This window comes from Pieris rapae, chromosome 11 (assembly GCF_905147795.1).
Source record: "Pieris rapae chromosome 11, ilPieRapa1.1, whole genome shotgun sequence".
Classification (NCBI taxonomy): domain Eukaryota; kingdom Metazoa; phylum Arthropoda; class Insecta; order Lepidoptera; family Pieridae; genus Pieris; species Pieris rapae.
The window spans coordinates 4391958-4536136 of record NC_059519.1 but is presented as its reverse complement, the minus strand read 5'-3'; the positions used below and the strand labels follow the sequence as shown (position 1 = coordinate 4536136).

Below are 144179 nucleotides of genomic sequence, written 5' to 3'. Positions count from 1 at the left end.
TGTGTTTCTGCGTTAAACAGTGATCCTAAAAAAGTAAATAAAAACAATCTTGGTCTGGAGCTCATGTTTCTAAATCTGTTTCGTCATCATTTATTTTACAGAAAAGATAAGTAAAATAAATGACAGCCTAAAAAGCCGAGGTCGGGCCTCGGCTTTTTAGGTCTAAAACATGCCGGTTTCCTCACATTGTTTTCCTTCACCGCACATAGACCGAAAGACTATGCCCACTCGGAGATCAAACCTTCTACCTAAGGGACGAAAGTCGCACCCTAAACGGACTAGGCCAGCACTGCTCTCTCTCTCTCTTAAATACGGTAATGTTTCTTTCAAAAAGTTACAAAATATTACTGTATAGTTGCTGATTTATTAAATTGTAGGTGAGATGAAAGATAAACATCTATGTTAGTGCTACTTACTATGTATACATAAATGTATGACCTAAGATCACAGCCGGAGGCTTAACTACACTGACAGTGTGAGTATAATTTGAATTCACTATTAATATATTCTAATTTAGTTGTGCATACGTTTTAAAAAGTTTTTAGATTAGTACTAGCTTGTAGATTAATCGTATAAAGTTATGTAAGTCTTAATATCTGAATATTCCATAGGGACACTTTTTACATGTTTCTTTTTTCAATTAATTTGTATTCCTACAACTAACATAAACTATATATTACAACAAAAATATACTGAACATAAAGCCGAAAATACATAATATATATCATGTATATATTACGTATTCCATCTTCGGCTTAAATATTTATGAAAAGAAAAAAAGCTATAAAAATACATTAAATATGTAATTATTCGGCTGTGCTGTGTGATGATGTGAAAGTGTGTGTGTGTGTGTGTGTGAGTGTATAGGTATGTGGGGTGTTCTCATGGTGCATGCAAGAATCCATAGTCATGATATAGACTAGGGATATTCTACTCCTTTTAATCACATTTCGCGAAGGTTTAATAAGAATAAATATTTTAAAAGGAGATTAATCGAAAATAGCGTTCATTTTTTTAATCTAAAGTATCAAGACATTATCAAATAAAAGGAGGTTTTTTCTTTAATCTTCAACCGACAATCCAGCGACATTCAATGGAGCCAGCTATAATTGAAATCTATTTTCTGCAACATTAAGCGATGTATGGAGCAGAGTATTTTTATACTTTTCCATTGATTGTGTCTTAAATACAATATAAGATCCTTTATGGAAGCTAATCATGATTAATTATAATGCATAGGAAAAGTGCTTTGCGAAAAAAATATTATAACAAACTTTATATTACTCATAATGTTCTTGTTATTATATTTAGAACACAGCACAAACAGGAACCACAGGAACATACGCATCATTAAAATGTTTTTAAACTAATTAATTCTTTAGTAGACTTTATAGTTAAACAATATTATACTATACATTTTTGTTATTACCTAAATATATATGTAGCAAACACGTCCTTTCACAATTTTATAAACGTCCCGACCTCGACGAACCTCACAAAATATTCAAATAAATTTCTCCAATATTTATCTTACAATCACCTAAAACATCAATCTTCGTGCCTTTTCAAAGATATACGAAAATTTCCCCGGCCACAAGGCGATGTTACGTCAGATAGCGACGAATGACAAATCTACTTGCTTACTAGCCAACTGGCCGCACCATTTCGTTTAATATAGCTATCGAACCCTAGGAATGTTAGTTTTCTGAAAGGTCTATAAATTTCAATATTTGTATATGCCTTCCATATATAGCGCTTGAAGAATCAATGAACAAAATTAAATAAGAAAAGAGCTTTCCAATGCACTCAGGAGCCATGGTGTTTAGAGCCTTCATGGGCGTATCACTTAATAGATAAGCATCCTGCTAGATAAACATCTGAAAATAAATTTTATTCTTTTTCAAAGAACAAATAAAAATATTGGAAACTATATTTTATGCTACGTACAATTTCTTTACATTACTTTGATATTTAATATCCACACCCCGATTTCGATACTTTTCATTTAAAAGTTTAATCATTTCATATAAGAATTTAATTGTGTAGGACTAACAAAAGTGTACACTACACAATTTAATAACCTACATAACAGTCAAAAAGTAGTCGGAAAAAGCTCCAATATATATATTTAATGCAGGTTTTTAACCTGAAACCCCTTAAATATAGACTACACCTATATTTTAAAATTTGGGGAATTAGTAATAGGTGGCCCAATAACCAGAATGTGGTTTTTACTCTATCCATATACACAAGAATAGAAGCCCACCTAAGGTTGATAAATTGTCTGTCAATAACTAAAGGGTCTGTGGTTGTTTCGTTTGCTTAACCTAAAGCTTAGGAATTGATGGAACCTTTAGCCGTACGAAACTTTGAAACAAACCCCTTAATATTTATTTAATAGTCTCCTTTTTAAATTGTTGATGTGCTATTGTTATAGCTTCTTCTTATAACCATCATGATAGAGCTTACAAGAAATGTATCATAAGTCGTTATACACAACCAAAATAATTTAAAAAAAAAAATCAAATAAAATTGTTTTTCTCATATAAAAGTAACTCTTTAACAATATTTCGCTTTAGTATTTGCACAAAACCCGTAAAATCATATTTTGACATAGGCCACCTTTAGCAATCACTTTCATATTACCTTTGAATACGAAGGACGAATCTAAAAAACCCTGTCACGTAAAGCGACATATTGTCACTCCATTTTGACCGGCTGAATAAATATGCCACGAAAGATTAGGTCGAGATAAGCTACAGCCTTCATATTTCGTTTATTAAACTTCACGCATAACTCGGCCATATTTAAATGAACGAAAGGGTGAAAATGGCAAAAAGGATTAGGCGAATCAAGCAGGATCTATGTGCTACGGATACGTGCTTTGTTATGACAATTTGTGGATATTATAAGCGTCAGAATTAATCTTCCAATATACAATCAATTCAATGGATTGGCAATAATGTCCTACCGTTATGCTTCGTAATTTCGTAGGTAATATTCAAATTCTTAACAACAAAGCGTACTGAACATTCCATCACTTTATGTTAACCAGTAATGAAAAATACCTGATCTTGGTTTGTTTTAGGTACTTTTTAAATGCCTAAAACAGAAAGGATATTGACGGCAGTCTATCGCAGTGATTATCATCGTGCGCTATTAAACATTTTTAATTTATTAAATTATTTAATAGTCTTTAAAGATCCTTGGATTCATACGATGGCAATTTTATCTTGTTATTGTAATTAATTTCTAATTGACATGGCTTATAGTTTCTAGCTTCTGAAGCCGAGCTTAACAAAGTTGTAATACTAAGTTCGCAAGGCTCTGGAATTTCCTATTAACTTGTTTAACTGCAACACATATTGTGGGCAACTTTGCACAAACAGAATTAGATTAATTCAGTATTATTATTTTATTGTTAAAGCTATACTAATATGAAACTTCACAGACTACATTAATTACTAATTTGTATGAAAATGGTCACGTGACATACCGTAAGCTCAGTTGTCCGAAATTGATTTTGTCTCAAACGCCACTGTTTGCACTGTATGCTAAGTGCCAACGCTCCACGCAGGTTTGCAAATGTAACATTAGTAGGATCAAAGTGGGATATAATTTCTTTAAATTATTTACATTTACAGATTTATCAATATAGTTCCATACGGAGGTTATACGACGATATTTTACTGTTTAAATACGTTCATACATTTTTGTTATCTTAAGAATAAATGTGTTTTATTTAAATTTGATAGATATCCCAGCTACCAAATAACGACACTACAAACAAAAGAATATAACAAAAACTATTTACAACTGATTACAATAGTCCATTGAATTGTTACAATTTCAGGGTCAAACTGAACTATAAATCACTTGTGACGTCATAGACTAAGACAACATTTATCCCTAACGAACAACACAGAACTCACAAAATATTAAGTCTGAGAAAGATCAGCACATTCCTCTACATGTTCAATTATTTTATTACAATCTATCGATCTTAAAATAATCCTAAAATACTTGTGTTTACATTCTATGGAGTAGCAAAAATTATTATACACAATTTCGTATTGTACTTTATAGCCAATTCAGCCGTATTTACAGTACAGTACCAGCTCTTTTACTGTAACCTTTCGTAGAAAGATTTTGTTTAATTTTAGCTAGCAATGCTAAAATTAAACAAATCTATTTTATTATCCCGCCAAATATAATTCGCCAAGCTTCTTTTCTCCAACCTATTTATTTTAAGTACTGTTTAACTGAAGGAAAAGTACAACATAGATGAAGGGACAAGTTAAAAAGTTTAATTAATGACGATCAATTTCATGTAAGTGGATCAAGCTAGAGAGACATGTAAGGGCCGTAGCAAGTGGAGGTCTACGGTCTCTGGGGGGTAGGCCCTTCCAAAATTGATGAAACGAATATTTAATTTAAACAACATTATATAGCTTTGGGGAAACATACTTTTACCTTTTGGCCGCTCCACCTCAGTGTGACTATTTCTGAACAACCAACACAAGAACCATTAATAAAAGAGCATACAATTTCCTTCAAAGGCCAGCAACACCTCCGAAATTTACAGGTGTCTAAAGGCGATGATAAGCCTTTTTTTTAAAGTTACCTGACAGCTCGTTTGCCACCTATCACATTAAAACTCACACGCGGCAATCCAATAACGAATTGCAATCAAACGAAACATCCCATCATTTTGTCACTTTCTCGCTCACTCCCTCTCCATACATTTTTTATCGACGAATGGCCATGTGAAGATAATTTAACCTACAAAGCTTGCCTAATGGCTCATGCGATAATTAACTGCAGTACTAAATAGTAATTATCCTGCATCTGCCAGTGACGAGGTTCTTAACGACTTAATTTTCAACCAATGCTGGTGTAACAATAGTTTATGCAAATGTCTTTCTCTAACTTTGCTAACTGCAATATGTAACTTTACAGGGGCGTACTTGACGTTTACGCTAAATTAGCTAGCTTTTCTGAGGCTTTTATATTATATCAATGTTTAATTTATTAACTTTTTTAATATGATGAGGCAACAAGCCTACGCAACAGCTATAGAAGACAGGTACCATGTAAGTGTATGGACGACCATGTAAGTGGGTAGGTTTTATGTACCAGGGAAGACTTTCACTACAAACGGATTACAGTGTTACTATAGCTCAAGACTATTTATATAGCCTATCAACTATTCAGCAGTTCTAGCATGACTACTGTTGTTGATTTACAAATGTTTATTAAGAATTAAATTTCGTCTGTATATATATATGCAGAGCAGTGTTGGCCTAGTGCCCTCAGTGTTCGACTCTCATACCTGAGGTCGTGGGTTCGATACCCGGCTGTGCACCAATAGTTTATTTCAATGTGCGCATTTAACATTTGCTCGAACGGTAAAGGAAAACATCGTGAGGAAACCGACATGTCTTAGACGCAAAAAGTCGTCTACGTGTGTCAAGCACTGGAGGCTGATCACCTAATCATGAAACCAGTTATTAGTTATAAGTTATATATATATATATATATATATATATATATATATATATATATATAAGTTATGTATATATATATATATATATATATATATAAGTTATATATATATATATATATTTATATATATTTTATTTTATTATATTTATTTTATTTATTCATGGTCATTTATTTTTACCCTCTTATCTATACTTATATTATGAAGAGGAAACATTTGTATGTAAATATGTTTGTAACGAATTGAAAATGATTTCTTTAACCATTGGATGGTAACTCTCATAGGCTATTTTAATTGGAAGAAAAAAAGGTAACCCTACTGAAACTACAACAATGTCACCGAAGGTGTGAAAAAAATGCCTGTAATGTATATTTCATCGCATGCGCTACGAAAACTATTTATTATAAAACAAAAAAATGTTCCACAATCTTAAAGAACATGTAAAATTTTTTTTAAAGTAATTTCCACCTTTGCGAAGCAGGGATGGGCCGTTAGTAAACAATAAATATGACTAATAATCCAGCGGCGCCATACATTTATAGGTACTTGGACTAAGATTACATCCGTTTATTTAATCATTTTTATTTCATAGAAGACATGCCGGTCTCCTTAAAACGTTTTCCATCACCGTACGAGCAAATGTTAGATGCGTACATAAACAGCAAGTAGGAGTGCAGTTGGAGATGCTACATGCTCAAAGAGAGACGCACGTTGAAGCCACTATGCCAACACTGACGTCACTAATTTGTCATATCTACTGTAAATAACTAACTTCTATACACTAACTTATACATTTTAGTTATTTTCATTTAGATTTGTTTAAGTCTTATAAGTAATACATATAAATTTACATTATTAAAAATTCTAAATACATCTCTGTGATTCTCAAGAACTGCTCCAGACATGAAATATTTCTTAACGCTATTGGAACTAGAAAATGTTAAAAACTACGATAAAAACAAGATTAACTATTCCTGTCAGAGGTTTGCTTTAAATTCTGACAGAAATATTTACTGCGCCGATTTTTTGCGCTGATCTTACTATACTTTACTATTATATCTTTAAACGAGCAATTCTTGTGTATCTTAATATATATATTTCTTGTGTGCGTGTGTATGTGACTGAACTCCTCCTAAACGACTGGACCGATTTAGACGAAATTATTTGTGTGTGTTCAAGGGGATCTGGGAATGGTTTAGATTCACAATTTTGTCCGCTGGACAATGTTTTTTTAATTAATTTTCAATTTATTAGTTGTTGTTGATTTTGGAATGTTTTACATTGGATCCGACAGACGGCGCTACCATCGCAGTGTCAATTTTTAAATAATATTCGAATTTTAATTTTAGTCTGTCCCGAAATTTAAAAAAAGTTTTGTTATCATTGTGTTATATCGTGTGTGACCATGTGCTGGATCGTTAGATATTGTCATAACATTTGAATAATAATTTTCATCAAAATGGCTTATTAAAAATTGAAATTTTGAAATTAAAGACGTGTAGACAGGACAACGTCTGTCGGATCCGCTAGTATCGATATATATATCTCGAAATCGACTCCAGTATTTGGGGGGGGGGGTTCGGGGGCGATAAATCTAGCTAGAAACTATGATGATTTTTTTTCTTTAAATAACCAGCTCATATTTTTTCATTATTCTGTCGGTAAGATCGAAAACTATTATTCATTTTTCATCATTTTATTAGTATGTTATTCGTACTTAAATATAATTTCCAAAAAACACAATTTATGAAAAAAATTAAAAAAATACCGGTCATCCAGGTACTTTATTTAATACGAATGTTCAAATACATGGAAATGGACCGAACAAGGGTCATAGAACGTGGGCAAGAATTTTACCTTTTTACGTTTCAATTCTATATCCAATTCCAGCCCTAAAAATGGTTGCGTTAACGCACAAAATATTGTAATTATGTAAATAACACAAAAACACTTTAATTAAATCTAGAAATAACTAACGGAAGCGCAAGCTGGAACTACCGGTGCTCTAAAGCTCAGAGAATAAGCTGCCCAATCCTATATAAGTGCTAACAACTCCTCATGAATTGTTTATAACGCCGTCCATAAGCACGAACCCTCTTAAACAGCAACTTTGACTCTCATGAGATGAATATTGCATTATATTTTATAACGTCTTCGCCTTTGCTCTACGCTGACCAGATTTGCTATGGAATACATTACCTTTGCATTACCTGCTTTAGAGGAACTTTTATGTTTTTTTTTATAAACACTAGCGTTTCGCTCCAGTTTTATAATAGACTTAAAAACCCCAAAATTAGGATCGTGCGGTACAAAAACTTATAATTGGAATTAGGTTCGCTCCATGATAAGCTGTAATTCTTGTGAAATATAGTCAAATATTTATCTATTTAAAATTCATAAATGTAAATATGTTGCATCACCAAACCAAAAATTATTATTGATTTATTTATTACAAAAATACATACATTATCTTTACAGACTATGCCAATACGATAATGTCGAGAATCATTTAATAAAATATTAAATTAAACACATATTATATACAATATCGCTACTGTGAACTCACTCTGCGAACATACAAATATGTCGATAGTATCGCAGACAGCATTTAGTAAGCGCAACGTTCTGGATAACGGGGATCTGTGCAATAGACTGGTTCTTGCCCTTGGTATCGCAAATAACCTAATATAAATAAATATTCTATAATAATATTTTATAGTACTACATTTATCATAGCTTGATAAAAGTATTTAACAGTATATATAAATATCTAAATATTACCAAAAAAATACTGATAAGTTTGTAAATCATTTAAAAACCCTTCAGGCTCTTTATAATTGGGACAAGGTTTGAACACTAAATTTGACGCATAGATTAAAATATTTTGCTTCATTCTTTAATAAAAATGTATACAGTATTCTTATTGTATTATTTTTACCGGATTTAAGATACATACTAATTATTATATTATGAGCTATATATCCTGGGATGATTGGATTTTGTTTAGGCTAGAAAAACTTAGTTGACGAAAGAAAAATTTTTTTAATTAAGTTGTACAGAATCGTCTGCAACATTTTAACAGGACCTATACACATATATACTAACGGGACGCACACTATATATTATACAACAAAGTGATTATTAAGGATCATGTGAATCAATTCATCTCGAATACATAAAATCCTAAGGGATCGCTTTTCAATATTTAGAAAGAAATGAAATTTCAATGAAAAGTTGAAAGGTATAACTTCGGAATTGGAAAGCTCTGCCGAGGATTATATGTGATTGAATCGAAGCCGAAGATCCTTTTTATGTTGCATTCCAAATGAGTTTGGTTTGTTGGGCAATTTATTACAAAACCAATTTAATATGAACTCTATGAAACTTCCTAACAGTTAAATAAGGCGTTATCTTGAATATAGGACAAATTTAAATATGATTTGGAATTACTTCCTTTGGTAGGTTTGAACTCCAATTAAGAAATAAAAGTCATAAATGGGAAAGATTTTGATTTATTTAGTTCAGTTTAGAAAACATATTTATTAATATAATAAGAGAATAAACTTTATCCCCTAGGATTTAGAAGTACTACTTACTTAGTGTATTACTAAAAAATAATAATGAAAGTTATCGTATATAGTAAAAGAAATCATTTATCGTGCAGCATACATAGCTTATAAGTACAAAAATGTTCTAAAATTTAAAAAGTAATACGGCTATGAAAATCGTTTTGAAGGAAATGGATCAAAACCACTCGGTGTCTATTACAATGTTCATTTTACTTATAAAACATATGAAAACTTGTAAGAGTGAGATGCCATTAAAATTTGCCGATTTTATTACTTCCCTTTTGTGAATATCAGTCTTATTTGTTTCAGCGTGTGACTCTTATACCTAATATCGCAGGTCCGAACCCCGATCGTCCACCAATAGCCAATACATTTAACACTCGCTCGAACGGTAAAGCATCGTGAGGAAACCGCTATACAGAAGGTTAAACGCCTTCTCTTCTCTCTTCTTCTTCTTCTTTTCTTCTTCGCCCTCATAAAATATACGAGGCCCAGATTAATAAGGTCAGCTGAGTTGGGAAGCTAAGGTGAGCTCATTTTTTGACACTGACTCAACATCGACGTCATTTGGTTTAGAAGGCAGACCAATCATTAATAGATTATTAAAAATATAAGACAATACGCCACAAATTTTACTCATTAAACACACATACACAGCAAAGAGTAAAAAGGAAAAAACTGTAAAAACATTGTCTGAAATTACAAACAATAATTATTATCTCATAACAATATCAAAATATATTATATCATTAGTGTTTGTAGTCACTTTGGAAGTTCCAGAGTATACCTATCACTTAGAAACTATAGACGTTGACTTGAAAACAAGTGACGATTATACAGAGTGTTCCACTTATTATTTATAAAAAAGAGAGTACCCGTTACATATACCGATACTGATACAGCTCTCGGGTCGGACTTGAATAATTTAGGAAAATGCCGCACTTATAAAAACATAAACCCTGATTGATCAAAATCCAGCATTGACTCTACAGTACCCACTGATACTTTGTATTACGATACACTTATAACAAATTAGGACTTACCTATCATTTTACCACATATTTCGACCTTATTCTATTAATGAATGTTATGAGAATAGCGTACAGCAATAACAATATTAAAATATTTGTGGCGTCATTTTGAGGTGAAACTTCTTTAGGCGCAAGAAGGTAAAATTTTTAGGCAATAATAATAATATTAGCGTAATGAAAATATGCAGCGTTTTTGTCGAAGAAAAGAGTGAGAGGGATTAAGACTAATTGAGAGAGAGTTAGTGAGCCATGTAGCGAGAGGTGGGAGAGAGCTATAGTGAGAAATATTGAGAGAGAGAGAGAAAGGGAGATCGAAAAAAATACACACTTTTGGTTGATGTATTCGTTTAATAGTTACATATTAGAACTTCATGATGGTAATTCTGTCGCATAACGTCTTGTGCAGTAAACCCAGATTTTTTGTTTTCTTATTTTATCATTAGCACGTATACAGTATGTAAACAGTGTGAATATAGATATACAAATACGTGGAATGATCATATACTGGAACATGATCATCTATTGGGGCTTTTACTTTAGTAATAATTAATTCACATAGAAGTTAAACTTCTGACTTTGTACGCATGCACTTTTTTTTATTTTAAATATACCATTGTTCCGGTTTATGACAGCTTTGTGTTTTGTTACACATCCTGTATACGCTGTGACGTGTAATATCCGTTTGTTCTAAACACCTTCGCTAAGCATACGTTCGAACCGCGGGTAGGATATTAATGAACTTACAAGTATATAACCGCCTTATGTTGAACAGCTTGAATTATTTATTAATCGCTATAGATGTTAACTTGAGTTATGGGTTTATATTAACAAACACGTCTACAATCGTTTTCAGTATTGTCAGCAATGAACGTAGATATTTAATTTTTTATGACAACACAAAACAGTAACGTATTTTGGTGATATTTAATTTTTATGACAGCACAAAACTGCGTAGTAAGTATTTATAAAAAAAATCAAACATGACATTATATTATATACTATAAAAATGTATGTATTAGTATATTGAATGAAATTAATAAATAAATTCAATTTATGCATACAGAAACTAAAAAGACAAACGACTACTAATAGTTTCACAATACAAAAAAGTACAAGTTGTTATCTATATTAATATACTTAATATTGAATATTATCTTCTTTTGTTTTCTTTAATGCTGATGATATCTAAATGTAGATAAAGATAAAGATAACCATGAGAATTGCGTCTTAAATATCCTAGTATTATAATGTGCAAACACGTCAATGGGCCTATATTAGATAATGCCAAAGGGATCTTTATATTGTCTCGATTGAAGTGACAAGGGTCGCTAAGTCAAGTTATCTGATAAAACCACTCACCCTTTTCCGATATAATAAACAATGATTATAGCTTTAATATTAGCCAAGAACTTAGAACATCTATAAGAAACAAATGAATAAACAAAACTCAACCAATTTCTTGTTTATAAAATGCAATCAAATTTTGAGAAATGAATTCCGGATATCATTGAAGAATCAATCAGAGGAATGACTAATTATATTATTATATACTGTATGAAACTCATATGGTTATTTATATATTTTTTTTAAATAACGGATTGTTTTAGTCAGATTATCTTTTTATTCTACCAACCATTGAAAGTCGCTTACAATATTACCTTAGAAACTGAAATCATTTTGTTTTTAAAGAAAACAATTTTTTAACGGATTTAACCTATGCATTATTGTAAACTTTTAATTATTTAATATAATTTTAAATTTATCCGACCATTTCACGTGCTGTTCAGCGTGCGTGGTCACGGTGACTGAAGATAAAAGGTGTTGAATGCCAAAAAAAGTATCACGGGTGTAGATAAAGTTGTATTATCTGTATTTATTTCCCCGGAGTTGGTATCGACTAAAAGATAATTCTGCAGAAATTGCTCACGGTGTCCTCCGTTTTCGCGGATTCTTTGTATTGAGATTATAATTTGGATATTTTTGGATGCCAGGTGTTTGATAATTTAAGGCCGTCTTGTATTCTCATTTTGTTTTACATTGTAAATGTTAAATCAGGTTTATATAAATTTTGTATTCATAAATTATTTTTACTAGCTATGTTTATTTTTAAATCTAACTGAATAATATTGAGCATCAGGCAGTATCGCTGAGTTTATATTATCGAAGAAACACGTGTGCTGCACCAAAAATTATGCAATTTTACAGGAAGAAATTACAAGTATACGTTCACGGCAGACTGTAATCAAACTTACGTTCGATCAGCGACCAAGAATTAAGCTTAAGCGATTATAACGTACCTACACTCCATCAAACATAAAACATTCTAAATAAATTGAAAGCTATATTTACTATAAGTTACTAACCATAACATGTGAATACTGTTTAAGATTTCTAATTGGTGTTTAAAAAACTAATTATTTTGGGCCTCAGATGGCTTCTACATGATGTTTCCATTCGACATATTAGATATTAGGTCGATTACGAACACACAACATAGGGACGTTAGCCGCGTGGCAAATTCATGCAAATAATGATATTATAAGTATTATCATTTGTTTTTACCGTAATTTACAATATGGCTTTGCTGACCGTCAATATTGTTAATTATCGTAGTTTGTTATAATCGTACGAAAATCCAATATAATCCTTACCTATCTTAGATAACAAAAATATTGATTAAGGTTTAATAAATAAGTTTGGCTACTTAAAATGCAGTCAATTATCCAGTAACTTGCACCACACAGTTGCACTATTGTCTGCATTGCGGGGGCCATAGCATTACACCGGCCCAGCCCCTTCTATGACCCCTTTGATTTTATCTGCCCCGTATTCTCGGAATCGTTTTGAACAACCTATTAGTGAAGTGCTTTATGGCTGATATTTTGATTTATATTAAACAAATTGCTTATCAGTCAATTTATATAATTAGGCTACAAAGTATAAAAGACTACTGTTTTAGCGTATAACTCAGAGTCGAGACTTAGCTTACGCGCCCATCAGTAAAAAAAAGGTTATATGTAGAGGAATTAAAAAAAATACTAAATTTACATTGATTAAAATATTACATTAATTTACAGATCTTTACACACAATAACAATAGTGACAATCACTTTTATTAAATTCCAGTCCAGAATACTTCGTAGAATTGCAATCATTGGCACTTTTGAACATTCATGCCGAGATCTATAGAGCGCGCTTTGACTTAGCTCAAACTTTACTAACGAAAAACTTAGCTTAGTGTACACTTAGCATAAACTATGATTTGGTATTTATAGACATTTTAACGGTAAGATTAAGCTAAGCACAAGCTAAGACAGAAAATGACAAAATACAAAGTGATGTTTCATTTCACGGAATACCTTCTTTATTATTCTTTAAAAAAGTATAACAATAACAAATATTTAAACGTCTATAACGGTACACATTTATTGATATCTATTTATTTTATTATTGCAATAACTAGAATTTTACAAGTTTACCTTTAGAAAAATTATTTAAAAGTTAAATGACATAATTACAGAGATGACAATAAATTTTGTTATGTAGAATGGATCGCATTGTTATGACAACTTGTATTTACAATTAAAAATTTTCAATCGCTTTTTCACTTTTGCTGTTTCTGTTTGTGTGAGCTGTTACAAATGTTTAATTATACTTTAAAACAACGACTGGCTTTGACTTGGACCTGGACCTAGCTTTATCGAAAGTGACATAATGGAGAATATAGAGAGAGAGTTCTATCTTTAATAGAAAACATTGAAAGGGTAGGAACTGCAGCCGATATGAATCCCCGAATACCAAAAGTATATGTTCGGAACGAACACAACCAAAATGAAGCTAGGGCTACGGTCAAAATTGACAAATACCAGTAATATAAATATTGCTTATGCTGTACAGCATAATATAGGTATAGAGAGATGGGATGCTTATGACGATGGCGATCTTGCTGATCAGACACCAGAAGTTGAAGAACACAAAACAATGAAATATATCCTACCGGTCTAGCATTCCGGCAATCCGTGATTGCCCAATTAAACTACGTTTTTGGTAATAAAGAAAATCAAACAAAACATATTGTATTTTAATCATTTATTTTCCGATTCTTTTTTTAACTGTAAAGCTTCTAATGATAATTTATTTTTTTGTTGAAGAATCTATTTCTAACTGATTTTTTAATTTTAAATGTTCCATTTCTATCTCATATTTTCTTTTGTTGTTGTCCAACTCTTGCCACAGCAATTTTTATTTAATGTCTTCAAATGAAGGTTTTTTTCTGCTTGCAGAATCACTTTAAGTGGTGACCTCAACACTGGTTTCCGTCAACCCAGCTTCTTCAGTCCAGTTGCGGCTTGTTCCCGGCAGATTTACATATTTAAATGTGGCATCTATAGTGGACGCTCTTGCCCTCTTTGGTCTCCAGCTTTCACTATTATTGTCATGATCAGTACCAGCTAAAAAAGTAAACAGTCTAATAAGTAAACATTTAGGAATGTCTTTTATTGGCTAAGATAACCATTAAATTTTTGCCGCGGGCTTATACCTAATTAGTGAATGAAGTGTATGAAGATCTTTGTATTTATCTTACAGCATATTGATATTTATAGATAGTGTAGATACTTACAGTATGTGACACGGTAGAGAAGATTAAATATCTAAGATATTAATATTTTTAGGCAAACGAAAATAACAGATTTGAAGCGAGAGTTGAAGTTAGTTTGAATTTTGTTGTCAACATATGTCACTGCTATAGGGCAGATACGACAAAATAAAAAGTCAAGTAAAAGATATGATGGCAAAGTAAATATTGGGCCATTATTTTTGTTAGGCTTATAGTCAAAGTTTTTGGTAAGTCGTCGATTTCGTGGACTTGAGATAAAGCTAAGCCAACACTCCGAGAGATTCGTAGTTTGCTCTATAAATACCAAATATGACTTAACTCGATAGTTTAGTCTGAGCAAAGTGTAAGTGCGCTCTATAGATCTCGGCATAAGTGTCACTAGTAAGAGTTTAATCCTGTGTATAAGACAGTATTTTGAAATAAGACCGATAATTTTTCGACGACATAAAAAAGGATTACGTATCATACATAAATTAATTATCGTTTAAGTATTGATATTTAAGTTTTATAAGGCAAATGAATAGAAATAAAATTTTTGTTATTTAATACTTTTTAGTGCATTTTGCATGGTATTTTTTTAAAGGAATTTATTAATCTACGGCACTAGCAAACCGATTGCAATGCTTGATATTGCCACTTGTGGCGGTCGTAGTCCGTATTAGTTGCGAATGAAATCCCAATGGTATAAAGTTGACGTACTAATTTATTAAGTACTAGCGGATCCGACAGACGTTGTCCTGTCTACACGGCTTTAATTTCAAAATTTCAATTTTTAATAAGCCATTTTGATGAAAATTATTATTCAAATGTTATGACAATATCTAACGATCCAGCACATGGTCACACACAATATAACACAATGATAACAAAACTTTTTTTAAATTTCGGGACAGACTAAAATTAAAATTCGAATATTATTTAAAATTTGACACTGCGATGGTAGCGCCGTCTGTCGGATCCAATGTAAAACATTCCAAAATCAACAACAACTAATAAATTGAAAATTAATTAAAAAAACATTGTCCAGCGGACAAAATTGTGAATCTAAACCATTCCCAGATCCCCTTGAACACACACAAAAAATTTCGTCTAAATCGGTCCAGTCGTTTAGGAGGAGTTCAGTCACATACACACGCACACAAGAAATATATATATTAAGATAGGACGTAGAAGATTTATTTATTGCGATGGTTTGACCTGACTATGAAGTATAATAGTACTTGGGCATTCTAGTCGAGAACTTATTTGGCACTTTCTTTTAGATCCCTCCAGAGCGTATGGCCCACTGATTTCTACTTTGGACTTATAGTCCTTATATATCATTATACCTCATTGCATAGCTTATATAGTTGCCTAATAAAATACATTTCATAAAAATATATCTAATATTCTATATTGAAACTACGTGTAACTGGTCCCAAATAATAAAAATCACAAGAGGTTGTAATATTTCAACAATGTCTAAAAATAAAGTTGTTCGCATAATGACTTTCTTGCACGAAGTTCTTAACGAGTATATTTTTTTCTCAAGTGATATTCAAAGTTGGCACTCCAAACATTAATTATTGTGCTAAAAATATAGTACTACTAGCTGACCTGGCAAACGTCGTTTTGTTATGTATAATATAAAATAGGGGTTGATCGTAGAGGGGTGAAAATAGGTTGTATGTATTTTTTAATACTGTATCATAAAAAAATAAAAATTTATCTAAAAATTAAAAAATAATAATTTGGTGGTGGACTACTCTTAACAATTAATGGGATGGAAAATAGATGTTGTCCAATTCTCAGACATACCCAATATGCACAGAAAATTTCATGAGAATCGGTCAAGCCGTTTCGGAGGAGTAAAACCACAAATACCGCGACACGAGAATTTTATATATTAGATGTTTAACATGATGTAATTTTTGGTTGGTGAATGTGTTCTCGAGAATCGGGATAAATCACAAAATTTTAATTTTAATTGGCCACTCTTTATATTCATTATTATTAGTTTTTATAGGTTGAATGTAACTTGTTTTTTCAGTTTTAAACGTAACACAATGAGTCAAAATGTATTCAATGTCGTTTTACACACGAAATCGTAACTGAAATTTAGTTTATGTTATAATTTAATAAACATCATTCATAAATTTAGCTTTGCAATTCAATAATATAATAAATTTTTTTCTTTAATTATTCTATATATATATATTCTTATAGTTTCTTTATTTATTTATTTATTTAATTATTGGGAAACCAAACAGATACATCCTTATAATAAAAACAAAGTCAAAAATAAAACACAATACAAACACATTGGATGCATCCACAACAGGTTACACTTATACAACCATAAAAATAATACATGACAACAGCACACATAATTAGACAGAGACTTAAGAGACTGACATTAAGAGCTGCTTTATTTTATTCTTAAACAAAGCTTTCTTTAATAATAATAACGTTACTTAATTAAGTACTTAATTTTGTACTGATCACAAATTAAGTTACCCATTTGGGTATAAAGTCGGAATCACAGTTATTTTTAATGCAAGGCAATAACGGATAAGGAGAAAAATTGGTTAAGATGGAACGACTGATAGAATTAGACTACCTATTTAAATATTCACGTAAATAAATTGAATGGCACACACGGTTGTAAATCCGAACAGATTCAGTATATTAGATTTATGTCTCCGTCGTCGAAATTGCCTTCAATTTTCTAATTTCCCCATTATCACTCCTTTGAACATCGATTTTGAATAAGTGCTTGGCTCTTTTAGTGAATCAACTGAATGGACTTTTTGTCAAGAGACTATGTTTGAACTAGGGATTTCATATTACATTAAATTTAAGAGAATTTGCAACAAAGTAATAATAAATTCGGTAATAAAATTTATACGCTGGTGAAGTCGTTATTAAAAGTTTATTGTTGATTTTTATGTTGTCGTGAAACGTCTGAAAACATGATCAGTAAACGACGTAATTATAGATTTTACATGAAATTATTTTTTTCCTCATATACGTAGATCTTCCATACAACAATTATCTATTCCATAAAAACTAGATTACAACTTCAACTACAATACTGGTGCAAAACAGAACCTGTTCTGTTTTGCAATAGAACTGAATATATTTGTTTCAGGATTAGTAACTCGGAGATGTAAGATGTGTTTATTTTTTTAAGTAGTAATGTTTGTAGTGGTTTAAGGTTGTATTAATATACAACCTTAAACCACTACAAACATTACTACTTAAAAAAATAAACAATAATAAAAAATAAATAATAATAAAAAAAAACAATAATTATAATAAAATATTATAATTATTGTTTTACATCAACGCTTTAAGCAAATAAAAAAATAAAGCAGCGGTTTTACCTTGCCAATGTTCGACTTTTCACTATGTGGCATATCATTATTTTGAACAACTCTACAGTTGGACTATCAAATTATATAATAGATATATCTGTAACATCAGGAATTATTTTAAAAGATACCTTAGGTCTTCCATTAGCCGAACACCGTTATCAATGGTTGACAAATTCCCTTAATGTATAACCCGCAGGGTTTTGCGTTTATCTGTATATTTGAAATATGTCGGGTTATGAATAAAATCCATAAATTCTAATTTTCAAGGGTCACTGTATCGGTTTTCGTAACCAAAGCAGCCTTCATTTTTCAATTGTGACACTTTTGTACGCGTGTAAAATTGTTCCCTACCCTATTGTTATATTTATTGAAACACGAAGGCTCGATACTACAATGAGTATTTTTATATGGCAATATGAATATATATCTCCTTTTTATACCCTAAATAATCAAAAAGGTTCATATAACACTTACGTCTAAAAATATAAAAAACGTCTCGTTAATAAGTGAGGACTAGGCAGCTAATGACCAAGTGCATACAAGCTACTATACTTATAACCGCTAGACTAAAGTACTGTTATTTTATTTTTTGTATTGATAATGCGGACATGGTGTAGTGGTTGCAGCTCCTTACAAACATTGTGTAAAAAAAACTTGGCGATTAAAAAGAGTGGCGGAGAGTTTATTGCCAGTTCTTCTCTTCCGTTCTACGCCCTTGATTTGAGAACTGGCAGTAAATGTAAAATTACATTCATTTAATATTTCTTTTATTTGACGTTCATAAGTGTACATTATTAGGTAACAATGTACACTTATGAACAATTTATTTATTCATATAGGTATATGAATAAATAAATTTTGATTTGATTTACTATCGTTATCATGGAGGTCTGATTAGGTCAATTTTTTTAATTTGAACTTATTAAAACAAGCATTTGTCTATTCTAACATCTGTTCGTTCGTTGTTTACAAGACCGCAAGTAAACGATAATTTGCGGTGAGAGAATATCGACCAAAATGTTTTTGGAACAACACACTAAACCACATACAAGTGAAATTGTATTTTAACATCCCCCTAAATAAGCAGATGATTGCAATAACAATAACAATAGTCTTTATATCCAAAACTTAATTAATATTAATTTTTGTTTATCGGCAATATCTGTATTAAGGATATTTTCATATACTACTTGAACAAATAGTTGAAGCTGAAGATTTCATTTCCGGAACATCCGTATATAACATTTTTAATAAAAATCTTAGCAACAAGGAAAGTCGGATATAAATCACAAACGTAGCGGCGTACCACAAGAACTCATATTTTCCCGTTTCCCCGAGGCTGTTGGAATTTCCCGAAACTCTCACAACTTTTTGCTTAAACTTTAAAATTTTTCCGCTTTTCAGTCGATTTGGTCTTCAGTTAACCCTAACATTGTATTTTTTATTAAACGGTACACTTTTTGGAAGCTTTCTGTTTTTCTATTACAAATTGATTGAAAGTTCATTCAAGTGAAATTGTTTCTTAGCTCTTTCTATGAATAAATATTTTTTAAACATTTGATGATAAATTGTTTTGCTAAGGAAACTGTAAGGAAACGTAAAACCTTCTTGAACGATTTTCATTATATCATCATCATTCTTGTCCGCAGTACGCCCTTGACTTGCGAACTGGTAGTAAATGTAAATTTACAACTAATTAAATTTTTTTGATGTTTACCTAGTGTACTTGTTTACCTACATTAATAAAGATATTTTGATTGATTAATTCGCAGCACAAATTAAACTCCCGTTTAACAATGTAATAACTTAGTCAAAAGTACGTTTATAATATAACAATTATCGATCAATATACAGAGTCTGGACTCAATTATCTAAAATTAACTAAAATATTAGAATCTATAGTTATGAAAGAAAAATATAGTGCGAATAGTATAAACACGAAATTGTAAGTAGGCGCGAAATTTAACATTAACAAGTTTTGGTTTTGAATTTTACACGTCGAATTTAAAACCTTCTTTGTTTAGGTTGGTTAGAAACAGTAAAAGACTTAGAAGATTTTGCCCGCAATCAAAATATCTTAATGTGGCGTGAAGAACTGACAAGAAACTCTCGGCCACTCCTTTTAATTATCAGATTTAAGTTTACAAGGATTTTTTTCCATATCACCGCTTCAATGAAACAAAATAAAAACACGCATTTGTATTATACTGAGAAAAAAAAACACAATCGTCTAAATTGACTAATTCAATTAATGAATACATATTTATTTTAACACGGCCAGTAACACGACAAGTAGCACCCGTTCTCGAGTACGAAATAATAAATACAAATTTATTAGATTCTATTTGAGTAAGATATTAGTCGAACAAATCAAGTATGGGTTCATGTATTCATAAATGAGTAAACAATAATAATAATAATAATTTATTTATTTTTCTCCCTAAAACATTAACAATAATAATTCATAATATAGTGACAGTATTGGGAGACTGGTTTCCAAACTAGGTAAGAACCTGTAATATGGATAACCAGGCTTCCATTCCATAGCAAGTCATATACATAACAAAAAGGAAGTTTGTAAGGGATTGTGTATGTGAGTGTGTGTATATTTGTGTGTGATAGTGGGGAAGGGTACGCATGCGTGTGTTAGTGAGTGTTAAAGGGTGTTTGACATGACAAGAACATATTATGTGAAAATTATTATTTTATTACTTCTAGTAGAATTTCAGTTTGATCATAGCTCAAAGTAATTAAAAATTTATATATATAATAATAGCATAAACAAATATTATATCTTTGAAACGAAATTCTACTTTTTCTTTGAACTTCATCATTGGTATATTTATCAACAATATTTATCGCATAACATAATTAATAACCATAGCTAACACAAAACAAGTTGCTGTAGGCTTGTTCCTCGTTTCAAGTTTGGAGAAAGCCTGAAGGAACGAATTCGCTAACAAGCACATTATTAACATTTAAAATCTTGTTTTGGTAACGTTAATTGGTATGTAATCCAGCATAAATTTATGTTATGATGTAATTAGTTAATTAAATAATGAAAGTGATAGTTACAAAACTGGTATAATTTTATTAAAGAGGTATCTAAATTAATTATAATTACGTTTAAAATGAAGGAAGCAATATACTCCATATTCATGTATTGGGAATTTTACCTTGGTAATAATTAATTTACAAAGAAGTTACACTTCTGACATATGTACTTTGTAGGCACGCATTTTTTTAAGTACCTACGACGCCCGTAAGGCCTTACTTATATTATTCCACAACGTTGAAAATCCCTTCGAACTGTCCTGGAAACTTTCTTGACTATAAAAAGGATAACAAACGAACCACAAATCGGCTTTTTACACAAAGGTTTTAAAAGGATTAGGTATCCCCAAAGCACTAGTCCTGTGAAAGTACTTACTCTGTCTACATTTTTCGCTTTAATTAAATTATTTTAAATTGAAATGGAGCGCTGCTGTTTGCAGTGTTTTATGAAAATATATGGTTTATTTTTTAATGAATAAATTCACCGACTGTTGGAAACGACACCTATCTACTTAATTATTATTTGTATATATTACTGAGTATTCTTCAACAATGTTTTCAAAAAATATATTCTTGTGTGTTTTTATAAAGGTATACATGTTCTATCGTATAAATTATACAAAACGTTAGAATCTTGTTTCATTGGTTAGTTTGAGATCTTTGTTTTGTGTTAAAATAAACGGTATATAACTGGATTAAATGGACTGTGGACAGTAAACTATCTATGTACACATTCAACGCTCACTCGTACGGTGAAGCAAACCGAAAAGATGTCACCGGCGTGTCTTAAGTACAGAATCTGTACACCTACTTTTTATTTTAAAAAAACATCGCAAAACAGATACAGATATCTAAGGTCCGACCTCAAAGATTCGCGCCACTAGTTTTTAGCTACACTGAAATAAACTAAATGCAGTTTGTATTTGGAATCTGTCGTAATTGTTATGCTGACTAGCACAATGAAATCATAAATCAATTTCAATGTGCCATAATTCTTTAAACATACTTAATCGCTTTAATGGCGTTCAAGAAGATTGTGACATGAAAACTAAAACGCGAGCATCTTGTTGAATCAACTCACCGTTGATGATTAAAATAATTTGTGTTCCCAATTATAAATTACTTTTAATAAAAACAATTGTCCTTCTCAATTACTGAAGGGTTTCTTTAAAAGTTTTTTAAAGAACAAAATGTGATTGGGCTGGACGTTAATAAGTGGTTCTCCGTGTTGCCTTTTAATTAAGAAGTTCCTAATTAAACTGAAGTTTAAGTTTTATGTTTCAACTCAGGAAAACATGATTTAACGTCGGATAAGTTTGATGTTGTAAAAGTTAATTTATAGGGTTAGAATTAATAAAGAAAGATTTCATCTCTCTATATTTTAATTAATAAGTCAAAATCTTATTTTAATTGATTTAAAAACAGTTATTTAATTACTGTAAAATGTGATACTTATTTTTAAACGTATTTCATTTAAACTTTTAATAAAAGGATGTTATAGTATATTTCCTGATATAGAAGATAATTATAGAACGAAGTGAATAATTGCAAGACGTAATATGAATCTCTGTTGAAAAGGAGAAACGTTTCGCTCGCTATTATAATTGTATTTTTTATGTTTTAAGCTTATATACAAATTTAAAGAAATCGTAGCCCTAAACTCCTCACGCAATGTACTAGGTTAGAACACAAGAAAACACACTTAAAAATATACTTGCTAAGATATTTTTCTATGAAAGTTTTGTCGTCAAACGGCCATAGGAAAAAATCCACTTGTAGCAATGAAGACTGGTACTTTGTCTATTGAACCCGTTAGGTTAGCCACCATTGATAAAGCATACCTACCAATTATAATCTGCCAATAATGGTGAATTGATTTTAATACCCAAATAAAATGTTAATAATCCTCTACAAGGAGCCCATAACATTTTTTTAACTTTTTAAAACGTTGAAGGATAGAATTTCCAAAGCAACGTTTCTCAGTATGTATCTAATATATTTATTCACAAGAGAGTTACACCTTCATTCAAACCATGCCCCGAAAAACTGCTAACGCAGTATGACTGCAGTAACTCGCCTTATATAAACATAACTTCTAAATCACTGAATTAGGTCTCATCAATACGATTAATTTACGTAATGGCTAGAACATAATTAAAAAATGTTTTTTTAATAAACCTTTAAATTTAACAAGAGAAGACTCACGTCTTATGTCCCTGGTAAACTCTTGTGTGTTCCAAAAGCTATCATAAATCTATATATCATATATTATATTTAATTACACTTTTGTGGCCAGTCAATATTTCTAGAGATGCTTTCTTGACACTACCTATAACCTATAACTATCTTGCCACCTTCTCTCAAGGTAACCAGATCTACGGACTCTTTGATGACGAAGTTCAATTCAGACAAAATTGATAGTTTAATCAACAAAAATTTAATTGAAGTAATTCACCAGAAACAATAATTAAACCTTCAAGATTAAGATCGAAGATTTAAGATACTCTAAGGCTCAAGTAATGACACAAAGCCGTAACTCAGAAACTTGGAGAAAATGTCGACCAAAATCCGACAGCGAACATAAGTAGCCTCTCGTTAGAGGGTCGAGAGATTACAATGTACTGCTTTTCGTTTATTACATTTTCAAGCCTTTCACGTAAATTCTTAATGAGGATTTAGAATATTAACTGATTTTGTTTAGATAAAACAAAAGAAATGTTTTTGAAAAGTGAGAGAGAAATAAAACGCTCGGATTCCAAGACTAGATATATCCCGTATTATAGGAAAAAAAACGTATGGCACTTGAGGACTGCCGCGGTAAAGCTATTGCTTAGAATTTTTTATCAACTTATGCAGGTATTATTATTTATTATTACATATGTGTATTTTTTTTCATTGATATTAATTCAATCTACCACTCTACCAACTCAGACTAACACACCTACGCACACTATATAGTCTGTCTCACTGTAACGCGTACCGGATGCACGGGCCGCGCTTATGCTACGTCACCGATCTCATATACGTCATCGTGGGTTAGGTTTTTTTTCGTTACGGAATTTCTTGATTCGGTCGCCGCGCTCAAACCCCGCGATAAAATCTATGCAATAGCTTAAAAATATTCCTTATTTCAATCTAAACAAAAGATTTGAGAAAACATAATACATAGACTATCACTGTAACTAATGCTACATACAGTCAATTGACAAATAGGATATTCTTACAACGTTACCTTTTTTGTTATTAAGTGTATGTTATAAATTTTCTAAATGTGTTATATAGCTTTGCTTTATCGATTTTTTTAGATTCCTTATATATATTGTTTGATATTTTTTGTTGTTATTATGTCTGTACTATGCTGTAAATTGGATAGTTTTTTTATTTCTGTACGTGAAATACTTGTTTACCTGAGTTAGCATCTTAACGGTAATCAAACACAATATGTATTTTTAAATTTCAACAATTAGTTTCCAAAATCAAAACGATTTTTTTAAATTGGTATTAATTAACTAATAATACGTTTAGTATCCAGGGCTACAGAAGATATAATTGTTGTTTAAACAATAGTGCTAAATGATATACGTATATAAACTTTTGCTTAATTTTTGTTTCTCTAATAATGAAAGAATACGATCAAATCAAATCAAAATTTATTTATTCAGTTTAGATGCGACTTAAGGCATGCTTATGAATGTCAAAAACGTTTACAAAATTCGCGAAAGAGCAAAACTACGCCATCCGTTCGCAAGACTACCAGGAGGTCTTGTTCTGAGAAGAACGGGCAAGAAACTCAGCAAGTTTTATCCTCCCTGTACATACAATAATTCAAAAGAAAATGTCATAAACCACAACGTCATTTAAGTTACATCGATAAGAGAATCTACTGCAGATAACAGGAATTACGTAAATCTATGTTAAACAAGATTGTGTTGGTTTAAATATGATTTAATTCCTCTAGGGTTTCATGTAAAATAACTCAATTATAATAATGTATGCTGAATGAACATCGAACATCGTTCAATTTTGCATAAGGACCGTTATACATGAACAATGGCAATAAAATAAAAAAAAATAAAAAAGTAGTGGTATTTGTTAAGTTAAATACCAGCCCGGCTTCTTACCGAACATGTCATAATTTTATCTCTGCAGAAATATTTTCGAGGGCACAGCACATTAATTGTCTATGTATTAGAGGTTCTGAGTTCGCTTGTGGGTACAAGTTGAAGAAAGTGGCAAAAATTTCCTACGAAAATCGTCATGTTTGATAGTTATTAAGAGACAGCTATTTAACATGCAATTGGGTGTCAATAATTTATTATTATTAATTGTCTTAACAAGGAAACAACTTTCGGCATAGGAAATTTATAAATTTTCCATCGTTGAAATGAAGTATTCCTTAAATTTGTTCAATATAAGGTCAAATTGCACACATTGCCTTTATTGTCGGTGTCCATTACACTTTAACTTTTCTCAGAAAAGGTACTTTTAAATTCATTACTAATACACTGAGCGTTACTTCAGTAATGAAAATTCCTTTAATTATCTTTATTACGACTTTATCAACGGAAGAGGGGATCTTGTACTTTTTAGCCCTGTCCAACTTTTGAATGTTTTAAATTTTGTGTTGTTTGTGTTGTTAAAGTTGTGCGAATCCTTTTTCAAACATAATCACATGCAACTCACATAATATTTAATATTGTATATTATGTGATAATAAGGAATGTTATTAAAATTGAATTTGGAATAGATTGGTTTTATTTTAAACTTATTCATTTTATTTTATTACAATAGTTAACTGCTTTAACTGTGATGATGTGAGTATGATGAATTTAGCGTTTTCTAAAAAAAATATTGTCGACATAAGACTAACGCTTATCATTTGATACAAATTTGAGGCTGGCAACGCACTTACGAGCCTTCATGCAATGTGTCCATGGGCGGCGGTATCACTTAACATCAGGTGAGCATGCCTGTTTGCCTCATATTACATTTTTTTTTATGCGGTATATGTAAATTTAGAAGCATACATATATAGTTTCTCATATACGACATACCATTATTTATAAAAAAACAGTTAACTTCACCACAATTTCCCAATGAAGGATAAACACATTATAATAATAATGTTAGGTATTAAAGAGTGGCACCTAAGTGGGGCCGTAGCCTAAGGCATACTTAGCCAGTGTGAATAGCCCTTAAACACCGCTCATTCGAAAAGACATTAAAAGAGCTATTTACAAAACTTTTTATTTACTTTGAAGGGTGCGAAGTTGTTTTAATGAGTTCGAAAAATTCGTGATGAATTTTTTGCGGTCTCTGCGGGCTATAATAAATTGAATACCTATTGGACTTTGAGTTGAACAAAGATATTCTGTAATAAATTGTCGTATTTTTTAGTTTATGTTCAGCTATAGTTGTTATTTCAGTTTTCACGTTTTTCACAGCTTTCTGGCCTTACAATTTAAAACTTTTTATGTTCCGGATCATCGAACCCGGGATATTCGGGTTTGTAATTAATCCGGCACTTTAAATACCATTATAATTTTAAGCATTACATTTTTTCTTTTTTTTATCTTTATTTTACAAAATAATATAGTACTTATATTACAATATGTTTCATTAGAAAACCGCTGTGGTTTGTAAGGATATGATCCATTTTGTTGCATAAAAGTGATAATAACTAGCAAGATTATAGTAACCTTATATATCTACATATATAATACGTAATTATAAGAATTATAGTTACGCAAACTGACACCAAAGCTGTGACGTCATCATAAATTCAATTCGTCGAATGTAAGCGTGTCTCCATTATAATAACACGAGGGCCGCATCTGCTCAACAAGACCACTTATTCATAGTGCTTCATCTATAATTCATCCAAAATATATAACGATAAACTCTTTAGATGTATTCACCTGGTTCGTGTGTCGTGATGTCTATTGTATACGAGAATCATATTTAGAAAACCGTTCTACCGTGACCATACTTTACATTTCAGGGCAATTATGCCTTATATTAATATCAGACAAGAGTTACATAAATTGTAGATATAAATAATAGTAACTTTAACTACATAGAATAATACAACATTTGATGCTGGCAGTATTCTCTTTCGCTAGTATGGCGATGAATCAAAGCACAAATACCGTACCGGTACTAATATTTTACAAGAAATTGTTTTACTTTACAACAATTTTACTATTTACTTGAATTGAGGCAATAAGAACCAGAGCCTATATTCATCAACAATAAATGACAGTTTGTGTTTAATTATTTAAACAATTAACTTAAATTCCATAAGTTTCTTTTAAACAGCTGTGCAAATTAACCGATTTTTTTACGAAACAGCTAACCTGTCATAATGTCGATTTACATCAAGCTCAGACGGCAAATTATGTGCCTGGAATATTACTTATTACTACAACGAAGTATAACTCGGGGTTGGATTTTATTGCAGCGTCCCTAAGCTATTTTGATAAACCATTTATCTTCTCCCTGTAATATCAAGATATTAATATTAACGCCTCCATGTTATATTAAAAAAAACTATATAACATGGAGGCGTTGTTAATCAAAGTATATCCTCGGGACTCAGGAATAGCCTGAGGCAAATACTTTGATTAAACATAAGGGCATTTGCTAATTGAACGTGATGAAATCTCAAAAAATGATACTTAAACTGTATTGTATAAAAGTGTTAAGAAAATATTTCTAATTTTTTAAAGAATATACTAATAATTAATTCTCTTCATATACCATCAATTCGTAAGTAAAACAATTTAAAACCAATATTGAAAATCAAACTTATTTAGAAATTTTACAATTAACAGTCAACTTCTAATCATTCGCAGTAATACAAACAGAATAAACAATTATAATATGGTGCATTGTCTGGATTTTGCATCATCTTATGTTTGCCTAACAAAGTCATTACCTGCAATTATCTATCACAATACGATATCACTTGGCAGCTGAAGTATTTTTACCCCATTCATACATGTACAATGTGTTCTAAATATATAGTATTGCCTTGTAACCATTCTATAGACATTTTGTTCAATAATTTTTAGTAATATATATGTAGTGTTTATAGATTTTGGTACACATTATAAACTACAACATGTATGTAGTTATATTTAAGAGTAAAATAAAATCTATTTTTTAATTATCTTCTATCGCTACAGGTAGAAAAAGAATAAGTTTTGATTTAATTTCAATATATTTATCATTCTAATAAAGAGCAATTTCGGTATCTACTTTATTTTATTACGTATACATAGAATAAATATTATTTTTTGCTGCTAGTGACTATGTATGTGATTTTTTTATTTCTTTCGACTTTCATTTCAAAAGAAAGAAATTGGTAACTTTTATCGGATTTGAATCCTCTTGGGATTTATATTCCACATAACAACGCACAAAGGCGTTGGCGATATATTTGTGCAGTTAAATTTAATGTTGTTAGTCATTTCATACGCACATTGATACTACAAGTAGGGCTGTAATCCGTACACTTAAACATGTAATCGGATTAAGCATACGAGATGTTGACGTTGAAAGATAAGGAGGATCGCTGAATGAACGTGAGAGCTTAAGCCGATGAGATTTAAGTGCGTTACCTTTTTACCCAATACTAAGCACTAAGGTTTTAACGCTTTCCCTAAAATATCTGATATACAAACTATTGTGACAGTTGAGTTATAAATGGAAAATAAAAGAGATGCAATCCTTTGTTATGTCATATTATACTTATGTACTTTTGTTAAGTAGTTTAAATAAATTATAAAATATTACACAAAGGAATTAAGAAAATATTCGCAGTAATATGGCACACAACATTTTTGGATATATATTTTTTGAAATCAATCATTTTTTATTGTCTAAACTAGTTTTTAGAAATCTAAACTCGAACTTTTACAAATCTTAAAAATTTAACCGTGGTAGGGTAATCTGGCCTCGCACCATTTTGGCCACATAATGGAACATAATAAAATGGAAGATATAAAAACTATTTTAAAAGAACAAAATTCACAGCAAAAAAAACGTCTGTTTTTGAAAGAATCAGCAGTAAGTATTCTTCATGAGCCGCTAATTTACAAAATAGGCATTCAATACATATTTCTAAGGGGGTATTCATAGAATAGAGAACAAAAGTTCACAAAACAAACACTTTGCATCATTAACATGGCTTCTATCTGAAGTTTCGTCAGAACTGTCTTCCCACAAAAGTTAGTTTTGTTCTTCTGACCGAGACCTTTCTATCTGCTTGGATCTTTGTTTTGTTATACCCTTTCCCTTTTTAGTTCTACGGGTATTTTCTCTTCCCCATTCACATCAGCGGCTACATCAGCTGGCAGATTTACTGTACCTGCCAAACGTCTTAAAGTTGTTCAGGGTACTTTATACAGTTTAAATAACCCTATATACCTACATACCTTGTTTTATTTGGTTTCGAAAAAATTATGCTAGGCGATATTGGCCGAGTAGACCATAATACCCGTAACTACCCTATTAGACTAAACTACATATATAAGTCGACGTATTTATAATAATATGATAACCATCTGGTTCAAAATATACTTATATTCCCGACCGTGATGTCTAAATGTAAACACATATATATATACGCCTATCATATAGTGCAGTCGTAACAAAAACAAATCTACGTATCCTACCATGAGTGTGAATTACGTAGAATTTTGCCGCCTGACAGGTTTGTTTTTCTTTATTGGTTAATTGAATAATATAATATACAATACGTAATAAATAACAAATGAACTAGTTTTGAACTTGTACCTAAAAATGATTCGTCGTGAAATCCATGATACAAAACTGAGATACTTTGTAGTTTTATATACGCTAATACCCAATTATTTTTCCAACGATAAAGCTACAATGTTTGCTGTTATAGACGTATAGTGCCGTGTATGACGTCATTAGCCGACTTTGTAGCAAAAATATATGTCCGTCTATAAAATATACTGAGAAAGCTGTAAAATTATAGAGATATGATTATTATGTTATGGGATATAATTCAGTCTCAAGAATGTGGAATCTTTGATTGAATTCTTGCCTGGTCCAAATTCTATAAAACAAGGAAATCTTGTTCAACAGATGTACCTAATTTTTTGTAATCGTGTGCGACAATGGATCTACTATATAGGGTAAATATATATACTTTTGTCGGGAAATTCTGTATTATTAAGATTTCTGAAAGCAAGACATTCATATTACTTTGGGCATAAGAATGATAAATGATGTACCACCCTAAATGGTTTTCTTTGTAGGTGACCTATACCGTAAATGTCAACTATTGTTATTCTTAAAGACTCTGATTACCAGATACTCAAAAGAAAATCCTGACTTTATTGCTTTATAACTAAGAAAAACGTAACAATATTTCATTTTGTTCAATAACGATTTCATATACCTATATATAGATACTATAGTTATAGTTTTCAATATTTAAAAAAACATAGCATTTTAGGCTTTGCGAGTAGATACCGGATTTTTTACATTTTTGTTATCGCAATGTGTGTGACTTTTTATCGATTCCAATACCTACTTTATACTTAAGTAGGTATATGGTGTTAAGTGGCTAATGAAAATATCAAATATGAATTAGGAATTCCGGTAAGAAAGTATTTCCTACCTATCTTAATATATATATTTCTTGTGTGCGTGTGTATGTGACTGAACTTTGGACCGATTTAGACGAAATTTTTTGTGTGTGTTCAAGGGGATCTGGGAATGGTTTAGATTCACAATTTTGTCCGCTGGACAATGTTTTTTTAATTAATTTTCAATTTATTAGTTGTTGTTGATTTTGGAATGTTTTACATTGGATCCGACAGACGGCGCTACCATCGCAGTGTCAAATTTTAAATAATATTCGAATTTTAATTTTAGTCTGTCCCGAAATTTAAAAAAAGTTTTGTTATCATTGTGTTATATCGTGTGTGACCATGTGCTGGATCGTTAGATATTGTCATAACATTTGAATAATAATTTTCATCAAAATGGCTAATTAAAAATTGAAATTTTGAAATTAAAGACGTGTAGACAGGACAATGTCTGTCGGATCCGCTAGTAATATAATAAAAATAATAAATGGCAATACTGGAATAACTAATTGAACCACTAAATTATGCCTAAAGGTCATTTTGATTGGGTTAAAAAAAACTTAACTTAACAATATTTCATAGCCACAATTTATTTCATCTAATATATCTATTTACGCGATGTTTGCAATACCTAGATAACACTGAAAATGTTTAGAAAATAAAAACGGCTTAATGTAGAAAGTTGCCAATAATTTTATTGTTTTTTGATTAATTTATAATTGTATATTATTATATTATATTAATTTTATCTCCGTTCGTCTTTACGCATTTCTTTACATTCGATAGAACCAATGAGAAAAGTGGGCCCATTCTTCCTTAGGGGTCTCTTCTCAGTGGCGTAGCTATCATATGGCCAGGTGGTGCAGTGCACCAGGGCCCCGGAGCTCAGGGGGCCCTCAAACCTCAGCTTTGAAAACAATGAGCTACTACACGGAAAAAAAGACACAGTAAATATCGCAGTGTAAACTGCTTAAACAACGAGGTACCCACTTCATTTTACAGTGAAACAGAGAATTTTCCTGTCCAAACTGAGATTTTAACAGTTACACTGGATTGTTTACAGTTCAATGCACTAAATTCATCAATGTTTCCAGTAAAAGTGTTCAACTGTCAAAATTAGATGACATCACCGATTTTCATACTGTACGCAGCAGCAACTGTTACAATGTTAGTTGTTACAGTATTGACTACAGAGCGATTCATTTAATTTTACAGTGTGGCACGGTTGTTTCCCTGTTCTTTATACGGTTAGTGACGTTATCACTAGGGTTGCCCAAAATCGGTCTTGGTCTTGCAGTCTTGGTCTTGTTTTTGCATTTTTGCAAGACCAATACCAATACCAAGACCGCCTTATCGTAGCAAGACCAATACCAAGACTGAAGCCTGCAAGACTTGCGCAAGACAATACTTAATATATACTCTTGCATCTTGCAGTTAGGACAAACTGAGATTTGGGCGTTATTAAGTAAGTATTTGGTTTCAATCCCGATTTTGAGAGACGTTCCCCAGTATCAAAACCATAGGTATCGTCATAACACTAAACTAAGGGCTGCAGTTGTATCTGCAGTTGGCAACGTGCCGCTCGAATTGGGCGGGTAATTCTGTTAAAAATCGTTTTTTCCATTAATTAATCTCATCTGTATAATAAATATTCTATATTGTCATGTGCGTCGTTGTTTATTCTATTAAACACATGGAGATTCTAATAGAGACGACGTATGGATTTAGCCTACTAGGGATAAGTTCACTTACTGTTTTCTATTCTTATTCTTATCAATAATTTTGAAGGCCAATATTAGTTCAAACTGCGCGGAAAGAGGGGAGGAGGAGGGCCCGATTCTTTCCCTATGCACCAGGGCCCTTGTCCCCCTAGCTACGCCACTGTCTCTTCTAGGGCATTTTCGTACGCTTTCATCGCATCTTCATCTTGACTATCAACAGTCCGTTTTGCGGAGTGCGCTTAAGCATTTTCGTGGTGAAGGAGGATCTTGCTTCGAGGGCGCTTCGATTTTTTCCAAGACAACAGGCAAACAGTCATTGACATACCACTCTGTAGAACTGTCCTTCCATCTTCTAGCACACCTGTTGAAATCTGACCTTTCCGATCAAAGTATGAGGCAATCATCTTTTTTCCATAACTCCAGACGGCTCGCGAGTGCGTTGCCGGTTTTTTACCTATCACAATCAATATATGACTTGAGATTACTAGTTTTTAAAATACATACTTAAAAAGCTATTTGATATGTTTTAAACATCACATTTTATTTACTTAATTTGTTTTGCATATTATGTATATTGATTTTCAAATATGAGTGTATAGGGCGAAGAGATTGCATTATATCCATCGCCAAAAATGGATTGTCTTCGTAGGGTTTGGTTATTGGGATGCAGATAGGAGATCGATCGACTGTCACGGTCTGATCTCTGATTGTTTTCAATCTGAGATTGTGGTTTAATTATTGGGTTTGGGCGTAAGCCCACAACGAGTCTTTATAAATCACTGACTGAAAATTTTCTCGCGTTATGTTCATTTTCACGTGCAATAAGAGTTTTAGATTTGCCGCCAATTCACAATGGCTAAGGAATACACTACATTAGGTTACCAGAGTTCTAAAAATGAAATTCAAAAAAGTTATCATTAGCAATGTTTCTCACTGTCCAGTTCTAAACATTTTCAGTGTTACCCACTGTATGCTTCTGTAAAAAGCATTGTTTGAGCATGCCATATGCATTTTTCACCCAAGGCCACAGAGTAGTTCTAGTTCTTAGTGTGTCCTTATTGGTGTGGTTTTATTTAAAAAGGAGTGTTTATATATTATTAATAGGTTGTAAGAGATATCTATACTTATATATTAATACTTATTAGGTTATTGTAAAGTAAAAGAACTTATTCATATTTAATTTGAATATAATTGAATGTTTTACATATAAGAAATAAAATACATAGTACATTCATGGTCTTTAGGATCAGTAAACACTATATTATATATTTAATGAAACCATAACCTATAGGAGCTATGGGAAAAAAGTTGACTTTCAGGTGAAATGTTCCTGGTGCATAATCGATCCAAACCATTTGAGTCCATGATAAGATATCAGAGATTAAAATTGTGGCAGTGTATGTAAGAGGATATTGTATATGGGATATAAAATTGACTCAATTCATATACATATTACCCTATTTATGTCAACTTTGGCAGAGGAAATATTCATAATAATTTTTACTCCTCAATCAATGTAACTCTATTTTTGTCAACTCTTACATTTGGAGCACTCTTTAATTTTTTAATGAATTTATCAGCAATTCTATCATCAACCTCACATCCAAAGAATTCCGAATATTCTCCAAGCACCTTCTTTTGAAGACGTTTGAATTGCATTTCATTGTCTTTCTTTTGTAACACAGACAAAATGACTTCATGCCAGTTAAATTTATCTTTTTTCTCTTCAACTTCCTCACTTTTCGCTACATTCTGATCATGTAAACAGATACTTTCTTCCTCTTCTTCATCTGTCTTTAATTTCTTCTTACTCTCCTTGTTAACAACACCATTTTCCACTACTTCAATTGTTGGTATTGTGTCTTGACGTTTACGTTTTTTCTTGTTTTTAGCCTCGTTCGTAATATCATCATCATTTATATTTTCTTTATTTTTACCCTTTTTACCTTTTTTCTTAGATTCAACTTCTTCTATAACTTCAGTAGATGGTGTTTCTGCACTCAATAATTCAGCTTCATATTTTTTGCGTTTCTTTTCTTCTTTTTTTTGTTTCTTTGATAGTTTCATTTCTTCTTTAGGTTGACCATTAACCGGCTCCACAGGTTCCAATGGTTCTTCGGGATTATTGTTTTCCTGTGATGGACTAATATCATTATGATTTGTTGTACCATTTATTTCAGAATTAATTTCTTTTGTATCTGAACTTGATTTTTCATCCTTATTTTGATTTCTATTCTGTTGGTTAGCATTAGATAGAGCTGTAAGTTTGACTGAAATCAGATCCCATGCTGCATCCATATCTTTAGGATTTGTTTTATTACCACAAACATTTTTAACAAAGTTGATGAATTTTGGCTTCTTCCTAGGTGTGTTATTATGTTTACTGATTGTTTCAATGATTCTTAAGACATTTTTTGAGGCATTTTTCTGTTCGTCTAGTACAGACTGCAACATTTCAACCCATGCATTTTGCTTCTTCTCACCCTTTTTTTCTTTAGCTTGAAATCCTTTCGCTGAATAACGCTGTTCTTCAGATATACATTTAATGTGAGACTCATAATCATTGCCACTGAAAATTAAAATAACAAAAAAATTACAATATTTGAAAAATATGTAAAAGTAATTATTACTAAATATTATGACAATTACATTTTGCCTATTGTAAAAATATTTTAAGAGTATCACAAATGCATAACAGTAATAACTTTCAATGTTATTTCTTTAAATAACCCAGAACAACCCCACTTGCGTCTATAAATACAAATTTTTCAAATATACTTACATAAAATCTTTAAAACAATCCATGCAAGATAAATTTGGATTTCTATTTCTACATTTCGTAAGATAATGCTTTTCAACTTTAGGTTTCTGCACCGATTCTCCGCAGTGGCCACATGTAAACACAACCATATTTTAAAAGTGTTTTGTAAGGGTTCCTGAAAATTAAATTCAAGACATTCAATATTAATGAAAACTAGGAATCAACTCAAATCTTTTTAGCATAATTAATTAAAAATAAGTTCTAGAACAACTTACTAGTTTACTTTGTTTTTAAATTTTCATACAATATTTTTCTCGAAAACAAGGACAAGATAACTATTGTAGTTATGGACTAGAATGTACGAAGTGCGTACCACAGACATAAGACTAGCACCTAGACGACATGCTTTTGTCGGTAGTTCTATTATAGAAAATTTAATCTGTGCTATCATAAGCTAGAATAAAAAATAGCAAAATCACTGCATTAATATGGCCATTCAATATTTTAACCTGATTTTCTATGACAGGCTCATCAATAAATCTACACACAAAGATATTATTAATTTATTTATGTTCTGGTCTATATAGTGTACACTGTCCAGTATAACCATAGGTTTTCATAATGCCTATAGTTGGTCTGTAATAAGTAATTGTTTACTTCTACTTGATCTGTGTTGTTGATTTCAGTTAGGCCGATCGTTTTCGGGTGTGTCCAATGAATTGAATAATTATACTTAAAAACATGATAATTTGAGAAAAAGAAATATGCTGGAAATAGTTTTATTATTCTGTTCAATAGGTATGCAAGATTCTTTCTCAAAAACTTAACGTCCAGTTTAATGCTACTACATTTTTGCGTATATTTTTGTTAATGTATTTATTGTTAACTTAATATTTATTCTTTTTCCAGTTTCCGCTCAAGGAAGCTACTACGGTAGCGAGACTATAGCTAATGGTATCCATGGAGAACCAAAAATTGAAGGTAAAGACAAAGTAACCTGGTGCACTACATCTATACCGGAACAGAAAAAATGTGAAAAACTATCCAAAACTGTGCTTCAGGATAAAGGACTTTTTGGAAAGGATTTCATCGAAATAGAATGTAAACGGGTAAGACTAAAAGTTATAAAATTTGCTTGGTATTTTAGTTTAACTGATTTTGAATTTGCTTGTTTTACACCTTGATTGAACTAAATGTTTTTGCCAGCAATATTCTTTTATTTGGTATTAAAGTAAATCAGACATTAAATTTATAAAAGCATATTATGCTTTCTAGGCATTTGATGCAGAAGAATGTATGACATGGGTTGATCAAGGGGATGCATCATTACTAGCTCTTGATGCTGGTGAAGTATATGTTGCTGGAAGATATCACTCACTTGTACCATTGCTACAAGAGGTATTTATTGATGTTTTCACAGTAAATATATTTTTTTGTATAGTAGTATTATCATATTCTCAATATAGTCGCATGTTTTTTTAATTATAAAATTAGTATCCTGTCTTGGGCTTTTTTTTAATCTTATGACTTAATATTAGCATGATGATTCGTGAATGCTCCTGTTTTAAATAATTTAATATAGCTTCTTAATTTATTAGTTAATTAAAAATGCTTTACAATTTTATTAAAGGTGTATGGTGGTGGAGAACCCTATCAATATGCAGTTGCTGTTGTAAGGAAAGGCAGTTTGCCCCAAGTGCAACCTAGTGGAGGTTTATATGGACTAAGAGGGGTAAAGGCCTGTTTCCCTGGGGTTGGGTCACTTGCTGGATGGGTCATGCCAATACATGTGGTAAGATATTTTTACAAACTTTGTGGTTCAGTGAATCATGTTATTTATTTATTTTTATAAAAATACATAAAATTTCAGCTTATCAAAGAAGGTGGCCTCAAGATAACTGACTGTAATAATCATGTTAAGTCAGCGGTGGAATACTTCAGTGATTCATGTGCACCAAACTCTTTGAAGGATTTGTATAATCCTATTGGAGATAATCCTGATCAGTAAGTGATTTACTTATTCCAAAATCTTTGTAAATATTTAAGAGCAATGCATAATATATTTTAAGTCTGGATATAATGTTATATACATATATGATACTACATATAATATAAATCTATAAGTTGTAAGTACTATACTCTGAATGTTACTATTTGCAGGTTATGTAAGCTATGCACCGGTGGAGCTGGAGTGCGTTGTACCCTGGCAGACCCTTATGCAGGGTATGAGGGAGCACTTAGATGCCTTGTCAGTAATGGAACAGGGGAAATTGCCTTTGTTAGAGACAGTACAATACAACATGCCTTACTTTCACATAAAATATTAGGTAATGCTTTGGTGACAATGATCTCCTTGATATTAAGGTTAATAGCTGTGCCTAACACTAAACTATTATTGTTTTACCAATAATCAAACATAGGACTATCAAATTGTACACAACTGTGGTTTATATGATTTTTATTTATACAGATTATATGTTTATTTCTGACAGACCAGTATAAGAATATTCGACAGACCAGTTTATTTAGTTTAAGTATATTCTAAATATAATAATTAAAATTATAAATCTTGGTCACTCGGTCTCAATCGCTCTCGATTTTTTCTTCGACAAAAACGCTGCACATCTTTGTGACGCTATTATTGTTGCGTTTCATCCGTAAAAAATTACTCTCGTGCGGTATAACTTCAATATTATATTCAAAAGCATAATATTAATTTACATCATTCACAAGCACGCGCGATATATATACTAATCTAAAAAGAAACTAACATTTATATTTGGTTTATTTATTGAAATTAAAATATTTATGCGTGCATCATTTAAATCGTTTATTTGAGTATTTCGAGATTTAGAGAATCTTCTATAAAATATTAACTTAATTTAATTTGTAAACAGGCGGCGTAACAGAGGACGATTTCGAGTTGATATGTCGCGACGGATCTCGTGCTCCAGTCACTCACTGGGAAAGGTGTAACTGGGGCCGAGTACCTGCTGATGCTGTGCTCACTTCCAGTGTTGCCACCCCAGCCCAAAGAAGCAGGTAAGTTATATCATTGCCGCGCACCACCACTCTGTGGAACCAGCTGCCAACTGAAGTATTTCCGAACCAATTCGACTTAGGGTCCTTCAAGAAAAGAGCGTACCAATTCTTAAAAGGCCGGCAACGCACTCGCGAGCCCTCTGGCATTGAGGGTGTCCATGGGCGGCGGTAACACTTAACATCAGGTGAGCCTCCTGCCCGTTTGCCCCCTGTTCTATAAAAAAAAAATGTACTAGCCACCGCACGACTTCATTCCCATAGTGCCTTCGCGTAGTACAAAATATTTTTAATTGGACATAAATTTGCATTTTACGTTTTATATGTTTGTTGATAATACTTGTTGTTTGTGCATTTTTTTTTGTGTTTAATATGTTCACATAAATTTTATAAAATAATTATGTCCCACAAATTTTATTACTAGAAAATAGTTTCAAGGCACATCAACATAGTATAAACAATAAATTCTGTTTGAAAAAGGTTTTTATATATTACAAACCCAGTTCTATAATATGAATAAAATATTTTTGATTACAGATACCAAAAACTGATAATGAAGATTGTTGAGCTTTATGGTGAACCAAATACAATGAATAAAATGTCAAACCGGACAGATGCATACCAACAGGTGTTTTTTTTATTTAAATTAATTAACAAAAATTTGTTCTGTATATACAATAGAAATTAAACAAATTTAAAGTCTTGAAACAAATTCTCAAAGTTCTTTTAAATGAGGCTCTTGAAACATATTCATAAAAAAAGTTATAAGATTATTTAGTCGTCATTTTGAATTATATTATCTAATATCCCTAGTTGACATGTTTTTTATTTAATAAACTTATTTGTAAAAATAGGACGCCTATGGAAACTGGCTGTCGTCCACTACAGAACAAAACCGGTACTATGATGGGTTTAGACGAAATCAATTCGATCGTAATGACGAAGGAAGGTAGGATTTCATTAATATTATTTTATAAAATAAGATTTTAATATTAATGTTCTGTTTAAGAGAATAACATTATATAGAATATATTAATGCTGAAGTTGATGGTAAACCTCAATTACTATTTACGTAGTTATTCCTAAATGCAACAACCAAGCCACAGAATGTTACATACTTAAAAATCGAATGTCAATAAGATACTAAAATGCATGTCAGATGTCTAGTGTTTATTGTCTTTGATTTTTTATCTTTTGATCTTTCGTGGAAATATACGAAAAAATGATCTCGCACTTTTAAGGGTATATAAATATATAGAGTTTGATAGTTTATGAGAGCCCCACTTCATTGTTTTTTTATACCTAACGAGTATTTAGTCAGAATAAAATAGTAATATTTTATAAGACTGAAAGCATAAAGCAATGAATATTGAAAAAAAATTGCTTATGTTGAGATAGACGAGACGCCTTAAAATAACTCTTACAGATTTATAAACACAATTGTTTTAAGTATATATAGTATCTATATATATGTTTAAGTAAATATAGTAATCTAGGCACTGTCCAGTTTTAATATTATAACTATTATTATTTTATTTTATAATTATTCTATTCCAGTACTACGATGTCTCCGTACAAACCAAGGGTTGACAACTACGGTCAACCCATTGAATTGCCATTTAAACTATTTCAATCTGAAGGCACAACAGACCTCCTTTTACAAGTAAGTTATCCAAAAGACAATGTTATTCTTGATTATAGAAACAAAATTATATTATTTTGACCTTTAAATTTCTTAAAATTTATATAAGTTAAATAATACGTTTATTTTGGAACATAAGATCTTCTAGGTATCACGGTAATAAGAGATGTATATATGTATTTTTGTTTGTTATATGAGAATTGTTTTTTAAAACAAACAGTAAAAATGTAGCAGATGGATTATGATAGGAAACTGGTCTACTGCTACTATTTTCCATATCTCAACTATACAGCTGTTGTAAATACTCTATATAGCCGTAATTTTTATTCATTTTAATACATTTATACCTTATCTTAGGATTCCACAATTAGTTTCCGAATATTGGATGAAGAGGAGCAGGCAGCTCACCATATTTTAAATAACAAATATGTAGGCGATCAGGCGGAGAAGGCTGTCATTGGTATAAGGGACTGTCCAGTCAAACGCGCCACGCTCTGTGTCACCAGTGATGCTGAATACGACAAATGTATTAAAATGAGGGTAAGATACGGATCTTTCATGTAATATCCAAATCCACAATTTTAAAAATAAAAAATCTATATATTACTTCACAAAAACCAATTTTTGAAAATATAGTAATTCAATATGTTTCTTTACTACTGTAATAAAAAAATTGGTTGCCTGTAAAGTCGGTATACGGGCGAAAGTTTTACGTGACAACGACTTGGAGTGGTAAAATAATTTTAATGTGAATATTCATTCGTATAGTAGGAAGAAGGATGAATCACTTTTTATGTCTATCTCTCTCGCTCTTAGGCGGGCTAACCATGCCCGAGTGGAAGGGACGCGTGCCTCTCACTCGCTCTCATTGTGAGTGCATAACGTGAGCGGAGCGTAACGCAGTTTCTTGAAGTGTCACCCGGCAAACCAATTTATAAAACGTTGTCACGTCACTCTTTAGGTCGGGTACTCAAATTTCCGTATTTGTTTCGTGATAAAAAAATTTAAGAGTACTGTGACCGATCGACTCTTGCCCGGTTTCCTTACGATGTTTTCCTTCATCCTACGAGCGTGTTAAATGCGCACATTAACACTGTACTGTAGCTACTATGTTAAACATGGTATTCAAAATATCAAGAAATTAATGGATAATACGGGCCCATAAAAATTCGGTTACAATAACCCCATTTTCAATTAAGATATTTATTGTCTTTCCTTTTTTATAAATGTCTTATTTTTCCAAATATTTTTTTTTATGTCTTAATAATCTTTTTAATACAGTTGCTCAAAAAGTGGCATATTGCAGGGAGGTATAGCGTTCGGAAAGTGGGCTATTACACACTCGTGCTTTTTCTTTGCCATTCCCGCACTCGTGCGTTTTCTTTGCCAACTGTCAAAACAATGTATTAAAAAGAAAAAACCAACCACGAAGGTTTTATTAAAAAGATTCATAGAAGTTTTTATGATATATGATTTCTAAATATTATAATAATTGGATTCAATAAGGTCGGTTAAGTTTCTTTTCATTTCATATCAATTAAAAAAATATTAAAAATAATTTTATAATATATGCAAATACGTATTTTTAAAAAGTTTACTAATAATTGGATTCAATAAGTTAGGTTAGGTTTATTTTATTTCATATCAATAAAAAAAATATTAAAAAGAAAAAACTAACCATGAAGTTTTTACTAAAAAAAAATCACAGAAGTTTTAATGATTGGACTCAATGAGTTTGATTTCAATAAAAATAGTATACTGTAGAATTGGCTGTATGGGCCAAGTTCCCTTTGCCTACCCAGAATGGGTGAAGAAAAGAAAAATCAAGCTTTGCTCATATTCTTTGCGGTTGGCGCCATTTTCCAAAAATGTTCTTTCGAGTTGAATTATTTGTTGCACAAAATGAGTAATTTCGACGATATTTTATTTGAATGAATACCACCCGAACTCAGTATAATTGCACAAAATGCTTCGGAGAACAATTTACCGGAAATATATAACATATCTACGTGCAATGGATTTATTCCGTAGAGAGAAGAGAAAAAAAGCAAATAGTTTAATTAAATTGCTTAATTTTTTCGCAACTGTATTAAAAATAGTCGTTCAGTACACGTGCGGAACCGTCATTGCAACTCGTCCCGACTGTCAACCCTCACCTTCGGCTGCGCCTCGGCTCGGGTAGACATTCGTCGGAACTCGTTGCAATGACAGGCTTTCCGCACTTGTAATGAAATATACTATTTTATTCCTTACGGCTGTGTTAATATTGGAGCGAAATATCTCTGCTCACTGCACTTACGTTACGCACAATACGAAGAACTTTCATACAAATTTTACTTTTAACTTTATCAAATAGGTAATTTTAGAATTCTTGCAAATTCACTGAAGATCATTTCCCACAGATAGCGTTAAAGGCCGCCTTCCTATCTCCGACTCTTATATGTTGGCGCGGGCATAGTTCCCGTCACTGCGAGCGGGCAATCGCTGACGGAACAGCTGACATGGCGGTGTTTGACGCCGCCGATATGTTGCACGCCGCTTACAAATATCGACTGGTGCCGTTTATGCAAGAGGTGAGTTTTAATTCACTTCAAAAATAATGTTAATCATTCTAAATAAGTCTAAACTATTGATGAATGACTGGAAAAGTTGAGCCTGATAATCCATTTATCAAGATCAAAAATCGTTCACAGAAGACTGATTAGAAGGATTAACATCAAGACTAAAAATAATCCTGTAGGAATAATGAAAACGTAAAAAACACGATATTCCTAAAATTTGACGGCGTAGGGACCTGACGACCCCATCGCCCACTGGTGAAATAACCTGTGAAAGAGATTATTTCACCAGTGCAATCAGTCAACCCCCTTCCTAGTGGGAGTGCCATGCTGTTGCTTTCGGGCTTCAGCCAAATGGGCAGGCACGACCGGGGCAGTACCACTGTCTCACAGAAAACCGGCGTGAAGTGATGCAATAGGTTTAGCTTATTGTACTCGCGTTTCGTTCGGTGAGTGAGACTCCCGGAGCCCATCCCCCCCCCCCCCCCTCCCCAGACTATGACGGTGCAGTTTAAAGAAAGATTACCCCAGGGGGGTACCACACGTGGAGAATCCCCCTCTGGGCGTCCATCATCGGAACAATCAGTATCCGGTGGTGGATGCACAGGCTGCCCTTCGTATTCTGGGGTGGGCAAAAACTGCGCTCTAAAAAAAACATCCAGTTCTAGTTTTAGGTTTCGATCTCGGGGCAAACGGAAGAATTCGCCGAAGGCAACCCCTTCCACGCTCACAGTGGACTTCACCAATGTTAGGGGGCTCAACTCAAACCTAAGCGCGGTTCACTTTCACCTTGAATCTGCGAAGCCGGCCTTATTCTTCCTCACTGAGACTCAGATATCCTCCCCGGCTGATACTTCTTACCTCTCCTACCCGGGGTACAAATTGGAACATTCATTTGTGCCGCGGGCGGGAGTTTGCGTGTACGTCAGAGAGGATATCTGTTCTCGTCGCCTCGGGACGCTTGAAGGAAGGGACCTATCTAACCTCTGGCTCCGCATAGACTGCGATGACCATCCGCGATTCTATGCGTGCCTGTATAGGTCCCATAGCGGAAATGACGAAACTGACCGACTCATCGAGCACATCCAAATGGCTACAGATTCCCTGCTTGAAAGGGTTCCTACCGCCGAAATCGTGATACTTGGCGATTTTAACGCCCACCATGCCGATTGGCTCGGCTCTGAAACCACCGATCACGCGGGAAGATCCTTTCACGACTTTGCTTTAGCCTACGACCTGACACAAATGGTCCCTGCGATTACGCGAATACCAGATGTGGACGGTCATAAACCCTCTTTGTTGGACCTTCTGCTGACTTCGCATCCGGAGAACTATCAAGTCTCCGTTGACCCGCCATTAGGTTCATCGGATCATTGTGTGGTCCGGAGTACTGTGCCATCTACGCGCCCTTCGCGGTCGCGCTTTTTGGGTTTTCGCCGTATTTGGCACTACAAGTCAGCAGATTGGGACGGGATGCGGTCTTTCTTTGCGTCCTACCCTTGGGGGCCTATTTGCTTTTCGTCTGAAGCTCCAGATTCCGTCGCTGCCTCTGTCGCCGAAGTGGTTCTGCAGGGAATGGAACTCTTTATTCCTTTTTCTGCGGTGCCGATCGGTGGCAAGTCTCAGCCCTGGTTTAAGCGTTCTTGCAAGACAGCCTCGCGTCGAAAGCGAGAATGCTTTAAGGCATGGGCAGAAGCGGCGAAATCTCGTGATGCTAATACCAGCGAACTCAAAAAAGCATATAACTCAGCCTCCAGGTCCTTCAAACGGGAAATCACTAAAGCAAAGTCAGAGCACATTGCCAGATTTGGCGAGAGATTGGCCCAACTCCCTTCGGGGACTCGAGCCTTCTGGTCTCTAGCCAAAGCTGTCCAAGGGAATTTTTGTCAGCCCTCCATTCCACCATTGCACAGGGAGGATGACTCGCTGGCCCACACTGCGAAGGAGAAGGCCGACCTTTTAGGCTGTCTCTTCGCGTCCAACTCGACTTTGGATGACCGAGGGAGATCACCACCGAGCATTTCACGGTGTGATTCTTCGATGCCGGAAGTTACATTCCGGCAACGTGCTGTCCGTAAAGCATTATCTTCCTTGGACATACATAAGTCGAGCGGGCCGGATGGTATTCCTCCAATTGTGCTGCGTACTTGTGCTCCTGAGTTGGCTCCGGTCTTAACGCGCCTTTTCCGGTACCTGTACTCGCTTGGCACTGTCCCGGAGTGCTGGAAGATCGCATCGATACATCCGATCCCTAAAAAAGGCGATCGCTCCGATCCGTCCAACTATCGCCCAATAGCGATAACCTCCTTGTTCTCCAAAATAATGGAATCCATTATTAATTGCCAGCTCCTGGAGTATCTGGAGGGCCACCAGCTGATAAGTGACTCTCAGTACGGCTTTCGTCGTGGTCGTTCGGCTGGTGACCTTCTTGTATACCTTACGCATAGATGGGCGGAGGCAATTGAGTCCAAGGGGGAGGCTCTAGCGGTTAGTTTGGACATAGCGAAAGCCTTCGATCGGGTGTGGCACAGAGCACTGCTCTCGAAGCTTCCAGCCTATGGGCTTCCCGAGAAATTATGCGATTGGATCTCCAGCTTTCTGGCCGATCGGAGCATCAAGGTCGTCATCGACGGAGCATGTTCCGACCTTAAACCCGTGAACGCTGGGGTCCCACAAGGCTGTGTTTTATCCCCGACCCTGTTTCTTCTGCATATCAATGATATGTTGCAACTTAGCAACATTCACTGCTATGCGGATGACAGCACTGGGGACACTCTTTACACTGGCCGGGCAAGTATTTCTCGGGCAGATGTCGATGAGTACCGGAACAAACTTGTGTCTGAAGTAGAAACCCTACTACGTGGAGTCTCTGACTGGGGCAGACTAAACTTAGTCCAATTTAACCCCAAACAGACACAAGTTTGCGCGTTTTCCGCTAAAAAAACACCCTTTGTCGCTACTCCTCTTTTCGAAAACACTCTCCTTAAAGCCACAGCCAGCATTGGAATACTTGGCGTTGACATATCGAACGACGTTCAGTTTCGCGGTCACTTGGAAGGAAAGGCAAAATTAGCCTCCAAAAAGCTCGGTGTGCTCAGCAGGGCGAGACATGGCCAGGGCCACCGCTTGCAACTATATAAAGCGCAAATTCGGCCCCACATGGAGTACTGTTCCCACCTTTGGGCGGGTGCTCCCCAGTACCAGCTTCTTCCACTTGATCGTATTCAACGAAGAGCGGTTCGAATCGTTGACGACCAAAATCTCTCCAAGCGGCTTGATCCTTTGGCGTTGCGTAGAGATGTGGGGTCTCTCTGCATCTTCTACCGCATTTACCATGGAGAGTGTTCAGAGGAGTTGTTCGGATTAATACCTGCAGCTGAGTTTCATCATCGGACGTCGAGGCAGAATACGAAATTCCACCCGTATCACCTCGACGTCCGCCGTTCCACAACTGCGCGTTTTTCCAGGCAGTTTTTGCCGCGCACCACCACTCTGTGGAACCAGCTGCCAACTGAAGTATTTCCGAACCAATTCGACTTAGGGTCCTTCAAGAAAAGAGCGTACCAATTCTTAAAAGGCCGGCAACGCACTCGCGAGCCCTCTGGCATTGAGGGTGTCCATGGGCGGCGGTATCACTTAACATCAGGTGAGCCTCCTGCCCGTTTGCCCCCTGTTCTATAAAAAAAAAAAAAAAAAAAATTTGAATTAAATTGGAATTCCCAAAGTGAGTTAAGATATATAACAGAGAATTTTATATGTTTACACTTCTCTGTGCAAGATACTTATAGGCGATAACGCAACATAACTATATCGCCAAATTCTTCATGATTACTATAAAATCAAAAAGAATTCTCAAAAAGTGTAAATAAATATTTGTTCAAAACCATCCAATGTCACTACATATTATAAAACAAAGTCGCTTTCTCTGTCCCTATGTGCCTTTGTATGCTTAAATCTTTGAAACTACGCAACGGATTTTCATGCGGTTTTTTAATAGATAGAGTGCTTCAAGAGGAAGGTTTATATGTATAATAACATCCATTAAATAGTGGAGAAGTTATTTTTGAGGTTTCTAATGTGATGTCGTAAATAATTACATTTTTTCCGCTTACATTTTAAACGCAGGAAGAACCCTACGAGTTTTATCAAAATAATGTACTAAGTATTACAGAAAAGTCCGTGATGGTATATGTCTATCTCTTATGGATAACCCACATTTTTATATACAACGTTCACAGATTTTCTGTAGTGTATTTAGTATCAGCATTGCACCCGTGCGAAGCCGGGGCGGGTCGCTAGTGTTATATAAAATGAACATCAAACTTTTAAGTAACCACCATATTAAACTCATCCAGGTCTACTCAAGCGGAGACAGCTGGTATTACGCAGTAGCTGTCGGCAAAGAGCAAGATCCAGATACAGATTTGACTTATTTGAGAGGCAAGAACACCTGTCACACGGGTATCGGTACGGCAGCTGGCTGGATTTATCCTTTGGCCTATCTAATATCAAATGGGTGGATTAGGTAATTATTTAAGTGTATTTTAAGTGAACATGTATTTTCTTTTTCTATATATATGTGTCTTCACTAAAACATCATGGAACATTACGATCTAGCCTAACTTAAGACTTATAAATGATTTAAGTCTAACCTAATTTACTAAAAAGGATTTTTTTAAAGTAAACATGTTTTTTTGTGAAAGTTTAAATAATTCTGTATTTTTTATTAATGTTATGTGATTAGCTGGAACCGGAAATCAAGCCAAAGAACTTCCGGTCATATATCATTTAATGTAAAGAAAATAATATTAAATGTAAATCTATTAAATTTATTACAGGAAAATATATAGATTTATCTGTGATTTCTTTCTGTGAAACTTTTTCTTTCAGACCGTACGGCTGTGACGGCGCACACGCGGCGGCGCAATATTTCAGTAAGTCATGCGCACCGGGCGCTCTCAGCAGCGAATATGTGGACTCAGGCACTGTGCCTCATGACAACCTGTGCCATTTATGCCATGGAGCGTCGTATCGGTAATACTATATTTATTAGTTTAGTGTCTCAGCGCTCTGGTACCGATGTTTTAAAACGTCTTGTCTTAATAAAACCGCACATATGTCCATATTTTATTCGTATCGCAAGTCGCAATCTCGTCTTGAGCTCCGGCAAATTCATACAGAAAAAAATGGTTTGACAGCTCCTTTACATTGTAGAATTCGCATCATAGAATCTGTGTTGAAAGAGCCGGCGTGGCACTTATGCGTGTTATATTTGCTACGTATGATGTATTAATAACAAATATTTTTTTATTATAATTTTTCATATAAAGTATAATGTTGTCAACATTAAAAGGTAATTTAGCACTTCTGCGACCGCAAGTCCATCAACAGTTCTATATCTACAAACCGTTAAGTAAAATATTTCCCATAGACTATAGAAACTTCTATCAATAAATAAAAATGAAATGAGATAAGTGGGATTTTCCTTTCGGGCAGTAAAACTGTTTTCACCTATTAGTTGTTAACTGTCAAGCGTTCTGTATTCAATTCTTACATAATAAAAAAAACGTGTGGCTCTCGGGGACTGCCCCGGTAAATCTATGGCATAGCATTTTTTATCAACGTATGCTATTATAATAATTTTTTTATGCAGTATTTTTTTTCTTTGATATTAATTCAATCTACTACTCTACCAGACTGACACGCCTATATAGTCTGTCTCACTCTAACTTGTACCGGCTGCACCGGCCGCACTTACGCTACGTCACCAATCACTTTAGAAAGATATGAATGCGTTCTGTCCCGCTCTAACGCGTGTTATCTGAACCTATATTACGTCATCGTGTGTTAGATTTTTTATTTTCGTTACGGAATTCCTTGATTCTGTCGCCGCGCTCAAACCTCGCTATAAAATCTATCCAATAGCTTAAAAACTATTTATATTATTTCTGTATATATTAAGGTCAATCTATGAAATACCTCCTACCGATAACTTCCAGTCGCTGCAGACGTGACGCAAGTGAGGAGTACTTTGGTCCCGTGGGTGCGCTGCGTTGCATGGTAGAGGGGGGTGGAGATGTGGCTTTTGTGAGGCACACGGCACCTGCTGAGGTCACGGGTGGGCGACGTCGGGAGTGGTGGGCGCGTGACCTACTGGGAGATGATTTGCAGCTCATGTGTCCAGATGGTATGTATGATCGGCTGTGGCTTAGTCGTTAATAGCGCCATGAATTTGTTTCTCTTTCTAGTTGATACGAAGATTTATAAGTTTTGAGAGTTATTTCCTTTATTAAAGTCCCCAAAAACTGCTACGTAATACAATCGCCAATTTACAAACTAAGAACAAGAACCAGATACTCTAGAAAACCTTAATGAAATTAAGTCAAAATAATCAAAATTAAAAAAATGTAATAACGACATCGAAGGGACTACTCATATTAGGTCGTAAAAACCGCTGACGTTATTAAATACAATAGAATTCAGCCGGGACCTTTGATTTTGGTCAATATATGTTGTCCTAAACTATGTCGTCGAAAATAGTTTTGACTGTGATGGTAAAATAAAACATTGGGTTAAAGCTTAACTTAAATATAAACAGAAACCTATACCTGACTATACTAATACCTGAGGGTTTAGCGCGCGCTCTATGATGATTAATTCTTTAAGGTTTCCGTATAGGTTAGGTTAGGGAGGCGGACTCATTTTCCGTAACTAGACTCAAATTTGATCCGTTTTGCGTAAAGTCCTGGCTAATTTAGTCAGCCTAGCTACTTCCAGAGGCACAGAAGTCACTTCACAGGCTCCACACACAGGCGGTAACAAGGTTTTCGTATACGTATACGATAACAATTGCCAGTACGAAAGTATCGAACTTTCAGTATTTATCACATGTATTTGAATCAGTGCTTAGTTCAATATACGCCCATGAAAAGCATACAATAATCGTTACATTTGAATATGCGGAACATTTTTTATCCGCGATGGATTTTGAGCCATTACCTCTTTTAAGGTCCTTTTATAGGCCGGCACAATGATGGCCTAAGCAGTATTTAAACTTGAAATATACTATGAAGATTATTACAATGGCTCGATATTATGTATACTCATTGTAATGTAATGTATACATAACATATGTACAGGTACCCGAGCAAAAATTCACGAATATAAGCATTGCAATCTGGGCAAAGTCCCGGGTTCGGTGATGATGGGACGAGCGAACCACACTGAGTTGGACACATTCTCCAATCTTATGCTCTACGCCCTGCAACTGTATGGAGCTACTGTCAATGATGATTTCAGGTGAGACAATGTTTTAATAACTGCTCTAATGACGTCTCAATTACTGTTGAACGTTTACGTTCGTAAATGTATGTACTGTTTTTTAGTAAATAATTGCGTTTCTTTCGCAATAAATTATGAAATGATAATAAGTAAAAAAATATCTGTCACACAGCTAAAAAACATGCAAGAAGAATACATTTCTTTAAGCATGTAAACTACGTATAGAACAATGGCTGAAGAGCACTTCATTTCTATGAATAGCCGTTATTTCTTACAAAAGTAGTTTTATGTGGAATTATTTCTATAAAACTTGTGCCAAAATCTATTAAAATTTCTGTTTTAACGATAATTTAAATCGCAATTTACATCCTTTTTTAAAAAAACCCCCTAATGAAAGTTATTATAATTTATTTAAAATAACATATATTGTGTACATCTTTACTGGATGTTGACGAAGTAATATTAAAAACTTCACCAAGAAAATTAATATAATTAATCGATTAATTTTCAGCTTCAGCATGTTCTATTCAAAGCCGCCCTACGCAGACTTGATCTTTAGCGACGCGGCGGTCCGTCTAAAGCCCCTTCCACACAACAAGCGTTCGGCAGAAATGATCGCCGGCGATTCGTTACCGCGCGCCGCACGTATTGTGTCATGTGACGCACCGCAAGCCTCCTACTATATAGCATCGGACCCGGATTTCCTCTCCCACGCCTATAGAAATGGAATTTTGGGTCATTTACTTTCGTTTATGTTGCTCTTTGTGGCTATATATAGATGATTATGGATCTTTGTGTGAATAAGCTATTTGTTTTTTTTTTTAATCTGACATATATCAAATTAAATGTTCGCAATATAACACTACTCTAGACAAGACGGTATCTTACCAGTCCCGACGACGTGCCATGCCAATAAAGCGACAGACACGCAAAGAAACCTCAAAATTTTTTAATTGTTAAATTTTACAGATACGCATAAATTTGGATCAAAAATAACCTCCAAGATTAATATAAAATAAAAATAAACTCCAAGACAGTATAAAAATAAGACAGTTCAAGATAAGAAAGAAAGATAATCAGGCATGGCACGTCACTGTCAATTCTCACTAATCTGTCATAGTTTCGTGTCACGTGACCGACAAACAGTATTTTGATTTGAGTGTTTATCATTTTACTAGAGGTAAGGCCCTTTTTAAAGCCCCGGTTTATTAAGATTAAAAATTAATCATTAATTTTTTAGATTAAAAACTAATCTGTTTTATTGTTCTGAGAAACATAGTGAACCTAATTTGATAATGTAACTCAATGATTATACAATAGTTTTAGTCATCATTCTGTAGTCTTAAGTTCAAGGAATATTAGAAGTAATTTGTTAGTATATAGTATTTAGTTACTGTGACCAGTAATACCAGTTCGTACAATTTTGTTAGTTGTCTAGCTTATGTATTGACTACTTTAAAATTTCCATTGAAATATTTTTACTTTTCCTAATTGACATTATATAATAAGATGTGTATTTCACGACATATTATACTGTATGTATAAACAATTAACTCTCTAAGCTATTGTATTTGAAATATTTAAATAGCAAATATTATTAAAACATTTTAATGTCATTTGTGAATCTCACTTACATTTAATCTTTGCCTATGTCAGATTTAAATATGGGATAATAATGTGCTTCTAGCATTAATTTATATTAATTGTGATTAGTTACTGGGTCTCATTACTATAAACTGACAAGACAGTATTTTGATAACATAATTTTCTAATCCTAATATTTGGGTACTTAGATGCTTTATTTTATGTAATGTAGACATATGGCAAGATTCATTATTCAGCTAAGTATAACTCCTGTATGTCAAAATATATTTGTGTTTTGACCTACAGTGGTAAATTTCGATTCAGAATCTTACCATTAGTATTAGATGTATTTAATTCCATCCAAAAAAAGACTTATTTAGTATTTAAAACGTATGTATTCCGTCCATTTACAAATAAAAAACATTTTTTATACTATTTGTTTAATTTCACACATACATATTCTTATAGCACTCAAAACCTGTGGGCAGATCTTCAAATGTCTTCGTAATTCTTCTCAAATCTGTTCTTCTGCATATCATTTGTATAGCCGGTTTCTCTGAATCGCCATTTCTACTTATTCTAGATGCATGCTCCCGCCATTTACCGAATAGACAATTACATTTCGATAATTCTACGTTTATATGGCTAACAAGGTTACTGCATTTGGGTGTCTTTTTAGCACATAGCAGTAAGGCCTTAAACGACAAATAACGAAAATGATTTATGCAGTACATAAACATATAATCACTAGGTTTATTTCGAGACAATACTTTTATTATAGAGTTCGTAAGCTTGACACTAACTTGCCTCTTATAAATTGGTAAATAGTCTAACATGTCCTCACACAATATCGATAGTATTGTACAAAACTTATTTGCGGATATACAAAATGTGACGAAAATATTGCGCCATAGTATTTCTTCATCCATGTTATTTAAATTAAATAAAAGAGAATTTATTGGGATACCAGTCTGGCCAATTCTGCTCTCTAAAAATGTATTTATATTGCTGATCGATTGGGAGAATGTTATTTTATAACACATATGACCAGCATAAATGTTACTCGCTCTATTAACAAATAAATTTTGCGTATTATATGTGTATCCCACGAATTGTATGACATCGCTATAGTTTATACCTGGGCATTCAAAGTTTACAGCAGTTTTATTGTAGTTAACATTTTTGTAATTAGACAGGGCATTTATGAACGCATAAGCGTCATCTAAACAATCAGTAATGTACAGATAATCGTCGACAATTCTAGTAAAAAGTTTTAGCTGATTTTCACTTTGTTTAAGGAGGTCGGAAAAATACAATTTGTCTAAGTATGAATAATATAATTCAGATAAAGCAGGTGAATATACGTAGCCTTGGACTAATCCAGATTGCCAAGTAAAAATTGTGGAACCAACTCGAACATATATGGACTTCTGAAGTTCAGCCAACAATTCTTTATATTGCACACTGAATTTTTTAAAATAGTAAGAATTTTCTTTCTTAAAATTCTTAATCTCATTTTTCTCAATCTTCTCCGAAATTATTCTTTTAAGTAACGACTTATTGATAGATCCAAAAGCATTTCGTAAATCAGCTTTAATAAAATATAATTTTGGTTTATTTCGTTTCAACCATTCTGAATGTAACGTTACAAACTGAGTTTCTAATTTTCGTCCTCCATGTCCGTTTAAAAATTTCAGGAACAACAATTTTTCCTTGATTTTATATTTTTCCGAAATACTTAATATCCCATTCTTGTATCGAACGATTGGTCTAACTTCGTTATTAGGCTTTAAGATTAAGTGTAGTTTCGGTATATCCCTTCTGATGTTTTTAATTGTAAGACATTGTTGAGATTTTAATCTTTTTTTAACTTTTTTGCCCAGACAGTAAGGCTCATATTTGCTTATAGCACGTCGAACTAGTAATTTATTTATTTCTTTGTCGTAAAAACTGTGCCATTGAAATTTCCAAAAATAATGTAGCTTATTCTCGTCCGCGTCTATTTTACAGGTTGTTACATAAAAATGAAGACAAATAATTGCCGATAAAATATTTTTGAATACCCACACTAAAATGGATAGCAGAATATTCTGCGCAATATTAAATTCGAAAGAAGTCCATAGCCCCACATTATAGTTCCATCTTTTTAAAAGCATTGAGAAATTGAAATGCTGTTTCCTCATACTGTAAATTATGGTTTTCAAACACTTTTGAAATATTTTTAAATTATGGTTATTTCCGAAGAGCGCTTTTGGTATAATTTTAAACAATCCTGTCGAGCAACCATTAAAAATATATCCTTTATCAACAGGACACAACGTCCTGGTTTGTCCTGGAGGTTCAAAAACTTCTTTAAAATCTTGTTTACAGTACTTCAAAATATTGATTCTCAAGTTATTTAATACATCACGCAATCCTTGAGATATTTCACTTACCGAATCTTGAAGGACCTGCTGAATATATTCTTCATTTTCGGCCGATCTAAATAAATTAATATTAAATATGTTTTGAAACGATCTAACATTTTGCTTATTCATAAAATACTGGGAAAAACATATAGGAATATCCATAATAATTATTAAACCGTATAAAGACAAAACTCTACGAGATGACGCCCTACAGTATTTACCGTTTCATTCTCTTTTAATAATTTAAATTTTGCGGCGACTTGTTCAAACATGTTTAGAAATTACATCACAGATTACAATTACGTTTACCATAAGAGCGTTTTCACATTACCCGATCCGATATCGGTGTCGGACGCCGATCCGATATCGGGGTAAGTAAAATGTATGAAATATGTACCTGTCTTTCATATTGTCCGGCCCGATATCGGATATCGGAGCCGACACCGATATGCTGGCGGCACTATCGGACACCTGTGAGCCGTCGGGCGATAATGTTTGTATGTGTGCTATACGTGTATCTAAATTGTCTCTGTGTGCGTAGACCCCGATGCGTGGCGGCCATTGTTTACAGTTTGGTAGTCATCATGGCGTCGTCTTCATTTAAATACGATATAATATATAATATAAATACGATATAATAGAGATGAATTAGCAAATAATTGAATGTGGATTCACTCATACGAAAGTAATTAAAAAACTTGCTAGGTGCTTTTTGTAGCTTGCTAAAAAGAGTATAAAAAGCGCCCTCTGAATATCTAGCTTCCACGATGGGATGTATCCAATACTGTCTGTAACAGATCTTTTTTTGCGTCTCAAATATAATAGATACAGCAAATAAAGTTTTCTATTATAGTCTGCCATGATGACCTGCCCGCACTAAGCTTATAGAGCAAATGGCCGTATCGGAACGATTTTGTCGGAAATATGTGAAAATAGCATATGGTGTCGGCTAATCGGATATCGGTTATTGGGTCCTACACCGATATCGGATCGGATAATGTGAAAACGCTCTAAGGCCTAAGGGTTAACCGTAGATATAATAAAGGAGAGACTACTGTCTTGTCTTAAGTTTTAATACCTAAACTTTATATATATACAGTATTTCTAAAACAACACTAGGGATGGGTGATTGTTCAGTTCATCACTTGCAATGTTGTCGGCAATTGAAAAAAGGCGCTCACAAAAAACATAATAACAAATGATCTTACGATACTCATATACTTCATAGCTATTGAAGGTCGTGATAAATTGTTTTGTTATTCTTGCCAGTACCAGTATATTGAGGTACACAACTGCTGTAAATGATAAGTCATTAGATTTTAACATTGTAACATTAGATTTTATACCAGCAACTAAAATAACAAACTCTAAATAGTAGAAGTAGGTACTGTAACAGTAAATAATTTTTCAAGGCTTAGATAATATATTAATTCAGTACTGCAATAGTTCGATTTTAAAAAATCTAACTGTTGGGCCTGAAAAATCGATTCTTTGATTCTAATCGACACTTAAATCAAGATTATTCCTATTAAACATAAATTTACAATCTTTAATTGTTGCTTATAGAATAGGCTCTTCAGAATCCGTTTCCAACCAAAGTTAAAGCATCTGTACTCATATAAAAATCCCAGGAGAAAAATTATTGATTTTTATAAAACGATATATTTTCTTAAAACGAGAGAACACACAGATAGATAACCCTTCAGGTCAAAGGTCAATTAAAATTCCACAAAGTATAAATCACTAAGATAACTAAACAAAGATGTTTCCATTATTATAACTAGATGACGGAATTTCTAGTAGAAGTTTTATTTATCAGCTGTGGCTTCGCTGCCATTTTTGTGTTTATAAAAAACGGATTTCCTTGAGTGCCCGACGTCCGTAGGAATTTCGCCTATAGGTATAGGTATTTTATAATTTAATAATTTGGTCACCTACTCATTCATAGGTACATCTAAACATAGAATTTACTAAATAAATATGAAAGGCGCAAAACAATAATCATACGTTTTATTTAATTGACATACCAGTTATTTGGTTCTTTATCAGATAAGATAAAGCAGTTACAGTTTTCAAGTAGATATTAAAAAAGACAAGTAGCATTAGTTTAAAAAACTATTTTACCTTGTTATTTTTATTTGTGGTACCAAGTGATAATTTGAATTTAGAATTTTTATCACCGTGTAATTTTTAAACAGTAGGTACCTACCTAAAGCAAAAAAGACTGCGTCATTGTTCAAACATAAGTTTTATCAAAACAACAATAATGGTAAAATATACATTGGACAATTTAATAAAAATATATAAAACTAGCTACACAGCTGTTTTACCAGAAATTCTTATAAAAAAATATTTAAAATATGACCCAATTACAGAACAATTAAATGTCTTTGGAAATAATTTTAATTTAAAGAACAAAAGCGTTTATGTAATTGGTACTGGAAAAGCTGTGAAAAATATGGCAATTGAGGTAGAACGCATGTTTAATTCTAAAATTAAAGATGGCTATATAAGTTTACCTAAAGGCAGTTTAACCAAATTTGAGTTTAAAACTAACCTAAAATACATAGAGGGAGCTAAAGACAACTTGCCTGATGAGGATGCTGAAAACACTAGTAAAAAAGTAAAATCTTTACTTTCCAAGATGTCTATAAATGACTTTGTTATAGTCCTGATTTCTGGTGGTGGATCAGCTTTATTGTCATTGCCAAAAGCCCCAATTACTTTAGAACAGAAAACCACATTAATTAAGAAACTAGCAAACTGTGGTGCAGACATAAAAGAATTAAATATAGTGAGAAAAGCAACATCCGACTTAAAAGGTGGACAATTGGCTTTAGAAGGACAACCAGCTACGATTGTAACATTAATTTTGTCTGATATTGTTGGTGATCCCTTAGATCTCATAGCCAGTGGGCCCACTGTAGAAAACAAGGATTCTCCAACAGCTGCAATTAATATTATCAAGAAATATAACTTATTTGAAAACCTTCCTTCGTCCATCTTAAGTGTATTAGAAGATAAAGCTCCTAATAGACCATTTCCACATAAAAGTGTACATAATTATATAATAGGCTCAAATAAATTTAGCATAGATTCTGCAGTTTCTCAAGCAAAGGAATTACATTATTTACCTGTAGCATTATCATATACAATTACAGGGAATGTCAAAGATCTTGCTCAGCAATATTACAAACTACTTAAGCAGATTTGTGATTATCTTATTGGACACATTGATTTTGAAACACTAAAGTCGGATGTTAGCAAGCTTAATTTGCCAGTTATACTAGATAACATAAATGTCCTAAATACAGTTGACTTCAAAGGAGATATTTGTCTTATTTTTGGTGGAGAGACAACTGTAGAAGTAACAGGGAGTGGGAAAGGAGGAAGAAATCAGCAATTACCATTAGAACTATCATTATTGTTACATGAAAATAAAGATAGTCTGTCAGACCATGTAGTATATTTTTTAAGTGCTGGTACTGATGGTATAGACGGCCCTACAGATGCAGCTGGGGCAATTGGTTACACTAATTTAGTAACTGATGCAAAAAAAGAAAATCTTGATGTTAAAACATATTTGACTAACAATGATTCATACAATTTTTATAAAAACTTCAGGAAGGGTGAACTACACATTATTACTGGCCATACAAATACTAATGTTATGGACATTCATCTTATAGTTTTATGTAAACAACAAGATCAAAAATAATGTTATGTTCAAACGTAATGTATTTTATGATAATGATGATGGTTTTAAAAATAAATTTAATGTATTCTTTTTTTCATCTTCATTTTTTCTTTTAGCAGCATCCATTACAGCTTTTTGACACAAACCAGCAAATCTGTCTTTTTTCCTTTTGTTGTTTCTAATTTTTGATGGAACTATCTCTGGTGTAATCTTATTGTTCTCATTTTTTATTGAAAACACTTCTCTAATGTTAGTGTACACATTTAAAGGTCTCAGTTTAGGATCCCTTTTTTCTTTTATTTGTTTCTTTGTTATTTCATCCTTTACTACTATTGAAATATCACTTTCTATTTTCTCATCTAATTTGAGAACATGCACTACAGATGTATGGCCACACAAAGAACATATTCTTTCCTGTAAAAAAAAAACAAATAAACTAACCAATCTGCACTAATTATATGATTGTGCCAGTTACTTTCCAATGATAGATATTTTTATATTAAAAAAAACCTAACACCAATATCAAGTAACACATACAATTATGAAACATACCACTTGCTTTGAATTATATTGAGTATTGTCCTTTTTAGACTTCAGTCTTTTTTTCTGCCTTCTAGACAACTTCATAGGATTTACCTGAAAAAAATATGATAAACAAACACTGCTGCATTATGAAATTATAGAGTAATCAGTTTGTGGACATCATTTTGTACCCTTAATTTTGCATCTTTTTTCCATGCCAAACAGCAATAAGAACACCTTTCCTTACTTAAACGACCACTAGAAATTTGTTTAGAAGATCTTAGTTCAGGACACCTCATCCTAAAAAGGAATAGTTTTCCATTATTTTAAACCCTCTTCAAGACTCAAGTGAATTCAGTTTCAGGGAAAACATACAAGTAGTGGCTTCTGAGGATATCATAACTTTTATTTTCCGTTTGCGCCAGTACGGCAGCAGCTTTGTACAGAAACCCTAGTCTATTTTCTGCCATTTATTTTATTTGTGAAAGACATAACAGTGCACTAAGCACTTTCAACAATTAAATATTACAAATTTACAAAATACAACCATGTGTGATGTGACAACAATAAATAAACATTAATGATTAAACACAGATTAAGAACCGATAAACTTAAAATCTGAAATACAGTATAGATAAGCCGGTATAGATAACATTTGTCAAATTTTGTAGCGGGCACAGGCTTACCAGAAACAAATATATTAATATTATTCTTGTCCTAATCGACCATAATATGTTTAAATCCAATTCATTTAGCTTAAAATCTTGTTCTTAGAATTTAGATTATGACGATGTTGCTTTTAAAGTTATTTTATTATTTGTGCACCAAGGGTATACTTTATTAAGATTTAATAACACCATTCACCTGAGTGCTTGTTTAATCTTTCCGCCATAAGTAACAATGTTCAAAAGAAGTTATTTAACTCTCTTTAAATTATTGGAAGAATTTCGATCGAATTTGATTATCTATGTATTGGTTGCTAAAATGTTCACCTATAGACTGTTACGGATATTGCAAGTCTGTAAAAAAAAAAGTTCCCGCCAAAAGCCTAATTGTCAAACTACTAAATACTAACCGATAACCAGTAAGCACTTAGCAGTAACCGCAACTTATAAACGTTGGTAGAAAGAGTCGGACATTGTTTATACTTCTTTCAACAACACAGATCTTCGTTTAAACTATTATTAGTTTGTTCTAAATAACTTCTAATTGTCATTATTAAACAAACCCACCGTATCAGTGATTTCTAAGTTCTAATATTAATAACTAATGTAAATCATCATGGATGTAGCCGATACATATGCAACACAGAGTCAAGTTAAAGACGAAGTTGGAGTTCGTTGCCAAAAATTGTTTCAAGATTTTTTGGAGGAGTAAGTGATATTCAACACACTGATTCCAGCAGACGATAGAAATTCAAACTTTTTAATAATTGGGTTATGTTTTCTTAAATAACATTCCTTTAAATATTTGGTTTTTGTTTCAGTTTTAAAGAAGACAATGAATTAAAATATGAAAAACAAGCTAAAGAGCTTCTTAAACCTGAACTAAGCACATTAGAAGTAAGCTTTGATGATGTTGAAAAGTATAACCAGAATCTTGCCACTACAATTATTGAGGAGTATTACAGAATTTATCCCTTTTTAAATCAGGCGATTTTGAATTATGTTTTAAGTTTAGCAGAAACTGGTATTAAGAAGGAATTGCAACATAAAGAATGCTATGTGTCATTTGTTGATGTTCCAACACGGCATAGGGTCAGGGAGTTAACTACAACTAAAATAGGAACCCTCATAAGAATATCAGGGCAAATTGTGAGAACTCACCCTGTTCACCCAGAATTAGTTATGGGTACTTTTGTTTGCTTAGATTGCCAAACAGTTATTAAAAATGTTGAACAACAATTTAAGGTACACAGTAATTTTTTACCTATCTGACTAAAAAGTTTAAAGTATTTAAATGTAAATGGAATCAATATTTAATCTTTTAGTATACAATACCAACTATATGTCGTAATCCAGTGTGTGCAAATCGTCGACGTTTCATGTTGGATGCAGATAAATCAGTATTTGTAGACTTTCAAAAAATTAGAATACAAGAAACACAAGCAGAGTTACCTCGAGGATGTATTCCTCGTTCACTTGAAGTTATTCTCAGAGCAGAAGCTGTAGAATCTGTACAGGTAACAAAAGTATTTCACTTTAATCTTTATTAACATGGAACTAATATAAGAGAAATGTATGTAACAAGTACTGTTTGTTTAGTTATTTTTATACTAAATTTATTTTAAATGGTTTCTATGACCCTGATGTGTTTTATTTTCTTTTAATATGGCCATGTTAGGCTGGTGACAGATATGATTTTACGGGCACACTCATTGTTGTTCCTGATGTGGGTTCTCTGTCAATGCCTGGTGCTAAAGCTGAACTGACTACTCGGACCAAGTTGGCAAATGAAGGGCAGATGGAAGGTATTAAAGGATTGCAGGCATTAGGAGTTCGTGAATTGCACTACAAGTAAGGTTTTACTTTATATTACTAAGTTTGCCTGTTTGTTATTTTTATGTATTGTTTTATTTTTTCTTTAATGCCAATATGTGTATGAATTAATAAATAAAATAAAATTTAATAGATAATTCCATATTTATATAGTGTGTCTAACATTGTTTCAGGACTGCATTTCTTGCATGCAGTGTACAAGCTACTGCTCGTAGGTTTGGAACTGCTGATTTAGCTGCTGATGATCTGACCACTGAAGATATGAGGAAACAGATGACAGATAAGGAGTGGGATAAGGTAGGTCCAATGCTGTCCCTAAGTTAACCCATCCCAAACACACCACATGCCTCTGTGGCGAAGTAATTAATACATATGACAAATAATCTTTAAGGTCCAATCGGTCCAACACTTCATTGATTTTAATTATAATCTAAGTAATAAAAATAATGTTTTTTGTCTTACACTTAGGTTATTGCGCTTTTGTAGTTCAAGTAGACTGGTTATGGTAAAAGTTATATTTTTAAATAAAATTGTCATATTTCAGGTGTATGAGATGTCAAGAGATCGTAATCTATACAACAATTTGATCGCAAGTCTATTCCCGAGTATTCACGGCAATAGTGAAGTAAAACGGGGTGTCTTACTGATGCTGTTTGGTGGTGTTGCTAAGACTACAATAGAAGGTATTTTATAATGTATTACTAATTCAGATTAGTGTAGAAGTACCAGTGGATGAGTTGTTTGAGGGAAACTTACAACTTATATCAATTACCATGAATTTGACAAATTATTAAAAACATTATGCTACTGTGGATTAGTATAATATATTTAATATGAGAATATTACACTAAATGCACTAGCTGTAGGTTTTATATTTTCCATATTTATATGCAGTTAGAATTTTATGAACAAGAGGGTAGTTTGTAAAATATTAATAAAATTATAGGAACTACCCTCCGAGGCGATATAAATGTGTGCATAGTAGGAGATCCAAGTACTGCCAAGTCTCAGTTATTAAAGCAAGTGAGCGAGATCGCACCCAGGGCTGTCTATACAAGTGGAAAAGCTTCATCGGCTGCTGGTCTTACTGCTGCTGTCGTTAAGGTATCTGATTCATTAAAAAAAAAAAATTAAAATATTTGTTTTGTGTTATTAACCTTATGATAAAATTTTAATTAAGAAAGTAGTTTTAGCTTTGATGAATATTAAAATTTGCCAGACATGTTTTTTTTTAATTTACTGCTAGTATCAGACATATTATAGTCTTATCTCAAAATAACTATTTTATAGTAAAACATTATTCAAGTAATTGATATTATTAGTGAACAGTTTATATAAGGTCCAAAAGCAAAGCAATATTATAGCAAAAGCTTTGTTAGTTAGGGTTTTATGACCTGCTTACTGTTACTTACCATTAAAATAAACACTACAGGACGAAGAATCATTTGACTTTGTGATCGAAGCCGGGGCACTGATGTTAGCGGATAATGGCGTGTGTTGCATTGACGAGTTCGATAAGATGGACCCTGGAGACCAAGTAGCCATCCACGAAGCCATGGAACAACAGACCATCTCTATTGCTAAGGTAAAATCAAAATAACATCTTAACATTTTCACCAGGTCTACCCTCATTATTTTTTTTATTCATTTACTGTATATTTACTGTTTTATACAAAAGTGATTGCAAAAATAAATTTGGTATTCATTAAATACATAATACTGTTAACATCACTGACACTGTTAACATGGATTTTCTAAATGCAAGAATATCTTATATCTCGAAAGTACTAAACTGATTTTGATGAAAATTTCTTTCCCCTAACTAACATAACCTTAAACTTTCCTTAAGAATATTCTAACTAAAATTTATATACCTGAAGTCAAACAATCACCTTTAAATACTTTTTGTATCAAATACAGTCATTTTTAAAATCAACTCTCCAGATGTAATATTAATTAGATTAAAATAACAAATAGATGCGCAACAAAAGCTAAAATTGAATTTGTATGCCTCTACGCAACAGTATGTTTTATTATTTTAACTTCTTAAAAAAAATTAACAGGCAGGTGTACGGGCAACCCTAAACGCCCGTACGTCAATTCTGGCGGCTGCCAACCCTATTGGAGGACGATACGACCGCGCTAAGAGCTTGCAACAAAATGTGGCACTCAGCGCACCTATTATGTCCAGATTTGACCTCTTCTTCATACTTATTGATGAGACCAGCGAAATGGTAAGTTCTTGGTTTAATTATAATTAACACATGTTTTAAAATTATCTGAAAGAGATCTCGATCTGATTCAAACTCAAACTGAAAATATCTTTATTCATATAGCTAAAGGTAATAGGTAAATGTACACTTATGAACGTCAAAAAAAAAAATTTAATTTACATTTAAAACCAGTTCGCAAGTCAAGAGTGTATAGCGGGTAAAAAGAACTGGCAAGAAACTTTCCGCCACCCTTTTCAATCGCCTTTAGTCAGTTCTGCAATAAGTCTCTAAAGTTGCATTGGTATTTTCATAGTATTTTTATCCCTCTGTAACGCGGTAGACCCCGCATTATAGGAACACGCTTTGTATGAGGATTTCCGTAAAACTGTTTTTTTTTCGGGATAATTAAAAATCTAGGAACACTATTTTAATAAAGTTATTTAGAAAACTATTTATGAAATTGACCAATTATTTTAAATTTTATACTACACAAATATAACTTGAGAAGTCACCCCATTATACCGGAATACGGTGTTATGTGAGGGACAGATATGCGTATACGAAATCATTTCTTTGATTAGTCTACGTGGTTGAAATGAACATAGAATAGATGTTATTTTCAGTATCATCAATCAATTTATTCAATCAAAATTTCATAGCTCGCGGGCTTATACCAACTGCTTCTATTGGCACAATGAGACAATAGTAATGCTTATATTAATGCTACATATATTTCCACAATAACGACTAACCATTATTTTAAGAGTAGCGCGGTCTGGTGGTTTCAGCATGCGACTCTCATACTAAGGTCGTAGGTTCGAACCCAGTTGTGCACCAATGGACGTATGTACCACCCAGGAAACCGGCATTAGATCAAAAAAGTCGACGGCATCTGTCAGGCACAAACAGCCCTACCTACTATTTAAAAAAAATGACCACGAAATATAAAGAAATCTGAGGCCCAGACCTCAAATCGAAAGCAGACTAATCCAGTGGACTATTTAAAATATAAATACTGTGTATTAAGACCCCAAAAAAAAATACTTAAAATTTCAGGTGGACTACGCGATAGCGAGGCGTATTGTCGATCTTCACTGTAACAAAGAAGAAACATACGATTGCGTCTACTCCAGAGAAGATTTACTGCGATACATAGCTTTCGCGAGATCCTTCAAACCTATGATCACCGAGGTCAGATATTTCTGTACTTTACTGGGCTTAAGTTTTCTGTTGCGTTAACTGGAATCGAACTTATGACCGAACACTGCGTACTTTAAGACAAATTTCACTATTCTTAAATTATTATTATTATACATAATTGGTTCCCACGAAAACTATTCGCGTTATAAAATTTTTTTTTTTTATATATATGTTAACATTTTGATTTTTACGAGTCGTTATTTTATACATGTAGGGCCTGTTTCACAATGTATGGATAAAGTACTAAATAGCTATGCAACATATAAATTATGCGAAAGATAAAAGTTCCGAATAAGATACTTCGCGTTTCATGATGAATAGCGCTATCGTGAAACGCAAAAATGCTATTTATCCTACCAATAAGTAATAAATTGCTTATTTGGAACTTATCCGGACATTGTGAAACAGACCCTTAGAGTTTTCGAAAAAAAATTTTTTTTTTTAATTATAGCAATTAAAAAAAAAAAACATCTGGAAAATGCTCTGGTGCGCTCAGACAGTATTAAAGTGTAGCTTATTCAAAAAATCATTTTTTTTAATATGTTATCTTCAGGAAGCTGGCAAAATCCTCGTCGAGTACTACACAGTACTCCGGTCTCGTGATGGCGGGGCTGGTTCCTGGCGAATCACAGTTCGGCAGCTGGAGTCAATGATTCGTTTAGCAGAGGCTCTGGCTAAGATGCACTGCAGCGGACAAGTTGGCACTCATCACGTACATGAGGCTTATAGGTAAGGAATTTAAAGTATTTCTTAAAAGATGGTACAGTAATCCCCCATATAACGAAATTTTCGTCTCCTATATAACGCTGAGATTTTTATTTATTTGTTGCATCAACAAAGTCGTCACTGATATATGAATGTAACACAAACCCAAGCATAGTGCTACCCCAATTATAGGCGCATATAACATTCTGATTATATGAAGCTTATACATATTTCAAATTTACATATATTTCATATACAGATTTCTCAAGTAAGAAGATATATTTCTTTAGTGTAAAATTTATAATGATTTTTCAAGTCCATAATTAGATTTGCGCACCTGTTTTAATTGTTTTCTTATATATTTTAATAATTATTTTATTAAATTCATGTTCCAAATTTTTTAATTGGTCTAAAACGTTTTTACGGGAATAACGCGATTTCTGTATTATTTTTATAAATTTATAGGTACTTTTATAAATAATGTATATGTTTTGATATTATAAGATAGTATGATGTAAGAAAATAGGTACTATCAGTGTATGTGTTAAGATCCTATCGTGGACCCTCATTTTCATTTCATGGACCCCCAATTTTTTTTTTCGCCGATCCCTAGGGGTCTATCCCCTAGGGATCGATATAGACCTCTCTGGGAATCACTGGTGTAGATCGTCAATCTAACTTAAATCTATTTTCAATCTAGTATATAATAGTTTAGTCTAAATACAAATTATATTAACATTTTCAGATTGCTAAACAAGTCCATAATACGTGTCGAACAGCCAGACATACATTTAGACGAAGAGGACCCGCAGTATGAGCCTAGTATGGACGTGGACAATGATACACCTGCCACAACAGGTAACTTTCCCTTAGTTATTTCGCAATTCTGGTCATACTTGAATTCGTGTATGCGGTGATATTAGTTGTTTATACTATGTATTTGTGTGTTGTTATTTCACCTCCTCTTGCTGATAGAGGACAAATCTTTGTTTTTAATTTATTTTATTATTCTTGATTGGTGATGGTGTGATGTTTGCAACTCCTTACAAACTCTGCGATTAAAAAGCAGAGTTTATTGCCAGTTATTTTTTTTACTAACGTTCAAAGTTGACGATATATATTATAATAAATAAGGCGATAAGGCTTTTTAGGGAAATATCAAAAAGGCTAGTCGACATCACTGAAGACCGAAGAGCTGGCAGTTACCTCCCACAAAGAATTAGTCTAGCTATTCAAAGGGGGAACGCAGCCAGGATCTTCGGAACCTTGCCTAAAGGGATGCCTTTTAATAATATATTTTAATTATTAAATTTTAGGGTTAGTTTTTAGTGTAAATAGTTATAAAATGTACATTTTAGTTTAATGTAAACAAAAAAATAAATAAATATAGTGTCGACACCTATGTTATTTTAGAGAGATATATTTATAAGAATAAATTATATTTTGATTTACTTTATTAACAATTTCAGCGAGTGAGACGGTGAATGGCGACTCGGCGCCAAAGAAAAAACTAACTTTGTCGTTCGAGGAATACAAGTCATTAAGCAACATGATCGTAGTTTTCATGCGGAAGGAGGAAGGCGAAGCTGAAAATAAAGGTAAAAATTTCTTAATACAACCATCGTTTTTAATGTAATATTAATGTTTTTTATAAACAGAACTAATTATTTATTAATGCAGTACTGGAAGTTTCTTCATTATTTGCATAGTTGCACGACAGTTATAAAAACATTTAATCACTATTTTTTTTATAAGTTAGCCTTAGGGCTTATATATAGCCTATATATTCACTTTACTGGGTACAGGGGGATACCCCGTATATTAATCTGCCGTAGTAAATCCCGAAATCTCTGGGGCTCTCTACTGTTATTTTTTAAGTCATTGTTAATATAAAAAACAATTACATATAAAATTTATCCCATTATTAGTCTGTATGGGCTTTTTATTATGATAATTTACTATTATTTTGACTAGTGTAATGAAAGATTCAATTGGTGCTCCAGAAGTAACTATGTTGAAGAATAATGAATGATTATTAATTATGGCTTAAGTTATGATAGTAGACAAATTCTGAAAATTAAAAACATTTTTTTAGTTATTATAATAAAATTTAAATAAATTAATAAATATCTTTCATAACGAACATATAAATAATATTTATATTATTCAGAAGTCCAAGGATTTTCTAAATGGGCCGAAATATCTAGAGTCGCGCCACAGAGCTAGCGCTCATGTCGAATAATAATAAACGGCGAACGTCACGCTGCCCTATACCCCCCCTCCCCCCTTGTCACACTCGGCCAGACCCCCCCCCCTTGTATGCGAACGTATTTTATGAACGGCCTAAGTACATATCTAAAAAAAATATTTGTAAATTTCAGGCGAAGAAAGCGCTGGCGTGCACAAGAGTGCAGTTGTGAGCTGGTATTTGGAGCAGTTAGTTGCGAGAGGGCAGATCGAAACTGAAGATGATCTCGTAGACAAGAAGGCGTTGGTCGAAAAGGTCATCGACCGGCTTATGTACCATGTGAGTGATTTAGATAAGTGCTTTTTGATGTGAAACATCTATAGCCGCACGTAAAACCGATTTCTGGCGTGGCGACGCATGCCGTGGCGACGCGTCGCCACGCTATATGATATACAGTCTAAATGCAGTAGTAAATTTCACATTAAAAATATTTAATGAAAATAATGTTTATTCAACAAATAGTCATCGTTATCTGGAAAAAAAATCGTAATATTTTATTTTATCATTATGACATATTTAGTTCCTATCACAGTTTGTTCTTTTCTGCATATTACTTTTACAAAATAATGTCGATGTTTCACATCTGCCAGGCGTCCCGTGACGGCTCACATTTTTTTAATAAAAACGCGTTTTATTATATTATTTACATAACAGCTTGAAGCTATGATGACCATTTGAAAGTGATTATTATATAAGAAATATATATAAATCTCCTGTCACGATGTTTGTCCGCGATGGACTCCTAAACTACTTAACCGATTTTAAATTAAATTGGCACACCGTGAGCAGTCTGCTCCAACTTAAGAGATAGGATAGCTTTAGATCTTTATTTATAGTTGTAATTTTATTTTATTGCAAATATTTGTTTATTATTTGATACAATTCTAACAGATGGCCCTGTGTTAACAGTACCAACGTTTCACATAAGCTCTGCTACCATTACCCTTGAATAATTTACTACTACTTAATATAACAAAAACTTTAACCACAGCAACGCTTGGCCGAGTCTGCTAGTAAGAAATTTAAAAAAAAAGGAATTCAATATAATTAAAAATTTGCTAAAAACTCGTTATATACATAGAGATAAAAAAATAAAGATTTATGCACACTGTTTAAGCCTGTTATAAAACAAATGTTAACTGTCACATTCTTATAACACATACTGATTTTTTACTAGTAAGATAATAATAATATGTATAGCCTTTTATTCAGATCGACTGAGGTACATAAATAAAGATCATTATATTAATTTAGATTTTAGAAGGTCGAAAAAAAAATTAAAATATTACAACAATAATTATACAAACAAATTATTTAAAAGATATTTTTACCTGAAAAACAGAAACCACAATTTCTGGTAAAACTAGGTATAACAAATATAAGAAAAGTATTATTTATTTCAGGACCAAGTGATAATCCCGCTGTCAACCACTGGCCTGAAAACCACTCAAAGATCAGAACAGGAGGTCGAAGATGATCCGTTATTAGTTGTACACCCTAACTATGTTGTTGATACCTGATTAATAAATGTTTGTTTTTCTATGGCGTTTTAATATTTCTATTACAATAAAATATGTAAATTATATTATATTGATGATTACGTATATCCTGCCTCGAATATTTTATAAGGCTTAAGCCTAACATCGAAATAAATAAATATTTGTTCGTTGTGAGCACAATCACACCTGAATATTCGCCTGTTCTCCATCTGATCCACAGTTGAAGTCAAAATGGCGGACGTAGAGGTGATGGCGACTGACTTGTAACATTCAAAGGGATTCGCCAAAAAAAATGTGTATTGACATGCAGAATAATCGACTTGTAAAGTGCTCACCTCAATTATTTAATGTCAGTCGCCACCTTAGCAGATATAACACAGTATTGATGAGACGAAGTATTCTTTAGTCTCATATTGAAGCGTGTCTAGGATACTTTTACACAGTTTTCATAACAATGGTTACAATAATGTAACCAATTTTTTTTTAATGGCTTTAATTTGTGCCAACTGGGCACAAGGTACTTTGCCAGTGTCGTGTACATGGAGAAGGCACGAAGGAGATTGATCGGTGAAAATAATAATTATGCACCTAAAAAAAAAGATGAAATTCCATTGTTAGTTTAAAGACAACATTAACATAATTATGAGTAATAACATGATTAAATAAAACTTCCTATTTATGATTAATTTATGTATATATTACTTGCTATATATTTACATACAAATCTGCAATATGGACTAAACACAAACATTTAAGCAGAGTCGTATTTCGTTCTGCTAAAAACAATAAGATAGTATTCCGCTTTAGCGCCATTTGTTATGATATTTTATCTAATGAGTTTATGTGATAAGATAAAGAAGTATGTAATAGTAAAGACTTATTAATATGAATCTTGTTTTTTATTTTAATGATGAAACTTAATTCATTAAAACTTCTTTAAAAAAAGTACAGCATTACATTTTGTGTAAAATAAAAACAAAAGATAAATTTAAAACATTTATTTTCTCAGCTCAGCATCTCTCAAACACTTTATACAAATCACCTAAACTGGCTATTTGTAATATCGCACCGGAATCAACAAAGCTAGTCGGCGGGAGAAAATATCGCCTTATCGCTGGGAAAATTATATGTTCCTGTTTCCAAAATTCTGATTTTAACACGTTTTCGTTATCATCGGGGTTCGGTTGAGAATAAAATATTGCTGTTTGTCTGCTAAGTGTGTCGAAACATTCTTTTTCAGAATCCCAGTTGACTTCGGTAACTAGTCTTACGAGGTATGTTGGTAGTGCGCCCATGAAAGGTGTGTGACCATCTACAAAAGACCTTTATTAAGCCGATATTACTTCACATATATTATGAATTTCTTCAATGACAAATGGGTTTCTCCAAATAAAAAATTCAAGTTCAAAAAACATCCAAAATAAGTAAAAATACATAGATAATGTATTATTGTGATTAACGTACGTATCGATACGTAGACGATCCGATGGTGATCGTGTACGTAGGTTACATTAGAGCAAACACAAACATGATAACTCCTTTTCCGTTCCTTTACTTTATTTTATGTTTGAACCCGTTAATTAATAAGATACTATTACGATTTTTGTGTCACAATTAAAAACTAAAAATTCATTTTAGACAATAATACTAAATTGATGTTTTATCACTATCCACTCCACAATCATTAAATTATTAAAACACCCATAATTAAAAATATTGATCATACGTCTTACATGATCTGTCGAATCGACCATGATGTTGCAAGCTTTGAAATACATAATATGTTTGATTGTTAGTTTGATTTCGATCGAAATATATTGTGTATTTTTTTGCCAACGGATTAGAATAAACTATGACATGAAAATTGTGGTATATATAATATATACTACATTTTTATGTATGTAATATATTAAGTATCTATAGTTAAGTCTGTACTTGGGTTGTACAGTGTTGTTATATTTTCGCAATTAAATTTTGATAAAAAAAGCGATCGTACAAAGTTTTGGACTGATTTTTATATTCTTGCTACAGTCTTCCATAACTTACCAAGAAGTAAGGGTAAAGCCAACAATTCTCCTTCATCATTTAATTCGAATGAGAAATACTCTAACAGCATCGCCTTCTTACTCAGTAGGAACTTTGTCATTTCTTTCGCCATTTCCCTGAGATCACCTCAAACATATATGAACATATTAAAATAAGACGAAGAATCGTGTTTCTCAGGGAGTCTAGAATAATTCTAAATAGTAATCACGACTTTAAGGCAAGCTATTTTGAGGAGTTTTGAAGTTATACTTCTTTTGGCGCGATGGAGAAATTTGATGAGTGGGAATTTTTACGATGCGCGCGAGTTAAGAGTACCAACCCTATACATATATGCTGACACAAAACCAAATGTAGGTTGTGCGTCAGCAATGACGACTACTTAGTAAGTTATTTGAATGTATATATCCGTGAGGAAAGAGATATTGTTTTATTGTTTAGTTCTCAAGTGCTGTCACTCTTTTCATTTAAATAAATTATTTTTAAATCAAAAGTCCGTTGCCGTTCCTTTACTGGCGCAGCCCTAGATCTCCATAGTTGCCAGGAAGAAGCTTTTACCACGTTTTTCATCGTGATCCAGTATCTGCCGGATGACGTACGTTTTAACGGAGATCGCCGAACAAATAAATAAGTCAAGGACAACACAACATCGGTGGAGGGGCAGCCAAGAACTAGCCGTATCCCGGAGGAGCATGGGCAAGATTACAGCACTGTGAGTAAAACTTTTCACTTCCCGTGACTTTCTTTGTTTTCCTCTTGTATTAGTTATACGTAAATATTTCGGATTGGAAAACGCCGGAAAAATATGTTTATTAAACAATCTAAATTTTGTTAATAGATTTTTAGAAGTTAGGATTAAACAAATATTTATTTTTTTATTATTATTATTAAAATATATATTCAAAATGGAAAATATCGTAAGAGTACCTGTAGAAATGGTAAAAATTATTCCTGTTTTTAATGGTGATTCTAGATTATTTCCATTATTCATTAAAAAATGCGAATACATTTTACAGACATTCCAAGGTGGCAATGTGCAAAATGAATATCTGTTTCACGTAATTACTAGTCGATTATCCGGGGACGCCGCGAATCTAGTTGGGGAAAGGGAACAAACACATACTTGGGAAAACCTTAAGTTATTATTAAGCCAACACTTTGGCGATCCAAGGTCAGAAGATTGTCTGGCTATAGAACTAGATTTTCTAAAAAAGGATAGGAACGAAAGTTATTTAGACTTCTGTCACCGTGTCCAACATTTAAGGAGTATTTTATTCTCCAAAATAAATAAAACCGTTACCAACTCGGAAATAAGACAGGCTAAACAAGTAATATATAGTAATTTAGCTTTAAATGATTTCTTATTTAATTTACCAGCGTATCTCGTGAGATTAGTAAGATTACGTAATGTCCACCACATTAGAAGATGCTTTAAAAACCGTGTTGGAAGAACAAAATTTCCAAACAGTTTACGATAGTAAAAACTCAAGGACCAATCAAAGTTTTAGACCTAATTTTAATAATTTTAATTCGTTCCAGAACAGAAACTCTCATCCGAGTCAATCAAGTAATTTTAATTCCTCAACCAATAACGTCCAGATGAACTCGAATGCATCAAATTATCGAAATAATTCAATAAATTCAAATAATAACTCTTTACAATCTAGAAGTTATAGAACATAAAATATTAAAAATAATTATAACGCGGTACCAAGGTCACCAGTACGACAGTCGTCGACACAGCAGCGTCAGCATTCCACGAACATTGCATTGGTACATATATACATATATTATATATATATGTATATATGTACCTAATCAAACGTCACCCATGCCACCTCTAATACTGATATTACGATGACACAGCCAGTTCAAGACGCGTTAATTACACCTTACACCAATCTATTATTAATTCTACAGAGTTATTAGCCATCTTCAAAGTGATAGAAAAACATGCACAAACAATTTATCCGGTAACAAAAAATTACTTATAACGTAATATTATCTTAAAGTCTTATATTGAAAATAATAAATTAGTATTTGTATTAGAAATTCCTTTGATAGAATCAGAAACGTATAACTATTACAAGATTTCTATCCCTATAACAAAATCCTCTAAAACTTACACAATTATTCCTAAATATCCTTTTACCTATTAGTGAATGGTTTGAAATACAGAAATATGTTGAGCTTTTGCGAGAGCATAAAGGACAACAAACAATGAAGAAACATGTATCGAGGAATTAATGTTAATAAAAAATTATTACAGCCTATGTCATCAACATCATATACGAATTGAGAAGCTAAAAATCCAGAAGATAATAAACAATAGCTGGTATATTCACAGCAGATAAAATAATTTTGACAGAACACTGCAGAAACGACATCTAGCGATTCAGTCTACTGGGGACTTACATCGTGAAGCCAAGGCAGAACGATCTTCGGCCAATCAAGCAACGTATCTGATGTAAATATACAGTTGCCACTACCAGTGATTCCCGAACTTCGACAAGATTAAGCAACGTTAGATAAAAAAAAATAGATTTGACAATCGTGGATTTGTGATGTAAAAGAAATTTTAAATAATGTTAGAAATAGTAATAGTGAAATAGTTGTGGAAACTGTGGTGACACATAAGTATATGGACAAATATAGTTCTCTATTTTATAGCGGTAGTAATAGTATTTGTTATAGTATTAAAGTTAAAATTATATTCTATTTGCAATTAATGAAGTCACCTTCAGCCCCATCGGATAATTTCTCTCTTAGGGAGGGTGGAGTTAAGAGTACCAACCCTATACATATATGCCTTGCTGGCACAAAACCAAATGTAGGTTCGCACAACCTACAGAAACGACTACTTAGTAAGTTATTTTGAATGTATACATCCGTGAAGAAATAGATATTAAGTTGATTATTGTTTAGTTAATTAAGTATTGTCACTCTTTTCATTTAAATAAATTATTTTTAAATCAAAACTCCGTTGCCGTTCCTTTACTTCTACGCGCACAATAACACCTAAATTCGACATCGTAAAGTTAGGGTCTAGGTGGCATGGAAATCGATAACTATCTTCAAGTTATATATTCTAGTATTTTTATATTTCGAACACGTGTTTCGTAACAGTACAATTAAACAGTGTGAATAAATAATAAATATTATTTTGGTGTTTTTAAATCAATGTCATATACGACGGTGATAGTATTTACTAGTAATTTATTTATGTAAATAAAATCTTTTTGATTAATTTTAATATTTATCGTTAATCACTACTGCATTTTAGTTATTTTTTGCCAAAGAAGTATAACTTCTAACGCGTGTACATAAGTAAACACACTCTTTTTTGTTTGTCTTCTTAAAATAGACTTTATACTAGATATTAATCTAATAAATATTTTCTGTGTTTGAAAATAATTTGAACAGTTAAGTAATACATCAAACAAACAAAAATGAAACAAATATTGTTTTGCCAAGAATCGAAGTCAAACTAAATCACAACAGTGGTTAAAAATACCTTCATCTTTGCATTCATTCTCATTGGTATTGAGACCTAAAACAAATAATTCTTCCAAGGGCAGTGGGTTCGACATCTTGATAAGTCCAAAATTTTGAAAGTCGTATAATATCGTTTCGTAAAATAGCTCTTCACTGAAAATAAAAAAATTAAAAAGGATAAAGCGCACTTATTATTTGACAACACAAAAATGGGCCAATCTCATCTTTTTTTTAATGGCTTTAATTTGTGCCAACTGGGCACAAGGTATTTCGCCAGTTTCGTGTAGATGGAGAAGGCACGAAGGAGATTGATCGGTGAAAATAATAATTATGCACCTAAAAATTTTTTTGAAATTCCATTGTTAGTTTAAAGACAGCATTAACACAATTATGAGTAATAACATGATTAAATACAACTTCCTATTTATAAATAATTCATATACAGGCAGTCCTCGATTTACGTCGTTTCAAGTTACGTCGAACAATTTTTTGATACTATTCCTCAAGACTTTTTGATACTATTCCTCAAAATTTTTTGATACTATTCGTAATTTGTTTCGATTTCCGGCATAGGAGAATTCACTTGTCGCAAGGCCAATGTCGATGATGGATCAGGTTGTAAAGGCTAATGCCTTTGCTAACCCGACTTTGTTTTAGAAATTAAAATTTTATAACTTACGAAATCCTAGTTGTGTCACACAAATACAACTTCGTGGAATGTTGAATCAGCGACTTGTGACAATCAATGCAGGCTATAAAGATTAAATTTGCCAAGATTTCTCTCAAATTCCTACTAACTCTATCTTCTATGACTACCCTCAATTGTTTTACACTCGTCAATTTCGTTTCTACCCTCTCATACTTGAACTGTCTCGTTTTGAACGATTCCTTTGGATCTATGTAACTAAGATTTGCCTGATTTATATTTATATCTTTCCATTTACTTGGTTCCACCTCTTTTGGTGAACTTTCGATGTCCAATTCTGAATTATTTTCCATATTCACATCTTCTTTTTCATTTCGTATATCTGATCTTTCTTTGTCGTTTTCACGTGTAACTACGTCAGCTTCCATTTCTTTGTGAATATTTTTAATTTTATTTTGACATTCATCATTTTTGGCGGCGATCTGAAAAAACTTATCGATTTTTTGAGTGTCTGAATTGACCCGAACCAAATCTTTCGCATACACTTTAGCGCCATCAGTTGTTTTCTTAACTATTTCTTCAACAGTAGTTGCACCCGGAAGTCGCGCCTGAAATTTTTTAATTACTGTTCATTTTAGTTTGGGCAGCCCTAAAGGTAGAACAAGCGTTTTAGCTTTGACAACCCTATTTCTTCGAAGCAAAGACTAAAGAAACATGTTTAAAGACCTGACACTTAAACTATAGTCTACATACATTATTAATTTTAGGAGCAAAATTACGTTTCTGAAGTAAAAGAGAGGAAATGTTTACCTGCGTATACATCACCCGTGAAGAGTTGCAGCTGATAAGTTTACTTTCCACACAACATTTAATCCTTTCAACTATTTGTTCCTCATAAAGGAACTGAACTTCGTGCTTTGTTGGATGCACATTCACATCTACAGTACGAGGGTCTAAAATTTCAAATTTATTATTACTCATCTTAATATATATATTTCTTGTGTGCGTGTGTATGTGACTGAACTCCTCCTAAACGACTGGACCGATTTAGACGAAATTATTTGTGTGTGTTCAAGGGGATCTGGGAATGGTTTAGATTCACAATTTTGTCCGCTGGACAATGTTTTTTTAATTAATTTTCAATTTATTAATTGTTGTTGATTTTGGAATGTTTTACATTGGATCCGACAGACGGCGCTACCATCGCAGTGTCAAATTTTAAATAATATTCGAATTTTAATTTTAGTCTGTCCCGAAATTTAAAAAAAAAAGTTTTGTTATCATTGTGTTATATCGTGTGTGACCATGTGCTGGATCGTTAGATATTGTCATAACATTTGAATAATAATTTTCATCAAAATGGCTTATTAAAAATTGAAATTTTGAAATTAAAGACGTGTAGACAAGACAACGTCTGTCGGATCCGCTAGTTATAATATATAAAATAAAAAATAGGGGTTGATCGTAGAGGGGTAAAAATTAGGGGTTGTATGTATTTTTTAATGCTGTATCATATTTTTTTTATCTAAAATTGAAAAACAAATTTATGGGTGGATTACCCTTAACATTTAGGGGGATGAAAAATAGATGTTGTCCGATTCTCATCTACCCAATATGCACACAAAATTTCATGAGAATCAGTCAAGCCGTTTCGGAGGAGTTTAACCACAAACACCGCGACACGAGAATTTTATAAATTAGATCGGTAAGTTAAAGAAAGTTCTTATAAAAATATTACTCTTACCTAATTCAATACTAAGGTAGACAAATGAATGCGCATTTTTCGGTAAATATGTTGCGTATACCGCATCTAATGCTTTTCGTATGGCTGAATTAAAAAAAATCCATAATTAAAATAATGAAAAACACATGTATATAATTATTAGCATATTAAATTAGATTATTATATTTATTTTATTTATTAACACTATTTTGCATATAGTATTATAAGACAATTGATAATTAAAGGAAAAGGAGGGGCACTCGCTTTCAAGCAACCCTTGTTTTTTCACTATTACCAATAATATTATATTAACCAATTATTATTATTGCGAACCAAATTATATTAAATAAATAAATCTGTGGCGCTACAACCTCTTCAGGTCTTGGCCTCAGATTTTTGAATCTGTTTCATGATCATTTTTCTATAATAGGCAAGTATTCAGCCACCAGTGCCTGACACACGTCGTCGACTTTTTGGGTCTAAGACATGTCGGTTTCCTCACCGTTAAATGCGCACATAGAAAGAAAGTCCATTGGTGCACAGCCGGGAATCGAACCTACGACCTGAGGTATGAGAGTCGCACGCCGAAGCCACTAGGCCAACACTGCTCTAAATTTTATTAAACCTACTAAAATATATGTAATGTCTGGCCTGTCATATACATGTAAAACATCACTTTTTGCATAACACTGAGTAAGAAATGTTTGATTTGTAATTTGACTCTTTGGCAGTTTTATTTCAAAGAATAACTGAATAAATAATATTTTAACTAGATAAAAATATATGGTTTCTTCATAATAAATGGACATACATAGACAGTCCACCAGTCGATTATTGATGAAGAGAAGTAAGGTGCCTTTTTTATTTGAATAATTGACGTTTGTGATAAATCCATGAACAGACATCTTTAGGGTTTCATCTTTCAATTCTATTTCTAAAAGCTCCCGAGCTATTGAATTGCCATGTATCTGGAAAATACAACACACAAAACACAGAAATTAACGCATTTTTATAGCATTAATTACTAGTATTATAATTATGTAATACTAGTAATGTCAAGTTACATTAGTAACTTTCTCTTTAAGGGGCCGTTCATAAAATACGTTCGCATACAGGGGGGGAGGGGTCTGGCTGAGTGTGACAAGAGGGGAGGGGGGGTATAGGTATAATTTTCAGAATTTGTCCACTATCATTTAGAATTTATCATACTCAGAAGTGGGGGGGGTCTTAGTTTTTGTGACGAAATATTTCTTGGGGGGGTCACAAAAAGTGTGACACAGCGTGACAATGGGGGGGGGTCGAAAAAAACTGATTTCAGTGTGACGTATTTTATGAACGGCCCCTAATCAAATGTAACATAGGTTTTTCTATATATGTAGTACTTTTTATAGTTAATGTTCTAAAGAAGGATGTATACAACTAACAATACATGCTGTGTGTACTTACAATTCTAACATTCTCAACAGTAGAAGAATTGATTGGTGTCTTTATATCTATATTTTCACCAAATTTCTTTAATGTGAACCCAACATGGCTGTTATGAATAGCGTAGCCTCCCACAACCTCCATTATATGTGTGTATTCTTCATTAGGGCTACGCAAAGCACGCTTTCTCGCTAATACATTGTAGAACAAATCTTCAACAGTTATTTGTGTACCATTATTTCCTGCACATGGTTTTGGAAGTCCTTTGAGTTTACCATTTTCATAAGATGCCCTAAAATTTGAAAAATTATTTATTGCTTTAGATAAATATTAAATAGATGTTTTACCATTTCTAATCCCAATACTAGGGTAAACTATAAATTGTTATTATCAGTGTTATTAGTTTATAAAGAGAAATGCACTGTACAAACCAGTCGGCTACAAAACCCACCATTGTCATACTCTCATCAGTGTTGATGATGGTCTCAGAAACATACCCCTAGACTAATTTGTATTTCACCCAGAACTCCCCAAGGATCTCCTCAACAAGTTAATGGTGGCATGGGCAATAGTGTGATTGTTTAAAATTGTGGTCATATCTTATTATTTAAATTTTAATATTATATTTTTAATGTATATTGTTTATTTTGTTAAATTACAAAAAAACTATAGCGGTATTTTTTATTTATAGTGTTATTTTTTTATATTACACAATTTAAAAAAAAAAATTCTTTAAATAAAATTATGTTATGCCTAATAATTTATATAAAATATTTCACACTACTTACTACAAAGATTATATAAAATGGTGTTTTTTAGGCTATATATATAAAAGTAATATAAAACAATATTTAAGGTAGAATAATATGCACTTTATTCTTTGGTTTAAGTACAAAGAGTGTATTTTTATTTTATTTAAAAAAAAAATTATAATATGTGTCAGTTATTTTTTTTAACTTACTTATAAGCACATTTACTGCCATCAGTTTTAGTAAGAATAGTGAGATGTGCTATATGACTTATACTAGCCAACGCCTCACCTCGGAACCCATATGTTTCAATAACTTGCAGATCTTCATATTCCCGGAGTTTAGATGTTGTGAATCTTTCACAAACAATGTTAAGATCCTCAAATCTTATACCAGTGCCATTGTCTTGTATCTATAATGATACACAATTTGCTTATATCAGGCTTATATCAGCTTATATATAATATCAGGTTAAGCTCATAACTTTAAATAAAAGTAAGATATAAGTTTTGTTTAATAGTAAAAATAATAATTAATGTTTTAACATGTATAGTTATTCTAAGTCCACAGCCAGGCAGGCTTGCTTTTAAAGAAAAAAGTTATACAAATATAGTTACCTGTAAATATTTTAACCCTCCTGCTTTAACTGTTATAACAATGTTAGTAGCTTTTGCATCTAAGCTGAAATGAAATAGTAGTTATAATTGTCAACATTCTCTGGGCTGTTGAAAAAAACTATCCTTACCTATTTTCCATCAATTCTTTTAAAGCATTGGCAGGCCTTTGTACTATTTCTCCCGCTGCTATCCGATTTACAACATCTTCATCTAATTTTCTTATAACACCAGGTTCTCCCATTTTATCAGAAAGTAAAAATATGTAGAAGTATAATTATCACATTTCTTACTATACTTAACTGTATATTGCGCTTTTACTCTTACTAATATTTAACTTTTAACACAATTAAACATTCGAAAAAAAAAACAACCAATTATATCAATTGCAAATCGAAATACAATTAAATTATTTCTGTATGAAGTATGATAATGGATATTATCAATAACAATATCAATAAAACCTTATGATTTACAGTACACACTACACACTAGTACTCAGTAGTCAGTGTTCACAACCTGAAGCCAGGCAATTATCGTACCAGGGACGAAAAATAATCGTACAAAGATAAAAATTATCGTACAAGTCAGAAAAATTGATAAAATACTTTTAAAAATCATATGAAACGTGACAATAATATGTTGAAAATGATTTATAGTTTAAATTTTGTAAACTTGAATTTTTATAAATTGAAAAAATAATTCAATTCAAATTAAATACTCGACGTATGGCAAGACCTGAGCGGGGAGTGGACGAGGGCACTTCGAGTGTGATGAACGTGCCAACATTTCGAATTTATAATTCGAATTGAATAACAGTAACAACCCATGAAAGGATTGCGCCATGAATCAACGGCATGTGATCCTAGTAAAACAATGAGCCAATAGATGGCACTAACACTAAAAACTGTAATTATTATTGGGCTATCTGTGTAATCATCAAACTTTTCATGAGCACGGAAATTATCGTACTCGAACAAATCTCTGATACGTGGAGGACCTATTGTCAGTCATTTTTCCTGTATCCGCAGTCGCAACTGTCTATAACTACGGAACCAGAGCTAGATAATTTGTAACAAGACAGCTCTCTGTCCGAAGTTAAAGCTGCCATAAAACACCTGATAACCAAAAAAGCAACTGGTAGAGATGCAATTCCTATACAGACAATTAAAGCCTTAGGAGAACGTGGCGACCAGATGTTTCATCTCATCTGCAATAAGGTGTGGCAGACAGGAGTTTGGCCTTCGGAATGGACCATTTTTACACCCCTGCACAAGAAAGGCTCAACGAGGAAATGAAACAATTACCAATTATTGCTCTAATACCACATGCTAGCAAAATATTGCGACATATCTTCAACGAGCGCTTGAAAAACTATCTCTCTAAGGAGATCACTCCGGAAACCGGTTTCATCAGGGGGAAAAGCACTCGGGAATAAATTCTCGTTTTACGCCAGAATATAGAGAAGTCAAGAGAATTTAATTAGCCGATATTTATTTGCTTTGTTGATTTCTCAAAAGCATTCAACTCAGTGAGATGGCCGGTGTTGTGGAAGACTCTGCTAGATATTATGGGCACACCAAAACATCTTGTACACCTTTTAAGATGGCTCTATGAAGAAGATACAGCATCAGTTCGCACAGATGATGTTCTATCAGGTGATTTCCATCCTTGTGCCGGAGTAAGCCAGGGCTGTATACTGCATAATATCACCGCTCTTATTCAACGTTTACACAGAGCTAATAATGCGCATCACTTTGGAATCCTGGGCAGACGGTGTAACAATTTGTGGACACAGGATTGGGAACTTGCGTTACGTGGATGATTCGACTTTGTTTGCATCCAGTTCGCAATACTTGGAAAAGCTTCTGTAAAAGATGGAACAAGTGAGCTCACGGCTCACTTGTTCCATCTTTTACAGAAGTTTGTTTTGTTTGTTCATCTTTGGATTCAAGATAAATCGCAGCAAAACTAAGGTGATGATTGCTGACCGTGTCGGAAATAATTCGCCTCAAGTGACTCGAATCGCGAAATGCAACGTGGTCCAATCGTATATTTATCTTGGGGCTCAGATTTCCAGCAATGGTGGCTGCATCGACGAGGTCAAACAACGTATGGGCATTAAGGTGCGTATCCATTAGAGCAGCCGAGCACTTGAAGCAAACCGAGGCTGCTCACTCCGATGCATAGGCTTGAGGCACGTTGCGGATCAAGGTGAGGCATGTCGCCTCGCCTAGATCCGAAACTAGTGTAAAGTAAGAACGCGATGACACCAGACGCGCGTAGAGTAGCCGTTGCTTTAATAGCCATTAACATTATAAAAAAAAAAGAAAAAACAACAAAAAACTGTACAAAAGAGGAAGCATCGATGGTGGATAATAGAATTCATTTATTACTTTGCTTAGCATTTTTGTTGTAATAGTTATTATTTAACGGATCGCAAAGAACACGATGGAACTCGTATAATTTTATTAATTTAACTGCAGTTTCGTTGTCCATTGCGACCTGAGGCGACACGCCCGTCTCCACCAAGTGCACGGCTTGGACTGAGGCTTCTGAGGCGCCAAAAAAACCGACAAATTATGGCTCGGCTCGCGGCAATTAATTTGCCTCATGGCGCGGCGTGCCTCAATTTGAGGCAGCGTCTCCACTTGTGCGGCCTCGAATCGAGCGGCTGCCTCGCCCCGAGTCTGCCTGAAATGGATACGCACTTACAAGAACGGCGATGGACAAGATGCAAAAGATATGGAGAAACAGTAATATAACAAAAGCCACGAACACCAGGCTTGCCAAGACACACACATATTTCTGTACGCAGCTGAAACGTGGACCTTGCGAGATGTGAAATGGCAGAAAATAGGCGCTATGGAAATGTGGTGCTGGAGGAGAATACTTGGGGTTTCGTGGACCGAGTTTTGTACAAACGTCTCGATACTTCAAGAACTCGACATTAAGCAGCGTCTGTTTTCAATAGTACAATCTCGCATCCATACATTCTTCGGATACGTATCTCGGCGTGGTGATCTGTCCATAGAACGCCTTGTCTTTTAGGGGAATGTGGAAAGCACTAGACCGCGCGGCAGGTCACGTTCACATTGGAATGATCAGATTAAGTCTGCCGTAGGAGAATCACTGAATCAGAACAGCAGGATGACCTCTAATAGGCAACGATGGCGGAACGTCGTGAAGCGCATCAATTCTTTCCCTTATATTACCACTACTACATACCGATCACGACCACTCTGTCAAGAGTGTACCGGATACGTGATAAAAAAAATCTAAAATTATATAAATTCTAATTACTGCCCGATATTTTATTAGTGTCAATAAATGTCTCCAAGTAATAAAACTATCGTGAATGAAAACTACCATTAACCTACGTGAAACAACCCGCTTTAATCCTTGTTTCATCTTCATTGTCCACATCATTAAAAATAAGACAAGGCTAAACACCATCCCAACCCATTGGTGCGTAAAAGCATCAATTACTACCCCTTTCCGACTAAAAAGGCTCGCAGGAGGCCCCGACACATACTAACGGATCCGGATGATCCAATCACAGTAGCAAACGATAAATTAAAAGCCGCCTAAAAAAAAAGAAGAAAAAAATTAAAAAAAAAACATGTTTTTAGTTTTAGTCAAAGTAGTATATAAATACAAATGTCATTCTTAAGTCCTTTGCCTTTCCCATTAGAGATAAATTGAAAAAAAATACAAATGTCATTCAACTACCTTGTAAAATATAAATAATACATCAATATATATTGAATAATACGTAATGTTAATTTTGAACAGAATTCCCTTGAATTTAGTTAGCTAGTTAAAAATATAATTCAGTTCGTAATATAATTTTTGTATATTCGGTTTAGTTCAGAAAAAATGAGTGATACGGACTCAGACATTGAATCTGATGAAGAGGCAGAGCTTGAAGATTTACGAAAATTGAATGCAGCCTTAGCGGATGACGATGCCGGTCCTAGTAGAGCCACATCTCAGTACTCTTTTAATACTAAGGTGTCTATATCGGACAGTCTTTTTGATGACATTTCTGAAATCGACACTACAATTGCTTTAAATAAGTTATATGATCAAAAACTCCAAATCCTGGAAATAAAACTTCACAACCGTCTACGTGAATGCCGGGAACGGTTACAAGCAGTACAAAATATGGTTATAAAGGAAAAACTTCCGGTTACTTCTTTCCACCATATAACTTGTGGTAAACCTTACTTTAAAGATAGGAATGGATTTTCGCCTCCTGAAAATAAAGATAGTTTCCTCAAAAAACAGGCTGACTTTTTGGATTATTCAACTGTACAACTTGGGATTGGCTGGACACTTGGCAATAAAGATTTCTTTTTGAAAGTAATGCATTCAGTTTCTGAAAAAATTAAAAAAGAAGAAATTAAAGCCAAGCTAAATGATCTATGCCGTAAAGCTAAAACAAATAAATCTTTCAAAGGCCAAATAACAAAACTGAACACTGAAATGGGTGAACTTAAAAACAAGTCCTTGAAAGACTTAGCTCTACCAATTGATGAAGAATATGATTGGAATTATGTTGCAAGTCTACTTAACTTAAGACACAAACCTCATGAGTATAGAGCAATGTGGAAACTGTTTCTACATCCAGTTATAAATAAAAATGTATGGTCAGAAACAGAGGCAAAAAGATTACTAGGTATAGCACAGAAATTCAACTATCAGGGTTGGGACACAATTGCAAAAGAATTAAATAATGGTCGTACACAATTTCAGTGTTTTATTTCTTTTCGTAGCAATACACTGAAATCTCAAGTAACCAGAAAGTGGACTCGAGAAGAAGAAGAATATTTAAAAAGGTTAGTTGATTATTTTAAAATTGGAAATTGCATTCCATGGGCAAAAGTAGCTGCATCAATGGAAAATCGAACAAAAGTCCAAGTATATCACAAGTATTTAAGACTTACTCAAGAAAGAAAAGGAAGATTTCTTCCTGAAGAAGATGCAATAATTCTTACTTTTATAGAAAAATATGGTCCTGATTTTAAAAGGATGACATGGTATTTGCCAGGACGAACTATGTCCCAATGCAGAGTGCGTTATGAAGTGTTATCCCAGAGAAGAATGTCAGTAGTATGGACTGTAGAGGAAGACATAAAGTTAATGCAATTAGCAGCAAATCAAGATCCTCCCCGAAACTTCAGTAAAATAGCTGAATATTTTCCACACAAAAATAGAAAAATAGTACGGTCTAGGTATCTAGTGCTAGAAAAGTGGATGGCACGACATCCTAATGTCAATATTGTAAATGCCCCTAGAAGAGCATCAAGAGAAATAAAGCGAGGAAGTAGTTCAGATAGTTTAAATAAAGCCATTGATAATTTAAAAAAGCGCCTAGAACAAGAATTAAATGATAAAAAATATAAAGTAGTGAATCAAGATTCCTCAGAAGATAAGATTGAAGATGAAATTATTAGTTTTCTTGTTAAAGAACAGATAAAACTTGATGAACAGCAAAAATATAAGGCTATTCCACAAGCCAATGATCAGGAAACTACTGATAATAGTGATCAGGAAAGTGAAACGTTACCAGAAGAGCATGGTGGTACAAACATTAAACTTGTAAAGCAAATACTGATTCTGCTTCGAGCTAAGTTAAATAAATCCAAATTTTTACAAAGTTCAATAAGTGAAGAATATCCTGGTTTACTAGAAGATGATCATTTAAATATATATGGAACTGTAAACAAATCTTATTCTAGGAAAGTAAGCAACACCACCAGTACTATTAAATGTCCTGATATTTGGGGTAGTAACACATTAGGTCCAAATCAGTTTCTTCTTCCACCCAATTATGCAACAATCACAGGTTGTAGAAAACTAATGAATTCTGTTAAGGAAAGTCAACTGAGTAATGCAGTACAAAATATACAGGAATATATGAGGCGTAATACTATTTTTAAAGAATCTATGCAGCTTTTAAATACAAGATTCTATACTTTATTCCTTTGGCCAATGATACTATCAACTCATAAGCCACCAGAAAAATTCTTCTTAAAAGAAACTAATGAACCTCATGAAAAAGAAGCTTTTCCACCTGTTGTTTTTAAAGAGGAGGATTATAATTTTAATCAAGATAAGAATCAAGTTGCTATGCATAGAGTAAAAGGCAATGATTTAGCAGATAATGTAATTGATTTACCCAATAATAATGATCATGATGAAATCACTCTAATGGAATTGCATAATTTTGAAGAAGATGAAGGCTGTATTTTGGGCCTAGAGTAAGATCTGTTGAATATATTTTGAATCAAAATGTAAGTTTCTATAAATTTTTATGAAATTGGTTTAGTTACGATTTTATTATATTATTGTGTTAATAAAAATATTGAATTTTAGAAAAAAATAATAACATCTTATTGCTAAGATCACTTTAGTATGATGTAATAATACCTAATGTGGAAACTGATAATTGGCCTTCATATTAATTATATAATATTGAACCTTTTTTAGCTGTTAGTTTCTCTAAAATTGTAAAATATAATTAAAATAAACTGTTCATCTATCTAACTACAACATCGTGTTATTTAAATAGCTATACCAAGAAATTGTAGTAAGGTGCATGCTGTAAAACAAGTAACTATCTGCTGAACTTAGTAAAAACAGCAGCACAAACAAGTTTACCAAATTAATTAAAATATACCAGAGGTTTGACCTATATAATCCATATTAGCCAAACTAACACACAAAACCATATCTCCTACGCACGCATTAACATGGCCTTAGTAAAGGCCCTATGGCCATGGTAAATAAACGATAATTTAAATTTGATTGTGTCTTATTGAACAGTAGGAAAAGATTGAGTATAAAATTTGTATTAAGTACACACGTGAACCAATTTTAGATTGCTAAAATGAATATGATTTTATTTGTATGAATATTAAGTAAAGGCATTTATTTTATGGGCCATTAGCCCACCTCTACCTTTGGTTGGTACAGACGAAGTTGTCTTAATTTTTATATATATACTAGCTGACCCGGCAAACGTTTTGCCATGTATATTATTTGTAGGAAATATTTTTTTAGGGCAATAAATAAAATTATCTACTATAAGTGTTCGGGAATGTACTTATACTCGAAAGCGTTATAAACAAACGTTTTGCGGCGTCAGGACCTGACGAACCCAGCGCCCACTGGTGAAATAACCTGTGAAAGAGGTTATTTTACCAGTGCAATTAGTCAACCTCCTAGTGGGAGTGCCATGCTGTTGCTTTCGGGCTTCAGCCAAATGGGCAGGCACGACCGGGGCAGTACCACTGTCTCACAGAAAACCGGCGTGAAGTGATACAATAGGTTTATCCTGTTGTACTCGCGTTGATCGATAATCGATCAGTTATCCCCGCTAGATGTCTGGGTTACCTCTCATCCAGCAAACATCACGGAGTAGGGATGAGAAAGCCGGTCTCCTGTCTTACTCAATACACAGTTTTCGGCACTTAGATAACTAGCAAGAATTGTAATTTAAAATATATTCTCTACATTAATTTATTACCCTACAGCATTCTTTTTGTAGGGTAATAAATTAATGTCTTTTTTTTATATATAGAACAGGGGAAACGGGCAGGAGGCTCAAGTGATACCGCCGCCCATGGATACTTAATGCCAGAGGGCTCGCGAGTGCGTTGCCGGCCTTTTAAGAATTGGTAGGGACTTTTCTTGAAGGACCCTAAGTCGAATTGGACATGTTCTCTAAAACTGACCTTTACAATAAACCTATAATAGATCTCCTTATTCAGGGATTTAAGTGCATTCTTCCTATATAAGAAGTTACTCTATGATTCTACCCTGCAAGACTAAACTGCAACTGAAACTCGAATACATACGTGAAGAATCGTCTTCGATTTTTTTAAAGCTTTTCTTGTTGTAGTCTGTACTGAGTACTCTGTGGTTCTAGCCGCAATTATAATCTTTGGAGTTAAAAACTTGGGAGAATTTTGTTATTTATATTGAGTAAAATATTTTCTAAAGCATGAGATAAAAACTTACATAAAGTTCGGGAATATGTACGAATTGAAAGCATGTTCGGTATGCCTTAGTACAGGTGTGAAATTTGTGAATATAGATAGTGGTCAGTTAAGACATGATTATAATCTCATTTCCGGTCTGAAGGTTTGTTTTGTTTATATTTTAATATAAACTATAATAAAAATATTAAGCAAGGTGCAGCGGTGTTTACAAATAATCTCTATTAACATCATATTCAATTTTCCATAAACATAAATGACAAGTTTATGTTCTCAAACTTTACAGAACTCTTAACATTTTTTTGCCATACATTTTGAGATTATTTTATATTTTGAAGTATGACTTACATAGCTGGTTTTGGTTTATCCTCGAGCTAATCAACCTATATGCTAGAGCAAAGCTCATAGAATATAGCCCAATTGTCTGATGGATATAATGTAGGATTTTATATTATTTTTCTACTCTAATTTTTAACTAATTTTCAGACAAATCCAGAAAGTGGCTTACCACACCATCTTTGCATAGAGTGTGCAACTTTCATTAAAAAATTTATAAAGTTCAGAAATAAGTGTCAAAGAGCTTATTATACATTACTGGAAATATTAAACACTAATTGCGAGGTAAGCAAGGTTTTAACATATTGATTTATATCAATCTTTATTTTAATGAATTTATACTAAATTATTTATTCATCACAAACAAAGTTGTTGATGTTATACTTATCTTAACAAATTCTGTATAATTAAAATAAATAAATAAATTATTTAGTACTAAATAAATCTTTATATAGTAATAATATAAAGATTCACACACAACAAACTTATTGAGAGTCTAAGTGTGGAAACTCAGTCCACAAAACAAAAAAATATAAAGATATAGTTCTATGATTGGTTTTCTTTCAGATCACTGAGCAAGTTTTAAAAGCATTAAATAAACAAAGACTTAAAATTAATCCTGCTTTATCATATTTGGCATCAAACAATCCACGGGTGAAATATGAAGTAGTTAAATTCAAATGGTTAAAAGAAAGTCGGGTACCTTTGGAATGTAATAAAATACAAACATTGCACTATAGCACCTTATATGATGAAACTCCTCCAGAACAAATAGAAAATAAAGTAACTGAAGTTAATGAAACTAATGCATTTAACAATCTAGTGGATGAAACTGTATCTGATGATGATTATTTTAATGATAATTCACAAACTAATGATGATGTTGATGGCTCAAACTTAGAGGAGGATTTTGCAGTTGTTATGCCAATATCTAAGAAAGAAGCGGAAGCTGTTGTAGAGATATATAAAATGTTGTCTCAAGGAAAGTTTCAGTGTACAGTATGTGGAAACTCGTATTACACAGAGGCTCGTTTAAAAGTGCATATGAGAATGCATGACACTGTAAGTCTTGTATAATGACTATTACATTTAAATTTTATGTTTAATGAATTACAAAATTTTGGAGTTCCATATAAAAGTTAAGTCTGTTTTAGAGATATGTGTACTATTGAAGTTACCCTGATATTTATTGAAGTCATAGCTATGTGATTTTGCGCTTAACTTGCCTCTGAATCATAAGCTTTAGTGCACATTCTATTAAATATATTTATTTATTGGAAATAAAAGTCTATTTTACATTTATTGTTGTATTTCTTACCTGGTTTTATATTTAGCCCATTTTTTTTCCAGAGTTTGAGTGGTAAATATTTTTGTGAACTATGTAGTTTTTATTATAAGACATCATTTCAATTGAAGACACATATTTCTGGGAAACATACATACAAGTACCTATGTAAAAAATGTCCGGAAGTGAGTTTTGATAGGTGAGAAGTTTAAATTAGTTAATAAATAGATACAACATTATTTATCTTATGCATAAAACATCCAATTGATTTGTGTACCATGGTAATTTAAGCACTTACAAAACAAAATAATATTTTTGATTTATTATTTACTTATTAACTTAAACGATATATTTTTCATATACCGTTTAAGTTAATAGATTTCGCTGGAAGCAAATAAATGGAAGGGCTTCCGTAGTTTGAATCAAATATTGGATTTTAATAATATTCATGGCGATATCATTCTGATGGCGATTCAACCCATTTAGGGCCTCAGATTAGTCTTTTTACATAAAAATGAAGTTTTCATTGGTGCCGTGATTGGAACACACGTTCTCAGACATGATAGTCGCTAAAGCTAATACTGTTCTTAATTTTTTATTGGTTAATTAAACATATAGGACTTGAAAAAAGATAAAATTTTAAAATAATTTAAATGATTACAGGACATCAGCAAAGTCACATTATATTTGGAATCATCTTAAAGACATTCCAAAGTCCAAACTTGGAAAGAGAAAAGCAAAAAATTACTCACATTCTGCTCAAAAGAGAAAAAAACTACCATCGGATTTCCCCCTGTGTTTGCCAGTCAGCCAAGAGGATCAATACAGACTTGTGAAGGAGCGGCAACAATCGAAGAATTACATAGAGTCGCCATTTAAATGTGAATTATGTTATAAAGGTTTTCGGGAACCGGCTACGTACGATAAACATATGAAGAAACATGACCCGGTATGTATGTATGTATGTGTGTACACCAATCACTATGATGACTCCCCTGAATTGCGCTGATAAAGCTTTTCCGATCTATTCATTTTCCCAATATTACCTAGCCTATTAGGGGACCTTTCGGGAAATTTGGATGAAAATTCGAGGATCCTTCCTATACCTTGAACCTTCCTTCCTCCACAGATGAGGTTTTCAGTTTGATTTATAGGTCATATGCATCACCTTTACTAAGAATCTCTGAATATGTTCTATACTGTATTAAAATATGAAGGTGCAAATATTACTTTTTATAAAATACATAAATATACAGAATATTGATTATATTCTGTTTATGAAAGATTAAACTTAAAAGTTTTTAAACCAACTTTAAACCAAAAGAGGCGACGTATAACCTTTTTTGTGTAGCTGGTTTGCTAAATAGCGTGTTGGAAAAAAGAGAGCATACGCCTCTCTCAAGATGCACTTACTAAAATGGGTGTTTATTGCCTACGATATATGGGCGACTCGAGTCCCTATCCTTAAAAAAAATTGCTTGTATCAGTTAATTTAAGTGAACGTTAAACATTAAAGTCTTTCATAGTATTCTGAGTTTTATTGTGGTCCGTTCATACTTGAACCAAAACTGGTTAACCAATAATAATAATAGCCTTTTTTATCGGACATTTCGGCGTATTCTTTATTTTTATTTTTCGTAGATTTATTCTTTCTTCCATTTCTGCTTGTCCGCTTGCCAGGTGGCAAAGGCCTCCTCCAATCTACTCCATTCTGGCCTTTCTAAGGTTAACCAATACTTAAACAAAATTTATGAAAGTCAATATTTGGCATACTTTGTGTGCCACAACTTATATACCTGTACGTATATACAATTGCCTGAATTATGTTTAAGACATTATCAATTCGCTATCTGTCATTATATTTATCTAGAAATATTTCATATTTTGACCTTTATTTGCAATTTCAGACGACATCAGGTCAATACCAATGTGACGTGTGCAAGGTGTACGTAAAAAATACAAGACAGATATACAAACATATGGCGAGGAGTCACATTCATAAGTATTCTTGTCAGGAATGTCCCTTCACATGTTTTTGTAGGTAAGGACTCTATTTTGTTATGTTTGAAATCTCTTATTATAATATTTGTCAAGAATTTTGAAATCATTTAAGATTATTTGTTAGTGACTATAACCAAACAAATAAAATATTATTTTCATAATATTATTCTACCAATTTTGGCTTTAAGAGTTCAAATTAAACTCAATTTTAAAAACCCGCCAAAACGCTTCTCTAGACAAGATGGCGTCGCACCCGTCCCTACAACGTACGATGTCTGACAAAACACTTGTCTACGTGTTTTACGTGTTAATTATCTTTCTTAAATAACAATAATTACATATACATATTTCGGTTAAAATAATCTCAGAAGAAATAAAATCCAAGTTACTATTTGGATTAGACAGGACGAAGACATGTCTACAAGCATGTGACGACATCGTTGATTCGACTAATCAGAGACCGCTATGTAACGTGACAAAAAAAATAATATGCCTTTTTGATAATGATTATTTACAAGTAATTTCACTTCATAACACCTTTTAAAATTGTGTTTTATGCGAATTACTCTCAATAAGACTTTATTTTTCATATAAATGGGCGATTGTTATTATAATTTAGCTTAACCAATTCCAATAATAAATGTATACATTTTATTACAGAGGACAAGCAAAAATGCATTACAGATGGCATAAAAATGTTACGTACTCGTGCCCACATTGTAATAAGGAATTTGTGTAAGTATTAATTTAAAATGCGTAATAATTATAATAAAAATTCGTCTTAGGTTCGATCCCGACGTTAAAGAAATGTGTCTCGTTCAATAATTTCGGTCAAAGATAACATAAGTTATGCGCTCAGTTATAAAATTGATAAGAATTATGTTTTAATCTTTGTTAAAATAATTGATTTTGACCATGTAGGTTATGTATGTACTAACTGTAGCCTTGGGGGTTTGATCCCGACGAAATTGTTTAGGAATAGACAGAATCACAAAAATCTAGTAGTGCTACAATATTTTTGGTCTGGTGCTCAGATTTGTGTGTCTATTTCGTCATCCTTTTTCTATAGACAAGAATGATCAGTTCCTTCAGATCCAGGTTCTGTGGTTGTTTTTTTATATTTTATTGTTTATGTATTTTAGAAAAGCTTCAACCCGTCTTACGCATATTCGCATAAAGCATCCATCAACATTTGTATGCACGATATGTGGACACAGTTTTGTGAGCGAATCCGGGTTGTATTGCCATAAGAAGATCGCACATACAAAAGAGGTAAGGGTTTATTAATTACTAGCTGAACTGGCAAACGTCGTTTTGCCATGTATATCATTTATGGTTATTGTGCCTCACTCGACATAGATAGGTATAGTGTGTCGGGGACTTTTTTGTAGATATTTATAGGATCTACAATTACTTAGAACATGTTATGGTTCTATCTTTAATAGTTTAGGCAGGGTACGCAAAATAAGTAACTTTTTTGGTTGATTTTTTACACCTTGTGTCCGAAAACCCTAATATCTTACGGAACCCTATTTTTGTTCAAAATTAAATATAGCCTATATTACTCGTGGAAAATGTAGCTTTCGAATGGTGAAAGAATTTTTAAAATCGGTCCAGTAGTTTATGAGCCTTTTCATTACAATCAAACAAACAAAGTTTTTCTCTTTATAATATTAGTGTGGATTTGATTCCAGCATTACGGTATAATCGCTCTAATAAGGGAACTTTTCCTAAAGTTTGAGTTAAAAAAATTATAATTTGAAAAAAAAATTAACATTTTTTTCTTATTATTATTTTTTATATTACGATTTATCGCGTTTGAAATTTATGTACTAGTAGTTAAATTTAAGTTAAGATTATGTTTATAAAGAATTCCCAGATAACATATTATGTATATATACAAAGTACCAAAGACAATGTAATAGACAAGCAAAAGTTTTGAGTATAGTAATAATCACATTTAATCCTAATATGAAAAATATGTAAATCCAATAAAAAAAAATAATCCAAAGCCATTCGAAGGCACGACTGACGACTGCTATAAAAAAATGTACTTGAACTTTTCACGTATATCTTGAAATAATATTTTTTATAGGAAATGGATGCAAGCTCCAAACTGGAGACCGACATTGAAACGACTAGCTCTTTGTACTGTGCTGAGTGTCAACTACAGTTCCATAGTGAGGCGGCCTTCGTGACACACTTTGGTAGTTCTAATAAACACGCTTCAACCAATCTGTAAGTATTAAAAAATCTTTCATTAGAGCTTTATATTATCACGATTAATGCGCAGTTTATTTAATTTATAGTATTCCCACAGAATATCTATGTATATACATAAAAGGCAAAAACGGAATATATACTTAATAATATGTAGTTTTTTAGATTATTATATTAAGTCCTTAAAAAATCATACTTTTTATTTAATCCCTGTAATATAGACGATATAAATATTATTCGTTAAATTATCTAATGTTTGTACTATTTTCTGCTAAAACGTAGATTGTACCTGTATTTTATTTTTGTACATTTGTTTAATAAAATAAATAAAAATTGATGATATTTATAGTAAAAAGATATAGTATGGGAATGTGTGACCTTTTAATGAAAAAAGTTGTAGGTACGCTATTTACCTCTTAGAGGCGTACCGCGTAGTTGACGTAATTAACGTTTATAATTTGGGAATATAGTTAATCATTCTCAGCTATAGCATAGTTGCTAGCCATAATATTGAAAATCGTCAAGGTCTCTTCATAAAGAGCTTGCACGAAGCGACCAGACTTAAAAAATGTGACGAAAGTATCAATAGTCAATATAAGTTTGGTATAATTTAATTTTAGTTCGATAAAACCGTCGCGTGGCGAAGAAACGCTTGTGAACGGAAAAGCCAGTACGCGCCCGCGGGGAAGACCGCGACGAGATGTCTCAGAAGTTCTCAATAACGGTACTTCAACGGCTGGAAACTGTGATATTGTTAGTATTATTTTCCTTTATAACTAATCAATTATTTTTTTGTATAAACACAGAAATTATTAAAAAAATACCTATATCTACTTATTTGTTAGTTCTACAGAAATATGTTGGTATAGTACGGACGCGGAGCACGAAGAATTTCGTACAATGACCTTTGGGCCCACTGCCAGTGGTTAAAAACATTTTTTTTATAAGTACGAATATTCAAAACGGTAGGTTTGATTTTTATTTAGACTAAACAGCTTGATGGATTTATAAAAAGGAAAAGTTATGATTGCGACTAAGATTTGGTAAAAAAAACAGAAATACTCTTAAAAAAACATTTAATTTTAGTCAGAGGCATCTATTTCTAATGAACTATCAGATGTTTCGCCAGATACGTTACTACTTATATACTATACTATAACATATATACTACTTATAACAAAACAAACCAAAGTACATGTGCACCACCGCATGTCTTTATGGTTATGACTAAAAGGTTTACAATCTCTGAATACGGCGGTCACTGCATCTGTGTGAGAGCAACGGCAATATGTTTATGCGCGAGCGACAAAGACATAAGATGAGGGGTCATTGTACGAAATTCTTCGTGCTCCGCGTCCGTACTATAGCTTTCGTAAATATTTCTGTCTCTTTCTGTTTGTTGTCGCAGACGTCTGACTTTTCGAAAACATTTAGTTAGGTGGTCGCCACTATTTATACAAACCTTTTTCGAGACCAATTTCCACTATAAGTTCGTAGTATTACTCTTTCTTCTCAGTCTCTCTTTCTTCCCTTATTAAGCATACATAATGTTTAATAACACATATTTAATTTGATTATAGTATTAAAACTGAACCTATGTACAGTTTTGTATTTTTCTGTCAAGATTTGTTAACGTTGTGGTGAAAAGACAGATTTATTGTTTATGAAAAATGAAAGGAAATATGACTTAAATATGTTCTTCTCTGTCTATTTTTATAATTTTAATTTTTAATTCGTAGTGTAAGAAATACCTATCAAACGACGTTCAAGCTCGCAAACATTACGAATCGGAACATCCAGGTGCAGAATATCTAAAGCGATATATGTGTGATATATGCGGACACACCACTAAGGTATGTTTATATCCTATTATATACTATATATCAATAAAATCTGAGCTGCCCCTAGTAATGTTGTACATTTGAGAATCACTTTTACACACATATAACTGCATAAATTATATGTCCTTTTATAGTTTAATTCACAAAGATCGCATGTTTTAATTAAATTTGACTAATTTGGTTGTTTTTTTTTCATCTGCTGCAGCATTTAAAAGCTTTTGTATTTAAGATTAACATAGCCAGAGCGCAGATCGCATCGGTGTCGTTTTAAATTTGAATCGTTTGAAATAGGGATGCATCCGATGCCGACACAACGATACTTTTAGAATTAAAAAAAAATGTAAACGCGCATGATTGATCTAGATTCTAGTGCGTTGCAATCGAGAGTCGAGACACGTACTACGTAATGCTAGTGCTCTTACCCGCTTTGTCCTCGCGTATTCTATTTCGCTATACACTTTAGTTGGCTTTTAATTGCTGTCGCGTTTTTCTTCGATACAAAATGAAATAAAATACAGAATTACAATAATCTTATCAATGTTAATTTAATTTATTACTCTTAATTCTGAATTTTAATAATAATCCTTTAATCTTATTTACAGATTGAGTGTTTATATTTTTTAATACAAATTAAAACCTTTAAACCAAACTTGATGTATTTTACTATTATTTAACTTTAATTCAATAAGCGTTGGTATCAGTATGGGCGATATTTCTATAAGAGTATCGGCATCGGTATCGTATGGGCAAAAAGGCGTATCGATGCATCCCTAGTTTGAATATTTGTTATAACCAACACATATTAAGTAAACACCTTTAGCTGGAACGTGTCTTTTATAAAACAAATTTACTATAGGTAGTTTGATATTAAAATTAAATATATTTCCAGCAATACGCGAACCTTATGGTTCACATGCGTACACATACGCGCGAAAAGCCGTACGCATGTCCGTACTGCGATCGTCGGTTCAGTATGGTCAGCAACCGAGACCGACATATTGTGGTGAGTATATCACTAATGCTTGTAAAGGCAAATAGTAATTGCAACAAAAAAAAAAATATATAATAGATTTTGTTTTTACCTTTTTTAGGTACACACGGGTGAAAAACGATATGAATGCCAGCATTGTGGACGTCGATTCACGCAAAGTAGCGCTGTCAAACTACACATCCAAACCGTCCACCTCAAAATCCCTTACGCGCCTTGGGACAAGAAGAACAGGAAGAGAAGGAAAGAGATGGAATCATCTCTCGCCTCTGTCGCACAGCCGAAGGCGCCCGACACGCAAGGGGAATATATTAATGCGTATATGTTTAATTTATAGGTATGATTGTACTATTTCTCCGACACTGCAATTAATGGGAAGCCATTGCGTGCTGAACCACTTAATTGTCTTAAATATAGACTGCCCTATTTTGGGCTCAAACAGTCAAGTCAATAACTATTGGGATTGTAGCTGCATTAAGCTTGTTTTATTAACGTGGACTGAACTGGAATATATATATATATAATATTTTATTTGTATTGATCTGCCTAACTTTAATCTTTATTTTTATTCAATTCGACTAGGAGTTTACAGTTTGTGGTTTAATTTTTTTGACATTTGATTGATTGTAAAAAAACACAGATACAACAAAATCTATGGCTTCTTATATGATGACAAATAAATCTGAGTTTAATTAGAAATTAAACATTCTTGTCTAAATACTATTTTATACAATGACTACTATTTTATATAATAAATACTACTTTATTTGAATTGTGATTTTACGTTTTGCATGATATGGCGGTCTGTAAGGATAGATATTTTATGATTAAATAATTTATGTACATGTCGAGTTTTTTTTAATTATCCTACCTAAGGTCTGACAGCTTATTTTTTTTGTTTTAATTTATACTACATGTACATATATCAGTTTTGTCTATTGCTGTAACTGTTATTGTATTACTATAGATATTTTTGAGGTATCTAAGAGGGTACGGAATATAAAATAAAATATGGCTATAAAACAATTTATTAACTGGTAAGTCCGTTAGGCAATGCGTGTACCAGGCGAGGTGCACGCCCAGAAGTTGAAGTATTTTCCCAAGCATTACCATTACTTTCTGAAGAACAATTGTTTTTTCGTCTGCGACGCACCCGTTTTCGCTTTGTGCGCTGGTTGTTGACATTTGAATAATCCTCCATGATCCAAATGTTATCTTGTTCATCACTTTGAGTCTTTTGAGAAAATGTATTGTCTAACATTGCTAGAGCTCTTTCTTTATAAGATTCAAGATCTGTTTCATTTTCTTGAATGGATTCTTTCTTTTCCTCAGGCTGTACTTTTGTATGTTGTAAGGAGGAATACTCTAAACCAGCCTCATTTTCTGATTTTCCTCCATCAATTGCATCAATTGAAGACTTGTGAGCTTCACATATCACATAAGAATTCTAAAAATATTATAGGCTATAAATACAGCTGAAATACACATTAAATAATCTTATTGTATTGTTAAATTATGAAGGGTTGACTAATAATAGGATAAATCTAGAAAATTTAGCTGCAGTCAGTCAATCTACCTTAACTGAAATAGATGGAAAGATATTATTTTTACTAAAAGAATCACAAAAAAAGTAGTTCATCCATCAAATATCCAAAAAATATTCATATCAAAAAGTTTAAGTTGCACCTTCAAATATTTTTTGCATATATGAATAATAGGTGTAACTGGTTATTAATACTAACTTTGAAAAAAAATAATATTTAACAATAACAAACTTACATTGCCAGGTTTTACATTTTTTGTTACATCTGTGTTTGTCGGAAACACTCTGAAAAAGATAACATAATTATTATTAGAATTCTACAATGCTTTAACTAACTACTTACACTGGTATACTTTGAAAGTTAATTTGAATGAGCAATTACTGGAGAAAACAAATTCAGATTTATAGTTTACTTACTCCACGGGGTCATCAGGACAGAGGATAGTGAGCCGTTCGGCACTGGGTAGTAAATGTCCACGAGAGCGAAGCACGAAGGATTCAGTTAGGTCCAGTAAGTCGCGAAGCCGTTGCTCGAGCCATCGGACACGGCGGTGCGGATCGACCGATACATAGCAGTACGCACGCGGATCGTTCTCGTCATATATCCGAAGCAGACATACCCCTACACGAAACCGTTCCCTTGGAATTTTTTTTAATCCTTTGAATCCTACATCATTGCCGTGGCTGCTGTCCACTTCCGAACTCTCAGAATCGATTCTTCTATAGGAAGACATGATCAATATTGAATCTAAGCTGTTTGCTCCTAATATTAATTTTTACAGCTATTTTGAGCGTTATACATAGTAAATAATATTTAGGGTAATATTATATTTAGTAACATACACTTAACACTAGGAAAAATGAAGACTCGGTGTTCCCGAAAGGCAGAATTTCCATGAATAATTTTGAATTTTTAAACTATCATTAGTTTTGTTCGTAAACACATAACACGCCAAGCGCTCGTTTAAATCTCAAGTTTTAATCTTCAATCTTCATTCTTCACAGGTTATGAGTTATTATGACATTTGACAGCTAGTCCATACTTAATGTGCTACCAATTTATGCAGCCATAAATTATTAACACAACTACCTAAGATTTGGAAATAAAAAAGATAAATAATAATTATTATTGTTAGCTTTTATTTTTCACTAGTTAAACCAACCTGAAATTTGGTTAAAAACAAAACCAGGATAATTCTTACGCTTTGTAAAACTTACATTTTAATATAATACATTGATATATTTGCTGACAGGATGAAATATTATAATATATATATCAAACCAAGTCCCTGGATTCTTCACCTGTTGCTGCGATATCATTACTAGAAAAAAGTGTACCTAATGTTATATTAAATTTCAATTTAAACATAACTGGTAATGATATCGTCAAAACTTTAAGTTTATTAATTTTTTTTTTCAAATTCTGTTCTTGATGTAATACGCTCTGTATTAATATTATACGGCTGTAATTTTTAATCGACTGTGGAGTCATTCCAGACCAAATGAAACTGAGTAAGATTTCACTATTGTTCAAGGCAGGTAGTGCGGCGGATCCATCAAACTTTAGACCTGTTTAAGTGCCTTGAGAATAGTTTTTGAAAAGATTATCTTAACAACTTCCTTTACATTTATTAAAAATAAACTGTTGGATAATAAATAGGCTATTATGTGTATATGTACATCTATTATTTATATCTTTACTAAGGGTTGTTCCACGTCCAGCGTCCAGCCTGATGACTTCATATTTAAAGGCTCAATTCTCGCATTTATTATTTTTTCTGATTTACATAAACGACCTCCCATTTTTTGTCCACGAAATATAATTAAGTGAAGCATATGATCAGCCTGGCTCTAGAAGATAAATCACCCCTTATATTGAAATTGTATTCGTGTTTACAACAAACTCCCAAGTGAAATCAAAGAATAATCATGAATAAATTGAACGCTCTTGTTAAACATATATTAATCAATACTTTTTATATATTTAACGAATGTTTAAATGTTACTAATCCTTGCGATTGATTTGTTCCAGTTCATACAATTGTATAACTCTAAACTTAGCGATTCAAAAGAGTGTCGGAGAGTATTTTGCCCGCTCATCGCCCTTAACTTGAGAAGTGGTAATAAATGTAAATTGAGAATCAATTTACCAACAATTCTGTTGAGGTTCATAAGTGAATCCCATATGTGTTCCAAGTTATTTTGACTTGGAATTTAAATATTATTCATTTACTTACTGATTAAATTTAAGAGCTTTGTGTCGATAACGTTTTTTGGTACATATAAAATATGTAACTCACTAGCAAGAATAATCCTGATTTTGTTTTTAACCTTAAATTTGGTTAAAAACGCGGTAAACTAGTGAAAAATGATAAACTATCAGTCATAATCCTTATTTATCTTTTTTAATTCTAAATCTTAGCTTGTTGTGTTGAAGACGCTGTGGTAATATACATAATGTAAGTATAGTCTATAAAAATATTTTATCTATATTGTCGTTAATAATTTCCCAGACTAATATACAACACAAAAAGGAAAATATATTGTGTCGTTAAACGTTAATAATGAAAAATATTACAAATTAACCGAAGAATTTCTATTTTTAGCCAGGAAGCATAGCGTAATTAAGATTTCAAACCAATAATTGAGCGCTCGCTAGATAGCGGGAAGTGACATCATAAAAACGTTGGCGGTTGGAGTGGCGTCTGGTGGCTAGTGATGGTGAAGCGCTGGGCGTGATGTCGAATGTGGAGAACGTGTGCCCGCAGGTGCTGCGCGGCGTGGCGCGCGAATTACGGCGGCTGGCTGCCAACCCACCTGCTGGCATCAAGCTGCTGCTGCGTGACGACGACCTCACCGACGTTGTCGCCCTCATCGACGGACCCGGTAACAATCTCTTTTATAACAAGCTAAAAAGATTTTTAAATGACAGTCACAGGAGTTAACAATAAACAACACAATTTAAATCTTCAAATTATGTACAGTTTACAACAAGAAACCATTAAATTGAAGAAATATTTGATTGTAGTTCAGACCCTAACAGCTTTCATAGTTACATTAATGTTATAAATACATAAGTTTAAGGAATACAGGTGTATAATATTAAGATCATAATATTTTATTCAAGTTTAAATTTTAAAATTGAATATCAATTTCTATTAAATTTTATAAGTATATACAATTTTTAAAGTAATAGTATCTTAAATCATTTTATGTAATATGAACTAAGTGATTACTGCAAGGACAAGATTAAACAAATTTTATAATGAGCATCTGAAAGCACTTGATATTACTCACCTCATTTAGGAAGAGATAATCTCATTGAAACCTATAAAATCCTCACTGGCCTGTTAAGTGAAAATATTCATTTGAGTGGTAGTTCCATAAAACTTAAGACCAATCAACAAAACACAAATTTTCTAAAGAACATACTCCCATACCAAGTAGTGGCCGACTGGAATAGGCTTCTGGAAAGTGTAATCAGTGCACCATCTATGAACTCTTTAAAAAATAGATTAGATAGTTATCATGCTGGTAGCGTGTTTATAGACAAAATAATAGTGGTTCAATTGAGCTTTAGGAATGTGAAATAATGATGAAGATTGCGCAAAAATTAAATGTAGTTAACAATATTAAAATGTATGATTATAGTTAACTTATGTGTATGTATAAGTGACAACAATCGTTATGTTTACTATTTTGAGCTACGAAATGTTGTAGCTTATTATTACACTAATTTTTAGGCACCCAATAATAATTCTAATTAAAAACAAATTTCTTCAATAGATAGATTCGATTCACATTATATAATAATGAGGTAACAAATGTTGTTGTGCAGCAGAGACACCTTACGCTGGCGGTGTATTCCGGGTGCGGCTGGTCTTAGGCAGAGAGTTCCCAACAGTGCCTCCACGCGCCTACTTCCTCACGCGTGTCTTCCACCCTAACGTATCATCTGCTGGTGAGGTCTGTGTGAACACACTGAAGCGCGACTGGCGTCCTGAATTAGGGCTTGAGCACGCACTACTCGCAGTAAAGTGCCTACTGATCGCGCCCAACCCTGATTCAGCGCTGAATGCTGACGCGGCAGCGTTACTCCGCGATAGGTACGACGATTACTTCGCTCGAGCAAAGCTCTATACCGACATTCACGCGCGTCCAGACGCGGCCTCCGGCCCAGCGCATGCTTCTGCAGCAAGCGAACCTTCTGACGCGGCCCCACGAGCGAAGCGTGAGCGCCGAGCCCAACCACCTCTCGCCAAAGACAAGAGACGCATCCTCAAAAGATTATGAGCATCCCACATAGCATTAACTATAATTAGGTGTGTAAAATATTTGATTTAATTTTATTTAAGTTATAATAAATGATGAAGCGATTTCTTAATTGACATTTCATTTTTTTAACAACCTGACCTAACTAACTAGTCTATACTTTAGTAAGATAAGGTACAAGAATTTTGATACATTGTTACTTTTGGTGTTGCATTTCATGTACATCATGAAATTTAGGCACCTACAAAAAATTAAAAAAATTGAGAACCTACCCAGCGCTGGATTAAGCCAGCACGGGCAGCAAATTCTATCAAGTTTGGGGTATTAAATAAAACAAATAAATATTTTTGGAATCAATATCGGCAAATATAGAAATTATAACACTTTCAATTAGACTTAAGCAAAGCATGATCCCACAAAGTGAGATGATTGACAATTGACATTCTTATAAAAATCTGGCCGCTTGAAAGGTAGGCGTGGTATAGATGCTAGTCTAAATATATCGATTGTAAAACTATTAAACTTGAAAATTACGGTAAAAAGTTTGTAAAAATACCTATGTATTTTTATGATTTAACGGGACGAATAGTTTTAGATTTTTAAGTCGAAGTGAGGCAAGATACAGTACCGTACAGTGCTATGTGAATTAATATTTTTTATTACGGGTATGTTGGATACGGGTCCTAATTCCGCGGGGCCCGTAGCGTTTACTTATTTACTACACTTGCTACATGGCTAATCCGGCACTGGACCTACCTACTTTTTAGAAAGCTTATGAAGCTTTAAGTTCTGCTGAATTTAAATCTATTGTCAAGAATTAATATTTAAGAAAATTAATTGTTCTTATCTTAGAAATTTATTGTCATTTTTTCCATATATTATAAAATGTATTATTTTACATAAAAACTTCCATTTACACTAAAATTAATACATTTATTTCTCCAATATTACTTGCAAAGTATTCAATAGAATACTATTTGCTTACGCTACTATAATATGTTATAATAACTTGTTTGAGATAAGGCTGCCTATTGTCCTACTTATTTTGAATGTTTTATTGGTTTTATGGTTGAGTATGTTTAGTTGAAAATTTTACAAATGTTTATACAGTTTGTATGTTGTGTCCCTAGCTACTACATTTTTGGTATAAAAATAATAAAAAAATCTTAAGAAAGTATCCTAGATTTGTTTTCGATATTATACAACCATTTAAAATTTTTATTAAGTTACATATGTACAAATTATTTGACGACACTCGTAAGTTCGTAACGTAGAAGGAGAGTCGTTATGCCTCGGCTTTGTCGTGTAAGGGTAGGTCTTCGGGGCGGACAGGACGTGATGCGGGCGGGCCAAGAGCACGCTGAAGAAGGGAAGCTGCCACTGCGCCACCTAGTGGTCCGACCCAGTATACCTGTAACCATATCGGAATTTAGCAAAATAGTTCGTCACAAACTCATTTTATTATTACTTATCAACAAGGATCGATATCGTTTCAGCTCTGTGGTCGCAACCAGAAACCCTGTTTTATTGTTATAAATACTTCGAGCTCCAACTACTGGTTCAATCCTATTGATTTGTAATTATTAAAAAGTTTTAGATAACAAAATTTTGACAGACAATATTAGATAATAATTTATTACATTGATAATTAAATTTATAAAACGAGACAATATGAGGAATTACTTAAAATACTCAAATTTTATTATTTTTTTTTTGTATAATTTAACTAGCCGTTAGAACAAATCTTTCTTTGGTTTGAATTGACTCACCCAATGGTCGGCAGTGAAGCCCTGCAAGAGTGCCGGTGCGAAGCTACGGGCAGGATTAAGACTGGCGCCCGTGAATGGCCCGCCTGCGTAAATTAGGCCTGCCACTACCAGACCAAGCTTCAAGGACGCCGCAGGATCGACACGACCCGCATCTTCTGCGCGCCAAATGCCACTAGCCGTCAACACCAATGTTCCCGTCAAGAGCGCCTCTAATAACGCCGCGCTTAACATGCCCACGCCAGAACCTGGTGCTGTTCCGCCCACCGGACCGCCAGCAAATAACGCTGACGGCGATAGCAGCATAAGCGCTCCGAATCCAAGCGTGGCGCCCACCACTTGCGATAAGACGTAAGGTAACGCCGCGGCCCACGGTAGCCGACCAGCCAACGCCGCCGCCAGCGTGATGGCCGGGTTCATGTGCGCACCCGAAATACCGCCGAACCCCTCGATGAGAGCGACGACGAGAAAACCGAAGGCTAGCGCAGGGTGCGATAATGGTGCACCGGGAGGTAGCAGAGCAGCAGCGCCGAGCCCCACTAGCAACGCTGTAGCCAGCATCTCGGCCACAAGCGCACGCCACCACATTACTGCCCACGCGCGCGCACCTTTCTCTGTGTATATTTAAATATAAACAACTTTATATTTTATTATATGTATTAATATACAAAATTTAATCTTATAATTGTTAAAGTCTAAAAGAAATCAAAATGAATATTGCGGCAACAGTATTCTCATAAATTAAAAATATTATTTCCTTATTAATTAGATTTTGTCTGACCTTAAAGACTTTATTATTAGTGCCAAAACAATTATCTGATTGGAAAATATTAATTTTAAGTTTTGCTATAAATGCTATAACTAATACGGAATACAACATTTACAAATGCGTTATACATACGGGGCCTCTCTGTCATTAATATTAGTGCAACAATTTATTTAATAATTAAGTCACAAATAAAATTAATTAATTTCCTTATTAATTAAATTTTGTCTGACCTTTAAGACGTAAGTATTAGTAGTGCCAAAACAATTATGTATTTAATTTGCAAATATTAATTTTAAGTTTTGCTATTAATGCTATAACTAATACCGAATACATACCACATTTATGCGTTATTCATACGAAGCCTCATTGTGATTAATCCTAGTGATCAAAGAGCCTTATTACAACTTATTTAATAATTAAGTCACAAATAAGGTGAGCGGTTGGCACTTAGTATTGTAATATCGCCGTGACCTTAGACGCCATCGCTCGTCGCTCAGCTTTACAAATCACTCGTTTGAATAATGAATATTTATTTAATAATAAATACATAAGTCGTCGCTTGTTTGTGGACGGTTAAAAATGTAAAGGTCGGTCAACCCCTCCTTGATACGTAGCGCTATATTTTTAGGTATAATGTAACCCTTACAAGACCAGCTGCAAGGAACACATCTTCGGCAGCCGAAGGCCTTTTTATTTATTTATATTCGAGAACCAGTTTAGTAGCTCAACCTTCAAGGTCGGCTCCCTAAACTATGTATAATTTTATATTATAATGATCTTGCAACTATATAAACATTTACATATTAAATCAAGTATAACTTTAATGGGACAAACACTAACATATCCATCTTATCAGCGCAATTCGTTTTTAAAGAAAAAAAATGTAGTGCGATGTTTGCAATGTGGTATATTATTGCACATTATTCAGACAATAACAAAAAATCTGAACTTATTTGTTACTTAGCAATGTCTTAACTTGCAAATTTCGATTTGTCCATCACTCGGGAGGTGTGGCAAAATTCGTGTACTGACCGTCTGTGGCCATCGGCGATAAATGCAGCTCTCGTCCGGCAATTGATGTGAACTGTCGCGGTGTTGAGAGTGTGTGGCGTGTGGCGGCGCGATCACAACTAGCGGAGTCCAATATCGGCTCTTGTGCCAAGACTATCGACTTCTTTCCCCCGCGTCCCGCACCTCTCACAGTGCCGGCATGGGTGCCTCTGCCTTGCACTCAGTGATACCTATTAATCCTAATGATAGAACTCAAAAGAGTCCTGTACCCTTGTTTTTGTCATAAGTAAAGCCCTTTGCATTCCCTTATCCTTCGACATCTACACGAGACAAGGTTAACCAACTCTATTACCTTTCTAATTACATATAAGGTCTTATCGAACAATATAATTTAAAAATAACTGATTGTGTATTTGTTAAATTTGTTGAACATTATTCAAATATCTGCTATCAGAGGTCAGAGGTGTGTGTCGAGTTATCGCTCAATAATAACACCGCGACGCAATTCTAATACATTGAGGTGTCAAACAGTAGCCGATTCGCCACAATCTAATTCCATGTTAATGTCCGCATCTTCGCAACCTATCAGCGCGTTTCTAAATGTTGACTGGATGAGCCTGTACACATATTGTTTCAGCGATGTGTGTATAGACACAGTGCGGCAGGCTGCCACCATTTGTGACATTCGCCAAACACGGTTTATCACAAATGTCTTGGCCGGAAGCTGCTAATTACGCCGTTTGATAATAAGCGTAGCGAGTGAGGCAATCACTAACAGCCATAACGCCTGTTCGGTTCGATACGGAGCCTTTCCTGTATCTATTTTAATAGATCGACACCCAAACGACAAAAATAGACAACGAGCTAATTAAAGTTTAAGTTAATGTGATTGGTTATGGTGACAGTGATAAATAGAATTTAATTACAATAGTGAATGGGTATTCATATAATACAACAGTTGAATCTCGACACAAAATTGTATATTATTGTTAGAACTAAAAGATTTATCCCAAAACTTGAATTGCTTTATGTTTGATGCTGTAAAAACTCATATTTTTCCCTAATTGATAAGATAAACTGTCAAACAGGACAAACATTAATTCTTCTTAAATTCGATTTATAAAAGATCTTGCTTGGTTATGCGAACTAATATAATTATTATTTGCTACGAGTCATTACATTCATACCCAAAATTTTAATATATAGGTACGTATAATAAAATTTGAATAAATTTTTCATATTAACTAGGTATCATGCTGATTACTGTCGAAGTGTTATGACGGGACATCCCCATAGTCAAAATTTAGTTTTGCACTGCTGCGACCTCGAATTCCATGACGATTCACAATATATGAGTAAAATAAATTGATTAAGAATTTTATTATTCGGCAGTCATTAACACCTATGACAGCTGTAAATTAATTAAAGACAGTGATTTTTTTATATCACGTGATTTGCGTTGTTTGTTTTGGTAAAATTTAGAGTACATTAAAAATAGTAAAAATCGTATTCGATCGCAATCGAAGTCTGGATCTACTGAACCGATCCATAAATTATTTGCACATTTAAGTTGTTGTTAGCATTAATACACGGATTTTTCTTAAAGAACTAGTGGTACTCATGGACACTCAATGCCAGAGGGCTCGCGAATGCGCTGCCGGAATTTTATAGAATGATGCATAAGTAAGGTTTCGATATAACATTTGGGTTTACAGTTACGAAATATAATTACTGTAGGCTCTTTAAAATAGTCACTATGAAGTTTTTAGTAATTAATATCGATATTGTTCCTATACACAACAAATACTTATTTCAAGTAGCCTCGAAGGGATAGGTGTAGAGTTGCTTGATGAGTCAGAAATGAAACGGATGTTAAGAATAGAATTAATCTTTATTTCACACAATTTGTCTTAAAACTAAACAAAAGATCCGCGCAGACAATGGGGTAATGTTTGACCGTGGCGGGTATTTTTGAGGTTGCACGTGGCTTAGGCGGTAAATTTTCTTGGCTTTCTCGCAACGTAATGCCACACCCTGGCATCTTTGTAACTGGGAGCAGAAAAGTTATCTCAATATAACGTCAACAGTGTGACCAAAAATCTTGATTTTGGTGATGGTGGTGTCGTCTACAAAACCTCACTTGGCTAAGCTTTGGTAAATACTAATCAGTGATCAGCTACTTGTATGTAGCAAAAAATGATAGTGAAACACACAATTAAATATGTCTGCCTCAAGCCCCTATGGAGAAGGAAACAATGTAAACTATCTCTATTTATTTTAAGCTCCCCAACTTATAATAACTCGACTTTGGTTTGCCTTGTGCCATACAATGTGAGGTTTCTTTCTATAAAACAACAAAAATCTTCAGACAATACGCAGTTCTTTCAGCTTCAGTTTACTGTGTATTAAACCTTCTGGAGACCACACAAACGAACACGTTTGGCATCTAGATAGTGTTGTTCTATAAGTTTGTTGGTCCAATTAGTTAATTACATCTTTAGCAAAGATAAATTGTTATGATAATAACTTTAATCTTAAGTTCACATACACACGAACATTGCTTAGTTCCTTATCTATGTTTATATAAATGTTGATTAACGTCAATATTTTTAATTTAAAAAAAAATTAATGCATTGGTTTTGTCAAAAAATAACGAAACTAGAATGTTTATACCGTAACCGTTTTCGTAAGCACAAGATGTCGCTTTAAAATAATATCAACAGCACTTTTTGTAATACTTGACCTTGTCTGTAAATGGCAACAGATTACATATATTATAATAAAAAAACAGCTATAAAATTACATACGGTCTTACCAATCGATATTGATGTACAATTCTATTTAGAAAAACTGAGTTTTTCAGACAATGTCAAACCAAGAACAGGGTGCTTTGATACTATTATTTCCGAATCTTAATAATTAGATTTGATTCCGCGGGATCCTAAGGTTGCGATTGAGAGTTAGAGAATAAGAGAGCGGGCACACCAAGCGGTGCCGCAACGTCATCCTACATACAAATTGCTATACCATGTCACACGATGCGAGCTGCGAGACGAGGCAGGGAGGGGTAAAATATATTGTCTTACCGCAACGCCCGTGTGGCACCTATAACTCGAAATAATTGCGCCGTTACCGCATCGTGTGGCCGCGCTCTAATGGCCCTGATTTGCACGGCATTTTTAACGCAAAATTTTGAAGAAAGAAAGTCGTAATAATGACAGTAATAAACGATTGATTGAACATACCCGTATAGAGTAGTCAATGAAGCCGCCATAGGGCAACGTAAAGGGCTGTAGCCCCCGACGCGCCACCTAGCGGTCCAACCCAGTAAATCTGCAAATACACGTCTGATAGAGAAGTGTCATTAAAACACGTAATAAGTTCTTTAGTAATAAGTAATTAATTTTCAATATATTGATTGCGGTTATGAAAGCATTACTTTATCGGCCTTATTCATAAACAAGAAATAATAATAAAATAGGTATGATGATATGTTTACCGTTCTATTGACACGGAAAGAACATCGTAATATTAGCAAATATCAGATATCCTTTGTCGTAGAAGGCAGTTAGTGTTTATTGACATAAATTTAATCCACTTCTAAAATCTTTTTGTTATCGTTTTAAACTGAGATTTTTAAGCTTTATTCTTCCGAGTCGATCTCGATGAATTAGTTTTGATAAAAGTAATAATAACAGTATGATGATAATATGCACTCACCCAATGATGGTCCCAGTGGGCAGAGAGGAGAGCGGGCGCGAAGCTTCGGAATGGGTTAAAGCTAGCCCCAGATATTTTACCCTGGAACGCAGACCTACTTATTACAACTACTATAAGCTCCCAGGTATTATCTACAGAGTATAAAGAGATTTTTGTAATTGCGTTAGTGTCGGATACTATATATATACTATACTAAAATACTATCGAAGTAAAATAGAGACGTACCGCTGCAAGGGTTAAAGCCGAAACAGCAAGGCCAACACGTAATGGCCACGAGTCTCGCCAACGTCGGTTACGGATGTCCCAGGAGCTCAGGTTGGCCAGCGTCAGACAGCAAGTACATACTGCTTCTACAACCGCGGCACGCCATACTGCCCCATTTGGCATCGTGACGCAGTAGGCCGAGTCGCCATTGTTTAACATCACTGCCGCTGATGCGCCAGCTATCGCACCGATTGCTTGAGCTACCATCATTCCTACACCCTGGGCCATTTTAACACGTCCACTCAATACTGCCGCCAGCGTGATGGCAGGATTCATGTGCGCCCCCGATATGTGGTCAAAGCACTGAACAAGAAGCGCCACTGTAAGGCCTGCAGCTACTGCGCTGGTCAACAGCGGTGAAGATTCACCACACCCTGGCAGGCAGGACAGGAATACCAGCATGGCGGTTGCCACCAGTTCGCTGGTTAGTATGCGCCAATTTTCTATACCGTCATCCTTCTTACCAATCGCGGTGTATTCACCTGCCAAGTCTATATTGAAGAACTATTTAAATCTATATAATAAGAATACTTTCATGCATCTACCACTAAAATTAAATATTACTACTTTACTTTAAATGTGCCCAATTATGAGACGGAGACATTTTTAGGTTACAAATGGGGATACAAGAATTCAAGTACGATGAAAAAATTTACCTTGTACACTGCCTTGGTGTGAAGACTTCATCTTAATTCTCGGCACTGCACAGTTGACACTGAAGCCTTTTATGAATACAATCTTAGCACTATCTAATCTTCATAATTACTCCGCAATTAATCTCGGGCCGAGATAAATCTTGCAAATTTAGAAGACGACGCAAGCTCAATTTCGTATTATATATATCATTTTCTCTAATTGACACTTATACTACTTATACACTATATTATATGAAGATGTGACATTACATATTTGCATTACACTATATTTTAAGATAATATTTACTCAGAATGTATAAAACACTATCAAGGCCTTTCTAGCGATTAAACTCAATAAATCAATCTTAGATTTTATTCAAGCATATTACTATATTTACATGAAATCTTTTGTTAGTATGATTATTTGTAAATTCTAAAATATTATGTGTATTAGACTCCATTTTTTTGTAAGCATCATATAAAATTCTATAACGCACAGGGTAAGTAATTGGATAATATTAGAAAATGTTTATTTTTTAATACAAAGTTTCGACATTTATATGATAAGTCGCGTCACTCAGAGGCGGGTAAGATGGGTCGGGTGCATGGGATGCACTGGGTGCAAGGCAGCATCTAGATCCTTGCGACGCGCTGCGAGGCGATGGTGCAAGTAGCGCGCGGCCCCTTCGCCGCTCCAGGGCTGCGCGTAGAACGCGGCCCTCCTCTCCTCTTCAGGGTTGCCACCGCCGCCTCCACTCAGCGTCTTCAAATCTCGCGCCTGACTCAACAGCCACTTCTGCGTGAACTGCTGCGGGTCCTTGCCGAAACTGAGGAAGAACTCGCGGTTGGTCTTCAGCTGGTTGATCGTATCAACCGTCTCGTGAATCTTGGCGTCCAGCCCCTGGATCTCGTGCTGGTTGGCGGTGGAGAGCAGGAAGGCGTTCATCTGCGCCTTCAGCGTGTCATCGACCTCGACATCGATGTCGTAGCAGGCGGTCTGCTTGGCGTCGTGCGGCGGCTCCACCGAGATGAGGTGGTTGATGACGATAGGGTCGGGCGCGTGAAGGAGTGGAGCCAGGCGCGCCGGGATCTCGGCCAGTTTGAGGCGTGGACAGCCGAAGATCTGCTCCAGATACTTGTCGCAGAGTACGTATTCGCGTTCGCGCGGGTCCTGCAAGCGGTGTGTGTGCACGTACTGCCACAGGGCGTTGACGATGACGGGCCTCGCCTGGGTGTGCACGCCCAGCAGTCGTGCCAGCCGCCCGTCCAGTTTGAACTGCAGCGGCTGGTAGTCTAACAGCAGCAGTATAGTGCAGCGCACGTTCTTGTAGCCCGGCCGCTTCACCTGGAACCCGTCCGTCTCCTGGGTGCTGAGCGTGCGATGCCACTCTACCAAGTGATTGTCGGGCCCGTACAACTCCTTGTCCAGCTCGATGACCAGCGATTTGAAAAATGATGAGAACTTGCGTTTCACCTTGTTAGGATCACCTTTAGAGTCGTCGAGCAGTCGGCCTTCAACGCGAAGTTCCCACGAAGCCACCGCGTTCTCACCCTGACCTGCATTAGTTACATGCATTAGCTAATTTTTCGAGACTTTTTTTTTAATTTTAGGGTTTTTAAAAAAAAATGCTATATTTATCACATATTTTATATGTATACTCATAAAGAAATAGGGATTAAAGCTTGTAGGGTTTTTAAATAAAGCTTTTGTCAATTCCTTTCCCTATATATTAACTGGAAAAATGAACCAACTTTTTTGTAGATAGGCAAAGGTTAAAAATCGTCGAATACTTCTGAGTTAATATTGTATAATATTAACTCAGAAGTATTCGACGATTTTTAACCTTTGCCTATCTACAAAAAAGTGATACTGCCTACAAAATAGTTGGCGGCATAATAATAATAAAATTACTCCGCAAATAATCAAAGATCCATACACTCACACGAACACAACATGTTCGTGTGAGTGTATGAGTGTGAAATTTACCTGGATAGAATGTATTGGAAATGAAGATACGCAACTTGCGTTTTTGTTTCATGGGGCGTTTGAGAGCCTCCTGAATGTCAAGACGCTTGCGCATAATAGTTGCATCCAACTTGCGCTCAAAAGTCAGCAGATCCATGTAGGCCTGAGACTCTGGTACCAGGTCGCGCACTTTCTGCGGCAGTATCTTGTCCGCCAATCGTTTTTTGCGTTTACCACCGGCTCCGTAACCCTCACTGTTGAGCAAAGCCGAGATTGTATGAGGTGATTGGATACTGAGTTGACAACGCTATATCTAAGTGCAAATGTTCCTTTAATTTGAGAAATATATTGCTGAATCAATTATAACTGAAATAAATTCATCTAAGTAAATGTATGGACAAGGTCCATAACATTTGCTTTTATAGATACGGTAATGTACAGGCCGATTCGGGACATATTGAAATTTGTCTATCGTATTTCATTATAGTCGAAAATGATTATCACTAAATCAATCAGTCGCTTCATGAGGAGCTCACCCTGCATAATGCTGTGGGCGTTGCTGCGGCGGCAAGGGCGGGCGGGCATCGGGCGGCCGCTTGGTAGGGGCGGGCGGAGCGGCGGGCCGCGGAGGAGCGCCCCCGTACGGTGCAGGCGGTGGGGCAGCTGCAGCTCCTGCCCCAGCGTATGCTACTCTGACATTACCGCCGCCCACCGGGCCTGCACCTGCTGGCGGTGGAGTAAAACCACTTCGTTGCTGTAATAATTATTTAGGGGTAATGTGTTTTGTATTACAGACTGTTTCGTGTTTTGATAACTTAAAATATGCAAGTGAAACCCTTAGGTTGTATGAAAATATTCTACTTTCTGTATGTGCAATATTTGCACATATGGCTTAGGAAATCATGAGAATATTAATGAGTTTAACACTAAATTATAACCACTAGCAGAAGTGAAAGATTCTAGAAGATACAAAACATGACTTCTTACAAAAAATGCTTTAAATACCAGTAAAAAATTTCTAGTCTTATATCTTATATTCATATTCATAAATTTTATATGTAAAGTGAAAGAACCCAATACAAAATATTATATTAGAGATGTTTTCAAGATATTTACACTGGCCCTTTATCATTAGTTCATATTTACATAATTGTGTTTTACAAAGTCAAATGCAGAAGTAAATCTAGCAATTCCATCATTCCACATAATTATATAAATCCATCACCTTTAATGATAATAAAACTACTATAAATAATGAATAAGTATTACATAAGAAATAATTCATAATATGCAATTATGTGGAAGTCAATTTTATGATAATTAAATATATTATGATATAATATAATATGTAATTATGTATTATGATTTTCAAAATCAACAATCCCAATTTTTTTACGGGTAAGATTGATTGTTGAGACTTAACCCAATGCTTAACATTAGTTTGTTGGATTTTACAGCTAAGTCTTGAAGGTGACTCAAACATTTAAAGTGGAGACTTTGTGCTGAATTATAATTGTGATATGTTAAAGAAGAAGTCATTCTTAGTATAATATATAGACTTGGCTTTAAATGATACCCTTAATTCTTAAAAGCTAGTGACAAAGATTCAATCACACAAGCAATGTGATATTATTCCCAGTTGCGGCTGCAAATATTATCAAAATAAAAAACATACAGAAATGTCCTTCTAGAACTTGTTAAAACAGATGATACGGTTGTGATATGACATGATGCCACTATGCATTGCAATTGTAATTAGCACAGTATACTGTTACTACATTTACATACAATCAGTTTCCATCATCATCAATCATCATCTACATAATCAGCCTGGTGTGAGTTTAAGCATCACTTATCCTTTAACGTTCAAGTAACTTTAGATTCTTGTTCTGTTTTTGTCAAATTTATGTCTAACATACTCATCGTACTTACAGGGAAGTTAGGTTGCGTATATGGTCTGGGAGGCATTGCGGAAGGAGGCTGTGGCTGAGCAGGTCCTGGGTAACGTTGCTGAGACATGGGGCTCGATGGCGCCGCACTCGGCCCCCCAGCTGGAAACCTTTGTGCCATTTTGCTTAACAAGACCTTTATTAATTTACAGCATTCTTCTGTGCAATACTAAGTATAGCTGTTGAACAAGATTTAGCAAATATCTTGACACTAGCTTGCCACACTTTACTTCCTTATACTATGATCATTAGTTTCTTGTAATTTTTTTTCGTTTTAAGTGGTCAATTGACAATTTTATGTAATTATTAAAATATTGCAAGTATTGTACACAACACTAAACGCTTCGGTACGGAGCCCAACAGAACAACAGAAATATAAATGACATAGATTATTACTAAAATGCACAGACTACAGAACAGCTAACCAACTAGCACGGAATTTATAATATTGATTACAGATTATACAGTATAGCTTGATCCTACCACAGAATAAAAAATTTTAGTTCTATCCTCGATTATATATTATTTACTATTATTGATTATACGTTTTTCGTAATAAAAAGTATATCTTAAACATAGAATAATATGCTTTGATAAAGTAAAAGGTTTGGTTTACTACCAGTTCGCAAGTCAAGGGCGTAGAGCGGGCAAGAAGAACTGGCAAGAAACTTTCCGCCACTCTTTTTAATCGCAAAGTTTTTAATACAAATTGTTTGAACTGGAGCAAATCAATCCCAAGGATTAGGATCGTTTAAGTATTCATCACATTTATAAGCTTTATTGATTAATTTACTTTTAACGAGGGCTTTGAATTTATTTGTGAAAATTCTCTAATTTCGCTTGAAAGTTTGTTGTAAAAACGAATACAATTTCCATATATTTATATTTAACAAAGCGTTTAAGGTACAGGCTAGGCCTAGTATAAACGCTAGTGCTCATAGACCACAATGAATATTGTAATATGTGTAATGTGGTATTTGTTTTGGGTCAAATAAAGAAACTTTTTATTTATTTATTTATTTTATATAAGGATTGGTTTATCTTCTAGAGCCTGGTTGGTCGTACACTCAAATTAGTTCTATTTCGCGTATTATACTGGTGAAAGTCACCATTTGTTTTAAAATCGTTTAATTTTTTTTTGTAGGCAACCTACATACTACAAGGCTTCAAGAGTATATCGACCGGATAATATCATATTATTTAGATCCTTAAACTTATTCCGTACCGACTCCCTCGGGGAAACACAACAAATACCCCGAACAGCCCGCTTCTGCAACACAAATATGGATTGAAACTCTATAGCAGCACCCCACAGTAGAATACCGTACGACATAACGCTGCGAAAGTAGCTATGGTACACAATTTTAGCCGTATCTTTATCAGTAAACTGTCTGTATTCAATGCTATATCTATGAAAACCTATTTATACTGGTCCCCAAAAAGTCATGGATCAAACGTAGGAGTTGGATGGGGTTATCAGCTGCAAAATTGTCCTACGGGAGGTCCAAGCCGAGCCAACCGTTGCAGAATTATACTTTTTTGCCTTTTTATTAGAAAATTATTCTTTATTTTTTTTTTATAATATTCACAAGATTGGTACTCATGAGTCCTTGCATTAGAAATGCTAAGTATTTGTGGTTGTTTATTGGGTGTATTGAAAATAATATTATGTATTACAAAAAAAAAAATACTCAAATCAGAACTTTCTATTTACTTTGGATGCCACTGTGGAAAAAAACTTTATCCCGAAAAGTGATACTGTATTACAAGTTTGGCTCATTTAATAGAGATTCTGAATATATTACACATGGCCATAAGTGGCTCTAATATCTTCCTAGGAGGAATAAACATAAACAAAACAACGTATTTTTCTCTTAGCTATTTCTTATTACACTTACTTCATAATAAAAGTAATAGCATAAGGTTTATTTTTTATCAAAACATTATTTATCACTTTAGTTTTTACATACCAATCATACTAAAGGTAAATCTATATTTTTTGGCTAAGTTGATTGGTGTCCTAAGATTTCTGATTGATGATTATTAATTATCACGCAACTTGACTCGGAACACTCTTGGGACACCAACATTCTGCTATTCTTATCAATTGTCACATAAAAAATGACATTTCGCAATTCACAAAAAAATCATTTCGCGCCATTCGAGTAACCAGTTTTGACTTTTGTCGTACTGAATTTGGTGTGAGAAATTGACGTTATGTTTTATACGAGGAAATAACAAACGCCTTTGCCACAATCCTCAAACCAAGATTTTTAGACATTATTTAAAACTTAATTAACTCAAAAATAGTTAAAAATGACATTTATTTTGATAGGATACAAAAAGTAGGTAACTATATTATATAAATTCCTGATATGAATATTGTATAACCAATTTCTACATTAATATTCCAGTATTTAATAAGTATAAACTATATACCATAAAGACGATTGCGCCCTAGTTTTAAACGAACATAACCGAACAGGCTGGAGAACCGTACTTCGTATACCTACATAAACTGACTGAAAAAAGGTATGGAAGGATGTGAAATTCTAGATTAATCCTAAGCTTACGGGTATATTTAATAATATTATTAACTTAAAAAACAGTTAACTATTGTAGGTATGTAGTAAGGAACTTAAATGTCTTTATCTCAACACAACCGATAGATTTTTCAATTTTCAAAATATCCGTGGCGCTGCATGCCATCGTAAATGTAGAATTATGTTGTGAAAAGTCAATATTAAAACCGAAATCAGTATTTAAGTTACGCGGTAGACTTTATGCAAGTATCACACATAGGTATAAAAGAACTTAGTCGAATTATAAATGCGTTTTACTCACGCGGGTCAAATTAACATATGCTGTAAACTCATAGTTATGTAATTGTAAATTAAAAGTTAATTATTGTGAATGTGTAAAATCTTTAATCCGGTAGTGTATTTTTAAAATTTAAATGTAGTGAACATTTAGTAATTCCGTGGTTACTTTACGTTGTCAATATGTACTTAGGTACCTACATAGAAAAATGTGTTATTTTCGTATCTACTAGGATAATTTTAAGCCATTTTCAAAAGCAAAATGTAATTATCATATTGCTTCAATCGGTCCAATTAAAATTTTTTTGACAAATTAATTAAAACGTATTTTCCCGTACTTCGACACTAAGAAAAAATACCTACCTACTGGCATACTGTTCTATCTTGATTTTATAAGGCAAATTCGCGAGCATATTAGCAGGCACTATTTAATTACTAATTAGCTTATTTAGTGTCTATTTCAATAAATGTAATTCCTTACGATAATGTCGTAAAATATATTTTAGAGAAGAGTAGAATAAGGTACGTACTAAGTACTTCAGCAGAAGTCTAGAAATTATTGCATAATTTATTTGGTAACTTAAATTTTTTATCTAAGTATAGCTTTGATAACGGGTGCGTTTATTGAAAACATGTTGGTTTGTTCCATTTTGACATTGTCTTAGATTTCAGTTGCTTTATAAAGATTTTTTCAATAATAAATACAGACACTAATTACTTTACCAATTACATTAGTTGTTATCGTCATACATGTTTCAGTCACTTTTATCTGATCCAGTGTATCCGTTTTCTTTCAAGCAAATACGTGAAGTACCGTAAAATTGAACGCAATTCTTATGCCCTTTTTATAATAATAATTGATGAAGGCAGTTCATCGCTTCATGAGCGATGTCAGCGGCCGAAGGCTGAGGTAGCCGAGGGTGCTGCGGCAGGCGGGGCGTGGGGCGGGGCAGGGCGCCGCCTCCGGCCGAGCGCGCCCGCCACCTCGTGCTCACTGCTCAGTCGCTGCCGCGTCGCCGTGTTGTGTGCACGTTGTTGTTATTTTATCTCGCGACTTCCCGATTCTGCCAGAAACCAACGGAGGTGCGGTTCGCATCTTACCGGGCAGCATTAGAGTCTGTTATTTTCTAATACTGTCAGGTAAAGATGTCGTCCGCCCTCCAATTTCAACGATGTCTTCTCAGCGATAGTCAAGTGGAACCGGTTAGAGTCCAACGGTCGTGTGACCGCGTGGTGCCTGATTCTGCTGCTGGTCCCAGCTGCTGCGGCTGCAGGTAGGCCCGACGCCGCGGGCTTCTAGCTCCGGCGCCCGCGTGTCTTGCCACGTCCTACATACCTACACTACCAACGCCAACATGCTTTCATGCGACCGCATAGTGACGATTGTAAGACTTGTACCAATGTTTCCAATCAAATATCAAATAGTGGATCTGCACCATGTAATGAGAAAGAGTAGAGACGTTGCCGTTTTAATGTTTTTTATGATTTCGTAATTCGATGAAGATGTACAGATTTCACAATATATTAATTGTTCATGTGGTGGAGGACAAAAGTTAATTTCTAGTTAATTTGTTCATTTATTATTAATTATCATAGTACCGACAAATTAAGTTTATTAAATTATAAGCGTGTTGGATCGTCATAAATACGTTAATAATTAATCATGTTGATGGTATCGTGCGTGTCGTGTGGCGCGGGCTTGCGGGGCGCGGGGAGCGGTGAGGGCGAAGGCCCCGCGCTGCTCACTCAACTAATTAAAATACTTTGCACAGCAATCGGCAAGCAATAATAATAAGAGACAGTATGGAATAATGAACTCGGGCCCTTCATGTTATAAAAACATCAGGAAAATCTAACGTAGTCTAATTAAACTAGGTGGCGTGCTCCTTTCGGTAGTCAGTACGATCACCAATATTTTACAGGCTAGTCATTTATTTGGTTTGGCTTCACATGGAGGTAGCCAGTCGATGGGTTCTCCAAATGATGTTTAATTCAAGATGACCCCTAATTATAGCATTCGAGAAGCATTGCATTATTCATCAGTATGTGGAAAGTTTTAACTTCGAATACGAAAATGTGGGTCAAGGCCCGAAACTCAGTGGTTTTTGTAGTGGAGCTGATTTCAGATCATTTAAATTCAACCTTGTGTTGCTTTAATTGCTTATTATATCCGCCGCGGCTCGCGGGCTGGTGCAAGGCGAATAAATTTAAAGACGGCAGATACGGTGCTATCGGTAGGTGCCGAGGGTCAAGTTATCGGAGTTCAGGCGGCGAGGGCCACGCCGAAGCCGCGTGGGCCCGCGAGATCGGTGAAAGCTGTACCCCATTAATTGTTCAGGTGGATTCCGCTTTCAAATCGAATTCTTATTGAGGCGGGAGTGTCGCCACGGCGACCGGTTCTTAATTTCCTATAGGTGCGCGGGACACGCGGTATGCATCTATTTCGGGAGTCGTTGACCGCGGGTTTGGCACTGCGGCCGGTTTTATTCTGTCGAGCATCGTTCCGGGAGCATCGCGGGACCGTCTCGGCCACGCGGGAATTTCAGGCGATGACGTCACTATGCGTCCCAACACCGGGGGCATAAATGATCGATACAACAATATCATAACTTTTTGTAAGGGCTGTTAGGCCTAACTCCTCGAACCGCTGTCGCAGCAGCAGGGCTGCGCTATTTATACCGGCGCCAGCGACCGCGCGCCACGTCTAGTACAATGTTGTCAATGTCCCTGCAAATTCTTGACAAAACTCCAACACTCCACGCTGGTGTTTAATGATCCATAATCGGCAAATCTACATTAAAAAATCATTTCTTACTTGATAATATGAAAGTCCGTACCAAAATTATAACAAAAAAAATAACACGACAGTCATTATGACACGAAGTGAATCAGTCCAATGTGAAACAAGTCTAACCAGTAGCCGGCACCGAGCAGAAACGATTCGCTGAAAACATATGGTTCAAAACTTTTACATAAGTTAGTTAACTGTTAATCGTTAATTCAACAAATATAAAGAGCATGGCATTATCAACAGTTTTTTTTAAGTGAAGAACGTTGTTTTATGATGTTAACGTAGTATTTTGATGAAAAATCATACGATTTAAATGCTTTACCAAACGAAATATCTGCGATATTTTTTTGTCTTGCTTTAAAATAACTTAATAAATGTGCCTGGTTGTTTGTTTCAGTATAAAAATTTAACTAAATTTTTTAATATACGATTTTACTATACGATATACTTTTGTCTCAAAATTGTTCCTCGTAGTTTTCTTGATTAACGTTCATAATATTTATAAGATACCATACTTTGTTTTATTACTTGCTTTAAAATGTTGTATGCAAACATAATAAATCCTATCAAATAAAAATTATATTATGTCCATTCAAGAATTTCTCCATTACTTTTCAGAACCTTGCTTTCAATGTTGCAGTATACATTTTTTGTTTCTGATAAAATATGTATGTTTTATTTGTATGGTTATTACCTATAAAATATTTATATGAGATTTTAAAGATAAGTTTATAAATAATGATTTTTATAACAGTGCAGTCGTTCACAAACACGTAGTAAGTAGTTACACCGTTTTACCTTATCTTGTGCTCTAGAAACTCGTTTTCAACAATATATGATAATGACACTACTTTATTGAAATGTGAAATCGCGATTTCAATTTGAAGCATTTAAAATATCTTATTCATCACGCTTTAGGTAATATGATTAACGGTTAACTATCTTAAAAACTTGAATTTAAAAAATCCAAGTTTTTCCTAACCTGAATATGTGTATAGCGTAGGAGCAGTAATAGTTAATACTGTTTCGTAATAATTGCATTAGAGGAAATAGGTGTAGTTCATCACGACAACGCACTACTGTGTCCGCCGATAGCTCGTTATCACGCTGTGTGTCACGTTCATGCCATGCCTTTAGTATATTTGGAATGTACACAAATAAAGTCTAAGTTCGAGCGTGAAACATCGTTACACGTCGATTAACGTTCCTCAAATTAATGCCGATCTACTCGATTTCATATTCTGTACTTAATATCGTAATGCTACCGGTTCGGAGACGTAACGACCGATGACTATTGACTGCGCTGTCTGCGTCAACATTACGTGCTTTTTAACGATTGTTACATATCGTGTGTGTAAGAATGTTTTGTAATCGCGTAATGTGAGTAGATGCGCAAAGAATGAGCGAATCATATTATTATTAGTTTAACGTTGAAGGCACCGTTGAAAGAAATGGATACAGATATCGTTATGATGTGGTTATAGACTGCAGCACAGCGCGTGTGAAGCGGCGACCCGTTCGACCTGTCCCCAATCACCGACGGCTTCGATACATGTATTTACATTTTTAAGCCGCCTCACCTTACTTGACCGCTTGCTGCCTCGGCCACGTTATAACTTATCTACAGCTATAAGACGATGGTCGAACCAGAAATCGGCGGTAAGACATACCTATTTGTCTGTATACGACTGATCAGCCAGATTTACAAGTAATTATAATTAACGCTAATGTGAGAGGAAGATTTTCGTATGAGATAGATAGTAATGTCTCGATGATGACATTAGATTAAAAGCATTGCAATAAATGCTAGAACTGGATAATGCAGGCGCATAATTATAGAGTAATGCAAGCCTATACAAATAATAGAGAATTTGTGAAAATAGTCGTTTATTTTATCAATTTATGAATCCAAATATCATTTGATATCAATGATTTGGGCTAATCGGAGATTACTTCACGTATTGATAACACAAATACATTTTGGTACGAAAATATAATTACATAGATATTATATAATTATATTAGTTGAAAGATATGAGTTTCTTATGTGCCCTACATAAATGAAGGAAAACTATGTAATAATTCTAAGATTATATGTTTAACGAATATTGTATGTATAGTGCTTGAAAGTTTTAGCAATCAAGCTTTTGAAGTAGCTTGATTGACGGTTGCTTTTAAATTTTTATGTAGGTAATAACGGTGTAACACAGGCGAAGTTCCGAACGGTCTTGTCAGCCTACGCGGTACACATAACGAGAGTCGCATATCTTGTATGCAAATGTTCATTTTATTACAATTTATAAAATAAAAATAACTCCCACCGGAGCCCGGTCATTGACCCGCGCCGCTGTTCAACTGTCGTCTCTCTAGGGACTGCTATGTCTAGCCCATATATCCTCACATTATTACCAACATAAGCATTTTCGGTGGAACAACACGCTATAGAATCGATTTTCTTCAAAGTTGTAGGAATTTTTTTGATATACATGTTTAATAGATTTAGATTTAATGAAATATGAAATATGTACTACAATTGATCAAATTAAATTTATTGCAATAAGCATTTGTGTGTTCTAATCAGTTCGTGATAAATGTTTTAAGTTATTTTCTTGTCCTATACCAATAATTGTATTAACGTCTGAAACAGAATTACGTTTTTATTTATATATAATGTAATAAATGGACACAATTTTTCTGTCTCATCTACACTAATTTTGGGTTTAAAATGTCGACAATAAGATCGGAGAAATTTATAATAAATAGCTATTTAATTAGTTACATCGAACAGGCTTTGTAAACCGATACAGGCCTCAAATGTGTCATAGCCTCATAAAATAAATGTAAAGTATTGAGCGCCTTCAAAAGACATCAACGACCACGCACTTCGCACACTACAGCCTTAATATCATGCTTTAAAATATTAAACATTTTATAACTCTCCATTTTTTATTGTATTTCTACAGAAATAAAACTTAATTTAATGAAATGGGTTAAACTATGTATTGAAGCTTAATAGCACTTAAGACTGAAAATGACTGAACATTGTAACAAAATAAATTCTAGCATTGAGAACACCATTTATTACTCAGTGAAGTATGTTGAATTACTCAGTGTTTGTGTTACTACACGTGTTCATATTATTTATTTATGCCAACTTCCGTTGAAACAAAGAAGTGCAATTTTTGGGTGTTAAAGTGTAAATTAAGGAGTGGACAGTAAAACTCGTCATTATCAAATTAAAATCATGAATGTATACGGGAGCCCAGTCAAGTATTCATCTAATTAAAGGCTTAATATCGTCTTCCTTTATTATTATATTATTACTGTTAGTTAACTGATTCCAACTATCATTAACAGCGTGCTGATGATGGGTCTAACCACCAGGGCTTCTCAGTAAGAGATGTTCTGTAAGCACGCAATAATTTTGTTATTAGCATTTAGCATGACAAGTTAGTAATAGTAAGGGAAGAAGTTATACTGTTCTTGCATAATTCGATTCATATGTGTGCCTATAATTGTTGACAGTTACAGATTTACTCAGAATGAGCTGACTTAAAATAAAAGTGTAGCCAAGTTTTGAACTTAACTTTTAAAGTATGCATTAATTTGACAGTTGACATCATTGCTCAATTTGAAATGTTCGGTGCTATTGAACATTATCATCCTAATAATGCACTTCCTAACTTTTGTACATGGCAGACGCACAAACCGTGCAGGCCAAGAAAGGAAAAAAAAAAAAAAACATTATCATATGAAACCTCTCAACATTGTTTTTAAGATGTAAGTCGTATGTTCACGAGTTTTGAGCTTAGCAACACTTTCATATTTATAGATTTAATAATGGCTGTTTCTACGACGGTTAGGGATGTTTCAAGTTGTAGAGATGCGTGCACGTCTACGCAAGGTGCGGCGCTGCGCAGACGCCGGCGGTAAATGTCACGGAGAGGTCGCTGTACTGCGCACCTGCTGTTCCAGGCTTGCTGCCGGCTAGTCACTACCTATGTGCTACAAGGTCTGTATTATTTTATACCAAATCTATACATGAGTAAAAAAACAAACGAAGATAGATTTGGTTGTTTAAATGATGATTTATATAACAAACAGACATTATTATGCTCTTGGATCTTTATTTCAAATCAGATCAAATCAAAAATAATTTATTCATATAGGTACTTAACATAATGTACACTTAAAAAGAAAAGAAATATAAAATGATTCTAATTTTATATTTACTGCCAGTTCTCAAATCAAGGGCGTAGAACGGAAGAGAAGAACTGGCAATAAACTCTCCGCCACTCTTTTTAATAATATGTTATTGCAAATACAACTGTAAGTATCATTAGTCATTTTAATTAAATAATGATTACCATTTAATTCACACAATAATACAATTTAAAAGATCAGAGTGGAGAAAGATAAGAAATGTTTATATAAGTTTTTAAATATAATTTTCTTGGTTAACAGTTCAGTAGTGAGGAGGTGCGAATAGTGTGGCCGCTATCGCACGGTAGCCGCTTATCGCGATAATAGATTTTGGTCAAGACCTAGAGCCTTTGATAAAAATAAATACTAAATTATGTATGGTAACAATTTCATATCTTTAATATCTTATATTCATACACATGTATATGATATGATAAATGACTTGCAATTATTAACAAAATTAAATTACGTTATGCAGTGTTAAACCATTAATATTATTTTCAAATAATACACCCAAATGTGTTCTTAGTTTTTATTTATTTATTAAGTCTACAACATCATACATTTTACGAAATCTACTGATAATTTTATAAAATCTTTTATCTAATATCTACGACAATACATGTAAACATACGTTTTGCTAAAAATAGGAATTAAAAAAAAATACAAGTAAAAACATAAACAAGATAAGACAATTACACAATAAAATAAAATTACCAAGAATGTTGGTACTTAAAAACTTCTTCTCTGACTAAATTAACAAAAATTATATTTATGTTTCAATTTATTTTTGAGCACATAGTAGTTTACACTTGAGGCACATAAGTTGAAACGCTGTGAGAAATTTAAAAATCTTCCTTAATCTGTTAAAGTTTATATTGCGAGTAATTGTTGAAATAGTGTGAATTAGATTATGCAAGTGTATCATGATGAGGCGCTGCCACTAAATGTTTTAGTGTTGCTCTCTCAATCTAGAATTATCGTCATTTATATTGTGTATCTCATACAAAATGTTCTACGTTCTGATTGATCATGGTTTTTATGTCACCAATACAGTCTGACGCTACGCCATTTAGAGCTGGTTAGCTTAACTTACGGCCCTGACAGATTTATCTCTAGTTAAGATGAAGATTTGAGACGCTATCCTTGCTTTCATTAGCTTCTGTATTACGATAAAATATCCCTCGGGCGATAACTTGTTGCCTACCGTTCGAAGCCAATATCCGGTCGCTATTACCCTCTTTCCCCTCACCACTCTGGCCAGAGCTCTGCCCAGCGCACAGATAAACAGATAACGACAAGATCTTATCGCAAACATATTTTACAGATATCCCTTTACACTTTATATTACTCATTATTTAGTTCCTGAAGTATCGTTGATACTATTTTCCTTAAAGTCTTCATGTCATACAAATACACCGACCCACGCAAACACTCGCCCCATGACCACATAATACGGAATCATAAATAATTAATAAGTACAGTTTTGACCTTTTCCAATTTAATTCCATCGTTTAACTTGTAAATATGCAGAGTTGTACAATTTGAATTTTAAATACTTATTCGAGTATATTTCGAAATTTGTAATCACACGTTTGTAGGGCAGAGTGCGTGATCAGTGTCTACGGACATAATTTAGGATTTGATAATAGGTTTTAGAAAATTTGGTATAAATAGTAGTATAATATGTAGTGTCTTTGTTTTCCATGTTCCAATGGATCCTTCGTATTCTAAACGAATGTGTTGTCAACATGAATGAGTAAGGAATAAATGTGAATAAATTAGCTTTGGCGTCACTTAGCTTAAATTTTGTCGAATTATAAAATGCAGGTAATTATAACGACGATTCGTTTGTTTAAACAATAATAATAATAAAGCTCGTTTAATTTCTGATCATGAAAGATATAGCTTATATTTTTTACATTGTATACATTATTTTATTTATCTTGTTAAATATCCTATACTCTAGCTAAATTTAGTACCGTCGATCCGGGGTCCGCCCTTCGCAGGTAAAGGCCTCCAGCTTTTTCTAACTGACTCTGTCCATGGCTTTCTCTCCATTCGCTTCCTGTTACCGCTTCTATTTCTCCTATCCACCTTTACTTGGGGCGCCCTCTTGTTGAAACATGATCATTCAACATGATGGCAACATGATTCAAAATGATGTCCAGATTGAGAATTCTGATAAACGAGCTATGTCTGGATATACACAGTTGCTCCCATCACACTTTAAAATCGAGTTTTGTTTAGTTTTTTTGTAATTTAATTTTTTGTTTAGCAATTGTTTTGTTTAATATTTGTATGATCTCTTCGTGTATGTCATGTTTGCTTATAAATTGTCAAAAAGCTAGTCACATTAAAAATTGTATTTTAGGATTCTTTTACTGTATCAGTGTGCCGAGCGTTGCCAAACTTTTATCAATAAAAAAAAAATCACTACACATTAATGTTAAAATGCAAATACTTTACGTACTAAATTTAAAAATTATGTTCAACCTAATCCTATTACTTTTACTACTCATTTATGTTTAATATTACTGGATTATGAATTTATGATCGATTAACAATTTAAGTTAATGTTACTTAAAAAGCCGAATTCGAATCCCTCAATTTTGATGTTTTTAATAATATGTATGTTTAATTTAATTTAAATTTAAATAGTTAATATAAGGTCATATCTGTCATAGCATACAGTGCTATGGACACAAAAAACATGTATTGTAATTACCTATCGTTCATACATTGTTGCTTTTCTAAGTATTAAGTGATTCAACGGATTGGTTTGTCCTGTACTAGCAGGCATTATAGCCCTTATTTTGAAAAAATATCGCATAGTGAGGTGAGTGACCTGACTGTGAATTTTCGGACCACATACCGTTGGAGGCGCGTTCCAACATTTTGAGATTATGGCTAATTAATAAATTAGCCTCTTTAGGTTTTACTAATTATCTTGGCTGCCGTTTTAGGAACGTTCGTAGTAAATTTATGAAACACTGATTCAATTATAAAATATTCCTTTAACATCAGTTAGTAAAAAATTCAGTGAAAATGTCATATTTTATTTTAAATTATATTTTTCTAAATAGTCATATATACAACAGTCAGTAGTAAAAATATGATTCACTAACAAGTATTTTTGTATTACAAATATGTGTCGCAATTAAATGAATAATTGAAAGATAAACTGCTAAATTATTGGACGGTTAAAGCCAGAGCAAAGAATTCAACGGCAGTTATGTAATTATAGTTGTTATATACGGTGTAGTTATAAATAAATATTAACCGTGACTGGCAGTTTGTTTTCCATAGTAATTATACTATTTCAATTATTGGGCTGCAGCGGCGCCACTTTTGCAGACGAGTAGCAATAGATACACATTCAACGAAATGATAATTCCTATTTATGCACCAAAACGGTATATTGTATACAAATTACATTACACACAAATATAATATATGGTTATGTGTATTAAAATAATTTCAAAGTTTATATCTTTGTAATGTGTAAACACGGTAAAACCAAACGGTTCTATTTCTTTGTAACTCTTATTTACTTCTTAGCTTAGGTTCTAGTGGTAACAATTTCATTATTTATATTATCAAGCTTATACTGAAACAGTAAAATATCCATATGATGATGTATGAATGTATGTATTGCCCATTAGAATATATTTGTGAAAAATATTTTACAGTTCAAAGAAAAATGTGATTCCAAGCACGATTTTCAAATAAAATTATTATTTTCAGGTTATTGCAGCCGTGATGCCAGTCCTGGCCATCTACTAGGATCCAACTTGAAAACCTTGCTTCATGAAACTTTTTTCATATTATTAATAATGTTTAAGAAAATGACAATAAAAGTCTTCATTCTAATTCTTTTTTTTAATTACGTCTTCGAGCCTACAACTTTAGTTTAAATAAACCTTTACAAGTTTTCACATAACAATAAAAGAAATTTAACTTAATTATTTTATAAATCAGTAAAAATTGCTTAATCACCTGTAACTTTATTCGTTTATAACTAAATTAATCTAAAGAATTTCATACGTACTATATACAACTTATTTTTAACTTATATAGTATACATCTATATTGTATACCACTATTGTTCTATTATCCTGTTGTGATTTATTTGTTCTTTGTTGTTCCGGGAGTAGATAAATATAAACACTATATAGGAATGGGTAACAGAACAGGTGATCAGTGTATGAACAATAATTACGTTGAACAACACTAGGAACTTTATATTTAATTAAGACGGCTGACGTCCGCCAAACGTCTTTTTAAATAACTCATTAATTGTTATTTAAGAAACGTGAGCCATTCGTTTTAAGTTTTGAAACATAATCTAAAGCATTAACATGACCGACAATTAATAAATAATCGGTATTTGATAAAATTGTTTTGTAATTTTTGCACGAAGACCATTGTAAAAAATTCTGGATTCAGTGAAGCCTCTAAAATGTTTAGCTACATTTGTACCATATTCCCAGTTGACAAAAAATGTGAAGACATTACTACGGGATTAGCGTTGCAGCTGAATTCTTACCACGTTTTTTTCGATCACTAAATTAAAAAAAGTGACGACAGTTTGGTTAATTAATTAATGATGATGTCAAAAAAAGTCAATCAAAAGTTTACTGTTTTGATCCTTTTTTTAGTAAAATCCTCATTTGGATTGATAAAGTGGAAAAAAATATCTACATGTGTTTCATTTGTTTAATTTGAGAGTTGGATTTTACTTTGGGAATGATCTAAAGCTTGTTTAATTCCTTCTTAGTACTAGTTAAAAAAAATTGTGATGGAATTTCCATTTGTGGAAAGCTAAGGTATTCACTAGTTAGTTATATTTTCAATCTTTAACCACTAAACTGATTTCGACAGTGAAGATCGCAACCTTAAATAAGCTTGTTTAAAATGTATAATAAGAAAATAAATATTTCTGTACATTGAATTTGTTATTTTCTTCAACCATGTATTATTGAAACGAGATTTATATATGATTATTTTTTAGTCTTACTGGCTAAGTTCGTTAGTCGGAATAAATTTACAGTATTTTAGTTTGTTACCAATTCTTATTAATATTAATGTATTTTATATAATCTATATGAAGTTCCCACGTACATTACTGTAAGAACGAGATTCTTGGATTTTCTTATAAAAATGCGAAGAGTGTTATTGATGTGAGTGGATTATCTTGCGACTGGCTATCTATTGCTACGTATCTGATGTGCTTTCAATGATAAATTATGTATATTGACCGCTTTCGTGATCAAACGGAGTTAAACTCAGTAACTAACACTAACATTTTTGAGTATCAACTCGCCTACATGTCAAATGTGTTGTGCTCATGAAAATTTTCAATACTAGTAATGTTCAACAAAATGGTAGTAATATTTCAACAGTTAGTCTCTTAAAAAATTTTTTCGTTAAAAATATATCTCCGTAATTTCCTAATAATAAGAGAATAGGAAGAGAATTATACGCAAGCACTTAAAGCTGTATGTGTCTAACAACGTTGATTTAAAAAATCAATCATCACTTTTTTTTAAAATTCAGTGGTCGAAAAAACGTGGTAAAACTCGGCCGCAATGCTAAACCCGTAGTAATATCTTCACATTTTTTGCCGACTGGGAACATGCCGTCATCTCACTGGTCAATATTAATTGTAATATAATTTTAATCTAGAAGTTTCATTGCTGGTGAGGCCTGAACGCAAAATCTCAAGGTCGTACTCTTAACTACTAGGCCAAGAGTGCTTTCAAGAGGTGTTAATACGTCAGTATAATAAGAACTTAATGAAATAATTGGGAAGAGATATTATTATAAATAGCACTGGTTGGCGCCATAATGGACCTTGTGCCAAAGCCTATATTCTGTATTAGAAGTGAAACGAATAGGGAATATATCAACTTAGATTAATGAAATGAAAAGTAAAACAGTTAATCAAGTAATGAACTGCGATCATAATTTTTAGAATTAAAATTCTATTTATGTATTTTGCACTTATTTCATGATAATATTCAAAACTAATAATTTGTAGGTAGGTACATATTAATATTACCTTGCATCATTGCATTCGACGATTCTATGTAAATTTGAATGAAATTGAAGTGATTTATGCAGAAGCTATAAAATGAAGTGACTTGTTAAGTTTGTTAAAGAGTGCCGAAATTGTGTTTTAGATATTTTTTTTAAAGTATAAGCGAAAGGCTCCAAGCACAGAAATCCTTAAAGAGACCGATGCCTCAACTGAGGAACTGTTTGGAAAGGGAGCAGAAACATTCAGATATTATAAACATTACCACTATATGATGTTAATTCATTTTATCACTAAAACCATAAACTACAAATTCATGAAGTTTGATTCTAAAACAAAATTTGTTGACGACACGGTTAAGGGAAACAAATGTAATATTATTTTGCTTTTGTATAGAACAGTATTAGCCTTGTGGCTTCAGTGTGTGACTCATCCCTGTGATCGTAGGTTCGATCCCGGCTGTGCATCAATGGAGTTTCGTTCTATGTGCGCAATTAACATTTGCTCGAACGGCGAAGGAAATCATCTTGAGGAATGCTTGCTGAAGGCTGATCGACTCCTTGCCTATTACGTATACGTACAAATGATCATAAAAGATACAGAAATCTGCGGCCCAGACCAACAAAGGTTGTAGCGCTACTGATTTATATTTGCGTCTGTATAGAGTATCGAATGACTAACACACTGCTAAGCTTAGTTTAACAACATTAATACAACTACTACCACATTACTTCGTTCTCTATAAACTTTAGCGCTGAACAACTCAGAATCAGTCACTAAATTTATTACATATCCAGGTAACGAGATTTGGGACTCTGGGTCTAAATAAGCTAACATTAAAAAAAACGATTTCTATTATTTCTGTATGTCGTTAACGTCCAGAGTCCACGAAGACTCGTTATGCAAATATTTATACCCGATTATTAATATTTAGTTATGTAACGCTCACAATCTTGTTGTTAGCTGAACCGACGACCTTCTCCCGAAGACTTATCTTTAAACTAAATATTCCGAATATTCCTGTCTAAGTAACGCTGTTGAGTTTCTTAAATTCGTTTGGAGATTGCACTAATCTTAGGAATTGCTGGTTCGAGTTTTAAAATTGTATTTTAAGGCTATTTTATAAAACACTACGACGCAACGGAGTATTTAATTAAGCAACTAACCAGCATAGATTTTTCGACAACACAAATATGCGTTAGTGATCAAGACGAGAGGCCTTTGAATGTAAGCTGTTAGCGTAAATTAAAATATAAATTAATGATTTATTCATGAGGTGAGGCGAGCCACGCTAGGTTCGTTTCACGCGCGATGCCATTTAGAAGTCGTCTCAGGAAATTGAGAATTTTAAGTCATATTCTTTTCAGCTTTCACTTACAAAATACATTCAGTTTATTTACTTTTGAAAAGCAAATAAGTATGGTGAAATACCCTAGTGGCAAAGCGAGCTTCTTAAAATCAAAAGGACGCGATTTGTGGCTCTAATGACTTCTTACTCCTGCGCAATATAAGTTGTGATTGCATAAAGTGAAATGTCAAAACCAGGCATGTTTTGGGTCCAAGTATTCCAGACTGCTGTCGTACGGAACGTAAAGAACGATCCACGAATGAAATAAACAGAACAATGTAAATTACGGCATAGCTGTTACTCTATAGGGCACCGTGTTAGTATCAATCGTATAATCGCTACAATTATTAATCATTACTGCGATCCAGGTGTACTTATACTTTACATATAACATTAGGTATCAATCTGTAACATGTAAATTCCGTTATTATCTTATATTTACAACTAGTCTATATTTTACTATAGGGTTGGTACGACGATTAAATGTATAAACAGATCTCGTGAGACCAACTCGTTCGGCGAGCGTGTTCAAATTAAATAAATAAAAACACGCCTCGAACCTGGGACCACGAGTTTGGAGCAGTTTCGTGTTTGGCATCGAGTTTTTGCCGAACTTAAAACCAGAGGAGTTAACGGTGCTTCTTCCACCGTAAAGAGGTCGTCGGACGCGTTTAATCTTATAATATTATTATGCTTGCACATTGTTGTTTCTCTCGTGGTTCTGGTACAGTTTGATATTTCGGTTTTAATTTGACGTGAATCATCACGTCAATTTCAATTCATACTTGATAGTTATTTGTAAATTGGTTTATTATTCTACGACAGTGTACCTTTAAGATTCGCAGCATTTCCTCGCTGTTTTACGATACCTTATTCGTTGAGTGATTAAAACAAGTTCTCTGTGGTCACCGGTACTTCCAGGCACCATAGATCTTCAGCTCCACGACCCAAGAGTCTCGTCTCTAAAGGGAGGAAATAAATTTGTGTGATTCTTATTATAAATAGCGATATTAAAAGAAAAGAAGAATGACAATTATTTAGATACATTATTGAAACATATTATGTATGAAGTTTTTGTGAGTAATAAATAAATATTATTATTATTAATTTCGCATGTCAAGGAAAATTTCGAGCATGTATTCTTAATAAAAAACTAAACTTCTGCGCATAGCTACAGCGCAGTTATTAGTTGCCACACAAACAAATTATGCAGACGCTTACTTTCATGTAGAAAAAAATTAATAAATTTCTTAATAAATTCTATAAATATATATTGCTTGAGCCGTTTTGCAATTTATTATTTATTTAGATGATTAGTTATAGTTTGTAATAAGAAAATTAATCGCTGGCGATTCATTTGTATAAAATTATAATATAAACGATAATTTAATACACTGGTTTTAGCACAAGGATAATTTTGTTTTGATACAGATTTTAGTCAATATAAGTGAGTGTGACGCAGTTTACCGGGGCAAACTGTAGTTTTGACCAGCCTTGCGGCTATGCCATATATGCAATACATAGTTACGAATTTTAGCTGAATGAAACCTGGTAAATGACGCTACCAGTTTTTTAGATCTTTCTAAGATATACGTACATCTTAATATATATATTTCTTGTGTGCGTGTGTATGTGACTGAACTCCTCCTAAACGACTGGACCGATTTAGACGAAATTTTTTGTGTGTGTTCAAGGGGATCTGGGAATGGTTTAGATTCACAATTTTGTCCGCTGGACAATGTTTTTTTAATTAATTTTCAATTTATTAGTTGTGGTTGATTTTGGAATGTTTTACATTGGATCCGACAGACGGCGCTACCATCGCAGTGTCAAATTTTAAATAATATTCGAATTTTAATTTTAGTCTGTCCTGAAATTTAAAAAAAAAATTGTTATCATTGTGTTATATCGTGTGTGATGTGCTGGATCGTTAGATATTGTCATAACATTTGAATAATAATTTTCATCAAAATGGCTTATTAAAAATTGAAATTTTGAAATTAAAGACGTGTAGACAGGACAACGTCTGTCGGATCCGCTAGTTATATATAAGAGAGAACAGATGTATTCATATTCTTACGAAAGTTTAACTAGAATACTCAATACATAATGTTACTTTTTATATCTCTAACTGATATCCTATTAAAGAACATTTTAAACTAGCTGGTGCAACCACAAACCCCGTAGTGAAGACTATGGCGTTTTTGGTTCCAAGTTCACCGTACCAATACAGGTATAAGATCATAGACAGTGCGTAGAGACAGTCACCTGCCGAATGTATTAATGAAGCATCGGGACCGGTTATGTACGGGTTAAAGCTCAACACTTGTTGCGCGGACCTGTTGCACCGGCCACTGCGCACTAGAAGGCGAACAGTTACGATATTAAAGTAAACGTCACTACTAATTAATTATTTATACATTGTATATAAATTCTTTTAATACCATTCTAAACAGTCCCATACGGAATAGTATACTGCAAAGATCGCAACGTGGTCTATAATATTACCTACTTCATATTAAATAATTTCACTTTCCAAGCCGGTTTTTGGTTCAAAGTATGAAATGAGTTAAAAGAAACGTTTTTATAGCGTAACGTCTTGCGTTACAGATGTGTGATGTAAAAACATGAAAAGGAAATGATCGACATACATAGGACTTGCTCGAGAGCTGTGCCCAAATGTGAATACAGAAAGTTGCCAAAACCGCCCGAGCGAGCTCAGGGCTGCAGACTAAGATTGTTTCTCGGTGTGTGACAGTTTTTACATACACCGTTGATACATAGTTTTTTAAAGTCCAAGAGAATTCTATATATTCAAAGTCTATGGTTGATAGGCAATTATTATGTTTATTTTAAGCAACTATAAAGGAATAATCAGGGTGTAGCGGCCCTGCGGTGTCCATTCCGCTAATTAGGCGGCCGGGCGCGGTTCCACTCCATTACGGACTGTTTATTGTGACAATTATTCGTCGGCCCCTCTCACCCCCTCAAGCCCCATGAGCCCTCCAAACACGCCGCACCTTCAAACTACACGAAACCTGAAATCATTCCCGAAAAATAGGTTTTGGAAGGCGTGACGGTCATAATTAACGATTATGTAGAAATTGGGTTATATAAAAAAATCAACAGACCAATATACAGTAATTGGTATATCGTTTTTGTATGTCTATAAATCGAAAAATAACACGTTAGCCATGAGCTTAGTTGTGACTTTGCGACGCGTGGTGTCGATGAACTGATCGATGTTTGCGGCACAATTATCGCCAATTCTTCTCTCATTAGCGCTCACAACATCGCGGGCCGGATACACTCGTGCTGGTACTCGCAGTCTGGCATATCTAACACTTATTCACACTGTAATAAGTAATTATATAGCAAATACTTACTAAACAATGTAGTGTATTTCAAAAGTGGGATTATAGTGATTAATTTAAAAATATAATATATAAAAATAAGTATATTTTGTTTCAATTTTGTGCATTTGTAAAACACGCTATGAGGCTAAACATTAAGGCTGTCTGAAGATTAAAGCCCCCCTAGATAAATAAGGCAACCCAAATCCGCCGATTCGTCTCAACCAATATTCCACACCTTGACAATGTATTATTTGTAAAAATATTCTACACTATGAATGATCATTCGCTTCCAAGTTCAGTATATCATCTCTTTTAACTTGTAAGCATTGTAATGTAATAATTGGTTACACTATGATAATATCATATTGTTCACTCCGCTATTAGCATACGTTATACATTACTGTTCACACGTGGTGATAGGCGTTAGATGTCGAGTCATGAGACCATTACGCGCGCGTCTATCATGTATAAAAACGTTCGTCGCCGTTGTTTTAAATTCGATTTTTAAACTTGTCATACACATTACGTAAATAATTACGATTATCAATAGATAATAGAGTGGGTTCTCTTAATATTATCTATAATAATTATTAAGGTTTAGTTTCCGGCAACTTATAGAAGTTTACTATTTGTTTGTAATTGCATATATTCTCAAATAACAGTGTGTAATTTTTGCATTATTGTATGCACATCGTTACATAATAAAATGAGTTAAAATTAAACATGCGACATGGACACGATCGACGTGTATGCCGCTCTCGTCCTCGCGGGTTATCGCGCGACCTCTTATCACTCACTCACACATGTAAGCCAAACAATATTCAGGGTTGTCATAGTACAAAAATACATGTGGTGGTTCTATTAAAGCGATTTGTTCTTTCTACAAATATGTTTCTAAAATAGTTTAAAGACGCCTGCTTTGTGTAACAATTCCTATGATAAGACGTTAAGTGTGTTATAGTTTTGTTTAATAAGACATATTCTGGTGGTAGTTGCAACCCTAGCACAGGCGAAGCTCTAGGCAACGTAATGGTCCGATCAAAAAATCGTTAGAATATGAATAATATTTGCATTCTTCGACACATCAGCGTTTGTACGTTTTAAACAGAAAATATGACGAATTTAAAAGATTTCGTTAGTTGCTAATTATTACTGATAATGTAAGACCGATTTCTTATATTAAGCTTATTGTACATACACGTCAATAATAATCTCAGTACCGCATTATAACTCGGGGCGGTATTTTATTATTATACGTTGCAATTGAGTGCGCATGCAATGATAAGGGTTATGTGTGTATTTAGAGATAGCCCACACCGCTGACCCGTCTGTCAGCTCCGGGTCACGAGGTCTCGCTGTTGTCACATGATGGCGACATAATTATAGATATTATTTCAGCGAAAAATGATTGGAGAAAAAAACCCTATATCAAATTTATCAGCGGTTTTGAGACTAAACTAATTCCTATTTTCAAAATAGTAAAATCTAATGGACACGTGATAAGTGTGTGTAAGTATGCGTGTGACGGTGAAGGCACCGAAGCACTCAATTAACTTGCAAATAAGATCGAGCGTCGTTCACAATAAAACTAATAGAAAGGTGTTTTAATCATCCAATGCAGAGCGCCCCCATCCGAATGCACATATAATTAATAACTAATATAATTACTCGGTAATAAACAATTACCGAGTTATTTGAAGCTAACAGATCAAGCCAGGCCAAGGCCATCCAATCAGAAGTGATTTCAATAATACGTGGGTAACACTGAAAATGTTTAGAACTGGCTCGTTGGAATTGCTAATTATTGCAATTCTAACTGAAAAAACAAAAGTATTGGCAACTTTCTTCATTATGCCGTTTTTCATATTCTAAAATTTTTTAGTGCTTCCAGCTATCCCCATGCAGGTGCTTGATTGGAATCCACAAGGAAAGCCGAAGCGGGACCGTCCCAAGCAAACCCGGCGTCGTACAGTTGCTGATGGGGCAAAGAAACCCGGATAGAGAAAGGAAATATAAGGCTGAAACCCGAACGCAATGGTGGCTCACGGTGGACGCCCTCTCTCCCATCTAGGAGTTATAAGTGGGGACATTAATTCATTTAAAAACATGTACGTTTTTAACTTCTTTTTTTTACGTTCATCGGAGTACATTATGTTACCTATATGAATAAATAAATTTTGACTTTTGACTTTAGAAGTTTTCATAACATCTGGATAGAAAATAACGTTTTATACTTATTTTATTACCAATTAAAGTATAATTTTTAGCGTTCTAGAACAATGATATCCTCTTGTTGGAAGAAGTTCAACGATACGCCATATACAGGGTGTCCAGTGGCAGATTTCAATGTTTGGAAAATTAAAAAAAAAGAACTACAGCTCTAATACAAAGTAGGTTTATTTTAATTTAATAACAATGAACGCGGATTGTATTTTTTAAAAACCACGTTCTCCAAATGGCGACCCTCGAGTCTGACAGACTCTTCGAGTCTAGCACGCATGTTTTCAAAAACGCGTTTACAGAGCGACTGGGGAATTCTGCTGACTTCGGCTCGAATATTTTCTTTAAGTTGTGTCACAGTGCTCGGATTTGTCTTGTAAACCACGGATTTTAAGTATCCCCATAAGAAAAAGTCACATGGGCTTAAATCGGGTGACCTAGGTGGCCACGGTATGGTACCGTTTCGGGATATGTTTTTTTCAGGGAACGTACTATCATTAATATGCATTCTTATTATCACTTTATCTGATTATTGTAATTATTATCCAGTTACGCTATAATACTGAATGGGTTTAGCTTTAGATCGTTTTGTGTGACCATTTACTTTCATAGACAACCTTTACCTCATACACTTCATAATTTTTGGGACATCGACACAGTATGCGCACATTTCATGACATATCTAATTGGTTTTTAATGGCGTAAAACTGCAATTGAACACCGATGTCAGCCGTGAAAGTCAATACCTATCAATAGGCCAATGGGCAGTATTCAAAGGTCCAGTTAGTATAGTAGGAATATGTACCATGAATAAATAAAAACTTATGCCATCAAGTTCAAGAAACAACACGTTATAATTGTTTAATTATTGTAACACATTACATGTAATGAACTAGTTGAATGTGGGGCAATGGGTACGTCATAAAATAGACTAATGGGACAATCCCCGGCAGTTAAATTATAATTAGGGCTGTGGCGTCTGGTCACCCTGGGCTGCGAGACTCACGAATGTTAGGGCGCGCCCCTAACATTCCTTGTTCAATCATACAAACATGAAACACATTTTTTGTCGATACTATCTTTAAATCATCTTTGTCATAATATACGTTTACTCTCGCGTAAATATTAACTGAATACTATCTTAACACGAATAAGTCGGGTCAATGAAATACTGAGTGATTTTAATTTGATTGATTTTACTTAAAATGTATTTTTATAACCTAAGACAAAATAGACCGCTGCCTAGCCATAGCATATTCGAGCCCGCAGGCATCAAAACAATATTCTATCATCACTCTAATGACATAGTGATTACTAAAGCACTAATCTTAGTCAATGTAAACACATGAAGATACAAAGGATTAAGTACTTTGCTTTTTTAATTTAATTAATAATAATTAAATTACTAAGTTTTAGTTTTATTGAATGGGGCATTATCAGGGGACTTTAACCAAAGACAATTTGCATTTGCTTTAATATTTTATTAAATAAAGTTTCCTTGAAGGCAAAGAATACACATTTGTGTAACTAAACTCGGTAGGACAAGACAGTTAAACATACACAAAAATAGCAATTTAAATGTAGTAATTAATTAGAGATTACAGTGATAAAATACTCGTAAAAGGCGGGAAGAAATTAAAATTATAGCTTTGTCTTCTGAGATCTAACATACAGAAATGTAAACTTGGTTATTATCTTTGAAATGGACACCAGGGTAGCTGCAGCAGGGAGGGCGAGGCCGAGGGCGGAGGGCCGCACCTCGACTATACTGGCGCGTTATTAGTTAATTAACCTCGGAGGCCTATTCGCAGCACAGCGATATTAGAGATAAATACAGGCAAATGCTAACATTCAATGTCTCACACCTCGTGGTCTCTTTTATATTTTACTCGCAGATTCGGCCAATTCATCAAATTCAATTCGTTGCTGTGGCTAAGGTTTTTGTTACATTACATTGTTACATAGTAGGAAACTATTCAAGGGAAACGGTAGGAGAACTTATGTGAAACGTTGGTACTTTTTAACACAGCTCCATCTGTTAGAATTGTATCAAATAATAAACAAACATTTGCAATAAAATAATATTGCGGGTATAAATTGAGATCTAAGCTATCCTATCTCTTTAGTTGGACCAGACTGCTCACGGTGTGCCAATTTAATTAAAAATCGGTTAAGTAGTTTAGGAGTCCATCGCGGACAAACATCGTGACAGGAGATTTATATATACAAAGCGATATAAGTTTATTTTACTTTAAAGGCTTTTATGTCATATATAAGTAAAAAGGACACACATGTCGTTAATGAGGTATGATGGCTTCTTGAAGACATATTTCGTTTGCAAGGACTACCTTTAATTAAGCGTGCTTTAAAAATGTTGAAATATTTACTCCTAATTAAATTAGTATGGTCAATTGTCTTAGTGTAAAATTTGTTACATATAACGAACTGTTGAACTCAAAAAATATATTAGTTAATGTCAGTGGGTGGTGTGGATGTGTGCGTTTTGGGGTCGTGTGACAGGGCAACAGCATTAGCCTTATTGCGTTTGTTTGACAAACAATGCGCCATGGATTATCATATCGGCGAATAGCAATAAAAACTCCTATGTTTTTTTAAACCTTATTCCTACATGCTTATCATCGAATCCTTATAAACATAACCGACTCCGAATTGCACTTAAACGTATATAAAATTAAAAGGTTAATTTCAATATAATCGAGATCCTATGAAAGGTGAGCAGTGTTGGCCTAGAAGCTTCATCGTGCGACTCTCATACCTGAGGTCGTAGGTTCGATCTCGGGCTGTGCACCGATGGACTTTCTTTCTATGTGCGCATTTAACATTTGATCGACCGGTGAAGGAAAACATCGTGAGGAAACCGACATGTCTTATGTAGGTTTCCAAAACCCAAAAAGTCGACGACGTGTGTCAGGCACTGGAGGCTGATACACCTACTCGCCTATTATTTTCTATATTCCCACATTTCCGGAGATTCAGAAACCTGAGGCCAGGACCTAAAGAGGTTGCAGCGCCATTGATTTATTTTTTTATGAAAGACGGAATTGTTTAATATTGTGCTGGTTTACAGTAAAAACCTGCGCATCAATTTTATTGGTGCGTTTAGAAATGTATTAGAGTAGCTTAATACTACGCTTGACAAATTATCTTCAACTGTCCAAACAATAATTAGAACACTTACCATTGACAGAGCAACAAATAACTTTATAGCGACAAAACAGGTTAACGTTAGTGAAATTATTGTATTTACGTATTAAACCCACCGCAGCAAAAATTTAATGGTTAGCGTGGACAACCGAAACCTAAATTATTGATCATAATATTAAATGAATCACTTTTTATAAAATAAAAACACTTAGAAGCCGAAAAGGTTTAGGTTGTCCACACTTGCTAACCATAAAATTTTTGCCGCGGTTGTGTTAATAGGTAAGTATCGACATTGTTATGAAACCTACAAAAGAATTTTCGTTATTTTGTGTAATAGCCAGTCAGTGTGGCCGGCGGCCAAGGCGGTCAGCGTCCGGGAACATTGTGTTCGGTCGCAAATAGATACTTATATTTGTTTACTGCGCGCAGAAATAGAGTGATTGATGCGTGTTTTGAGTTGTGTGTTGACTGTTCACTGCTCATCCCACTAAGCTATACTCACCTTGCAACCACTTTTGATATTGAAAAAACACTTTTAACGGGGTAAAAGGTTATACAAAACATAAGGTATAGTGTAAGTATACTATAGTCAAACCTGCGTATCAATACAGCAACTGCTGGGGTACAGGAAACAATACTTTTTTATTGTTATTTTGATAGTGTATAAAAAATTTAAATAATTGAAATGTTTAGCTATAAAAACTGTATGTTGCAATTTTGAACATTACAATACATAAATAAATTAAGTGTTAACTTATAGCAACCAATAAACGAATGACTTGCATAATAAAAATGCAGGCGAATTTGCGTCCAATTAAATTAGTTTCATAAGTATTATGTGTTATGTAAAATATGCCCAGACAAGCCTTGGATTTAGAAAACTTAACCACCAGTCAAAGCGCTAAGGATTATAGCTTTATTTAATAACGTTGAAAACCGACCAAGTAAGTATCATTTGGTTACGATTTGGTTACGAGTTATTACAGTTGTGTAAGAACTAACGGCTATTAGGTTTGCAGACATATGTACAGTGTCCCGGCAGGCCCGCGTTGCTGTGAGAATGTGCTGAGCAATGAACCATAGGGCGCGACAGTCGAGCACGTGGCGCCGCTTCGCAGGGCTGTTACCATTACAAAATGCTAGGTTATATTAACTTATTTAAATTATAAGCTCATATGAATATATTTATGAACAGTATTGTGACAATACATGACGTTTGTTAACAGCAATGTATATCACTTCATAAATGAAGCTCCCTACTGGGATTGTGGTGTTCTCTAGTTTAATTAACTTTACTTTGCCCTTCCTTGCTCAGGCGCGTCCACTTGGAGCCGCAGTCAGCAGTCAACCCTAATTACGCACACGTCGTGACTGTCGAAAATTATGTTTCCTCTCCAACTTGCAATGGGCTTATGACAATTATGAACCTTATTACACAGTGTTAAGGACCACGTCAACATCTGCCGTGAATTATCGGAACATTAATTCTAGCCATTATAATATCTCGCTGTAATGTATTCTAACTTCGAAGCGGATAGTGAAGGAACCTGGAAATGAAATACAATCCTTATTTTTCTGTCTGTTGAGTTTTTATAGGTAAATTAAGCATTTATTATAATTTGTTGACTTCGAACATACGCCCGACCGCGCAAGTTTTTAATACGCTGTACGGTCCTCGAATATTTAGGCAGCGGAACTGTTGTGGTGAAGTGTAACAATTAACATAACGCGAAGGCCGAAGACGAGCCTCTGTTTTAAATAAATGTTGGAATATTCCTTTTTTTAACGCAATTTAATCACGCGCTTTGTAAAACAAGTGATAAAATATTATCAAATAATATTTCCATAAATATAATACAAATTAAAGTTTGAAAGGTTCAAATTCTTTTTTCATTTGTAACACGAATTTATTTCCTCTCAAAGGCCGCTAAAACACTCGCTCACAGATAGCGCTTGGATCTCTTGCCAGTTATAATAATTCTATACAAAAAAATCTAAATACGTATATAATAGATATATTTAATCAATTGTGATGCAGGTACATAACGTGCAAGAATGTGAGTGATTCGATCACTATCGGAGGTAGCAACGGAAGTATGTGTCAAAATTGAGCTGTTATTATGCTAAGTATAGGTTACAATCTTAATGGCTATCACTTTATATAAAGATTCAAACAATTCAATCACTTATCACGTAATGATTAATGAGTTACAAACGGGTAGTACAGTAATTGTTATAAGCCAGATTTTAATAGCAACATGTGAAGGGTATTCACTCCCTTGGAGACAGTCTATCTCTTTTAGACTATATTTTTAGTGTGACGTCATACCTCAGAGTCGTTTGGACATGGTGCCAGGTGTCCGAGCGCATATCAATCCTCATTGACTCACAGATTACCCAGTCATTCAGCTTAATACCTCCCAATTGTTATACTCGTATACTGTTGCTAAGGATTGGGAGCAAAAGATTTGATTCGGGATTGATCGTATTGTTTTATAGACTCACATAATTTGAGGATAATTTAAATTCATAATGCACTTTTAGAACGAAATTGATGCCTATGAGGCTTAAAAGTAACAAAATGTTATTTTTTATTTTATTTTTATTTTCTCTAGATTAAGATTTTATAGATTAACCTTAATATATTTTTTTATATAACTTCTGGTTATGCACTTTTTGCATTCATCATTTTTATTTATTGTTTTCTTTTCTTACTAGGGTTGCCTGGAAGAGATCGCTCGTTAGCGATAAGGCCGCCCGTTGCATCCCTTGTAATTTTATTGTATTGTGTTTCTTTGCAACGAAGTGTAAATAAATAAAAATAAATAAATCAATGGTTCGAAATGGATCTCCAGTAATTAAATTGCTAATTACTCGTGTTACAGTAGTTTTTCTATAAGACATTTCTAGTGTGTAGCCTCACAGCGACTAGTTGGCCGTGGCGGTGGAGGCGAGGCCGGTATCACTCGGGACTGGAATGCAGTTCTGCTCCATGCGTCACTTGAAAACTTTTTACAGGTGCACTCAAATATTTATCTATTGCTAATAACGGAAGCCTTTTAGCTCCGCTGGGGACAAATATTTACAAAAACTTATTAAGATCTCTAATCGGTGTTAACTTGAAATCGGATATAGGCACGGATTGATATCTATTATATGTACAACACGTTTTCTTTTCTAAAAAATTTTCATTATTTTTAAAAACAATTTGACTTCTTCATCCACAGAGATATGAAACTTATGAAAACACTTATGAGTTGGAATGGAATGTTTATAGAAATACATAACAGAGTACGAATGTACTCAAAATTTATTATAAACGGATGGATTTTACTATTGAGATAAAGAATCACTATAGCTTTTCACAGATAATACACACATTAATGTTTAAAACTAAACCACATTTTTATCCTTTTAAGATGAATTTCCATCGTCGCGAGCTAATTTCAATGCAGGTTGCGCCCGCGCATGTGCAAGTGGTTCTATATTTATAAACGCAGAACTTCGTGAACAACGTGACACGCACTTCGCTGTCCTTGCTGGTGCTACACATATGATTCAGGACACAAGTTAAAACATGAAAAGGAGATATTATTCGGTAGTATTTACGATTCTCTGATATTGATTGTTGGCCTCATGATTCAGTAGAACCGGTTCACCTAAATCGTGACTAGTGTGACCTGGTGCATTTAAATAAATTGTTGTTGTAAATAAGTCTGAGTAATGTTATTAAATGTAACTGTGGCATACCAATTATGATTTGCAAATTCGCAATCAGTTATTGTTTGTTAAGTCACTAAAAGCAGTAGAAAAAAAAACCTATCATATGGGGGTTTTAGAGTCACAGAAACGAGAATAAAAGAAACAGTGGCGCTACAACGTTTTCAATTCAGGCGTCTATATCTGTTTCACGATCATTTGTCAAAAATAGGCAGATAGATGATCACACTTTTGTGCCTGACACACGTCTTTTGACTTTTTGGGTCCAAGGCAAGCCGGTTTCTTTCCTGTTTTCCTTAACCGTTCGAGCGAATGTTAAATGGGCACGTAGATAAAGTGGTGCACAGCTGGAGATCGAATTTACGAACTCAAAGATGAGAGACGCAAGCTGTAGGGATTAGACCAGCACTGCTCACAGAGGCGAGAATCCAATGTTACATCAAATAATTTTTAACGTACAAGCTTATCTATAGCTTACCTATTTCTCGTTTCTGAACGACCCTTACCGAACTTTTGGGGCGATTTCTTAATCGCCCGATAAGACGATGCGATAAGCTGTTACAAAGTTTTCTTTTGCATTTTAGTTGATATAGATGTACGGATGGGACATGAAGAATTATGAACGTGTTGATGAGAGTGAAAAGACAGTAAATATTCTTAAATGTTACTTTCTGTTTAGTTGGACTTGACCGTGATAATTTTATAGCTCAGCTGTAATGGTTAATTTCTAAGCCCCTTCCAAAAAAAAACGAGATCCAACCTGGTAAACGTGTTGTAAAAAACAGCACAGATGATTGATTTAGATGTCGGAACTATTACTGGTTATTACTTATTACATATTAACTCTGCATTAAATCTCTAATTAGAACAAATACAAAAACTGGTCTTTCTATGGTTTAAGTTCGAGACTGTTACAT

At 33.7% G+C, this 144179-nt stretch overlaps 14 protein-coding genes and 1 long non-coding RNA gene across 17 annotated transcripts; 7 read left to right on the top strand and 8 right to left on the bottom strand.

Annotated features, from left to right (window-relative positions):
• Window positions 1-33647: 33647 nt before the first annotated feature.
• Window positions 33648-35642, bottom strand: LOC110998695 (cell growth-regulating nucleolar protein). The gene is made up of 3 exons (XM_022267449.2): window positions 35515-35642; window positions 35261-35414; window positions 33648-35047 (listed from the first exon to the last, which is right to left on the bottom strand). Exons 2-3 carry the CDS (start codon window positions 35386-35388, stop codon window positions 33979-33981), a joined length of 1197 nt encoding a protein of 398 aa, XP_022123141.2. The 5' UTR covers window positions 35389-35414; window positions 35515-35642; the 3' UTR covers window positions 33648-33978.
• Window positions 35643-35880: 238 nt separating this feature from the next.
• Window positions 35881-50551, top strand: LOC110998703 (melanotransferrin). The gene is made up of 17 exons (XM_022267458.2): window positions 35881-36037; window positions 36149-36348; window positions 36515-36637; window positions 36870-37031; window positions 37110-37243; window positions 37400-37566; window positions 38137-38281; window positions 38816-38906; window positions 39133-39227; window positions 39836-39941; window positions 40278-40460; window positions 42323-42493; window positions 46834-47003; window positions 47369-47512; window positions 48478-48665; window positions 49618-49777; window positions 50271-50551. The coding sequence occupies exons 1-17, from the start codon at window positions 36004-36006 to the stop codon at window positions 50539-50541; spliced, it is 2544 nt and encodes an 847-aa protein (XP_022123150.2). The 5' UTR covers window positions 35881-36003; the 3' UTR covers window positions 50542-50551.
• Window positions 50552-51772: 1221 nt separating this feature from the next.
• LOC110998712 lies at window positions 51773-54486 on the bottom strand. Its single transcript, XM_022267465.2, has one exon. It carries the CDS (start codon window positions 53911-53913, stop codon window positions 51790-51792), a length of 2124 nt encoding a protein of 707 aa, XP_022123157.2. The 5' UTR covers window positions 53914-54486; the 3' UTR covers window positions 51773-51789.
• Window positions 54487-55425: 939 nt separating this feature from the next.
• LOC110998693 (glycerate kinase) lies at window positions 55426-57676 on the top strand. Its single transcript, XM_022267447.2, has one exon. It carries the CDS (start codon window positions 56018-56020, stop codon window positions 57467-57469), a length of 1452 nt encoding a protein of 483 aa, XP_022123139.2. The 5' UTR covers window positions 55426-56017; the 3' UTR covers window positions 57470-57676.
• Window positions 57344-58511, bottom strand: LOC110998694. The gene is made up of 4 exons (XM_022267448.2): window positions 58346-58511; window positions 58162-58270; window positions 58001-58084; window positions 57344-57862 (listed from the first exon to the last, which is right to left on the bottom strand). The coding sequence occupies exons 1-4, from the start codon at window positions 58438-58440 to the stop codon at window positions 57494-57496; spliced, it is 657 nt and encodes a 218-aa protein (XP_022123140.2). The 5' UTR covers window positions 58441-58511; the 3' UTR covers window positions 57344-57493.
• Window positions 58512-59064: 553 nt separating this feature from the next.
• On the top strand, window positions 59065-68374 carry LOC110998701 (DNA replication licensing factor Mcm6). Its single transcript, XM_045630139.1, has 15 exons — window positions 59065-59343; window positions 59457-59880; window positions 59961-60152; window positions 60314-60486; window positions 60642-60765; window positions 61013-61151; window positions 61415-61572; window positions 61901-62053; window positions 62532-62702; window positions 63738-63872; window positions 64435-64610; window positions 65332-65444; window positions 66056-66184; window positions 66968-67113; window positions 68238-68374. The coding sequence occupies exons 1-15, from the start codon at window positions 59252-59254 to the stop codon at window positions 68352-68354; spliced, it is 2442 nt and encodes an 813-aa protein (XP_045486095.1). The 5' UTR covers window positions 59065-59251; the 3' UTR covers window positions 68355-68374.
• Window positions 68375-69316: 942 nt separating this feature from the next.
• Window positions 69317-79556, bottom strand: LOC110998691 (DNA mismatch repair protein Mlh1). 2 transcript variants are annotated; one of them, XM_045630105.1, is made up of 11 exons: window positions 79160-79553; window positions 79032-79095; window positions 78627-78826; window positions 77687-77957; window positions 77052-77208; window positions 76262-76345; window positions 75328-75470; window positions 74551-75125; window positions 73891-74024; window positions 70380-70505; window positions 69317-69645 (listed from the first exon to the last, which is right to left on the bottom strand). In XM_045630105.1, exons 1-11 carry the CDS (start codon window positions 79270-79272, stop codon window positions 69344-69346), a joined length of 2169 nt encoding a protein of 722 aa, XP_045486061.1. In that variant the 5' UTR covers window positions 79273-79553; the 3' UTR covers window positions 69317-69343. The 2 variants fall into 2 exon arrangements, 1 of the variants encoding a protein (XP_045486061.1); XR_002600367.2 differs by having other exon boundaries at window positions 69508-69645; window positions 70380-70495; window positions 79160-79556.
• Window positions 79557-82756: 3200 nt separating this feature from the next.
• On the top strand, window positions 82757-85820 carry LOC110998687 (snRNA-activating protein complex subunit 4). The gene has a single exon (XM_022267441.2). The coding sequence runs from the start codon at window positions 82908-82910 to the stop codon at window positions 85296-85298; it is 2391 nt and encodes a 796-aa protein (XP_022123133.2). The 5' UTR covers window positions 82757-82907; the 3' UTR covers window positions 85299-85820.
• A 1136-nt stretch (window positions 85821-86956) lies between these two features.
• Window positions 86957-96647, top strand: LOC110998688 (zinc finger protein 235). Its single transcript, XM_022267442.2, has 13 exons — window positions 86957-87179; window positions 87521-87655; window positions 87938-88432; window positions 88721-88854; window positions 89319-89604; window positions 90563-90696; window positions 91317-91391; window positions 91799-91928; window positions 92752-92894; window positions 93497-93629; window positions 94616-94729; window positions 95607-95720; window positions 95809-96647. Exons 1-13 carry the CDS (start codon window positions 87072-87074, stop codon window positions 96040-96042), a joined length of 2235 nt encoding a protein of 744 aa, XP_022123134.2. The 5' UTR covers window positions 86957-87071; the 3' UTR covers window positions 96043-96647.
• Window positions 96648-96717: 70 nt separating this feature from the next.
• Window positions 96718-98237, bottom strand: LOC110998686. The gene is made up of 3 exons (XM_022267440.2): window positions 97666-98237; window positions 97485-97533; window positions 96718-97152 (listed from the first exon to the last, which is right to left on the bottom strand). Exons 1-3 carry the CDS (start codon window positions 97980-97982, stop codon window positions 96736-96738), a joined length of 783 nt encoding a protein of 260 aa, XP_022123132.2. The 5' UTR covers window positions 97983-98237; the 3' UTR covers window positions 96718-96735.
• Window positions 98238-99736: 1499 nt separating this feature from the next.
• Window positions 99737-101632, top strand: LOC110998696 (ubiquitin-conjugating enzyme E2 S). Of its 2 annotated transcripts, none has more exons than XM_022267450.2 (2): window positions 99737-100134; window positions 101090-101632. In XM_022267450.2, the coding sequence occupies exons 1-2, from the start codon at window positions 99987-99989 to the stop codon at window positions 101539-101541; spliced, it is 600 nt and encodes a 199-aa protein (XP_022123142.1). In that variant the 5' UTR covers window positions 99737-99986; the 3' UTR covers window positions 101542-101632. The 2 variants fall into 2 exon arrangements, with proteins under 2 accessions (XP_022123142.1, XP_045486072.1); XM_045630116.1 differs by having other exon boundaries at window positions 99739-100134; window positions 101087-101632.
• A 728-nt stretch (window positions 101633-102360) lies between these two features.
• LOC110998698 (lens fiber major intrinsic protein) lies at window positions 102361-105239 on the bottom strand. The gene is made up of 3 exons (XM_022267451.2): window positions 105088-105239; window positions 103290-103900; window positions 102361-102931 (listed from the first exon to the last, which is right to left on the bottom strand). Exons 1-3 carry the CDS (start codon window positions 105098-105100, stop codon window positions 102806-102808), a joined length of 750 nt encoding a protein of 249 aa, XP_022123143.2. The 5' UTR covers window positions 105101-105239; the 3' UTR covers window positions 102361-102805.
• A 1699-nt stretch (window positions 105240-106938) lies between these two features.
• LOC110998706 (aquaporin-like) lies at window positions 106939-109886 on the bottom strand. Its single transcript, XM_022267460.2, has 5 exons — window positions 109707-109886; window positions 109012-109541; window positions 108787-108867; window positions 108312-108399; window positions 106939-107115 (listed from the first exon to the last, which is right to left on the bottom strand). Exons 1-4 carry the CDS (start codon window positions 109735-109737, stop codon window positions 108325-108327), a joined length of 717 nt encoding a protein of 238 aa, XP_022123152.2. The 5' UTR covers window positions 109738-109886; the 3' UTR covers window positions 106939-107115; window positions 108312-108324.
• A 312-nt stretch (window positions 109887-110198) lies between these two features.
• Window positions 110199-113982, bottom strand: LOC110998690 (brahma-associated protein of 60 kDa). Its single transcript, XM_022267445.2, has 4 exons — window positions 113584-113982; window positions 112188-112405; window positions 111673-111905; window positions 110199-111242 (listed from the first exon to the last, which is right to left on the bottom strand). Exons 1-4 carry the CDS (start codon window positions 113719-113721, stop codon window positions 110263-110265), a joined length of 1569 nt encoding a protein of 522 aa, XP_022123137.1. The 5' UTR covers window positions 113722-113982; the 3' UTR covers window positions 110199-110262.
• Window positions 113983-119900: 5918 nt separating this feature from the next.
• On the top strand, window positions 119901-127286 carry LOC110998704. Its single transcript, XR_002600368.2, has 2 exons — window positions 119901-123222; window positions 127161-127286. It is a non-coding gene; the product is annotated as an uncharacterized LOC110998704 (long non-coding RNA).
• Window positions 127287-144179: the final 16893 nt, after the last annotated feature.

Excerpts from the sequence above, each read along its gene's own strand:
- LOC110998695 (XM_022267449.2), bottom strand. The coding sequence starts at position 35,388 with ATGGTTGTGTTTACATGTGGCCACTGCGGAGAATCGGTGCAGAAACCT. Across the intron at positions 35,048-35,260 it reads GATTGTTTTAAAGATTTTAT|TGGCAATGATTATGAGTCTC; the intron begins GTAAGTATATTT and ends TTTAATTTTCAG.
- LOC110998703 (XM_022267458.2), top strand. The coding sequence starts at position 36,004 with ATGCTGGAAATAGTTTTATTATTCTGTTCAATAG. Across the intron at positions 37,244-37,399 it reads ATTGGAGATAATCCTGATCA|GTTATGTAAGCTATGCACCG; the intron begins GTAAGTGATTTA and ends TACTATTTGCAG. Across the intron at positions 39,942-40,277 it reads CAACAGACCTCCTTTTACAA|GATTCCACAATTAGTTTCCG; the intron begins GTAAGTTATCCA and ends ACCTTATCTTAG.
- LOC110998712 (XM_022267465.2), bottom strand. The coding sequence starts at position 53,913 with ATGGATATTCCTATATGTTTTTCCCAGTATTTTATGAATAAGCAAAAT.
- LOC110998693 (XM_022267447.2), top strand. The coding sequence starts at position 56,018 with ATGGTAAAATATACATTGGACAATTTAATAAAAATATATAAAACTAGC.
- LOC110998694 (XM_022267448.2), bottom strand. The coding sequence starts at position 58,440 with ATGGCAGAAAATAGACTAGGGTTTCTGTACAAAGCTGCTGCCGTACTG. Across the intron at positions 58,271-58,345 it reads ATCCTCAGAAGCCACTACTT|GATGAGGTGTCCTGAACTAA; the intron begins GTATGTTTTCCC and ends ATTCCTTTTTAG. Across the intron at positions 58,085-58,161 it reads AAAAAGATGCAAAATTAAGG|GTAAATCCTATGAAGTTGTC; the intron begins GTACAAAATGAT and ends TATTTTTTTCAG.
- LOC110998701 (XM_045630139.1), top strand. The coding sequence starts at position 59,252 with ATGGATGTAGCCGATACATATGCAACACAGAGTCAAGTTAAAGACGAA. Across the intron at positions 61,152-61,414 it reads TGCTAAGACTACAATAGAAG|GAACTACCCTCCGAGGCGAT; the intron begins GTATTTTATAAT and ends ATAAAATTATAG. Across the intron at positions 63,873-64,434 it reads TCAAACCTATGATCACCGAG|GAAGCTGGCAAAATCCTCGT; the intron begins GTCAGATATTTC and ends TGTTATCTTCAG.
- LOC110998691 (XM_045630105.1), bottom strand. The coding sequence starts at position 79,272 with ATGGGAGAACCTGGTGTTATAAGAAAATTAGATGAAGATGTTGTAAAT. Across the intron at positions 76,346-77,051 it reads TCGACTGGTGGACTGTCTAT|CCATACGAAAAGCATTAGAT; the intron begins GTATGTCCATTT and ends TTTTTAATTCAG. Across the intron at positions 75,471-76,261 it reads CTACCTTAGTATTGAATTAG|ACCCTCGTACTGTAGATGTG; the intron begins GTAAGAGTAATA and ends TTGAAATTTTAG.
- LOC110998687 (XM_022267441.2), top strand. The coding sequence starts at position 82,908 with ATGAGTGATACGGACTCAGACATTGAATCTGATGAAGAGGCAGAGCTT.
- LOC110998688 (XM_022267442.2), top strand. The coding sequence starts at position 87,072 with ATGTACGAATTGAAAGCATGTTCGGTATGCCTTAGTACAGGTGTGAAA. Across the intron at positions 87,656-87,937 it reads TATTAAACACTAATTGCGAG|ATCACTGAGCAAGTTTTAAA; the intron begins GTAAGCAAGGTT and ends GTTTTCTTTCAG. Across the intron at positions 93,630-94,615 it reads CGGCTGGAAACTGTGATATT|TGTAAGAAATACCTATCAAA; the intron begins GTTAGTATTATT and ends TTTAATTCGTAG.
- LOC110998686 (XM_022267440.2), bottom strand. The coding sequence starts at position 97,982 with ATGTCTTCCTATAGAAGAATCGATTCTGAGAGTTCGGAAGTGGACAGC. Across the intron at positions 97,534-97,665 it reads TGTCCTGATGACCCCGTGGA|AGTGTTTCCGACAAACACAG; the intron begins GTAAGTAAACTA and ends TATCTTTTTCAG. Across the intron at positions 97,153-97,484 it reads AAAATGTAAAACCTGGCAAT|AATTCTTATGTGATATGTGA; the intron begins GTAAGTTTGTTA and ends TAATATTTTTAG.
- LOC110998696 (XM_045630116.1), top strand. The coding sequence starts at position 99,987 with ATGTCGAATGTGGAGAACGTGTGCCCGCAGGTGCTGCGCGGCGTGGCG. Across the intron at positions 100,135-101,086 it reads CGCCCTCATCGACGGACCCG|CAGAGACACCTTACGCTGGC; the intron begins GTAACAATCTCT and ends GTTGTTGTGCAG.
- LOC110998698 (XM_022267451.2), bottom strand. Across the intron at positions 102,932-103,289 it reads GCTTCACTGCCGACCATTGG|GTATACTGGGTCGGACCACT; the intron begins GTGAGTCAATTC and ends ATATGGTTACAG.
- LOC110998706 (XM_022267460.2), bottom strand. The coding sequence starts at position 109,737 with ATGAAGTCTTCACACCAAGGCAGTGTACAAG. Across the intron at positions 108,868-109,011 it reads CGGCTTTAACCCTTGCAGCG|GGTAAAATATCTGGGGCTAG; the intron begins GTACGTCTCTAT and ends TCTGCGTTCCAG. Across the intron at positions 108,400-108,786 it reads CCCACTGGGACCATCATTGG|ATTTACTGGGTTGGACCGCT; the intron begins GTGAGTGCATAT and ends GTGTATTTGCAG.
- LOC110998690 (XM_022267445.2), bottom strand. The coding sequence starts at position 113,721 with ATGGCACAAAGGTTTCCAGCTGGGGGGCCGAGTGCGGCGCCATCGAGC. Across the intron at positions 111,906-112,187 it reads CGCCCACAGCATTATGCAGG|TGAGGGTTACGGAGCCGGTG; the intron begins GTGAGCTCCTCA and ends TTTGCTCAACAG. Across the intron at positions 111,243-111,672 it reads TTCCAATACATTCTATCCAG|GTCAGGGTGAGAACGCGGTG; the intron begins GTAAATTTCACA and ends TAACTAATGCAG.